A 144,179-nucleotide genomic window follows, 5' to 3' on the forward strand; every position below is an offset into this window, starting at 1 on the left:
ACATGTACTTCCGTCCCATCTTTCCTTCCTACATTACTTGCGACAGTACTGCATTTTTAGTTGAAATAACTTAAACGGTAAACATTATTAAATCGATTTCCACAACTCGAGGTAATTTTTGATAAAATGACATCACAAAACGAACAGAACCAGAATCAACCAACAGAATAAAAAAACGAATAAAACTTGCAAAAAATAAACGAAGTCAAAACCCCTCTTCGACGCCGCAAAAAAAGTGTAACGTCGTGTTGTAGGAATGTCGTGCCCAACGTTTGAAAGTAGAAATAGAGCTATCAATACTTCAATTCACCCTTATTACAAGAAGCCATGTAGTTTGCGTTTATATGAAGGGAGATGGAATACTTGGCATGCAATGTCAGTCCTCATATATTTCCACGTTTTATTTGTTTATTTCATACTTGTCTGGCTGTACAGCCCTTCCACGGCAAGTACCTTATAAAACTAAGACGGGATTTTAAAAATATATAAGTTTCTCACTGAAGGTATCCAAAGATTTTGCGACGATGCAAATATTAAACTTTACAATATAAATAAAAAATCTTTAACCAATGAATTCAAATAGCAAAAGCTATGTAATTAACAAATATATACTTATTAAGCTTCATGTAAATTATTTAACAATGAAATACATTAAATATGAAATTTGGAGTTTTACCAAGGGAGCTAATAATTAATTAATAACACTGTCTGCCACACAGCATTTCGGGGACTCTCCCTTTGGTATCTTTCCTCCATCTTTTATAGCTGACTAATCGGGGGCTTTTCTAATTATTGGGGGCATTATGATGACCTATAGTTGTTAATTTCTGTGTCATTTAGTCTCTTGGCAATCATAATACATATTCTTTTATATATAGCGATGTCGTTATTACGACATAGCTATGTCGTTTTAACGACATAGCGATGTCGTTATTACGACATGATATGTCGAAATTACGACATAGCGATGTCGTTATAACGACATGTTATGTCGAAATTACGACATAGCGATGTCGTAATAACGACATGTTATGTCGAAATTACGACATGCTATGTCGTAATTACGACATGCTATGTCGTAATTACGACATAAAATATTTTTTTTGAATGGCCCTTATCGGCTTCCGTAATACGGAGTAGATTGTAAATGTTTTGTTATAATGCTGACATACGCAAATTTTAACATTCAGACTAGATTTTGACATGGTAAAGTGGGCGTAGTTATGAACAAAAATATATTCAGTGAAAGAAGATGAATATAAAATGTTAATTGCCCGTAATTCTTCATGATAATGTCTTACCTTTAAATCTTACTATTATATGATTATAAAAAAGATTCGTATGACAACATGATCGTTCAAAAATGTATACTGTAGTTCGTAACTTCTTTTCTATAAATATCTATTCCCAGTTACTATCCATGTATCAACTTGATAAAATCTTGTCTATTGATAACAGATCAAAACAACATAGATAACATTAAATCAACGGTTAAAAGTGCAGGAAAGTACAAATTATTTTTTTTTAAACCGTAGTATATATTTTGTGTACAAGATGTAAGTTTGTACAAATTATAATTTGTTTAGGGTTTGGTGCAAGTTATAAGTCTTTTGACACATACCTTTTTACACCAGGTGATAAAATTTTGTCTTTTAAAATGTATCAGTTTAATATTTTAAATTCAAATGTATATACCTAAACCTAATATTTTGTACTATTCTCGTTGCCATTATACTGGAAAATAAGGATACCTAAATGGTTAAAATTATAATTTTTTTTCTCTCCTTATACCAAAATCATATCCATTAATAGTATTTTTGTGTTATTCTAATGTTTTTGTATCAATGCTCAATATTAAAGACTGTATTATGTAATCAAAATTGTATGATAGAAATATGCGAAACAAAAGACTTTGCTTGCATCATCCATTTGTGTTAAGCGGTTCATAAAACACTGATAATACTGATGTACGAAAAAAAAATCTGTACAAATTATGATGGGCTTGTACATTGCTCATCAGATAGAAACAGAAGCATGAGAAGGGAATACTTTAAAAAGACAATCCACAAATCATGTCTGTCAAGTTTCATAAAAAAAGACGTTGTAGTTTCAGATTTAAAGGTTTTAATGGAGTTCATATGTGTTAGTCGGAGTAAATGCCGATATTATTGGCATTCTGTAACATTACATGAGGGGCTACTGTAGAAAGTGTTCGGGTATATCATTCACTTAAATGTTCAAATAATTGTTCTCTGTAGTCCAAAGATTCGACCAACCTTTGCAAATCAAAATGACTTTTCCGACCAACCTTTCCCCGAATTGTATTGTACACTTGGAAGGGACACAGTTAGCAGGTCCAATACCATTAAAAGGGTCATAAGATGCCAAATTCTGATTTGAATCAAACTATCATATTTGATTCATAACATACTAAAACGTATATCCAAATTACAATGACTCTGAAATAAATAATTAGCAATGCATAAAGTCGATAATGCATATCAACATTATGTGTTTATTATAGTCTAGACCACATCTGATTAACCATGCATCGAGATGACCTCCGAATGCTTCCGACAGTCACATAACCCGATATAAACATCAACATAAATATGAATAAGTAGCGACTTTAATTGGAATTTTCTAGGTCTGTTTGATTTGTTTCAATTAAAAAAAAAGTTAATCCTTATTTTGCCAGTCAAAGAAATTGTTCACCATTGTTTTACTTTCAATTTTGACATTCCTTTCCTTCTAATGGTTGAACATGACTTCTACATAAGTTACCGAGGTCGATTTATGCACTTGCAACTGAATAATTCATTATAGCGATGTGTCTATGCTTATTTTGACAAAATTGAACTAAAAGCAAATGATTATTCTTTTATTTCATTGATGATTGAAAAAAAGGAAAATTATGTCTTTTTAATTTTTGTTTATTTTTCTTATGGCTAATGCCCCTTTTATCAATGTTTTTCGTTTTCGTTTTGTTTTGTTTTTCTTTTCCCTGTTTTTTTTAAATATTAAATTATTAGTATATTTGACTTTTAACATATAACGTGATTAAATTATCAATATAAGGATACGGATAGCAAACTGCACATTGCTAGAACACAAAATGACAAAAAAATATTGATGCCAATTAACAGAAAACGTAAAATATGTTAGGCTAACCAAGTCCCTGCATGTACTGCACTCCGGTCAAATCACACCTTATTGAATTATATTGACGTTTGTTAACATCGACATGGTGTGGTTTAATATTCACTGTTATTCCATATTGATAAAATATTTGTAGGTTTTTCTATATGAATGGGATTTTGAATAAATAAGCATATTCACCTGCGGGAAAGGATATTCACCGCGCAAAACGTCGCGTGCTTTTACGTGTATAATTTTGGTAAAAACGTTTGATGTACAATTGGTTTTGGTAAATATTTTCCATTACATTCATTTTTCTCGGAATATGGAATAAAACATTTACTGTCTTTTGTTTCAGTAAATATGTGGTTTAATTGACTTTTGAAAATCTGATATTCACTTCGGCCGTTGGCCTTAGTGAATATCATTTTTTCAAAAGTCAATAAAACCCCACATTTACCTCATCAAAAGACAGTAATTGTATATTATTTTCTAACACTCTTGATACACTGGTAAACTGAATGTAACTCTTAAAAGAGGGACGAAAGATACCAGAGGGACAGTCTTAAAATTCACTAAACACTCTGGACATGAATTCATCATCATTTTGCAGATATTATCACGTGTCTATACCTTGTAATGTGAACTCCGGTATAGTGTCATAACAATTGCTGACGTAAAAAAGTTGGAGTTGGATAATTCAAAGAAAATTTAAGTGTTCGATGAAGTTATGAAAAAACAACTTTGTTGTAAGAATATAAATAAATAAATGATTATTTAACCATAATTTAACATTGTATGGACTTACTATACATATATTAATCTTCCAACAAGAAAACTGCTGAGATCACATGTATATTGATAACATATTGTAGACTTTTCTAGTGAAATACATTTTTAAAACATATATAGAAAATCTCCTGTAATCCCAAAATTAGCATAATTTGTCAGGATTACATAATCAATAAGGTGCGCACAGTTAAATTGTGGATCGAAGTGGAATAATAGTAAGGTGGTATGGGAGTCTAAGTTAAAAATGATAGAATTTGTTCATACTTTGCCAAAAGAGGGACGAAAGATACCAGAGGGACAGTCAAACTAAAGTCGAAAATAAACTGAATTAAAACACCATGGCTAAATTAAAAAGAGAAACAGACAAATAATAGTACAGGAAACGTAGTATATATATCGATATATTTTCAAAAATATAATAATAATTGAGAATATCAAAAGAAAAGATTGGATTACAGTAACCTTTCGGTTTGTTTTTTTTGGGGTTTTTTTTTGGTTAAAACACAAAATTGCAAACATCCATGTCGTTTCCTGCAGAAAATGTTCTATTTCAGAGTTACCTCCCCTTAAAATGTCATTTTAATAACATCAAATATCTAGCAAAAATGATCTCCACTTGTAAAAAATACTAAAAATATTAATATCTATAAAGTTATAACCTTATAATTTTTTTTCTTCTAAATGTAAATTCACATAAGTTATCTGTATTCCTGCATCAAATTTTGCTAAGTTGATTGAAATTTTGACCTTAGATTCTCTATGTTTTACAACCCAAGATGGCGAAAGACACCCTAATATAATATGTTTTATAGTGTTTAATTTGCTAAATTTTACTTAATAACAATCAAATGAACTTAAATTAACTTCCTTGTGAAAGAAAATTTTTATCTTATAAAAATCTTTCTGCTTTTAACTTTTTGTCTTCCCGTACAACATTTTTTGGTCGATCTGTTTTTATTTCGGCAAAATTTTTATTTTATTTGTAAATTTAAGTGGCTGTATGTGTTATAGCGTGACTGAATAATGTTTTCTAAATATGTCCAACTACTTAGTCTTTTCTAGTCTGTCACTGAAGTAGTTTCTATATGTGTCACTATATATACTGTTTAATTATAGTTCCGTACACCTTATCGCAGCAGTCAGAGGCGGATTTAGGGGGGTGGTGGCCCGGCCCCCCCCCCCATTTTGGGAAAAAAATTGGTTGCTTATATAGGGAATCATTGAAGCGTGACTGGAGCGGGTCCCCTCTTAGGTCAGTCAGTGGGCCCAGTGGTGGGCCCCCACTTATGTAAATTTCTGGATCCGCGACGCTATTTGTCCGCCATTAGTATTTACTGGATATTACACAGGTTCCCGTAAAATTTTGACGTCATAAAACAAAATATGTGACGCCACAATGGAAAAGTGATTGTTGCATGACGGCAAAAGTTCAAGCACCCGGGAATAGCGATAAGGTGTATTGTGAATTATCTTGTCTTGTGTGAATCTCACTTTAACAATAAATTGTTCCTTGATTTTATATCTTTATTTACACATGGAAGTTACTGTTTTGTGTTATTAATCATTTTGGTTGATTATCAGAGTCATGTAATAAAATTCAAAGATATTTTTAAATGACTCTGTAATCCGTGGAAAGTCATCATTGCTCTCACCGTACAGTTTCTAAATTTAGACAAAAGATGGAATTTCCGTTACGTCAAAATTAAATATGGCGAAATGAGAGGAAAATAATGTCAGGTCGCCCTCCAAATGATAGGTAAAACCCTGTCTTCTTATATGTGCACCATTGCATTAATTACAAATAACAACAGAGTAAGAAATTAGACTGCAAATCGATCGAACAGGTCCCAAACATCGACACAAAACTACCAAATACAGTATCCACTATTTTTTTTCATTTGTTTTGTTTTGAATTATAAATAAGGTTGCTAAAACGCAAATCCATGCCTCGTAGATTGGCAGATATGAGCATGAAGGTGTAATTAGTGTATGTTGTACATTGAAAGCACAGACACATGTGAATAATTTTAGTTTCAAGGAAAGTTGCACTTTGTTTATGTTTTAAAACCAAAGGGAGGGAACTCTACTGGTATTAATTCCAGAGGTGTTTACTTGTACGGATTGTCCGTATTTTACACGGATTTTTTCATAAAATTACTCAATACGGATTTGTCATGAAAAAGTACGGATTTTCTACCAACCCGGAAAAAAATCATAATTGCTTCCGTTTACGGCGATCGGTATCTAAAAGGCGCTTTTCTGACTGGAAATCGCCCCTCTTTTAAGCGCAAAATGATAGCGATCATGTTTATTTCATGGTCGGCATGGATCAGCCTCAGGATGCCGGCGTTTCTCAAAAACGCAAAAAAGTCAATAAAAGTTTTGAACAAGACCAAGCGCGTAAGAAAAGGAAATGCCTTCATAAGTACAAAGACTTGTACACTATTGAACTGAACCGGCAACGTTCCACCACTAAAGTAGAGGTTATGATGTGTGAGTTGATAGCAGAACTAAACCTACCCCTGTCATCTGCCGATACATATTCAACAAAGCATTTAAACTAATGTTTCCCGATTCTTATAAAATCGCAGGAGGTCAGTTTTTATTCTATTTTCTATGTGTAGGCAGGAGATGTGAATGATCCATATCTTATAAATGGATCTGTCCCACATGTCTCTTATTTTCTTTCTTACGAAACCCAACTTTATTGGCCTGGGCATATAGGGAGGGGCAGTGTTCCAGCTAGGTTTTCAAAAGGGCAGGGTGCCAATCCTGAAAAAGGGCATTTAACGCGCGATATGATAATATGAAAAGGGCATATTTTAATAAAAGATGTTAATCAAACATTTGTGTTTATTCGTTGAATCACAGGTTATACAAGAACAACATCTTTAGCCCATATAGAACTCTATCTTTCTACTTTTAAGGCTGAAAAACTTGTCAAGCAGCTTGTCACACAAGTTTTTTTATCATTGCTTGGCACAGTTGAACTTTATATGCAGTATGTTTTGAAAGGAGATCTGTTTCATACTGTTTCTATGGTCTACCACATTTTACCAGTTTCACCTTTCTACCCCTGCTGTGCTTGATGGCAATACAGCACAAAACAGCTGTGCTCAGTAAATTCACAATTTTAGGATATAAAGCAACAGTGAAAAATAGTATCAAAAATAAAGAATACAGAAAAAGATGACCAAGGCACCCTACCAACACTGCTACTAAGACCCTCTTTAACTTTTCCCATAACTCAAAATAAATACCTAAACATATATATTCTTAAGCAAGAAGTATGGAGACACATTTTAGAATATGTAAATGGGTTACTCAATGCTAGGAAAAACATCAGATTGAGTTATCTTTCTTTATTCGGGTGTGCTCCTTCTTTGGAGGATTATAAACAGTACATAAATATGATCACAATATGGCCGCCGATTTTGTTATTTTCGTATCAAAAATGAAGGCAGTCAATGACAAATACGTCTGAATTTTCTGTTTATTTTACAGAAAACAAGTGAAACAATGTCTTCAACGAGTTTATAATGGTTTTCCAACTTTCTGTCATTATGTTTCTTCCATGAAACTACGGTAAACATCGCAAATTGTGCCCAAGTTGTTGTATGCACATTTCTTCAAAGATAATTGCTGACTGACCGATTCTATTTGAACGAATTAATGTTGATGATCATTAATGACCCATCCGATAAACGGATTACCTATAACAACAGATTATGACACCAGTTGTAACCATTGATTAGCTTGGGGTGGTAAACAAAGTCATAACCTTTTCCCCAGGTAAAATTTAGTAATTAGCGTATCATATCAATACGCAAATTAATATGCAATCGATCTTCAAAAAAGGCAGGGCGCCCTGGAAACTGTAAAAAGGGCACAGGGCGCCACTCGAAAAAGGGCGGGCGCCGCGCCCTCTGAAAACGGCCTAGCTGGAACACTGGGGAGGGGTAATGAAATGTTAAAATCCTCGGAAGGGTGCTGCCGAAATATTTTTAGGGTTGGACTTAGTTTTTGTGGGGGAGGGAGGTAGAAGGAGGTCCTGAACTGTAGTGTTTTGAAATGAAATATTCCAGACCTGCAAACTTAAGCTCACCTTTTTTCAAATCATGCAAATTTTAGGTTATAATCTTTGTTGCAAAAAAATATCTGAATAAGACTGCAGATACTGTCAGAATGCAGGAAATTGCATCTAATTTTTCAAAAAAAATATGGGGGCATGCCCCCAAACCCCCCTAGATGGTTCGTGCCGCTTCGCGCGACTCAGCGAGAGTATTACTGACAACATTGCAAAACTACTGACAATTCTACTGAGAGACATCATGGTGGGTAAACAGGTCTGTAATTCTGATTTTTTTTTGTTCAATTCATTGTAGAGGAAGTTAAATTCAGATAATTTATTCTGACATATGACAATATAATTGTTTTAATCACTGACTGCTGCTCACCCAAGGTATATATACAATGTACCTGAATTCGTTATTGTAAGCTTAATTATATAAATTTTGTACCAGTGAAGTTTGAACCCTCAATCTCAGGATCTAAAGGCAGCGCTCTAACCAATTGAGACAAAGAAGATCTTCCCTAATTCATCTTGTTAGACTACCTTTATACCTCTATGTCTACAACACTCGCACTCCTTTCTTTTTTCGGGCTGCATACCATCCATTCGAGCAACTCGACTAGCCTACTGTACAACCCAAGACATCTACTCGGAAATCCACTGGCCTGTACATGTACCAGCAAGATTCAAACCCTCAATATTGAGATCTAAAGGCAGCGCTCTAATCAATTGAGCCAAAAAGTTTTTCCCTAACTCAACTAGTTAGACTAGTACTAACTTATACATGTACATGTTATATCTCAGGGTCTACAACAACATTGTTTTCGGCTTGTGAGTGAACATAGTGAATTAACATGTATTGATTTGATTTTCTTTTTTCATAACAATCTGATGTGAAGGAGTGAAGTTTATAAATTTATGTAGTTGTGTGTTGAGCATACCTAGGCCTGTCAGCAATTTGTAAATTCACATTATTTTAAAAAGCTACCTTAAATTTTGTTGCTGCATTTTCTTTTGTACTTCAAAAATAGTGTCATATATTAGAAGGTTGAGTTAATTAGCTCTTTTTCTTCTTTTCATTTGCATGATTTTTGTACTTATATTGTTGCATACACATATATATTGAAAAGAAAGTACAAGTTAAGTACAATGTACATGTACCAGAGGCGGATTTAGAGGGGGGGGCCCGGGCCCCCCCTTTTTGGGAAAAAAATTGGTTGCTTATATAGGGAATCATTGAAGCGTGACTGGAGCGGGCCCCCTCTTAGGTCAGTCAGTGGGCCCCCACTTATGAAAATTTCTGGATCCGCCACTGCATGTACAGCTATAACTCAGCTACAAAAATGAACATGTACTAGTAAATTGTGTTTAGAATACTAGTTTGAAAATATGGACAAAGAAGGACATTGATCTCATTCCTGGTGAAAAATCAGGGTTGGCAAAAACCCGGGTTTTATGAGTATTGCCCAGCCCAGTGGGAAATACTGGGAAAACCCGGGTTTTACTGGGTTTTAATGGGTAATACTGGGCAATACTGGGTACATGTAATATAAAATACTGGCCTGAATTTTAAAGAGGATTCAGTAATCAAACTCAATTGCAATACATTTAAGATATTTATAAACACATTTTGATTTTTAAATTAGTTTACTTGTTTGAGAGTGATACATTTGAAAAAGTACTATTCTTGCAACTATGAGACAAGTAAAAATGTAGGCACACATTACACAAATATTAATGGAAAAGGCCTTTATCAATAATTCTCTTCTGAAAGTCTATTAAATCACCCTCTCGTCTAGATTGGCCAAACTGTTAACATAAATACAAAGAATTCATTTTTCAAATGTATATATCTTACATTGAGAATTAACAAGAAAATGTAAGAAAAAATACTTTTGCATAATTTATATGTACATCACTAATTAATAAGTAATTATTCAGATTAGTACATTGATATGTTTATATAACAATATTCAGCCTTTTCATTTCTATAAGGGTTAATGACTAGACCCTGTAGGGTGTTTATTTAGCAATATGATTGCATAGACATTTAAATTTATAATTCACATAAACACTGCTATAAAATTCATTTTTTTTTAAAGTTTGGATAGTTGAAACAATACATTGAAATTAAGGGCATATCCAACAGTTTCAGGGGAGGTAATAAGAAACGTAACCGTCGTCTATAGTTTCCCGTAATTTCACGGTGTTTCAACGACGTCATAATGGCCGTCTGGAAAGGGCGGTTTCTTTCCTCTAGGGAAAGGGCACGGCGGGAATCGGCAAAAAACTCGTACAGAATATTACCAGAACTAGAACTCAAAACTTTAAAGATATCTTTGTCCTTTTGGTCTATTTATATAAAAGAACTGCAATTGTCTTAATCCTAATTACTAGACCATACTCACTTAAGTTTCCGTTTTCTTAAAATTATCTTCAATACAGTAGAAAACAACGACAGCAAATGCGTAATGATTTATTATTGCAGTAGAATGTAACACAAATTGTCAGTATAGTTCTTTCCCAAACTTTTCCGAGATCATTGTCATTCAGGATAGAAAACTCAAAGTTTGGTTTTTCTTGAGAAAGATGAAATAAAAATGGTTTCTTGAGAAAGATGAAAAAAAATGGTTTCTTGAGAAAAATAAAATACTGCGTAAACTAACATTTATCATGCATCTAGCTTTGCGTTGAAGTGCTAATATGTATACAGTAGCTCTTTAAATGAATACGACCTTTAACCGGTATAAACAATGTAAAACAAAAGATGACACAGTAATAAAAAAATATTGAAATAGGAAAACATTGTAATATATAAAAATAAAATTGAGAATGGAAATGGGGAATGTGTCAAAGAGACAACAACTCGACCAAATAAAAAACAACAGCAGAGGGTCACCAACAGGTCTTCAATGTAGCGAGAAATTCCCGCACCCGGAGGCGTCCTTCAGCTGGCCCCTAAACAAATATATACTAGTCCAGTGATAATGAACGCCATACTAATTTCCAAATTGTACACAAGAAACTAAAATTAAAATAATACAAGACTAACAAAGGCCAGAGGCTCCTGACTTGGGACAGGCGCAAAAATGCGGCGGGGTTAAACATGTTTGTGAGATCTCAACCCTCCCCCTATACCTCTAGCCAATGTAGAAAAGTATACATGTATACACTGACATACAAGTAGAAAATATCTGACGATGTTAGTGTTTACTTATGTATGAGGAAACAAGTATAATTTAACAAAAAAAAAACAGTGTAGGTCTTGACTAATTAGACACGCCCTCTTAAGTCAGCGGGTCCATAACAGGATAGGAAAAAAAAAACAGCCATCGAAATACCATAATTCAAAATGGGGGGGGGGGGGCTTATAGCTTAACTCACGATTTTGATCACTATTCAACTTTATCTAGTACGGCATACGTTTTACCACTAGTACACTCTTTATATCTTGATAATGTATCAATCATTTACTTCAGATCCACTCTCACCTCGTCGTAAATATGCGTGATATACTTGCCACTGGAGGACGGGAGCAATCAATTCATCAGTTTCATATAGTGATGCATATTCATATAGTGATGCAACTGATAATTGTCTCAAACACTTTCAAACAGTATTCCAGTTTTGACATTTTATTTTTATTTTATATCTTATTTCTAAACGAAAATTTTAGAATTTCTTTCCGCATCTTTCTCTTTGAATTTATTTGTTTGGATAATCAATAATAATATAGTAATCTACATCAGTGGTTACATTGTGTGCAGCCAAACTATGTAGAGGGCAGTAGAACAGACAACCATCTCCATTGTGTATATATGCAATAACTCATATATTGAAGCGTAAAACCACGGCAGTCAGGCTCGTTTAGGTGGAAAAATTACTGTGTCAATTTCATATACTTATATATTGTAAATATGTCATAAAAGCAAAAACACACAAAAAAAATGGCCACAATTTATAATAACATTCAACATTTTTCGGCATTTTCGTTTATTCTCAAGTTAATGTCTTACTGATCTGTTTTGTTAATCAAATTATTATTTTTCATCTACAACTGCAAAAGGCGCAACAGATGCAACTTATTTGAAGATTAATGTGACCTTTGTTGTTGTTTATAGATTTTATTCGAAGTTCGTATATCCCTTCAACCATTTATTTAGATGGTATTTTATCGTATAGATAGCGCGAAACTCTCCTTACTCTATGCATCTGATATAACGAAATTTTTATTTCGACTAAACGAGGCTGCAAATTTATACATCCGAGCAGCTAAATGGCCGCACCCAATTTTAGCAAATATATACACGTAACTGTCGGACTGGAGCAGTCCAGAGATGTGAATATTTCTATACCCAATCAATCCTTTTTTTATGAAAAAGATTTTAAAGGTATACATTAATACGACAGCAACCCAACGACACATATAATTCAAAACACTAAGAATATAAGAGTCAACATACAGATTTTTTTATAGCTGGAAGCCTGTAAAGAAAAAAACATAAACTGCAATACGAATATATAATACGGAGTCGGTGAGATTTTAGACAAGTGTTTGGTTGCAAAATTTCACGTGCTCTTTATTGATTTCGATATGTGAAATTATGGACAGTGTAATATAAATCAGTGTAAGAAAAAGACTTCTTTGTAAAGTAACGATAAAATAAATAATGATTATGGATGACGGACGTCAAGTGGCATATTAAATGAATAATCAGAACAAAAATGTAAATATAATATGAAAATTAACCATGCTTTGTACTAAAGACCGACACAAAGAAACGGATTTCTAACGTGTAATACGTTTGTTTTAAAAGAGGGATGAAATATACCAGAGCTGGGGACTATTTCAGTAGTTTGTAATTCCATGGTTTGCATGTTTCACACCCGGGTTTCACAATTTTGACGAACACATAGTAAAGCTAACTGAATTATTATCTCGTACAGATACTGGTCCATTAAATATAATAAGATGCGATATGAGTGCTATCGAGACAGCTATCAAACAAAGTCACAGTGTAAAATTAAATTTGTCTGTGACACCGTCGCACTGCCTTTGAAAAAGTAGCGGGGAAATATAACGTTACGTCCCGAAACGTCTTTTTAATTTTTGGCACAATTGTGAGGCTTACGGAAGGGATTGAGGAAACAATATTATATTACTCGATTTTTCTCAAAAACGAGTATGGTGACAAATATTTTTCAAAACGTTATTACGTTCCATTTTTTTCAAAGAATAACATATCTTACTTTGGTCAAATCGACACCGTTAGAAATATTTAAAAAAATCAAAAATGTGCATTTCAAATGCTCATTTCTTGCCGTTGTTTTGGTCGACCATAACGCTTCTGGCTTTATTTGAGTAAGAATTAATGCTTTAAATGGTAAAGTTATATTTTTCTTACCATCTTGAATTATTTTGCTTTAATTTGAGCCCAATTATATAAGTATATGTTGATTAGAAAATCATATTTATTTTTTTTAAATGAAAAACGTTTTTTACTCCAAAATTGCAAAAATGTTCAATTTTCAGCAGCATTTTTTGCAAAAATGAAATCGACATCATATATTTTTTTTGGCAAAATTTGATTCTCTGTCAATTGAACAATGAAATATCTTAAAGGGAAAAAATTCTCACCGTCAGAAATAAACTGTTGGATATGCCCTTAACAAGGTATTAATAATCCTAAAATATTCAAATTTTGTTTTCTGCCTACATAGAAGTAGTGGAGAAAAGAATGAAATTGAATTTTCAATCTTCTAGAAAAATGACTTTCAATGGTTATCTGTATAAAATGTATATATTTAGCTATAATACTATGAAACTATAACAAGACTTTACTATTTTGTGTTAAAAGAAGCTTAAAAAGTCTTATTGCCCAGTATTACCCAGTATTACCCATTTCTGGGAGTATTGCCCAGCCCGGGAAAACCCGGGAAACAGTACATGTATCTTCTCAATCATTTGATGATTTTAATGATCAGTATGACAACAAGATAACTAATGCTTTAATTTGTCATTCAGGCTTATCAACGATCTGATATCTATGAGTCTGTGTGTGTATTGCAGACTTTACAAAAGGCATGTTATATACCCACAGGTTTTATTTCTATCCATAGTCATGATAGTCGACCTTCTTGTGGCTAAGCATGAAGACTAAATTAATTGTCATGGATTTATAAAAGTGCATGCGGATATATGTGTTGACGTCTTTTCTATTATATTTCTGTGTTATGGTAAAGAAAATTAATCACCGCCTTCATTTATCAGATTTGATTTCGTTCAAAGTAATCAGTACGATATTTTACGTTTGAAGTTAGATTCATAACAAACCTGACATAGTTTTATAATATAGTTAATTGCTACCTCAGTTTTATATTAATAAGAATTAAAATGTGCTTTGTTATTAAATGCAATATCAGTATTTAGTTCAAATATATAATCTTAAATAATCCTAATTCTAATGACGTCATTTTTTCGTCATTTTTCATTTTTTGATGCTCTGTTTTACTAATTCTAATGACGTCATTTTTTCGTCATTTTTCAGTTTCAAATAGGACGTCACTTGGCGTAGAGGTTTAAACGTATTCGGATGTGTCTACTTTTGTGTTTCAAATGTCTGGTTATGTAAATGTATTTCAGTTGTTTCCTGTAATTAGTTAATACTTCAGCTTTATCATGTACATCTTTTGAATATTCATTTTATTAAATTTACTGTTTGCAAAAGTATAAATTACTCTAAATTATAGGGATTTTCTGGTAACTTAACGGAAAACCCTTGCCGTTTTTGGCACAACCTTTTTGATCTTTTGGTCCTCGATGCTGTTCAACTTTGTACTCGTTTCGGCTTTCAAACTTTTGTATCTGTGCGTCACACATAGGTCTTGTGTGGACAAAATACACTTCTGGCGTATTAAAATTTTGAACTTGTTGCCTTTTGTTGGCTGTTGTTCGTGTGATTCTTTGTCTATTGTGTTCTCCAATTTATTTATATTGTAGTCCTGTGTTGTCATTTTGATGTTATATTTCACATGGCCATAAAAGTGCGAGGTTTGGCATGCCACAAAACCAGGTTCAACCCACCATTTTTTCCTTTAAAAATGCCCTGTACCAAGTCAGGAATATGGTCATTGTTATATTATAGTTTGTTTCTGTGTGTATTACATTATAACGTTGTGTCGTTTGTTTTCTCTTATTTTTGAGTGTAAATTCACATTGCGATAAGACGTGTCACGGTACTTGTCTATCCCAAATTCATGTATTTGGTTTTGATGTTATATATATATGTTATATTTGTTATTCTCGTGGGATTTTGTCTATATGTGTTACATTTTAGTGTTATGTCGTTGTTCTCCTCTTATATTTAATGCGTTTCCCTCGGTTTTAGTTTGTTATCCCGATTTTGTTTTTTGTCCATGGATTTATGAGTTTTGAACAGCGGTATACTACTGTTGCCTTTATATATACCTACATGTATTGTTGAATTTATCAATGAGCCACACTTTTTTCATTAACCATGTTAATATAGGATTAAACGCCTTTTTAAAGGAATTTATTGGTGTATAAACTCAACCAATTCACTCACAAACAAATAAAAGTCCAAAGGACTTTTATGATATGTTTGTGAGTGACTAGGTCCAGTTTATTTGTACACCAATAAATTCCTTTAAAAGGGCTTTATTGGTGTATAAACTCGACCAACTCACTCACAAACAAATAACAGTCTAAAGGACTTTTATGATATGTTTGTGAGTGACTTGGTCCAGTTTATTTGTACACCAATAAATTCCTTTAAAAAGGCTTTATTGGTGTATAAACTCGACCAATTCACTCACAAACAAATAACAGTCTAAAGGACTTTTATGATATGTTTGTGAGTTACTTGGTCCAGTTTATACACCAATAAATTCCTTTAAAAAGGCGTTTAATCCTTATAATTCTTTAAAATTGGACAGTCTGATTTTAACAAAAGATAGGGAATATATTTTTCTACATTCATTACCTCTATCACATGTAAAATGTAATTTATGTCATTGAATAGGCCTGGCGCATGAATATATTTGTAGGTTAACGCAAAAATATGTGCTCAAAGAAATTTGCTATCTGTAAATTGCAAAATCTCTTATAATCATTCAAATGCGTGTTTTTGTGTATAATTTTATTTAACGATTAACGTGCAGTGAAAATAAATTTTGTTTACGTCTGTGTTATTATCGCTGCCCTCTTGTTAACATTGGTTACGAAAAGAAGTTCGGTCAACATCGTCTATCGAAAAATAACCAACGTCAAGATCAACTACCGGAAGTCCTATCGACCAATCATATCAACGTATTCCCTAATATGCAAATCATATAAGAATTATCCTGCATTAAAACCTTCTTGCAAACAAAAATTTGTCTACCATATGATCACAATTTTTACAATTCTGACATAAAGTTTGAAACATGTAGACAGATTGAAAATACAACTCAAAATTCTAAACAAGTCGTCTGAATCAGGAAAGTTGGCAGAAATGATGTTGGGTCAATAAGTTTCAACCTTATCTTTTTTCTAACTTTTTTGGAGAAGTTGCTAGAAAAAAAACTTATCTGACCTCTTAACTCCCTTGCCCAAATTCAAATTTAAAAATCTTACATATTGATAATGTGCGCAATCACACTTTGGACTGTTATCATACATTTTTCACAAGATGAAAGAAGTGATTTGATGTGTTATAATATATATGAATGAGTCTGTCATCATGGTCATGTCTGTATAACTAAATAAAAAATATTACATCAAACCTCTCATTGTTTTTAAAGGATATTCATGTTATTTGTCATTCCAACGTGTTCAAAGTAAGTTCTCTGACTCTGACTCAATGCAACTACCATATGGAGTTTATGATGGATTAAATTATTATCACTTCCTATGCCATATCCTTGGGTTCTCATCAGCTACATTTATATCCTCATCCCCTCCCTTAAATATTATTCATTTGTCTGGCTTTTTTTTATCTAAAATAAAATGAAGAAAACATGTTTTATCTTATTTTTACAATGGATTTTGCAAAAACAGAATACATGTACATTGTATTTTTATTTAATTCCTATTTTCCCCTCAAAATTACTGTACAAGGGAAGATAACTCCAATATTGTAAAGTTCTATAATAAGGAAATATGAAGTGTATTTAATATAAATGAAAGGTTATAGGGTATCCATGTATGATACAAAATCAGTACATATACATTTATTCAGATGTAAAAAAAACACAAAAAGCTAAGGAACAACATGTACAGAAAACTTTAATAGTTGTTTGTCATATCAAAGTCACAGTGAGGCCTTCGTTTGTCATATCAAAGTCACAGTGAGGCCTTCGTTTGTCATATCAAAGTCACAGTGAGGCCTTCGTTTGTCATATCAAAGTCACAGTGAGGCCTTCAACACAAATCAAAGACTATCACCTTACTGCAACTTTACCTTTTATGTTTTGTAGCATGAAAACAGGTCCTGTGACCACAACTTTAATCTTTATTTTTCGAAAGTACTTAGTAGAGGTACATATACATGATGTATCTTATCCATGTTATCTGAATATTCTGTTGTTTTCTTTCTATCACTCAAAATAAGTTTTTTTTATGTTTTATCCATACACAATTTTTCACAACTTATATATATAATTATATCTTTAAAAAAACAAAAAAAAACAACATGACCCATAGCTTTTTTTATTTTTGAGAAAAGCATGATACAAACTGCATTTTGGCAAATTATCAAAATATTCAACAATTTTGATTCATCCCCCCTTCCCTATCTACACATGTACAAAAAAAATACATTGTACCTTAAAGATGTTTTAGGAAAAATCTTGATAAAATTAAAACAAGTGAACTAGATCCAGAAGGCAATATTTTGGCTCCTAATTGACAGTCTTATTGTATTATTGCATTGCATCAAGTTTTGTAAAACTATGCAAGATGTGTAATTCTGGCTCCATAACAAGTGCGGAGACAGCTGGGGGACACCCAATGAAGGGATTAGCTACACATTTTCATATTTTGGTAGCGAGGACATCAAGTATCAAACAGGGTAGTCGAACTTGCTGGTATTATACAGTGATAACACACTGATATATCAACCAAGTCAGGTATTTTTATCAAATGAATATACATGGTGTATAAATAAGGAGAGAGATATTTCAGAGTGAAATATGCAATCACCCTGAAATTAAATCACAGGCACATCTAGAAAGATAAACTGTATCCCAATATACATTGATACAAGGAGATACATGTGATAACCAGTCGGGTACAAATGTATATTTAGTGGTGAATGATTCATATTGAAACAATGTAAAGTGATTAATTATTGTATACATTGAATATGACAAGTGTACATGTACACAACAGTATAATTTCCAATATTTACTTGTAAAAATCAGAATTCTGATTAAAACTCATTTCAATTATAAGAAAATGTAAAAGCTGGTGCAAATCAGATTTCAAATATCTTTCAAGATGCTAAAATCCCTTGCACTGTCAATAGATTGAACTCCTTATAATCAGCCAGGGGATCCACTTGTCAATCCAATTAACATGAGTTATCTCTCTTTTTACATTAATATTGGATCTATTTTCTTCTTGTTAAAATAAGAAATCTGTGAATTGTTCATCTTGTTATATTTATAAGAGCAACCTCCCCTTTTGAAAAATAAGTAAGTACATATATATTAAGAACTTTGGTGTGTTTTGTTTAGTGGTAACAATTTTCCAAAGTGACCACCAACCACAAATGAATTTTGACTATAATTGAAAAAGATATACAGAACTGCAAACAAAAATTATCAGTAAATGATCAAGAGTTACCAAAAGTCTATTTTTAAAATGTACCCATTGACCATGTTGACCAACTTGACTCCTACAAGGAGTTATGATTTGCATTTCCCTTTATGACTATAACCTTTTTTTAAAGTTTTTTTGTCCCCCCCATCCCCCCCCCCCCCTCAAGAAAAGATGTTCAGTACATGTATCTGTTAATTTTGAATATGTGCATACTATAAAGTCACATGACTGAAAATGTAAAATTTCATTTAAATTTTATTTGAATTAGATCACTTACTATGTTTAAAACATGCTCACCAGTTTTGGTAAATATTTTTATTGCATTGGTTGCTTCATTACATTGATTTCCCAGTTAAATAAAAAAACAATAGTTTCACATGTGCAATAAGTATATAGATTATAACATGCCCTTTTCCATATTGGCCCTGGTATCATCCTGAGACTCCCATATCCAGTGGCGGATCCAGCCATTTTAAAAAGGGGGGGTTCAACCCAGAGTAAAGGGGGGGGGGGGGGGGGTTCCAACTATATGCTCCCATTCAAATGCATTGATCGGCCAAAAAAAAAAGGGGGGTTTCAACCCCTGGAACTCGAACTCCCCCCTGGATCCGCCACTGCATATCGGCCTCGAGGCTTTATGATTTCATGTGTAATTTAATCAACCATTTTTTTTTACCAATATCAATATACTCTTTTTTACTCCGGGCAATTTGGAGGTTATTGCATATATATATGCAAAACCCGACGTATTCGTAACAAATATGTGATAAATGTGGTTATTTATAAACGCCTATTGTTGTATAACGTCAGAGGGAAATATGATAAAGTACACTACAGACGTCGATTACGGCGGGTCAAAATAAATTGTGAATGCGTAGAAAAAAAGATATAGTTCTTTACATTAATTTCTTTTAAAAAAGCCATTTGCCAATGTAATAAAAAGAATAACTAATTAAAGAATTCAAATATCGAAAAATATTCAACTCATGACCGAACAACACTGATAATTAATTAACTCATGTGCTACACGCATTCGTGAATTAATGTGTTGTTCGGTCACTCTTTGAATGTTTTTCTCTATTTGAATTCTTCGATTAGTTATTCTATAATTAATCTGTACTTACATTTATTTGTATGTTACTGCACTTCTTAATATTATCATGGGTACACATGTGCTCATACATGTACATGTACATTTGTAAGCAATCAAAATCATCCTTCAGGCTTCCTTTTAACTTCAAGCATCATGACATTGTAGTCTAACTACTGTAAATTCAGAAATTATTGCGTGCATTTATTATTACGATTTTGTCATTTTAGACTAAGATGCGATTTTAATTTTTGCGATATTAAGAAAAATCGTGTTCAATTCGTATAAAATATTTTCAAAATGTGTATTAAAATATATATATTAATGATTGCTATTTAAACCCTGTCACATTTTTTTCAATAATAAAAACATTGCAATAACTTTTGAATTTACAGTCTATGTTTTCACACAAAAATTATATTGTTTTTTAATTTACACATGTATCCCACTATTGAAATCATGGTATATGTGATAATTATCATGTTCTTGCAACATCTTGACATTTTATGAAAAATTTAGAACAAATGTCAAGTTTCATTAAAATTATAAAGGGTATTAATGTTTTCCATCCATTGGTCAGTTGGTCTGACAATTCATCAGTCTGTCATCCCTTTGTTGTCACTTTTTTTGTTGGTTCTTCACTCTGGCTTGTACAATAAATACCCAGAACAAACATAAGACTGGTCCATTTTTTATGAGGCAGGCAGTGCGGCTTGTAATACTCATCTTTGAAAAACATGTTTTCATGGGAAGCATAGGGTATTTTATGTGACCTTACTGACTCAAAGTTATTTTAAAACTTGCCTCATTGGTAGCCATATTCTCTATCTTAAGTGTTCAATGAACTGTATTTCAGTGACACAGTTGGAATGGACAAAAAATGTCAAGTGGAAAAAAAACAACAACAGTAGAGTTTCCAGCACATGTACTTTTTCTGTTAAATTTGTCTAAAAGGAAAATATTTTTGAGCATTTACATTAATAATACATTCTAATGCAATTTTTATGTAACAATTTTTTTCATTGGCTAAAAGTTGCCATCAAATCCACAGTTGACCAGGCCTCACTAAGGAGGGACCTGCCATTTTGAATTGATTGAATCATCAAATGTTCGAATACTGCTATATAATGGAAAATAAAACAACACCTCAAATTCGACGTTTTAATGTAATTTTATCCGAATTTGAATCGTACAGGTAACATAATATCCTCCAGTTTGTAAGTTTTCATTTGTATGATGTCACGTTTACCTATGACGTCTTTGCACCAAAATCATTTATAAAGTTTCACAGATCTTTTTTTAATTTGTCAAATTTAGACATTTAATCAAATTTAATCGTATTATTTCTTTTTGTAATGCTTTAGTATTGGAATAACAGTACTGTAGTTGAAGAGTTGCCACCATCAATTTTGATTTGACAGTCGCAAATATCCGTTTTATTGTCTCCGCTATGCGTTGCCAGTAAAACTGCATTTGCGACCGTTAAATCTACAATTGACGATGGCAACTCTTCAACAACAGTACTGTTATTGCTTAAATATATTGTTGATATTTTTACATGTACATGTATGTATCGTGCAATACGTACACTCATGCATTTTGTTTATATATTTGTTTCACTGTTTCTATTTGTAAAGATTTCAAAATGGAAAAAAGGGAGATAAATCAAAACTTGATCCAATTATGTTTATTTCATTCCTGCAACTTCCTGTAGAATATTAGAATAAAAAAGTGATGCATCTTCATTCTTTTTTCCTATGATCTTCTTCTTCAGAAAAAGCTTCTCTTGAACAATTAAAAAATCTTAAGTATTACTATATATATAGCTACTTTTGGCACAAGTAAATTTTTTTTTACAATTTTACATCTACAACACAATTTTTTTTTTTTTTTTTTTTTTTTACTAAAAAAAACTTTGTTAAACTCATCATTATTATTAAAGTTTATTGGGTCTTGGTGGCTGATTGGTGTTAATAGTTTTACTACTTCAAGTTTAGATTTGTCAACTCTGAAGTTGTTCTTGTATTTTGATCCCTGTTCATGGCAATGCAAGTTGTGATCAACTCTGATTATAATTGACTTGGATTGTCGATTTACTACCGAAGGTTAGTAAGATCTCTCCGGTCACTCAGTTTTTCTCCGCCAACAATAAGTGGCCACTTTGACATAGATCCCAGGCCTGAAAATGGTGTTTAAATCAACAAACAAACAATCTATTAGTTAGTTGTTTAAAATCCCAAGTCAGGTCTATAACAGATTGTTGTTTTCAATCACGATTTTAAAATTATTTATGTATATATATATATATATATATATATAGAAATTGATTATGTTTTTATGTGCCTTAAGTTCCTCATAAAGTAAATATTGAATATCAAATGAATTTATAATTAAAATAAACAGAAATTATTATATATATATAATATACATGTATACATAATATTGAGGGAGTGTAATTTCAACAATATGAGAAGATTTTCCCGTCACCTCGGTTAGTATAATATGACATTCTATTATCTACCTGTAAAACAAATTAAAGAAAATGGAAAAAAACATATCATATTTTGATAAAGTGAGAATCAGTTGGTTTTTTTGATAGCTTTTGTCTTAAATTTCAATGTTTTTTTTATTTATCTAAAATAACCACTAATCTAATCTGTTGGTGAAAATCCATCTGAAATTCTTTCTGTTAAAGATAATCCCCTCATTTAAGCCTCCTAATCCAAGAAACATGTCAGGAGTTCGGTGGCATTGTTTTCATGTTTCTGTTCTTGTCATCTTTTGTCCTAATTCTTAAAGTAAGGAAGAAAATATTGATTCATTTCTGAAGGGAATGTCTATATTTGGCTTTGATCTCAGTTTATACAATTAAAACTTTTTTTTGTCTTTTTTTGTCATTATCTTGGTTGCCATGGCATTATTGATTCTACCTAAGAAACAAGGGTGTTGTTTATAACCAGAGATATACAAAAGAAGTTGTCTTTTGTGAATGTTGCTGGTTAATTTGTGAGATGTCTTTGATGAAAATCTTTGTAATTTTAGTATGTTTTTGTTATACAGTTTGTAAAGACATAATTTTGAATTGAGGGGATGTCTGGTTAATGAGAAAGAGCTTTGTATCTGCTAGCATACACCACGTACACGGTGTTTGAATATATAATCTATAAAATGTTATGCTTTGATCAGTGAGTTTTACTTGTTCTAAAATAAGGATGGGTAAAAAAAACTTGAGTTTGATTATTATGGAGAATAAAGGATTAGTTGATTGATTAATGGTGTTTAACGCCACTTTAATACTCTTAGCTATACCATGACAGCCTTACAACTGCAGTGTTCACAGGCAATTGATTTACGGTAGGGGACACATATTAAAAATTTCCGAATATATGTCTTCTGAATAGTTGTTGGAATAGAGTTAAATGAAACATTACTCATTCATCAGAGGTGGATTTAGGGGGGGCCAGGGCTCCCTTTTATGGAAAATGTTTTGTTGATGATTTAGTGAATCATTGGAGTGGGTCCCCTTCATATGGTAGTTAGTGGGTCCTCTCCCCTAATGAAAAGTTCTGGATCCGCCACTGCTGTAGGTGGTTGAATCTTTATTAGTTTTTACTAAGGCTTACATATTTAACACTATCATTTTTATTATCCAAAACTATTACAGAAGTATGAAGTACTAGTGCTACATGTAATGAGAACATGCAAACAGAATGTTATGATTTATTCTTACGAGTAAATGCCAGTGTTCTCCCCAAACATTTCATATAGCCTCCTGGTAAAAAATAAAATTTGAAATACCATCTTGTTTCTTAAAATTTTAGCATCTCAACTATAATACAAACTATAGAAAAATTATTTCAGATAGCATCACATTTAACATTATAGCATCACATTACCATGATGCTAAAAGGCCTTGCGGAGAACACTGAATTATGCATTACTGCACGAAAAATGTGAAGAATTAAAAATACTAGAATTTAATATTATTTTGTCAGAAGTATGTTTTTGAGATAAATTCTTTTATGAATTTATTGAAAATATTGAGCAATTTCTTAATGCTTAATTTGCCTAGAAAAAACCCAGAGAAGTTCCAAATATTAACACATGTTGAAAATGTAATATGGTGAACATCAGTTGATCAGACCTGAGATACAAATATGTATTTTGGGGCCCTTTATAGCTTGTTGTTCGGTGTTAGCCAAGGCTCCTTGTTGAAGGCCGTACATTGACCTATAATTAATTTGGTTTACTTTTATAAATTGTTATTTGGATGGACTCATGATCACTAAATGAGTTGTCTCATTGGCACTCACACCACATCTTCCTATATCTATCTTACAGTGCTTATACTACTTATATCAATAAATGATTACATGGTAATAAAAAGAATTAATGGTCCCTAGTTAATGTAGGATATCTGTTTATTTCATTTTATTTGATAGTCATATAAAGTCACGATCTGGAAATTTTTATACTTAAACTGGCAACAAAAGGAAAGTGTAATAGAATTAAGCATAAGCTGAACTTAATATAAAGCCAATTAACATGATTTAAGGAAATTTAAGTTTTCTTATTAAAAAATTTCCTGTAAACATGGTAAAAGGAAACTTGAGAGTGGAAAATTGGGCTTTATTATTATTATTTTTTTTTTAACTATTTTTAAAAAATTACTTTTTCCATGTTGGAAAATTGACATTTTTTTCTCATTTTAAATATATAAAGGCATTGAGAAATTGCAGATTTTAGCCTTGCGTCTGTATTATGTATATGCCTCTTTCAACAGATGAACCAAATTGATAAGTTTTAGCTGCAGTGTTAGAATGACACATTTCTTGTACTACAAATGTACTAAATCTTAAATTATAACATGAGAAATCTGATAACAGCACTTGAATTTATACTCATTGATATTTTATACAGAGTGTAGAAACATTAAACTGGAAAAAAAAGAAATTAAAGAAATTTCATGAATTTGTCATGTGTATAATGTTAACAAATTAACCTTGTAGAATAAAAACTTCAATCAGGTAAAGTTTCATCATTCATGTTCTTAGACAAAGTAAAATTTTCCTTTTAGCTATCTGAGAACATAAGGTTGGCACTGGAAAAAAAGATATTAGCATCTCTTTATTGAAGATCACTTTTCTATTTCAGTTAAATAATTCCCACGATTCATTAGCATGATTAGTCTTATTCAAATAAACAAATTTTCCTTTCTACAAATTTTATAGGATTTCCTTATGGTCAACACATGTTTCTCAATTAAACATCATTAGCCGAGATTGTCCTGGAAGTATGCATGACATATTTGCCACTAGACATTGAACCAATAACAATCAATCAATTATCAGCCAAGAATTCACATCAAATATTTCCAAAAGCAAAAAAATGAGATGTTGAAAACCAAAAATATTTTTTAAAGTTTGACGGCAAAAACCATCAAATGACGCCTTTGCTTATTAGGGAGTTTATGTAACAACTTTGGTTTTACCACAATCATTTGATAATAAATATGCTTTTAAGCACTAGAAATTTGCACACAGAATCTTTTAATTTATGTCAATCCAAAAATGGCTACTGACTACAAAATCAACTTCAGCTGTAGTAAATGATCATATTGACCTTATTTTTACACTTCAATGATTTAAGAACATATGGCAAATATCTCTGATTGAAATAATATTTTGTACATGCATTTGAGAAGATATATATGCATATGAACATTTGACTTTTACTAAGCTTCAGTGTTAATTGATCATAGATTCCAACAATACAATAGGCTGCACGATTTTGAGAGTCACCTCCACTAAAGTACATTTTATACAGTATAGCGTATTATTTTTACGAGGTGCCAGTTTTCTCTTATTTTCGCAGATAGAAAAAAAATCGCTTAAATAAAATCAGCCAATTTAAAAAAGGCCATGCAAAGGTATTGATAAAAGTTTTAAATCCGCAAAAAAAATAACCACCAAAATATTTTGTATTACCTTATTAAATGAAAATCACCAAATTTTACACCCTCGAAAATAATCCGCCTTACAGTAGGCAACATTTTGAGAGGCACGTGACCTCCACTGAAGTAACAAATCTTTTATATTAGATAAATTAAGATCTTCTTTGATTTTATCAATTTTCAATACTGTTTAAAAGGAAACAGCAAATTTTGTGCATGAAACTGAATACCCAAATTTATTTTGTACATAATTAAGGCTAGTTGACATCTTAAAGTAATAATTTCATCAAGGAAATATGATTTTTATAGAACTGTATAATTGTGATCAATTGTGATGAGCTACTGCCAGTTCTTATTCTGGGTACATTTACATCATTGTATTATATAACGTAATAAATTATGAATAGCGGAGATTAAATTTGGTTTATTTGTTAAAATCCAGGAATCTTATAAATATTCCGTATTGTCTGAAAAAGGATTACGATTTACGATGCAAATTTTTAATTAGAAAGATATGTAGTCATAGATCTTGTATGGAAATGAATTGAAGCCTATTTGAGTTGATCAATTTGACGCTTTCTATTGCATGCTGCAGTCTGGAGGTATCTTTTATGACAAATATTGACATCTTTTGACAGTTCTGTGGGAAGTTGAGGTGGAAAAGTACAAAAATCTGGCATTTATTTCGAGAAAAAAAAATGATATTGATTTTTTTGTGATATAATAATCTTATATCTATATTCATATATAGTTTGTAATTAGAGTCTAACGACTGACCATTAGATGTGTCATGTGATCCGTTTAATTAGCGATAGATTATCACCTGGTCGAAGCACCTGGACAGATATCTAATTATGGGCAGAACTGTCATCAGCTGCCTTTTACACGTTGAAAAAACTTTGGAAAATCTTATTAATTTTTTACCTTTGTGAATTGAATATATATATATATTTATATATTAACATTTACCATGTGAATCATGACACGAATATTTATTGGGATGTATGCTGTGTTTGGAATATATGTGGTTGTTCTTTTGTTTAAAAGAAATTAAGGACTTGAATGGATGCATTTCAGTGTTGAATACTCTACTTTATAATTTTTTGATTATTTTTGGCTGCAATTTACAAACACACATGCACTTTTGTGAATTTTTGTGAGATGAAGAAATATATAATTCAAGTCACGAACTGGGTTAATTCGTTAGTTTCTACTGAATTCATAATTTGAATTAAATTCTTCTGCAGTGAAAAGTATAATCCAGAATCTTGGAAACTCGTTCAATTCGAATCGTAATGTGATGAAGACAAATTGATTAGACTGATTGTCTTGTAGAGCACAAGTCCTTGGGAGAACCAAAGAATATATTCTGGACAGAAATAGTAACTTGGAATTAATACACAGCAGGGAAAAGTCATGAATTCACATCATATTGGTTTTAAATCATAAAATAGAGTTTATGTCAAGATTTCACATTTGTTATTGGCTTCAGTTAATTGTGTAGTCATTGTATTGGTTTCGTGGTCTTTAATTTTTGATGTGAAATAGAAAAACTGCCTGCTACCATCATACAATGTCATATGCAGTTATTTAACATTAGCTTAAAAATTTGCCAATTTTGATAAACGTTTATCTTAATTAAGTATATTTAAGAGAATTCATAAATAAACAATAATTATCTATTTATACATTGTTTATCTTATTCCAAACCTTTTTAAGTTCAGATTAAAATTTTAAAAAAAAGTTATTAGTTGGATTTTTGAAAATTTTTAAATTAAGAGATTATAATTTTTGAAATTTTAAATCAAAATTTAAAATCTGTTGACAGATAAGTTCTGCTGATTGGAATCGTTGATTTCAATTAGAATCTATTTCAATTATAAATAGACTGCAAGGATGCCTCCATTTTATCTTCAGCACTAGAAAGATTCAATTAATACGTCAAATTGTACTAAAATTGGGATTAAAGATTATAAGTGTGTTTAATGTTGTAAAAATCAAGAAAACTATCGTGAAAACTGAACACTGATGAAAGAGCAAAACTGTAATTAAATTTGACGAATATTATGTCATAGAAAGATTTAACGAAGAGAAATCAAATGTGCCTTTATACATTTTCTCTGTTCAAAGTGTCTTGTTATATGTTATTTATTTTGTTGCGTTAGAGAAAGGTTAATGATGTATTTTAAAATGTTTTAATTTTCCGATCTGTTTGTTATATATTTAATATCCACGAGAAAATTTGTGATAATAGTTTAAGTTTTAGTTATTGAAAACTTGGGTTTCGTTACAACGAAATGTACAGGAATACCACAAACTACGGTCAGCCACGACAACAGACCTGGTCTGCAGCGCCACCTTCAATGCAAACTGTATATAACTATCTCTGGGGCCGGTACAGGTAGGCTTTAGCTGTTGTCCACTTGTCGTCATACTATATCGTTGGAGATTCATACATTTGCAAAAAACATTATGCTTTTAGTAAATCTGTCCACTATTTTGGGCATACAGTCTACTTTGCAAAATGTTTAAATGACTATAGGCTTGAAATGTCCATTGGGTAATGTCAAAGTTTGTTATGGTCATATTCATAGATAATTGTAGAATTTAACGCTGGACCTGTCACCAGTCTAAATTTGTGAGGTCTTTCTTTTTAATTGGACTAATTTTTTTCTGTATTAAAAATGAGAACTCTTGGAAAATGGTTCTTTTGTGTGTTTTGAATTAATCTATACATGTACTACCAGTAGGAATCTTCCTTAGTAGTTGTACAAGTATGTCATGTCCTTATGTTTTTGTTTATTTGAAGAACAGGCGTGTCAATGGCTGGTTTGTGATTGTGAGTTCTGTTTTTTTTTCACAATTTTTAAAGACTTTACCGTGTTGAAGACCGTACTTTGACCTATAATGGTTTACTTTTATGAATTGTGACTTAGGAGTTGTCTTATTGGCACAGAATACATGATTTCTTAAATATGTTTTGTGCTTTTACTGTCCTCAGATCTCATGTTGTTTACTGTGCTCCTATAGTAGTACTTGCTTCAAAAACATCTGCTTACATACTTCATGTATATGGATCTAATACTAAATGCAATTTTGTAACAACCACAAATGGCAGATCTTAATTTAGTCAATATTGACAGAGATTTTATATAAATGAAATCATACTTTAAATATTAACTTGAGAATCACTGTGGGTTTGACCATTTTCCAAAAATATCATTGAGCAATATTAATTATATATATAAAATTATAACTATTGGTTTTCATTTCAAAGTTTGATTTTTCTGATCTCTCCTGAGGTAATATGAAGCCACATAATTATGATGACGTTGTTTTTGCTGAAACCACAATTTATTAATATTATGTAAGATATATGCAAGAAACCTATTCAAAGCATGAACATAAATATAGGTCTACAGAGTAATTGGAAACCTATTACGATCATTACACATTGGAGATGAAATGAAATTGGATGGGCTAGGAACGCCATACATCAATCTCATACAAAGGGATTGACCAATATATACTTTTACTGAAGCATTTTTTTTTCTAAATTGCATAAACTGTAACTGAAAAAGGTCAGGACTTGCAGCAACATCAAATACATAATGGGATGAGTTGATTGTTCTTTGGTGTAGATCTTGGTTGGCAAAAACCCGGGTTTTATGAGTATTGCCAGGCTCAGTGGGAAGTACTGGGAAAATCAGGTTTTACTGCATTTTACTAAGTAATAATGGACAATACCGGGTAAAATGAAATACTGGCCTGAATTTTAAAAAGAAAACTCAGTGATTGATCACTCTTACAATACATTAAAGATACAATTAAAGTAATAATGGGCAATACAGGGTAAAATAAAATACTGGCCTGAATTTTAAAGAGGACTCAGTGATTAATTACTCATACAATACATTAAAGATACATGTATGTATAAAAAAAAAAGAAGAATTTGTTTTGGTGAAAGCCCTTAAAATACAATTTTCTTTAGTCCACCAAATCTTTTGCCAAAGATTAAAACAATATAAAAGCTTCAAAAGTGTTAGAAATGTCCCATATTGGAGTTGAACCTGTTAATCAGGAAGTGGTAGATATTAAACTTTCTTATTGTTCAAACTCTCATGTTTTACTGAGTAACACTCTGTGATTATGGCGCTGTTAATTAATGCAGTGACGGGAAAGGAATGCTTGCAGCATTGTAACATTGTACTCAAATTGCAAGGAACATTTATTGAATTTATATGTTTTCCTTCAACTGAATTCCATTTAACCATAAATCAATGAGGGAATCTTGAGAATGTCAATGCACTTTAAAAAGGTTGAATTGATGTAATAAAATGAAATGTTACAATCAATTTCGTGACAGCAAGCATTTTACTTCCTGCTTAACAACTGCATTATACTGCTTTCCAAATATTGCATTCTTGGAGCAATTACAGTACTTGTAAATAAGGTGTCAAGAAAATCTATCTTTCTTTTAAATCTGATTGACGTTTATTTTCATGACAATCCTCATGTTTGATTTAGAAACTTGAAGTCTGACTTTGTCTCCTGTGTGAATTTGTTGACTTTTTTTCAACAGTAACATAGCAAATTAGGCTGTAAACTATTTGTAAACAGACCACATTTTTTTAAATTTTTTTTATTTTTCCTTCATAAAACAAAACTCGTCAGCTGCAGTTTCAAAGACTGTTTAATAAAAGAGCTTCAAGATTTTACTTCCTGTCAAGTAGTTTAATTTAGAATATATTTCATTTTATAACCAGAAAACATTGTACGTGTATAAGAATTTTACATTGTTAAAAAAGACATGTCTTAAATAATTATTTATTTTACATGATAAACAGAAATGGAATTCATCATCAAAAACTTTGCACTTACACTGGCATAGCTTGCATGTATGCTTCTAGCTAGATGCTCAAGCAGTTCCACAACATTTTGAAAAACAAAAAAAATGCAGACATGTTTGGTCTGAAATTGCTTGACATAGCAACGTTACTAGTGAACAAATAGTAAATCATCATAATCTGATACCGTTTCCTGTGACACGAAAGACGACGTGATGAAAACTCTACTGGAATATCATTCTTGGGCTTATAAATACCATTTTCCATCTAAGTAAAAATTATTAATTAAATAACAGAGTTCCAAGTGATGTCCCCGCATTGCACATATTATATCTATCCAAGATTCAAGGGTAATAACTAAAAAAAAGCACTTTTTTCTTAATATTTAGAGAGAAATAAAACTTCAGAACAAATACAATGGGATTTCCATTATAATTTTTATTTTCAAGGGGCATAATTGGTTAAAAATATTTGATCAAGACTTATTTTTGCAAATATCAAAGACATTGCTGATTATAATAAGTTTCACAAAAATCTGGCAAGAATTGTACACATGACAGTGCTAACAAGACTGGACAGACGGACGCCCGGTATTTCCATGTCCCCTGTGTCGCATTATGACAAGTAACCAAAAACCCCATTGGGAGGCTCAAATTCTGGGAAAGGGTGGGTAATTTCGGTCCCTAATAGGGTTGGCAAAAACCCGGGTTTTATGAGTTGCCCAGCCCAGTGGGAAATACTGTGAAAACCCGGGTTTTACTGGGTTTTACTGGGTAATACTGGGCAATACTGGGTAATATAAATTACTGGCCTGAATTTTAAAGAGGATTCAGTGATCAAACTCAATTGCAATACATTTAAGATATTTATAAACACATTTTGATTTATAAATTATAGTTTACTTGTTTGAGAGTGAATGATAATACAAGTTTACATGTATATACATTTGAAAAAGTACTATTCTTGCAACTATGAGACAAGTAAACATGTAGGCACACATTACACAAATATTAATGGAAAAGGCCTTTATCAATAATTCTCTTCTGAAAGTCTATTAAATCACCCTCTCGTCTAGATTGGTCAAACTGTTAACATAAATTCAAAGAATTAATTTTTCAAATGTAATTATCTTACTTCAAGAATTAACAAGAAAATGTAAGAAAAATTACTTTTATATAACTTTCTATATTCCGAAGTTCCATATACAGAAGTGCCGCTGTAATGGGTCTGTTTTGACACCTCAAATAGAAGATTGGGTGTGAAACTTTACATCATATATTTCTGAATTGAATGATGGTAGTTTTGAGAAAACAAAAATATTCTGTCGGAAAATAATATCTGGAATCTATTGGTGGGTGTTTTGAAATTAAACAAAAATCTAAAAAGTGTCAGTTTTAAGGGAGTACACATACATACCACGAAAATGTCTGAAATAATATAAATTTTTGCATAAAATGGGTCCCAAAATTTATTTTCGCCGAGCGGAGCGAGGCGACAGTTTTGCATCAACTTCATTGCACCCCTGGCTACACCACTGACTTACAAATGTGCAACAAAGTCTTTGAAGGCATTGAAAATACCAAAAAACACTGTTATTCTTTTGTTACATTTGACACTGTTACGCTTGTGTTACATTTGTAATACACCCAATGACACTGTTACTCTTGTGTTACATTTGTAATACACCCAATGACACTGTTACTCGTGTGTTACATTTGTAATACACCCAATGATACTGTTACTCTTGTGTTACATTTGTAATACACCCAATGACACTGTTACTCGTGTGTTACATTTGTAATACACCCAATGACACTGTTACTCTTGTGTTACATTTGTAATACACACAATGACACTGTTACTCTTGTGTTACATTTATAATACACCCAATGACACTGTTACTCTAGTGTTACATTTGTAATACACCCAATGACACTGTTACTCTTGTGTTACATTTGTAATACACCCAATAACACTGTTACTCTTGTGTTACATTAATAATACACCCAATGACACTGTTACTCTTGTGTTACATTTGTAATACACTCAATGACACTGTTACTCTTGTGTTACATTTGTAATACACCAAATGACACTGTTACTCTTGTGTTACATTTATAATACACCCAATGACACTGTTACTCTTGTGTTACATTTGTTATACACCCAATGACACTGTTACTCTAGTGTTACATTTGTAATACACCAAATGTGTTACATTTGTAATACACCCAATGACACTGTTACTCTTGTGTTACATTTATAATAAACCCAATGACACTGTTACCCTTGTGTTACATTTGTTATACACCCAATGACACTGTTACTCGTGTGTTACATTTGTAATACACCCAATGACACTGTTACTCTTGTGTTACATTTGTAATACACCCAATGACACTGTTACTCTTGTGTTACATTTATAATACACCTGTTGACACTGTTACTCTAGTGTAACATTTGTAATACACCAAATGACACTGTTACTCTTGTGTTACATTTGTAATACACCCAATGACACTGTTACTGTTGTGTTACATTTATAATACACCCAATGACACTGTTACTCTTGTGTTACATTTGTAATACACTCAATGACACTGTTACTCTTGTGTTACATTTGTAATACACCAAATGACACTTACTCTTGTGTTACATTTATAATACACCCAATGACACTGTTACTCTTGTGTTACATTTGTAATACACCCAATGACACTGTTATTCTAGTGTTACATTTGTAATAAACCCAATGACATTGTTACTCTTGTGTTACACTTATAATACATCCAATGAAACTGTTACTCTAGTGTTACATTTGTAATACACACAACGACACTGTTACTCTTGTGTTACATTTGTAATACACCCAATGACACTGTTACTCTTGTGTTACATTTATAATACACCCAATGACACTGTTACTCTTGTGTTACATTTGTAATACACCCAATGACACTGTTACTCTTGTGTTACATTTATAATACACCCAATGACACTGTTACTCTTGTGTTACATTTGTAATACACCCAATGACACTGTTACTCTTGTGTTACATTTGTAATACACTCAATGACACTGTTACTCTTGTGTTACATTTGTAATACACCAAATGACACTGTTACTCTTGTGTTACATTTGTAATACACCCAATGACACTGTTACTCTTGTGTTACATTTATAATACACCCAATGACACTGTTACTCTTGTGTTACATTTGTAATACACACAATGACACTGTTACTCGTGTGTTACATTTGTAATACACCCAATGACACTGTTACTCTTGTGTTACATTTGTAATACACCCAAATGACACTGTTACTCTTGTGTTACATTTGTAATACATACAATGACACTGTTACTCTTGTGTTACATAGAACTGTCACTTAAGACTTCTATTGTTTCTAAACAATACACCAATGTTTATATATATATATAGATTGTTTTATCACAGAACCCAAACAAAAAAGTAACATCTTGTTACATTTGGAATCAACAAAATGTGATTTTTGTTACAGAATCATTTAAAACAAAATATCTACCACAAAAATCTCAGTTTCTGATACTTGAAAAGGAAAATTATGGAGAAATCTTTGTCAGGTGTTTTCAAACTATTCCTCTAATATTTTTGGCCTTAGTGATGTCTTTTTGCATTTTAAATTCCATTAATTATGGCATTTTTTTTCATTTTGAACAAATACAATAGAAGAAATATGTCTTAACTCTAAAGAAAAAGTGCTCACACAATGTTAAGCAACCAATCATTCAGTTTCTACAAATATGATTGATGCTATCATTGTTAATGATTCAACTAAAAGTGACTGTACTGTAATTGGTTATAAATAAATGTCTTCATCTTTTTCAGGGCTCCATCTGGCAACCCTCATGACGCAAATTCTCCATATAAAAGGACTAGACCACAAAGTCCGTCCCAAGCACAGAGGCCTGGTGGCTACCCATACCCAACTGATCCCCAGGGACATACAAGATATGGACTAGCTGCCACCACACCTGGTTATCCCATGTACAGAGAGACATACCAAGTAAGTACATTCTATGAAGGGCTGAGGACTAACCAGTCTTTTTGCTGAACTAGTAATAGTATACATTTTTGTTTAGGAGCCAGCAGAGCCTGCCTCCAGTGTGAGATTTTCTTTTTTGAAGACCGATTGGTGGCCTTTGGTTATTTTCTGCTCTTTTGTTGTGTTGTTCTCTATTTGGCAAATTCCATGTTTCCATTGTCAATTTTATTGTAGACCAATATGCTAGCTGCCTCTCAATGGCATTTATACTTATTTTATTATCAAATAGCATATGCACATAAACATAATCAAAGAAGTATATTTCACAAAGGAATAGCTTACCGGTATATAGGGACTAACCATAGTCTTAAAGATTCCCAATGACAAGTTTTTAGCTCACCTATACATATAGGCCACATGAGCTATTACCATTTTGCATCCATCATCTGTGTCATTTTAAGTTGTAAACTCTTTAAAAAAACTTCTCTGAACCACTGGACTAATTCAAACATTACCAAATCAGCTGTCATTATTAATATGAGATCTTCAAATAATTCAATATGATTGAAATAGTTTATTGACTCAATAAAAGACTGGTGAAAGATAAAAGAGGGACATTCAAACTCATAAGTCTAAAAAATCAACTGACAAAGCAATGCCTAAATAAGAGAAAGACAAACAATGGTTTAAACAAAATACAACATAGAAAACAAAAGACCAGGACTGCGTTGCACAAACGTCTATTAAAGTTAATAGTCTATTAAACGTACACTTAAATTTAATAGTCTATTATTTGCGTTGCACAAAATTTAATTAACGTTAATAGTCTATTAACTCACTATTAAATTTAATTGAATGAAGGAGCCCTATTAAGTCCTTAATTGTACATTTAAAATGGATGCCATGCAAGTGCTTGGATTACTTGTACCTCAAAATCAGCCAAAGAATACCGTGACAGGCTTCTCAACTCGATGATTTGACGGACTGAGAGCCTCGCACAGCCGGTGATATCCCACATTGTATGATTTCGTCACAAAAAGAATTGTTTTTGTTATTATTAAATTATAATAATAGAAAGAAAAGATAAAAAAGTTTTTGAAGCATAAATGAAGATATAATTGTAATTCTATATGATTAACCATTGTCATTATGAATCTATTAGGGAAACAATGGTTTTATTTTCAATACGGCAATATTAAGTGTCATAAAACTGAAGAAAAAAACTGTTGCCCTCATCCTTGGAAGTATGCTTTGTTCAAACTGAAATATATTTCTTAATATAAAATCCATTCTCCAAAATTAACAATTTTTAAAAGGCATGCATGGACGAAAGCATTGGACATTTGAAAACCTTTTATAACAGGGGTGAAGAATGTGCAATCTCCGTTGACGCTTTGATAAAGAGTGCTTTCTTTCACGTCCGCATTTCTATTAAGTATGGCATGCCGGGTTAACATTTTAATGATTACTACAGATTGGAGAAATGAATAACAGAACAGTGCACAATAACGTACAATAGCATACATTGTTATTCGTAGGAGATAAGAGAAACTACGTGATACTTTTGATCTTTTTTTTTTATTTAAGATGGCATGGTGTATATTGTCCATTATATTTATATCCAATACATATTTTTAAAACAATTTTTTTTTAGAACCGAAAACTGTAATGAAGATGAAACAAAACTATCCGACACTTTGGTATATCTTGGGTATAAACTTCAAACAAATATCTGATATTGACATTGGATAGGGTTCATAATAACATAAACAATTATTGGACTTTTGGGGATCGCCCAGATATTCCGACACCCAACTGGTCCAACACCCCAATAGTCCGATAAAGGTTAATAAGTGCCCTAATAGAAAATATACTTCATGAGTAGAGCTTCATGAGGGTGTTGATGTGGATTTACAGAATAGAGAATATTGATTTGGGGGGGGGGGGGGGGGGTGGTGTTAAAGAATAGAGAAAATGAGGTCCTAAAATAATGGGCAAAAGTATAAAAAATAGAGAAAATGGCAAACATTTTAAAGAATACAGATATCAGTGCATGTAAAGTGCGGATCCTAAAATACCATTTTCACTGTATATGCCATGCATTTCTGATGTGGAATGGTAAATAAACAGACGAAAAAATTATGATATTTGAAGAAAATGAAGAAAAATAGTTCACATGTAAATGTTTAGTAATAAATAATACAAGTTAGACAAAGTACGAGATGGGAACGGGTTTTTATCGCGCCGAGAGCCATCCATACGTGAAATATATACCGAAATAGGTGAATATTTAGGAGGTTTTACGAACAAATCGTGCAGGTGATTAAAAACTAGCAGGAAAGATGTAGTTGAAGAAAAATATTCATTTCAACACAATTATTAATGTTGTATAACGTAGAATAGCTTTTGTTATTCAGTTTGTCCATATTGTATTGAATTCCACTATGATGCTATCTTTATTCGAGTCAGCCATGTTTACTGTTGAATAATGATACATTACTTTTATTTTCACTGTAGAGCGATTCATTAGTATTGTATATGCGGTGCATTTTCACTGTATGCATTTTATTCATTTTTATGCAATAAATTCCTAATTCAGCCGACTTGCTCAAACAATGATTAAAGTAAGAAAAGGGTTTGATAGTACTGACTTTGAGATGGAAAGTTTTATTGAACAATCCATTAAATTAAATAGAATTAATATTTATTTTAAATATAATACATTGTAGTCATAATATAACAACATGTGGATCATTTAAGAGTTGAAGTGTAACTGTTTTAGATTAAAGAAATCTATAATACTAAAATTACGAGGTCCAATTTGTCAGCCGTCATCACGTAAAAACGACGAATCAAAGAATTCAACTTTATATATAACTAATATAGTACAAAGGTGTAGATTCAAAATTACACCACTTCAGGCCCTTTTGTTTTCCACGTAATTAATATTGCCAATAATTAAGAAGTTCCGGGTCGAGTCCGATACCGATACCAATAGTATATTCACCTGTTACCTATTACCTTATCTGTACGTTCCGCATATGACAGGCGCACCACCAAACGGTGTATTCAGGATTAATATGCTATATAAACGGGTCATAATCACAGGGTTGACACTACTAAATTGTCAAATTGTTAGCTATTGTAGTATTTTAATCAGTAAGACTTTCTAAGATAACAATACGAATACTAAAAATCTGTGACTAAATATAAGGCGTATAGGTACAGTTTTCAATTTGTTAGCGGGCATGGCGTAAAACAGCGAATCAAAGAATTCAACTTTATTTATAACTAATAAAGGACAATGCTGTTGATTAAAAAATACTCCATTCAAGGACCTTTTGCTTTCTAAATAATTAATATTACCAATAATTGATAAGTTCCAGTTCGACGTGTTCAAACAGAAAGATTTCATAGCAGAGAAAACTTTGTATCTTATAATCGTCATGACTTTATCAGATGACAATACTAATACTAAAATAAGGCTTGCGCATAGTTATATACTTTAATTCAGTCACAGATACGCGATATCACGGGTGTGTTCTAGTATATTTTAAAATGCATGCCAATTTGATAAAATTCATGTTTCTGCAGTAGTCATTAAACGCATGTGCAAACAAATTTTATCATTGGATTTCGAGTATGGGTCTATTTACAAAGCAGAAGAAGCATGTCATCGTTTTTTTTATAATTCATCAGCATCTTTATTTAAAGTGCAGTTATATTTATACAATGCAATGCCACTTCATCACTGAATATGTACATCTATCATGTCTATCGAAATAGAATGGGATAAAAAGGGATAAAAAAAAAAATGCTTTTCTAATATTTTTTTATAAATCTCTTCGTGACCAATTTCAACGAGGTTTTGAAGTAAGATTTTTGATTTTTGGTCCGGTTTTAAATTGGCCCACAGGGTCCAAAATAAAACTTGAGGTTCTTTCGTAGGCTGAATCCATACATGATTGTGTTGTTGTTTTTTGGTCCATTTAACAAGTTTGTGGGATCCTAACTGTCAAGAAATATATTCTTTTGAATTTCAACAATAATTGAATATTTGGGGTACTTTGGCATGCTGAATTTTACCGTGTTTTTAATTTTGGGATTTTGGTATTTTGGGCCAAATTATCGAAATGGTTTGGGAGAGATACATAGCTGTGTATCGTCATGTTAGTTATTCGATAAAGCTTGACAAAGCTTATTTAGTTTGACAAAATGTTCGCTACACCGCGTCTCATTCATTCTTTATTTTTAGGGGTGAATATATCCGACCACTTTCACTAATACATATCTACCGATCAACCGTGATAAATTGTCTGAGCCTTCTGCAAGCAAAATTCCCGGCGTTTCCTATTCAATACTAGTATGTACTTTCATTGTCTAGTGGCAGTTCAAGGGTCATTGACCTTTTTTTCATGCCGGATGGCAACTATTACAGGGCCTATCTAAAAAAATTTACTGTCAAATGATTGTTCTCGGCCTGAACATGCATGTCAATAATATTTGCCACTGGACATCACGCAAAATTGAAATATTGTAAGTACTTTATGATATGTTACTTGTATTATTATTATACCCCCGCTTTGAAAAAAGGGGAGTATACTGTTTTACCTCTGTCTGTCCTTCCGTCAGTCCGTCAGTCCGTCAGTCTGTCAGTCAGTTCGTCCGTCCCATGAATATTTTTCGTCACATTGTTCTCAGGAACTACACTACCAGGATTTCTGAAATTTGGTTTCAGGCTTGATATAAGTCAGCTATACTGTGTGATGCGTTTTCAGATTCATCACTCGACAACTTCCTGTTGACCGAACACTTGTATCATTTTTTACACCTGATAGCAAATGCATATTTGGACGGGGGTATCATCAGTGAGCAGAAGCTCGCAGTTTCACTTGTTTTTAGGACTATCAGGAGGAATGTAGGTTTAACTGATGGGATTATTCTTTTGAAATCAAAAGTATTTATTTAAAAAAGTTGTTGAATTATTCCATGTCAGACTATTTGGGGTATTGGACTTTCATAAGGTGTCGGACTAATGGGACGTCGGACTATTGGGTTGTCGCACCAATGTGGTGTCGGACTAATGGAACATCTGAATAACGGGGCTGCCCCGATTTATGATACTTAATTTCTTCCCTTGTGTATTTTTTCCGAGAATTTTCAATCCCTTGCAATGGCAACACAAGCAATTTATTGTATCTTGTTTGAAATAAATTAGCGGCTAAATTTTTCTCATGGGAGATTAAAAATTTCTGATTTTACCACGATTGTGTCAAATACTATAGTAATTTATTCGAGTTCCCAACCTTCCATAAACGAAGTGAAAAATGGACTTAGATTGAGTCAGACTCTCAAAATGGAAGATATAAATATAGCAGGCTGCAGTTGTCAATTTTCTTTTGTAGACGTCGACTATAAACTTTACCTTTAAATTAGTAACATAATGGAATTTAAGACTAATGCTTTTTTATTCCCTTATTCCCCTCGTTTTTCGAGACTTTTCTATCTTTTTCAATACAACATATGCAATTTCTTGTATTTTGGACATGTTTTGGTGTCAATTGAAAGTAGACCCAGGGTTGCGTTCAATATATTAGCGGCTACGTAGATGTATGACTATTGAACGTGTAGCTAGCCTAGCAGCTACGTAGATATTAATAGCAGCTAGGCTAGCTACACGTTCAATAGTCATAAATCTACGTAGCACTATGTAGCATTATTTAGCTGCTTCGATGTTAAACACAACCCCGTTGAAAAATCCTGAAATCGCTGAAATTGTGTTGACGTCATGAAAAATTGATGAAAATCGCCAAAATCGTGTTGACGTCATGGAAAATTGATGAAAATCGTGAAAATCATGATGACGTCGTGGAAACGATGAAAATCGTAATGATGTTGTGAAAAAATGATGAAACTCGCAGAATTAAATGGAGCTTAATTGACTATTAAAATGTTAATAGTCACTTAATTGTCTATTAGTTAATAGTATCCTTAAAAGTGATTCGTGCAACGCTATTAAATCACTCTATTAACTAATTGTCAATTAGATATTTAATAGTCTATTAGAAGTTAATAGTCTATTAACTTAATAGACGTTTGTGCAACCCAGTCCAGGCAAGAGTTATTGCCCATACATCAGGATTTTTTGTGTGTGTTTTTGTCTATTGTCTTTTTAGCCTACTTGACTTAATTATTAGAGGTCTTGCTCTAAGATGACAATTTTCCTTTAAAGTTTGTAGAGTTTCATACCTGCCAACTTTTCAAAATGCCCATTGGGGTTTTACGTGAAAGATGGTTCTTATACTCCTACAAAACCTTCAATGGGGCCTTCAAATATATTCTAATGTGGTTTTTTGGTTTCTTCGTGCTTTAACAAGATCATAGCCATTGTTAAATTAATTGTTTTCTTTAAAATAGTGGAAAAAATTGCTCTTACAAAAATTTCCACTGGGGAGCCTCCATGGGGGAAATCCTGTGCAAATAGTGACAGTTGGCAGGTATGGAGTTTTAATCACCAGGGACAGTAAAATGTTGTACATGTAGTACATTATATTCTGTTTGAAACTATTTAGTACAATGTCAATGATACTTTAATATAAAATAAAGCAAAGTCATACTTCCAGATTAAAATGACTTCTGTCACATAGAAGTGACAATTAGTCAATACCTTACATGTTAAACATGTACATCCCAACGGGATTATAACACTTGCAGACATGTGACATAGTTGCAGTTTCATAACCGGAGATTGGAAAATTTTCAGCTGGAGTTCTGGTTGCATAATTGGAAATATCATTGTTGGACATCTATTGACGTTTTTGGTGTTAATTTTGTAGTAAAATTGAATTGTATAACATATTAAGTTGACTAGCAGCAGTAAAAAAGGTGCTGTAATTTTACACAACTAGGGATTTTAATATAAATTTCTTCATTGTTCTTAGAGTAAAAGTAATGTCTTGTTCATGCATATTCGTTATGTTTTACTAAGCTCCTAATTAATATCAAGTGAAATGTAATTGAAATGAAATTGAAAAGTAATTTCTATAACAGGCAGCTTTTGCAATGAAATTAATTACTTTTGATGACTTTTGAAAAATAAAATTAAAGAAAAAATTTACAAACATTTATTCAAAAATCAGTTGTTGGCATGACACGGGTTATGTTCTTCTCATATATGTTATGATGGTATGATACTAAACCCTAAACGGGAAGGATTGTGCCTGATGTTCATATGATGAAATCATAATCTTTCAGTCAGTTTAATTGAAGTCTGGAGCTGGCATGTCAGTTAACTGCTAGTAGTCTGTTGTTATTTATGTATTATTGTCATTTTGTTTATTTTCTTTGGTTACATCTTCTGACATCAGACTCGGACTTCTCTTGAACTGAATTTTAATGTGCGTATTGTTATGCGTTTACTTTTCTACATTGGCTAGAGGTATAGGGGGAGGGTTGAGATCTCACAAACATGTTTAACCCCGCCGCATTTTTGCGCCTGTCCCAAGTCAGGAGCCTCTGGCCTTTGGTAGTCTTGTATTATTTTAATTTTAGTTTCTTGTGTACAATTTGGAAATTAGTATGGCGTTCATTATCACTGAACTGGTATATATTTGTTTAGGGGCCAGTTGAAGGACGCCTCGGGGTGTGGGAATTTCTCTCTACATTGAAGACCTGTTGGTGACCTTCTGCTGTTGTTTTTTTCTATGGTCGGTTGTTGTCTCTTTGGCACATTCCCCATTTCCATTCTCAATTTTACATCACAAATATTTTTTTAAGGCTCAAGTCAGAGATTCAGTTTCCCTATGGTGTCAAGTTTATTTTTTCCATTGAGTGTGTCTATTTCTTGTTCTATTGTTTCTCTTGGTATTTTCTTGCTTTTTTTTGTGGTTTAAAAGTATCTGTTCCTGTCTGTAGTATGGTGGTCCGGCATTATGTTTAACCAATTTGACCCCAAGCATGTCAAGAGATTTCTTGAAAATTAGGCTTTTTTTGAAAGGAGAAAGTCCAGTAAGACCCCTTTTTGGCCCCAAAATATAGCAGTTTTACAAAATGTTAAAATGTAAACTTTTAATTATTCATTGGAAAGTAGAATGCTTCTGCTACATAAATATAGGCTGTTTGTAACAATATTAATACAATGCACATATATCGGGTACTAGCATCATTAAGTCATGTTAATTAAGTTACTGAAATCTTCATAATTTTATCAATTTAGTTAAAATTTTAGACGGTTTCACTCTTAAATGAAAGTGTCCGCATTTGTGTTCATTCTTAATATTGAAATGTAAGTTGTATTTGATGATAATACAAGACATATAATTATAAAGGTTGAGGATGAACATGGATGCAGCTCGTGCCACTTTCATTTTTGACAAAAATCATCTGAAAAGTGACATTTTTTGACATATTTGATAGATTTTTCATATTTAAGCTTGAATCAGAGTGTTTTTTTAAAATAACTGCATCAGTTAAAATCTTTCACATACATTCATTGAATCATCAAAATCCTTCGTCAGATGAACCTGAAATTTGAGGCCAAAATCAGCCCTTACCAGACCTACTCCTTTGCAAACATAGGCAGGATTGGCTGCAAGTTTCTTTTCACTTTACTTTTTAATCAGACAGTTACTGTATTGTATTCTGAGCTTGGCCAACATAAATTACAGAATACTTCACCTAACTAACACCCTGCTCTAGTGGTCAAGATGCAGCGTGCTGGCCTCCAATTACTAAAAAATTGTACATGTACAAAATGTATCCAATTTACTTCAAATTCAAATTCAAATATGTATTGCCATTTAAACTTAAAACATTAAGTTTGTGACATACAAAATAAGTAAACAATATAACTATAATTCACATATTTATATATACACAATCTTTCATTTACAGTAAATATTCCAGTGTCCCCTGTCCTCAGTTGTAATGACCTTTTGATGTAGGACCCCAATTTATTTACTTGTGATGGTGTTGACGAATTGAGTATAAAAATCAACTTTTCTTCATCAGATAAATCTTGAACAGAAAAATTAAAATCAAAATTGTTAAAAAAGTTGTTTCTTAATTTCATATTTAATTTACAATCTAATATAAAATATTTTTTTGTTTTCTAAAGACTGGTTAGCTTGAGTAAGGTAGAATGTAGTCCGAGATTACACTGCCCCAGCTTGTCTGGCAAAACAGCCGTTGGACTTCAAAGTAATCTAGGACTAGGTAGAATGATGTCTTCCTGGTAACTGTTACCTTGTAAACCAGCATAAAAAATGTGGCTCAACATGTAGTTGCACTCTAGTACTAAGCAGGATTTGTTTTCAGATCTCTTTAACATGTTCTTCTCCTGATATGCATGAAATAGTTGCCACTGAACATTTATCCATTGTCAATTAATCATGGAATGACATGTTGCAGAGTGAGCTTAATTTGCAACAGTCAAATAACATCAACACCACTTAAAATATCTTTCTTTCCTTTTGGATCCAGTATTTATTATGCCCTTTTCTAATTTAAATTCACAATATGTATACATGTATTTTGATGTTGTGAAATTTGTTGATAACTTGGGCACAAAAATGTTAAAGAAATCAGTGGCGGATCCAGAAATTTTCATAAGTGGGGGCCCACTGGCTGCAATAAGAGAGGGCCCAATTTCGTCACGCTTCAGTGATTCCCTATACAAGCAACCGAATTTTTTTCTCAAAAGGGGGGCCCAGGCCCCCTGCCCCCCCCCCTAAATCCGCCTCTGGAAATGACCTGTAAACTTCTATTAAATTTGAATATTTTTGCATATTTCAAATGTTAGCGCATGCCATTTTAAAATCTACATTTGCAACACTGGTATGTATGCAATCAAAATTGCCTTAAGGGAAGACATATCTGTGTGCCAACCTTAAACTTTTTATACGCCCGTAAAAATTTTGACGGGACGTATTATGGTATACAAATGTCTGGTGTCCGTCCGTCCGTCTGTCTGTCCGGCGTAAACATGACGCACTGTAACTTGAGAACGACTTATCCAAATTTCATGAAACTTAACAGAGTTGTTTCTTATGATGGTCAAATGATCTGTATACTTTTTGGTGAAAAGAAGAATCAAACTTTTTGAGTTACGGCACTTTGTAACTAAAACAGAGGTGTGTTTTTATACGCCCGTCACGGGACGTATTATGGTATACAAATGTCTCAAAACAATATATGGTTATTGCTTAAAACTTTCTTAGAAACTATTTCTGATTATTGCTTGAAAATTCCACACAAGACGTCGGGCGTATCATGCGCTCATGGCGCAGCTGTTTATTTTCACATGTCGCACCGTATCTCAAAAAAGGAATCTTGATTATGGCTTAAAACTTTAAACACTTCTTAGTTATATTAAGCTAAAGATCTGTATACTTTTTGGTGATGATTCAAAATTTCATTTTTGAGTTATTGAGTATTTTGTAAAAAAGGGGGAGGGTTTTTTTACATGTTGTGCCGTATCTCAAAAACAATTTATGATTATTGCTTAAAACTTTACACACTTCTTTGTTATATTAATCTAAAGATCTGTATACTTTTTGGTGATGATTCAAAATTTTATTTTAGATTTATTGAGTATTTTGTTAAACAGGGGAGGGTTTTTTTTTACATCATGTCGCGCCGTATCTCAAAAATAATTTATGATTATTGCCTAAAACTTTACACACTTCTTTGTTATATTAATCTAATGATCTGTATACTTTTTGGTTTTGATTCAAAATTTTATTTTAGTGATATTTAGTTTTTTGTAAAAAAAAAACAGGGTTGGGGAATTAACATGTCCCGCTGTGTCTCAAAAACAATATATGGTTATTGCTTAAAACTTTCTCAGAAACTATTTATGATTATTGCATAAAACTTCCACACAAGACGTCGGGCGTATCATGCGCTCATGGCGCAGCTGTTTATTAGTTCTATTTTTCCTGTAATTACCTGATAAATGTACTTAGATGTCGTTCAATATTACACTTTTACACTGACTATAGCAATTGCAGTTTCTTAATTGGAATTAATAACCCTTTAGGAATTGTTTATACATGATAAAACATTTAAACAATATTAAACTGGAAAACTCTGATTCACGTTTTTTCATCTTATTTGTTTGAAGGCAAACCTTGTAAATTAATAAAGATGTCTAAGTGTCATTCAAAAATGAGAGGTTGATTCAAAATTTGCATAAAAGGTCATCTGAATATGACCCCTTATGATCACAAGATGGAGCAGAGTGTAAGATCTGATTTTAATCAAAATGTTCAGAACATTGACTTTTTGGTAAATTCCTGAAATTCTTAAAATTATAAAAGATATTTTCCAAATTTGACTTAAGATGCTAGGGGATTTTTTTTAAATTATTATAAACATGCAATTTGTTTCCAACCAGACACCATGACCAGGACTTATTTATCTGTACACTCTTATCAAACACTGACCTAGATCTATATTTTTTTAAACATAAAGTCATGAACTATTATAGTGAAGTAAAGTTTGGGCATGCCAGATAAAAATAAGTACATTTGTAGTTGGATTAAAGATCTAATACCTGCAATCCAAATTTGATATTTTTTTTCAATTTTTCACCAGGAGAGTATAATTATATGTAAATTTCTCATTAAGATTATAGTTAATCCTAAATTTGGGGAAATATACACATTCTAACACCTATTTAGGTCCTTATAAGATCTTAAAATCCTGAAACTTCTAAAAATTGATTTTTATTATCACATGTCTTATATCCTTTAAAGGGCCTCACATTTTCTGTCTTAAATATAGTCCTACTTTAAATCCCTCTGAGATCAATAGACTTTCACAAGGTGAAGGTGAAGTAGAATTATGGTCAAGGATAAATTGGGGAGCAAATAAAATATAAATGTCAGCACCTGCGTATTTAAAGTTTATAGTTCAGAACAAAGGGTTGGTTCACATAATTGCTGATGGAACATTAATCCTGTAATTCATGATGGAAATATTACAATATTACGTCCACAATCATTCAAAATGTTGTTTTTCAACGCCCTGTGAAGAGCCTCTAAGGACAGGTCAGTGGAGTTCATTGAAATGATAGAATACACATATGTTGTTTGTGAGTCACTGAAGGGTAAATTTTTGACCAATTTTGAATGTTGATTTTTGTATCTAAATTTTTTTTTATTTGAAGGCTATAAATGTTAGGACATAAAAAAGATATTTGCTAGAAAAATGCCTTTGGTTATATTTTATAGATTTTTTAATTTTTATTCTCTCTAATATAGAGGATTATTAACTGTGTTAATATGGTAATAAAGGGACACCAGGGATGATTGCACTGCATAAAATAATGCTCTAAACTTTAAATGTTTTCAATAACTGAGTTGTAGACCTCATAAAATGTCGTCTTTGACTTAACATGTTAATAGTTTTGTGTGGGTTGCAGATCTTTGGTCATGTAATAATATGATAGTAGCATGTGTTAGTTTTTACAATTTGTCTGGAGTTTGTGGTCATTGAACAATATATGGCTTTATTCACCTTACAATAAAGTCGTTTATATATGATTTAAGAGGTATATTTTGCCTGCTAAATACCATTTTATGTTTGTTGGACTTAAGAACTGTAATGTACCCATGTTTGGTGTATTGTAACCTCCTGGAAAATTACCCAGGAATACAGGCACTTGTCTCTGACAAACATTAATAAGGTAAACATTTTGGACACAAGTGCCACTGTTCAGGAGGAATGAAAATCTTGCCTGGGTACAAACAAATATTTTATGGCAACTTTTCTCCAGGGTGATTCAGGATGAACAAAAGCCAGAATTTAAGAAAAAGGGGGCATTAGGATTAAAAAAAAAATAGAAAAAGGGGACATGATAAATGATATAAAATTTCTACATCATGTAGTCTCTAGCGGTAAGTTTATCTTCATTGTCAATTATATCACATCTTTTTATCTTGATATAAACAATTTATTGTTTTGCATATAACGGGGGACTGGATCTTTCCAGTGGCGGATCCAGCAATTTTCATAAGTGGGGCCCACTGACTGACCTAAGAGGGGCCGCTCCAGTCACGCTTCAGTGATTCCCTATGTAAGCAACCAAACCCAAAAAGGGGGGGCCTGGGCCCCCTGCCCCCCCCCCCCCCTAAATCCGCCTCTGCTTTCTCTGTATCAGTTTATAAATTTAAAAATGATAAGCATAAAACAATGTCTTTTAAAAAAGGGATTCCTAAATTCCTAGGATTCTTATGTTTTGATTTGTAACATTTTGTCAGTAAATTCATAGAATCTTGAAATTAATTTAAAATAAAAAAAAAGTAATGGATTTGGGGAAAAAAAAGGGGTGGGCAAAAAAATGTCATGTCCACAAAATGCAAGTAAATTAGGATATTTCTAAGTATTTGTAACTTAAATCCACTGTGACCGATGATTGTACCAAATTAAAACATGCAAAATTAATTTGTTGATAAACATCTTACATGATTCATGAAATCTTAATTATTGCTGTGTAATGTGTTTTTATATACAACATGACTTTAGACCAGAAAGTGGATAGTGTATTAATAAACATAAAACCACAGTGTATCTAAAAATAGCCATTATGACTGATATATTTTTCGTAACGAAAAATCTATATTGCTTTGTGTTCGATCATGTTTGTCCCTTAAATAGGTCAGTGATCTTTGTTGTTGTGTGTGATAAATCCTAGACTATTTACATTGTACACAGCGGCACACATACAATGTGTACCCTTATAAATCATCAACACTAATTTATTTAAACTTGTGAAAATGATTTTTGTAGCCTTTGGGGATATATACACGTACATAGATAATTCTTGAATGTGAAAGATATTTAATTTATTGTGTGGGTGAATGAAAGTAGGAAATATCAGTGAAGTGTGACGGTATAGACCAATGTCAAGGTCAGCTAATATACTTAGTGCACCAGTCAGGCTATAACACTTCACACCTGTGAAAGGTAAGGGAAATAGATTTTTCTGTAATTTCATTGAATTTTATGACAGTAGTTGTGATGCTAATTTCATTCAATGTTATTCTAATACACGAGATTGATTTTAACTGAATGTAGGTCAAAATAGTTTTGATGTGTAATTTATCGTATTGTATTAATGTTTGACCCAGTTTTGCGTTTTACTGAATGGCCCATGTAGTATAGCTAGTTTGTGCAACCAGGACACATTTATTAATAACTTCATATGTATGTTATCCTCAATTTGGAAAGTAACATTACGTAAGCTTTATGAGATAGGTATTTATACACATTTTACCTGAACTGGAATTTTGACGTGGTGTGACCTTCAGGTCACTAACTAAGATAATGTTATAGACCTGTATATTGGATAATTGCTTAGTACTCATAGTCAATAAAATCTTTCATTTTGGTGTTTGTGGAATTCTGAAGTTAGAAAAGGAGTTTGTTTGAAGAATCATGCACATTTTGGTTCCATTTCCACAACGAGTGTCCTAGATAAACCTAGACTGTATTTATAGAATAGATTAAACTAAAAAGTAGGGTATATAAAAATAAACTACTTCCAGTTTTAGGGTAAGCCAGCTACCCTTTGCAAGCCTAATTAAAAATTTTGAAACTGTTTTAAGTCCCCTACCAAGGAAGTCGAAGGGGACTTTATTTTTATAATGTTAAAAAAGTAATTTTAAGTTGTAAATAGAAATCGTTAGCATTTGTTGTCTTTTGTTTGATTTTTTTGCTCAGTATAACTGATTGGGAAAGGTATATATAAATAGGTTTATACCCCAATACAGGTATCAATTTTCAGTGATGAATGTAAATTTTAAAACTTTTGATTTCAAAGTTTTTGCTATCATGACGCAAACATTCAGGTCAATGTCAATGAAAACATTTTGCCCAAAGACTCCATGACTGAAATCTAGTATCATCTAGATAAAGGTGATTAGCCCTGAAAAGGTAGTATTTTTAGAAAACTTAGTACACAGTTTTTATTTGAACTATGGTCTTAAACATGTTGAAGGAAAATATTTTTTTCATTTACTACTATCATGTTTGACTATAGATGTCAAAATGTATGTGAATATTTGTCCCAAAAATTGTGAATATTTGTCCCAAAAATTGTGAATATTTGTCCCAAATATTGTGAATATTTGTCCCAAATATTACAGCCGGATAAAAGTCAATAGCCTTTCAAAACCAGGATTTTCTGAGACCATTAAATTTGTATTTAGTTCCTATTTGAACTGGAGTCTTGATTGAAATTATGAATCCATTTTATATTTATAAGAATATTTTAGCCATGATGCAAAATTCAATTTTTAAACTGTTTCCAAATTCGGTTATAATATCCATGAACATAATGAATGGGGATTATTACCAACTTACAAGGATCTTCTCCAACCTATATAAACTTGTTTAAGAAATTTTGTTTGCTTCTTGAATCTGGGACTATTACATGTACATGTATATCTATTGGGTCAAGATTAAATTAAGAATAAATACTGGTACATTTATATGTATATAAGATTGATGATAAATTTTTCAGTGTTCGGAAGACGTGCCAGATATGCACCATGCCATATAATAATGAATTTATTTTGAGATATTGTCATCAATATTTAGATTTATATATTATCTCTTCCAATAATAAAATATTGCTAAAAAATGTCTTGTTCAAAGATATATACTTTTTTTCTGGAAGAGTTATTCAAAAGTGCTTATTTTTAGTTTTGCCAATAATTAAGGAATATTGATTTGAGGGGTCAATACTCAGTATGGTCAATGTCCTTGTTACTAAAAAAAAACAGTTTTGGAAAAATGGTAGCTCAAGTTTCTATTTATTTTTGCCATTGTCTGATTGGAATGAAACTTATACTGATTGAATTGGAAGATCATTGGGAAGGGGAAAACAAATTATTGATTTTGGGGTTAAGAGGTCAAAGGTCAAGGTCACAGACACTGTTGTTTACAGGATGATATTATAGATCTAATAATTAGCTTTTGTAACTCATAAATACAGGTGATAAATTAGTGAATATAGTACATATCTATAATACTAAAATTACGAGGTCCAATTTGTCAGCCGTCATCACGTAAAAACGACGAATCAAAGAATTCAGCTTTATATATAACTAATATAGTACAAAGGTGTAGATTAAAAATTACACCACTCCAGGCCCTTTTGTTTTCCACGTAATTGATATTGCCAATAATTAAGAAGTTCCGGGTCAGGTCCGATACCGATACCAAAAGTATATTCACCTGTTACCTATTACCTTATCTGTACGTTCCGCATGTAACAGGTGCACCACCAAACGGTGTATTTAGGATTATGCTATATACACGGATCATAATCACAGGGTTGATACTACGAAATTCAATCATTGTCAAATTATTACATATTGTAGTATTTTAATCAGTAAGACTTTCTAAGATAACAATACGAATACTAAAAATCTGGACTAAAAATAAGGTGTATATAGGAACCGTTTTCAATTTGTTAGCGGGCTTGACATAAAACAGTGAATCAAAGAATTCAACTTTATTTGTAACTAACATAGGACAATGCTGTTGATTAAAAAATACTCCATTCCAGGACCTTTTGTTATCCAAATAATTAATATTACCAATAATTGATAAGTTCCAGTTCGACGGGTTCAAACAGAAAGATTTGAAAGCAGAGAAAACTGTGTATCTTATAATCGGCATGACTTTATCAGATAAAAAGTAATACTAAAATAAGGCTTGCGCATAGTTATATACTTTAATTCAGTCACGGACCCGCGATATCACGGGTGTGTTCTAGTATATAAAAAAGAAGATGTCACATGGTATGATTGCCAATAGAGAACTCTCCTCAAGAGACCAAATGACACAGACATTAACAACTATAGGTCACGTACAGCCTTCAACAACGAGCAAAGCCCATATTGCATAGTCAGCTATAGAAGGTCCCTAAATGACAATGTAAAACAATTCAAACAATGTTTGTCTTCAAGCTTACAAGCAGTACAACCCTTCAGACAGAATTAGAAATGGGGAGCATCAGATGGCAGTGGCTTTTTTTACTGTCTACTTTTAAGGATAAACACACTTTTTAAAGATCAGTTTTGACAAAACGTGACAGAATGTACTGAAAAAAAAGATAACCCAATTATGTACAATCACCAGGCAGATTTTGAAAAAAGATGTCTGTGTTTACATAAGAATATGATGATCAAGTGAAAGAATGGCATGATTTTTTTTATCAGCAGATGATAAATAAGTACACATACACTTGTAGTCTGCATTCTGTCACTTTGGAGCCTGCTTTCTGTAACACTAAGCATTCATTAGTTTCATATTGTTTATTACTGGTTTGCTTAATTGTGTTTTTGGTATGTATGAATAATAATAATAATGTATTACTCAATTTATTTCACTTGACTCAGTTGTTTTAGAATAAACTCATCAATGAAGTGACTGTAAATTCCTTTGATGACACTGATAGGTGATTAGAGATCAGTTATAATTATTACGGGCAATCATCCTTATCACACACATCTACAAATAGACTGTCCTTATACAAACTAAAACGTAAGCTCCACCTGATCATTTGAAATAACATTGGTAATACATGTGGTATATACACCATAAGTGTTTTTCCTGATTTCTGCACTGATTTCTGAATTCTCTTGGTATGTTTAATTCTTTAATATTTTTTATGCATACCTTTTATTATTTTATAAGTGGTACTAATCCATACAATGTATTTAAAAAGGGAGGGAAGAAATGTTATGTCTAAATTTGAAAGTATGCAAAGTAGCTGACTGATTGTAATAGTTGAATGCATATGCAGGACATTTATTGTTAAAGTATAAATTTTGATCGATAATGTTAATCAATATCCTTAAAAATGTATTGGCAATCAAAACTAAGAAAACGCAAAAATGATTTATTTAATTAAGCAAGCAACTGGCTACTTCTGATAACAGTATCAGCATTACATGTTCTTTTTTTCTGTACCAAGTGGGGAACATATTCCAACTAATTTTAGCTTGTGATAATCAGATACTAGGTTAATTTATTTTATAATGAAACTAGAGATTTAAAAGCAATATATTGTCCTGCTGTGTTTGAAGTTAGATAGATTAAACTTCAAACAGTGCATGTATGCTTGTTTGTTTTGGTTTTGCTTGCATGTCTGAGACAAATAAATACAAAAACCATAGAAGAAAATCTCTCCAAAATAAAAATAAGATCTCTAAGTGAGACTGGGACAATCGCACTGAAAGTTGAACCTAATATATCATGAAAAATCAATTGTTGGTTCAAAATATATATGTCAATATATAAAACAGAACACAACATGCACAAGTGACTTTAGTTTTTACGTCTATTTATAGTAGAGTAAATTTACATGACAATTTGAATAGTAACATAAAACACCAGTTAGTACATATTTAAATAAACAAGAATAATCCTGACAATTAAATATGATGTCACTCTTAATAATAGCGTGTTGATAGGAAATTGTGTGAAATAGATATTTACGTGTTTTAGAAGGTGGGGATTAATATCTGCTATTATTATTAATAACAATAATTTAGTTGTATTAATATCTATGACTAATAACAAGTGTAGGAGATCCTAATAGAACATATATTTCATCATTCTCTTAGTTTACATGATAATAGAAATTGGCTAATCGATAAAATGATGAGAAAATTGAGCAATAATTATCAGTTAGCTTATTACAGAGGCGGATTTAGGGGTGGACCCCCCTTTTAAGAAAAAAATTTGGTTGCTTATATAGGGATTCATTGAAGCGTGAAGCGATCGGGCCCCCTCTTAGGCAGCCAGTGGGCCCCCCACTTATGAAATTTTCTGGATCCGCCACTGTATTATATCTTAATTCTGTATTTATGTAGAATTACAAATATCCTAGAAAAGCCCTGTAATTACTGATTGATCGGCCAGACAAAATGACTTAACCACATCTAATGTAAACCGTTTTTAGTTCAGTTGAATCAAACATGTTTAGGTTAAATGTATTTTTATGCCCTCATTATAAGTTTCGTTACTATAAATAGATTGAAATGGATTGAAGTGTTACCTGAATAAAGTACATTTTGTGTATTTAAGTTTTTTAAGTACAAGGTACTGAGATAGGATATAATGTTATGCATGAATAATTTGCATTAACTGAAGCACTGTTTTATGTGAAATCAGTAAATTAAATAAAATCTTTAAAAATGCTTTGATATTTATATATAATTCAAAGGCCTAGAGATACAATTTACAAGCAAACATTTATGTAATGTATCTCTTCATACCCTTTAAAATTGAATTAATATTTTTAGTGCACATGAACTGGAGTTATTGAAAAAAGTGCAATGTTCTCAAAAAAAAAAAAAATGTTGTATTTATATTAAATTTGTCCTTTGCCTTTTATCATGTTTATCTGATTTTCAATAATATATTGTTAGTAAAAAAAGATTTATCAAAATTAAAGCTTGATTAAAAAAGTTATTTTGTATAAAGTTCAAATAAATTCTCTAGTTACACACATATTTTTATGTCAAGGTTAAAAATCATGACATGAACTATTACGTCTATAGATGTTTAAACTATGCACTTTTTATGAAAGATGTTATAACAGACACTAATCCCCATCAAAGTAAAAATCTTCATGAAAATATTATTAGAAATCTTCAGAAAATTATGACACAAATTTGTTTATGTCAATCAGAATCAAATTTGTAAACAACATTTGGTGTCTTCTCACTTAAAATTAAGTATGTGCTATAAAATGTACAAACACATATTGTGTACATACTTTTTATCCATCTTATTCAACATTGTGATCAGGTTTGATAAGTCTTTGTTTACAAACTGTTGATACAGCCTTGAACTCTGGTCAAATTTGTTTATTTTCTGTCTATTAAATTGGGACCATGGCATTGTCATATATTTCTGTCAAGATGTTTGAGTGAATATGATTGTCATATTCCTGTCAAGATTTTGTTATTTTCAAAAGAAAATACAGGGCAAGTTCATTAACCTTGTTGACCTTGTAAAATTGACTTTGGTACACTAAATAGATCAGGTAGTTCGTGAATTTTTATCCGTTTACTGTGGACAGTCCAATGCAGTTCAGGTAGTTTTAATTTCACCTGTTAACCGTGGGCAGTGAGTCCAAATGTACTAAAATTTAACCTTTAATAGATTTATTTTAAAAATAAAAAAAAGAACTAAATTTGAAGGCTAATTTACTTTTCAAAGTGTAAAAGGTTAACTTTTTATGACGAAACAAAAGAAATGCCATGTCCAATCTATATGATCTCTTAGACAGCGACAGAGGGCGTTTTCAAACTTTTGCCCTTTCTGTGACCAAACCCATTTGGACACATTGAAATTACAAAGTCAGCTTATGGTGAAGTGTAAATTTAATACACCTTGAAAAAATTATTTAAGAGAAACTGTTGATATGGCAAGAACTTGAAAGTCTGTTAGTCAGTTAACAACTCAACAACTATATTTTGTATTTTTAGAATAGAGAAGCAGAGTTTTACACTGCTAGACGCCGACCACAGTTACTCACAGATTTCCATGGTCATGCAGCTAATATAGACAGATACAGGTAAGGGTGGGGATTTAAGGTTTATAAGAACTGTGGATTCATATATTTTTGTCGGTACCAATTTTCGTGGATTGAGGAAAACTTGCATTTTTCGTGGATATTTGATTTCGTAGTTTTGACAAAGTCTGCATAATATGAAATTTGTCATTTGTTTAACGTTTAAATTCGTGACTTAACTGTACCCATGAAACCCATGAAAATTGATATCCAACGAAAAAATAATGAATCCACGGTACATGTTTTATTGATAGTTGTCCCTACCACTCGTATTGCCCAGTAACAGTCATCACGCTTTATCAATGGTTGTCTCTACCACTCGTATTGCCCAGTAACTGTCATCATGCTTTACGTCAGGCTGCCCAGCACAGGGTATATATTGAAATTACTACTTCAAATTCCTTATACAGACTTATAAATATAAAATCTGTACAAATTTGAAAGTTAGAAAAAATGAATGTTGGGCCTGTGGCCATTTGTAAATATTGTAGCAATTTATTGCTATTCTAAATTCATCATAGTGTGGTGAAGAGCAGACTTATTATTAGGAATTATAAATATGTATCTTTTGGGAATTTTTGGTCCTCAATGCTCTGAAACTTCATACTTTATTTAGCCTTTTTAATAATTTTTGAATCGAGCATCACTGATGAGTCTTTTGTAGATGAATTGTGCGTCTGGCGTTAATATAAAATTTCAATCCTGGTATCTATGATGAGTTTATTTAGATCTTTTGGAGCTATCAGTTTAATTTGAGCAGGTTTTAAGATAAACTTTAAATCTACAACCTCAAATCTCAATTCTTGGGAAAATTAAGTTAGATTTTGTTGCTCTCAATTTTTTTCAACTCAGTCAGTTGTCAACCTAAAAACTGCATAATTCATCTAAATTATTCAATTCATAAAGACCTCATACACAATTCTAATTGTACTTTTTCTCAATGATATTTTATTTTATAGTTTTATCTATTCAAGATAACTACCAGTCAACTTAGTAGTCACCATAGTTATCATTCGGGAGATCAGATACATGTATCAAATTAGGATGAACAAATTTTGTTAAAAATATATATTATTTTGAAAATGTGTATTAACATACATGCCAACTGTCACTACATGTGGGGGATTTCCCCCATGGAGGCTCCCAAATGGACATGTTGAAAGAGCAATTTTGTCCACAATCTCAAACAAAACAATTGATATTACAATAGGTTAAGGCTTGTGAAAGTATGAAGAAGCCGAAAAACAACATTAAAATACATTTGAAGGCCCCTTCAAGGTTTTGTAGGACTATGATAGCCACCATGCACGTAAACCCCCCATGACCATTTTGAAAAGTTGGCAGGTATGTATTAAGAATATTGAAATCTGAATGAACTGTATAATTCTGATGAATAATTAGTATGTAACCTGCATGTATAGTGCAATTTTATTTATGTTATAATTATGACATAATCTAGCAGTCTGTTGCCTTAAACATTCCATTGTAAGATAGTCAGATCAGTCTCGAAAAATATTATCTATCCCTGGTAATTTATGACTTGACTGTGTCCACAATGAATTTTGAAATTGTTGAATATTTTGGCTATTTCTATAGATTGGAGATAGCTCATAATGAGACCATTGAAAATTAATTGTTGGTTTGTCTAGGGACGGTCAGGTTTACTGGAACCATACATATATTTTTATTTGGCCTTGGTGAAACAAGAAAACAAATGGCCCCATAGTCCCAGTTTCAACTGATCTCAAATGTTTAGCTTGGGGAATAAAGCTTATATTGAGTTTAAATTATATATCTAAATATAGGTGTTCTTTTCCTTAATTACTGTAAACTCAGAAATTATTGTGTGCATTTATTATTGTGATTTTGTCATTCAAGACTAAAACGCGATTTTATTTTTGCGATATTGAAAAGAATCCTGTTTTATTCATATGAAAAATTTCAAAATTATTGCAATTATAACCATGTTGCATTTTTCGCAATAATAAAAACATCGCAATAATTTCTGAATTTACAGTGCATGTTTCTCAATGGAGCTCTTACAGTTATTTTCTTCTTTTAGAAATATAAAAAAACATTTTACTTTATTATTTCAGAAGTGGAGAATCTTTTCAACCGTACAGACAGGAGGCTATGGGAAATTTACAGCCTGCTGGTCCCGGGGAGCCTGGACCTAGTACCAGCCAGGTCCAACAAACCCCACCAAAAAGACCCAGGTTACAAGTAGATAGAGATTTACAACCACTTCATATCGAAGTGAAAAAGGTTAGAACTGGTCTATATAGATTTGTGTGCATTAGGCATGCATTATCTTAAAAAATATTTTGTTTTTCCAAGTCCGGATCCGTAATTAGTTTCAAAAACCGGAAGTGTGCCATTTGCAATGTTTTTGAAGCACCTGCTGTGAAAATTTCTTGGATTTTAAGCTATTTGGAATACCTTTTGACATTAATAAAATGTTTTACTGGCTTTCTATGCAAGTAGAAGCAAGAGAGAAAAAATATTATGTCATCTATCAGAAGCCTGTGTCAAAAACAGGGTCGGTTGATACAATTTTTTGATTTTTTTTTTGAAGATCCAATAAAAAAGTTAGGGTCGGGGCTAAAAAACAGGGTCGGTCGGGTTACCGGAAACATCGATCTTTTTTTTCTCGGTCTTAGAGAAGGTTTTCAATGATTCAAAAATCTCAAATTGTTAAAAAGAAAAAATACCCAAATTATGGTTATGAAAGATAGTTTCAAAGGCAGAGGACATAATTAGGTTGTATTGAGAACATAAGCAACAAAAAAATCTGATGAATTATAAATATCTTGACTTATTTCAACATTATATGAATATGTAATAATCTTTGTAAAATATAATGCTTTACTTTTTTAACCAAATCCATTCTTTTATGATTGATTGATTGTTGGTTGCTTAATGTCCAGTGGCAAATATTTGATGCATATTCAGGACGAATTGTTTTATGAGCATTGTAAATAGTTAATAGACGTTAAGATTTTGAATCACTGTTGTGAATGTTAAGAATATTTACAAAAAAGCATTACATACATATTTAAGTTATGATTCATATTAAAACAATAAGTTTCAGTTAGAATTTCTGATAGATAAGATTTTGGTTTTACTTCTAGTAATTGGTAAATTATAAAATGATATTTCATCCTATTCAAAATTTTATATTACATGTACATGTATAAGTTTTGATGAGATAAAAAATATGAATTTTGTAATAAAACCATAATCAAAATGTCAAGCGGTAAATGTAATAAAATGAGAGTAAATAGTGCAGCAGCTGACAGCTGTTATTATCTATGTTATAAATTATGCAATTAACTGTAAATGTGATATGTCCTCTTTTACCTATATATACTCAGACTGTTCTTAGATGAATGTTTTAAACTTATCATTATCTCTGGGTATTCTATTCAGACTGTTCTTAGATGAATGTTTTAAACTTGTCATTCTCTCTGGGTATTTTATCTCTCTCCAATGAAAATTGTCTGCATTGATACAGCTTAGATTGCTGAAAGTGGTATTAACCACCAACACTATCAATCAATACAAATATCCTATTATTATAAAAATAGGTAAATATGGTATGATTGCCAATATGGTATGATTGCCAATATGGTATGATTGCCAATATGGTATGGTTGCCAATATGGTATGGTTGCCAATATGGTATGATTGCCAATATGGTATGATTGCCAATATGGTAGGATTGCCAATATGGTATGATTGCCAATATGGTATGATTGCCAATATGGTAGGATTGCCAATATGGTAGGATTGCCAATATGGTATGATTGCCAATATGGTATGGTTGCCAATATGGTAGGATTGCCAATATGGTATGATTGCCAATATGGTATGATTGCCAATATGGTAGGATTGCCAATATGGTATGATTGCCAATATGGTAGGATTGCCAATATGGTATGGTTGCCAATATGGTAGGATTGCCAATATGGTATGATTGCCAATATGGTATGATTGCCAATATGGTAGGATTGCCAATATGGTATGATTGCCAATATGGTATGATTGCCAATCACACAACTATATATATCCACCAAAATTCAAATGAAGTGGATGTAAGTATTGATAGGTAACAGTAGGACCTTCAACAATGAGAAAAACTCATATCTTATAGTCAACTATAAAGAGTATGTAAAATATGAAACAATTCAATTGAGAAAACTAATTGGCTAATTTAGAACAAAACAAATATGACAGACGTGAACTAATGACAACCACTGTGCCAATTTCAATAAAAGGAATGCTATATCAAAAGTAAATATAGAATGACTATGCAAGGGCTAAGCAGCTACTCAAAGTTGTTGAAACCACTGAGTCAATTAAATATATATCCATTAATTTTATAGGAACAGACCTTATACAACCCACAAGTGGAGGCAATCTCTCCGACACCTGACGAGAGTAGTAGTCGTACTACAAAAGATGAACTGCTACAAGCAATTAGTAAAACTGATAGAGAGATCAGTAAACATGAACAACAAATACAAAAGTTACAGAAAAAACATGTAAGTTTGACGGAGAGAAAAGTAAAAAACATGTAAGTTTGACGGAGAGAAAAGTAAAAAACATGTAAGTTTGAGGGAGATAAAAGTTAAAACATGTAAGTTTGAGGGAGAGAAAAGTAAAAAAACATGTAAGTTTGAGGGAGAGAAAAGTAAAAAACATGTAAGTTTGAGGGAGAGAAAAGTAAAAAACATGTAAGTTTGAGGGAGAGAAAAGGAAAAAACATGTAAGTTTGAGGGAGAGAAAAGTAAAAAACATGTAAGTTTGAGGGAGAGAAAAGTAAAAAACATGTAAGTTTGAGGGAGAGAAAAGGAAAAAACATGTAAGTTTGAGGGAGAGAAAAGGGGCATGATTTATGTTTCATTGAAAAAATTATAAAAAAAAAAACACAAGTAAATTTGATGGAAAGAAATCTGGAAAATGGAAGTTGAAGATTTTTTATTGCAATTGGAAAAAATTACAGAAAAACAGGTTAATGGTTGGAGGGAAAAAAAAGGTTCAAGCTGGTGCATCTTAAGATGAATAACATGAAACTGGTAAATTAACAAACACAAAAGAGAAAGTAACTCAAAGATTCATATCTCATCTACCAATGTAGAAAAAACGGACAACAAAAACAGGTGTATGTGCTGCTGCCAAAAATTAAAAAAATAACAGGCAAATTGACAAAGAAAAGAAAAATCTTTCATGGTGTATTTTCTATTAACCCCATTGTAACAAATTTTGACAACCATAAGAGTTGATTTTCTTTGGTTATGATAAACCACAAATTTATTTGATCAAAAAACACTAATTTACTTTAGTATAAAGTAATATCACAAAAATACTGAACTCAGAGGAAAATTCAAAATGGCAAGTCCCTAAACAAATGGCAAAATCAAAAGCTCAAACACATCAAACAAATGAATAGCAACTGTCATATTCCTGACTTGATACAGGCATTTTCTTGGTGATAAATGGTGGATTAAACCTGGATTTATAGCTAGCTAAACCTGTCGCTTGTATTTTTGCATACTTTGTTAAAACTGCAAAATCAAGTACTGTTATCCACAAAAGTACAATTTTTCCACATTTGTTAGAATTAGTATTCCTTTTGAAATGAATTGAAATCACAATACAAGATATAAATCTGAATTGTACTGTTATTTCGTACTTGCAAATTCTTTTCTTTGTACAAATGCATGATTGAATAGGGGGATGGTTTAATAAACTGTAAATTGAGAATTTTTTACAAGAATTTATTTTTGCTTCTTTTTTTTTAATAATGAACAAAAACATGAGATTAATAATTGCAATTTTAATTAGTACTGCATACTTATAATACTATCGCAATTTTAAACACAGTTTTATTTTTACTAAATACATATTCATCATTTTCAATTAAAACACAATATTAAAATTATCACAGCAATTATGAATTTACAATATTATTAAAATATTTTTGTTTTTCACAGAGACAGCTGGAGCAGGAAACATCCAAGCCTCCAGTAGACAAAACAGAAACACCACAGAATAACACTGAAGAAAAACACCAGAGTTTAGCTCAAATTATTTATGCTGAAAATAGGGTAAGTCAAACAAAATCAAAAGTATTTAAAGTGCCAGTCTGCCTAAGAATCAGGCAGTGGTGTAAACATGACCAAACATAAACCAACTCACATTGATTTAAGTTCAAAATGTAATAATTTACGAATATAACATTCGTTTCATTTTCCTCATCTTGTATTTCAACATTTAAGGGGAGCTAACTCCTTAATTTGCTATCATTCTAACCAAAAGTTAACTAGTAATTTCTGGATTTCAGAAACAAAGACAACCATTTCCAACTAATTCCATTAGAATAATTTGATGGTTAGATCAGCAGTTTTTTTTCAACCATGTTTTGAAATTCTTCTTAATTTCCTGATTCTTTCAAAAGCTTACTTTCATGAAAATGATAATTTTATGATTAAAGTATACTATAAGTGTAACAATCCAGAGATTAGTAAAGTGGTTAAAATTCTCTCTTTCAAATAATGAAAATGAAAAAAAAAATTAAAAACTTAAAGTGGTAAGACAAGTCTTAATGATCAAAGAAGTTATTGCACAATAACCAATATGATCCATGCATATATATATGAAATACCTTCTTTTACATATAATTATAGTGGTGTGCATTTAAGAAGAACAAAATGTTTTTATTAATGCAAACAATTTTAGTTTAAACATTTTTATTTATAGTGGATTGGGAAACAAGTTTTGCAACTTATAATAATTCCTTTCCACTCAAATTTAAAGAAGAGAATAACTAGTGTATTGAAATCAAAGTCGTTAAGATAAAAATGTTATAAGAGACTAAAATTCTTTGACTAGCATGCAGTTTTTGGAGTAAGAGCAGACAATTGTTTGCCTGTTTGGGATGAAAATTTCAGGGACTGAATTTTCAGCTCTCCTTTGACACCATTTGCGAGTATGGTCTTCAGGAAATGATGATAGTCCCTAGGAAGGGGACGATAAATGGCTGACCCGTGTTAAGAGAGAGCCATATATCTCTTGCACGTTAAAGACACCCTTGTAGATTTCGAAAAAGAGCAGGCTAATGCCGCTACAAGGCAGCACTGGCACCCGCAAAGTGAAAAGGGATTATTATAAGTTGCAAAACTTGTTTCCCAATCCACTATAAATAAAAATGTTTAAACTAAAATTGTTTGCATTAATAAAAACATTGCAATAATTTCTGAATTTAAAGTATGCATGTAGTATTTGCTGTTGTTGGAATAAGCAGACATTAATTAGTCAGTCAGTAAATATGAATAGATTTGTTTTATTTATAGAAAAAAGCAGAGGAAGCACACAACATGTTAGCAACACTCGGTCCTAAAATAGAACTGGTAAGTACAAAAAGTATTAATAGCAAAGTAAAGTGAAAATAGAGTAAATAAAAATTCTCTTAGTTCTTTGATGTTCAACAGAACAAAAATTATGTACAAGTACATGACAAGCAGCTGTCAACAAACTCAATCATGAATACCAGAATTAATACGTGTACATCAGACACACATTTCATCTTCAAAAGACCCATCAGTGATACATGTACCTGAATCAAAAAAGTTTAAAAGGTCATGCACAAATGTAAAGTACAGAAAGCCATTGAGACCCCAAGTCATCTTTTGTTTCTCTGATGAATACAAAACAGTCATCTCTTTTAAATTGAAGAAGGATTTAGGATACCTGTTATGTAGACATGGACTTGTGTATATTAAAATGAATTGAATATTTTTGAATTGCATTGTTTTATATTTCAGCCCCTTTACAACCAGCCATCAGATACACAGGTCTATAAAGATAATATTGCAAAGTAAGTTTACATGTTTTTCAACACATACTATTTATCTAGGTCATACAGTTGCAAAATCTGATGTATACAATCATTAAAACTAGACTTAAAAAATACAGGTTAGGGGTACCTGATGAGGAATGCCTTGGCCTAAAGCCTAAACTGAAACACCAGGTGTATCAAATAATGATAGACTAGACATTTGATTATAATCATTTAATGCTATTCTTTGACGAGATTCAATCAATGAAACATTAATATGTATCAATACGGATCAATTAAGCCTCTGCATGGTTCATTGGATTGTTTCAGGACACGTCTTATATTTAAAAGTTGGGAGCTATTTTGATGTCTTTTGCATTTTCTCATCAGTTTATCCTAGCCATGATCAGAAATGAATGTTAAATACAGATTGCACATTAGGTTAAATGATTGGTCAAGAGTACAACACAAAAATAACATCTATCATCCACTTCACTGATCTTTTATTATGTAATCATTAGTTACTAAATGCCCAATTTATTATGCCCCATTTATAGTCATTATGTTTTCTGGTCTGTGGACTGTTCCTCTGTCCTTTCGTCCGTCCGTCCATCTGCCCTGCTTCGGGTTAAAGTTTTTGGTCAAGGCAGTTGTTGATTAAGTTGAAGTCCAATCAACTTGAAACTTAGTACACATGGTCCCTATTATATAATTTTTCTAATTTTAATGCCAAATTAAAAAGAGTTTTGACCCGAATTTCACGGCCCACCAAACATAGAAAATGATGGTGCAAGTGGGGTATCCGTGTACTAAGGACACATTCTTGTTTTAAAATCAATTAATTACATTCTCATGGCCTGAGCAATCTAACATGTTAATATCAAATCCTGGAACTAACAAAGAGGGTACACAACACAAAAAATAATTCTTTTTGTGCCTTCAATTACTTAATATTTATTTACTTAAAATGTCTGCCTCAATATCTAGTTTGATTATATTTACTTTCAGTCATCAAGTCTTCAAGAAGAGATTGGTATTACATCTTAAGAAAAGAAACCAGGCTAGGCGTATCAGGGTAAATATTTCAGGGTGGTGAAAGCTGAATCACTATTATATAGTTTTAAGTCTATCATTTAAAATAGAAATCAAGACCTTTTTTTAGCTCACCTGGCCTAAAAGGCCATGTGAGCTTTTCTCATCACTTGGTGTCCGTCGTCGTCGTTAACAATTTTTCAAACATCTTCTCCTCTGAAACTACTGAATGGATTTGAATGAAACTTAGCATGATTGTTCCTTAGATTATCCTGCACAAAGTGTGTGCTTCGATTTTTGATCCGTCAAAAAACATGGCCGCCGTTACTTAAAATAGAACATAGGGGTCAAATGCAGTTTTTGGCTTATATCTCAAAAACGAAAGCATTTAGAGCAAATCTGACATGGGGTAAAAATGTTCATTAGGTGAAGATCTATCAGCCCTAAAATTTTCAGATGAATCAAACAAACCATTGTTGGGTTGCTGCCACTTAATTGGTAATTTTAAGGAAATTTTGCAGTTTTTGGTCATTATCTTGAATATTATTATAGATAAAGATAAACTGTAAACAGCAAAAATGATCAGCAAAGTAAGATCTACAAATAAGTTAATATGACCAAAATTGTCAATTGACCCCTTAAGGGGTTATTGTCCTTTAATGACAATTTTTCACAACTTTAAAAAATCTTCTCCTCTAAAACTACTAAACCAAATTCAACCAAACTTCAACTGAATGATCAGTAGGGTGTATAAAATAAAGTTTGTGCTTTATTTTTTATTTCGTCAAAAAACATAGCCGTCATGGCTAAAAATAGAACACAGGGTAAAATGCAGTTTTTGGCTTATATTTCAAAAACTCCAGTATTTAGATCAAATAAGACAAGAAGTTAAAGTATTTATTAGGTCAAGGTCTACCTGTCCTGAAATTTTCAGCCGAATTGGGTAACTGGTTTTTCAGGTATAATGCCCCTGAATTGATGATTTTAAAGAAATTTTGCAGTTTTTGGTTATTATCTTGAATATTATTATAGATACAGATAAACTGTTAATAGCAAAAATGTTAAGCAAAGTAAGATCTACAAATAAGTCAATTTGACCAAAATTGTCAATTGACCCCTTAAGGAGTTATTGCCCTTTAAAGACTTTTTTCACAATTTGTTCATCATGTTGACTTACTTTAAAAAATCTTCTCCTTTGAAACTGCTGTATCAATTTCAGCCAAACTTAGGCTAAATGAGTTTCAGAGTATCTAGTATAAATTTTATATTTCATTTCCTCGTATGTCAGAAACATAGCTCCTATGGCTAAAATAGAACATAGGAGAAAATGATTTTTTTTTTGCTTTTGAAGAAAATAGGACGATTCAAAGAACATTTAAATAAATTGAAAAGCCAAAATAATCATTGATGAGAGATTTAACCAAAAAAATTAAGGTGAGCGATTCAGGCTCTTGAGAGCCTCTTGTTTTAAATTAGAATTTCTTCATTGAAGCGTGAAATTAATATTTCTCTAAAGAAAAGGGAAAAGCATTAGCGTGTAACTGATTTATAATCTTACGATTTTTTTTCTCAGAAATGTGACATGAAATATTATTATATTATAATTAAAATGATGCTCGTCTTTCAGGAGCGATATTTAACAGAAAGATATGATCAGCTGATGCAGGTCTGGATAAAGAAGATAGAAAGAATAGAAAACCATGCAAAAAGGAGGTCAGTTTGTATGAAAATTATATGTAATATTTGTCACTGGACACCAAGCATCAATCCTTAATCAAGGGTTCCAGTTTAATTTGTTAAATTTCATTCCTGATTAGGCAGGAAATGTATGTACCCAATTATGGGCTTTATTCTGTTCACCAGTCCTGTGTCTGTGCAATGCAATAATTGTACATTTAACATTGAAGATTCTTTCTATATATTTCCATTATACATGTGTTTGTAGACTAACTAGTGTCGCTCACACTTGCAAATGTTGTTTTCTAATATTCATATTGCGCTGGTAAAAGTACACAAATCAAACATTTTAACACGAATAAAATCAGATGTGGTATTAGACAGCAAACCTACAACACAAGAGAGCCTCCAAATGTTTCATATATTATCGAAAAAGCACTGAATTTTGATGGAAATGTCAATTATCCTGAAAGTTTTTTGTCTTATTTTGATATAAGGGAGTATTGTTTTACAAATTACACCATGAACAGTTTTTTTCACATTTTGTATATATTTTATATAATGCAGAGCCAAGGATGCCAGAATGAGAGAATTCTTCGAGAAATGTTTCCCTGAAATCAAGAAATCCAGAGAAGACAAAGAGAGAATTTCAAGGTCTGATCGGTTATCATCTAATAATGTAATGAATAATTTTATACGTTCTGTTGTACTTTTCATGTAGTCTTTTCTTTTCAATATTGACTTTGAAAAATACATCAGTTTATATTCAGTTTTTAGTTTAATCCTCTCAATTACAAGCAGTTGTCAATATCAGAAATCCATGTATTGTCTAATTAAAAATTTATTTGGATAACGCTTAGAGAAAGATAGATGTAAAACTGATGGAATACATTTATTTTTTTATTGTGCGCTTGTAAAAATGACACATATTTAAGGTTGGTTTGTGGGTATGTGAGCTTTGCTCAATATGACAGATATAAGAAGATGTGGTATGAGTGACAACGAGACAACTCACTCATCCAAGTCACAATTTGTAAAAGTAAGCTATTGTAGGAGTTCTTTTATTAGCATAAATGTCATTGGCACAGCACCCCGATAAACAAAAATTTACCCCAAATACAATGAACATATTTACTTAAGTATAACACGGGATTTTCAATATTTATACCATTTATATGCCAGTAACAAGTTTTCCAGTGTTATACCTGTATAATTTCTTCTAATTGAACTATTTGTGACGAATATTGTTCTATTTTATTATTTTCAGTAGGGCTGGCACTAGGAGTGGTAATGTAGCAGGCTATGCCAGAAGTGAAGCTGAATTAGAACAAATCATGGATGGTCTTCATGAACAGGAGGTTTGTATTCATGTTTCCAGTTAAAATTTTACATGTTTGTCGTAACCTTTCTACAAATTTTGATTTAATCCATGTTGGGGAGTATTGTCACAATAAGTATATCATTTGAGTGCATTGGAAGAAATCAATGTTTTAATTAGAAATTTTTACAGCTTTGATATTTATGGCCCCGCAACAAAATTGTCCGTGCCATATAGATTTACCCTTGTCCATAATTCTGTCATTCTGTCATTTTGTAATTCTGAAATTCCGTCATTCTGTCATTCCTCAACAAACCATCATAAAGAGGTTTTTTCCTTAATGCCTTCAGATATTGAGCTAGTTTTTGGTATGTGAGTTAACCATGATGAGTTACAGATCAAGTTTAAGTTTCATTCCGCTCTGCTAATTTTAGCCATAATTACGGACATGGACTTTGATAAATTGTTGGAAATCACAGTTATACAGACTTTTTTTCTAAACGCTTTCAGATATTGGGCTGATTTTTGGTATGTGAGCTAACCATGATGAGTTACAGATCAGGTTTCGTTCCACTTTGCTAATTTTTGCCAAAATATAGGGTAACTTTGAAAATTGTTGAAAATCACAGTTATACAGACTTTTTTCTAAACGCTTTCAGATATTGGGCTGATTTTTGGTATGTGAGCTAACCATGATGAGTTACAGATCAGGTTTCTTTCCGCTTTGCTAATTTTTGCCAAAATTTAGGGTAACTTTGAAAATTGTTGAAAATCACAGTTATACAGACTTTTTCCTAAACGCTTTCAGATATTGGGCTGATTTTTTGGTATGTGAGCTAACCATGATTAGTTACAGATCAAGTTTCGTTCCGCTCTGCTAATTTGTGCCAAAATTAAGGGTTAACAACTTTGAAAATTGTTAAAAATCACAGTTAAACAGACTTTTTTTCTATACGCCTCCAGATTTTGAGCTGATTTTTGTGCGACTACCATCCTGTTTGTGTCCACATGTATTATTGAAGTTGCAGATTTTTCAACTTTTTGAGACGGAACCATTCGTGTTGCTTTGACACATCTAGTTTTCTAATGTTTAAATCTAATCTAAGTGCCAGTCTTTGTAAGAATCAGGCAATTGAGAAAAAAATCAAACCATGGCTGAAAATAAACCTCACTGGCCTAACCATACTATTTTAAAGTTACCCTCATACTGAGGTAGAAATGATTGGTATTTGTTTCTTTTTTTGCACAGAATGTTATGTTCAAATATTTGAAAGATACCTATTTGAAATGTTTAGTTATATATTGTTATCTAAATGATTATGTATATTTTAGGAGGAAGATAGAAAAATGAGAAGTTTAGCAGTAATACCCCCAATGATGTTAGATGCTCGACAACGGTCACTACGTTACTACAACAACAATGGACTGGTGGAGGACCCTATGTCCGAGTGGAAGGACAGGAAATTGATTAATATATGGACCCCAGAAGAGAAACGTATCTTTAAAGAAAGATATTTACAGCATCCTAAAAACTTCCCTGCAATAGCTTCATACTTAGAAAAAAAGGTACCAGAATATAACTAATTAAAGATGTTTGTATTGCACAATTATAAGTTATTATGTGCTGCATTCAATAGTAGATGAGCATTATGAATTTCACTCTATCTGTCTGTATTTCTGTCAGTCGAGCCATTTTAAATTGAAATTTTAGTGTTATGCTAGTTTGTGGTCACATTAATTTAAAACTTTGAACACATGTGTGTATGAATTTAATTGTTTAATACAGGTGCCAAATTAAGGTCTTGCATTAAAAACACATATCATTTGTATGCACTTCAGCCTTTCTTGAAAATCACATTAATTAATTTTGATTTTTTTTTATTACTGATCAATAGCAATATAAATACATGTAATAATGTTTGAATTTATAGTTTAAAAAAAATCATAAATATAAGTTTACCATTTTGTTAATGGTTTTGGTGTTATTCAATTCTTTTGTATTTTCAGAGTGTATCTAACTGCATTGAATTCTATTACCAAACTAAAAAGGATGAAAATTATAAAACACTGATAAGGAAACAAACTGCAATCAAAAGGAAAAAAGCATTTTCTAAACCCAACAGTTCAGCCATGAGACAAGAGGAACAACAGATAAAGGAAGAGAAAATTGATGAAACTGGACAACAGGAAGAAGGTGGTCCTGCTTCATCAACAGAGGTTCCTATGGAGATGCCGGGAGATGTTTTGAAGGAAGAAAAGACAGAGGATACATCCGATGATAATGAGGCTGTACCAGTACAGGCTGGGGAAGGAGATGGTAAGATATCTATTTATATGAACTCTGTCCACTGTAAATAAGAAAATAAGAAGATGTGGTATGATTAAGAAATAATTCATGGGGGCTTAAATATATCGTGATTTTACCACTGGTTGGCCCTTTATGACAAATATTTTCCCCTGAGCGATAGTGAGGGGTAAAATATCGGCATATAGGGACAACGTGTGGTAAAATCACGATATATTCAAGCCCCCATGAATTATTACTTAATCATACAGCATCTTCTTATTTTCTTATTTACAGTTTTTAATATAGACCTAGATTGCGATCTTGTTTACACTCATTGTTAACATTCTTTCTGTTTTGGACAGGCAAATATACAGGGAGAAATCAATCTTGTAGCTGCATATTTAGAGATTTGAAATTAAAATTAAATGATATGATTCTTGTATGCATATTTTATAGTTTTTAAGAAAATCAATGTAGGTCCTATTATGCCATGTTGCAAATCAGACTTTAAATTAAAAAGAAAATGATGAAGAACAAACAAAACATGAATCTTATTAACAAAATTTATACATTTTGAACAGGTGGTCCACATCAGTGTGTTGTGTGTAAGATGCAGTTAGAGAACTATAGCTACAGTAGGGCCCTGACCAAAGGTAACTGTGAACTGTATGGTATGAGTGAGAGTGATCTGAAACCTGACATGAGGGTCTGTAGTAGCTGTCGATGTAAATCTGTCAGAAGAAGATATACACCGTAAGTTTTTACTTATTTATGTAATATATTTAATAGGGAAGGTGATGTGGGAGCCTTGTTAAAATCAATATATTTATGTGGGGGGAATCGACAGGACATCATTTATTCTGATAAAAATATGGTTAACCTACTTGTTTTGTGGATCTTTGGAATTTTTTCATTCAAAAATGATTTTGAACAAATTAAGCATTCAATGAATTACATACACAACACTTTTTGACAATCCACACCAAAAGTCAAGGTGGTACCGTATTCGGCCGTGTATAGTACGCAGTTATGTATAGTCCGCACCCCCTTTTCATCCCCTTAAAATCGAGAAAAAAAGTTTTGTAAAAAAAAAAAAAAAAAAAAAAATTTTTTTTTTTTCTTTTTTTTTTTTTTTTTTACAAAGTCTAGTTCACTGTTAAAATCCACTGAAAGTGATCTATTTTTCATGTTTTTTATAAAAATAATAAATTTTGTTTTATTTATTTCATGAAAAATAATGAAATGGTAGAGCTTTTCATCAGGTAATTAATATTTGATAATTTTATAAAAGTAATTATTAATCAAAATATCCCTTTTAAAATCAACATTTGTCTAAGTATGTCCAAGCTGATATATAATATAACAGAAATAATTTGAATATTATGGAACAAAAGAAAAAAGAGATCAAACATTTATCTAAATTAATTAGCAGTAATCAAAAATTTTAAACTATTTAATCTTATATAATCTTTTCATTGATCATGTTGTTATATTGCCTGGGGATTATAATATTTAACATCTGTCAAAACTTGACATCATTATTTAATTGCTACACACCCATACTTAATCCTTAATTACCCCTCTTGATTACCTATACAGGATGTCACACCTTTACTTTGACTAATCAATTTTGAAGAGAAAAGTTTAAAAATAATAAGAATTAATTGAAATAAATATAATTAACGTCTCCAATATACATTATTAGTGCAGAAAAAAACGAAATTAAAAAAAAAAAAAAAAAAAAAAAAATTTTTTTTTTTATAAATTTCGAAAACCGTCTATAGGTGTGTATAGTCCGCACCCCTTGTACAAACTACAGATTGAAGGAAAAAAAGTGCGGACTATACATGCCCAAATACGGGTACCTAACACATCAGGGAGATAACTCTGTAAAGTCAGCTAAACATTTTAATTACGTTGTGTTGAAACAGGAATATTAAGCTTCTCAATGATCAAAAATTGGTGGTTGTCAAATTGCTATATAACCAGTGTAATTTTTCTGTTAAAATATCAAAGTAAATACTTTGACAAAATTTTATGAAAATTAAACGAGCCAAATTAATTTTAGTGAAAGTGTTGGGTACCACTTTAAGTGAAATGCCTTAGCTAGACAGTTTACTAGAAGGCATCATATATTGACCATCTGCCTCAGGGAATATATATATAAAACAAAAAGCAATAAACTACTAAATTTTAAAGGATAAACATTTAAAAAAGAATATATTTTCCTATACAGGTGCCCAATTCCAACTTGCAAGACACCAAAACGTAAAGTGAAAAGATTACGTCCGTTTCCATCCAAATGGCTGGAAATGCCACCAGAAATCAGAGATCCAATAGTTGCAGAATTACGTAAGTGATTTTATCATCAATCACATGGTTAAAAAAAAAAAGGAAATCAAAAGTACTAATTTATTTATTTATTTAGATTCAAGACAAAATTTTTAAAAATGACTTTATTTAAATTTTTAAAAATGACTTTATTTAAATTTTTAAAAATGACTTTATTAAAATTAAAAAAAATGACTATTTAAATTTTGAATAATGAATTTATTTAGATTTAAAAAAATCACTTTATTTGAATTTTTGAAAATTACTTTATTTGAATTAAGAAAAATGGCTGTCCATGCCAAAAAATGTTGAATTGAACATAGAAAGCAAATGGAGACATGAGTTTAATGGTTTGATACTGAAAATTTGGAAACAGTTCATGACAAGTGTGGCTATATTACAACTCATAGTAAAGGGCCTGTGTATTTATTTTTAGAATTAACAGAAGAAGTGAACAAGTGTTGTTCAGCATGTTTTAATAGAATAAGTAGAAAATTGAACCCCCAGATTACAGAACCAACAGAGCCTGCAGCACCTGAGAGTACAGAAGGTAAAAACTCTTATCATGTAGACTGTCAAAAACAGTCACGAAAAATAGTCTATCGATTTTCATGCCAATTTGGTTATTTCTGGAAGCATGTGCCACCTGTGCATAGATGCATGGTAGTATATAGTATATCGATCTATTGAAATTTAAAAAAAAGCATGGATAATAAAAAAAAATTCCACCATCAATATGTGTTTGTCATATTAATCCACATACTTAAAACCATGAATTAAGTGACATAGCACATATGTTTAAACAAGTGTTTCTGTGTTCGATGCAAAATGTACTCTGTCACTTCATATCTCTTAAAAATTTAAGTACAAGTTTTTTGTCTTTATGTTATTTAGTTTAAACTTAAAGTTCATGTTGAATGTAGCATAAAATTTTATTAGGTTATAATTATTTGCTTCTTGGATGTCTGCTAAACCAGGCATTATTGTTTTAGGTGACGCTGCTGAATCATCAAGATGGACAGAAGAAGATATGGAAAAAGCAAAAAAAGGTACAGAAATAGGAAATAATATTTTGATATGATAAGTTTTTGGTTGGTAATGAAATTTGTTGATAGATATAGGAAGATGTGGTGTGAGTGCCAATGAGACAACTCTCCATCCAAATAACAATTAAAAAAAAGTAAACCATTATAGGTCAATGTACGGCCTTCAACACAGAGCCTTGGCTCACACCGAACAACAAGCTATAAAGATGCATGAATTGTTTTTCAGGCTTGGTAGCTTGGTGACAATTCTACTTTGGCAGTACCATATTGAGAGACATAGTCAATATCTTCTTCTGAATAAAATAAATGAGATTTCAAAATAATTTAAGTCCCTACAAAAAGTCTTAACAATAATAAATTTTGATTTTAATGGTAATATTTGACAATATCTTTTGTCAAAGAATATTTCACTAAAAAGAAAAGATGTCTGCTGTTTGTGTAGACCTATTTACACTTTTATTCAAATTTGTCCTTTATAACTTAGTCAAACAAGTTCATTAATTTTTTGTTGTCATATGTGATTGTTGCATGACGTAAGAAGGTTATTCTAATTTTGATCATTTGGAGCAAATTTAGCTAAATAGCCAGAAAGTATAAATACTTCTAAAGGCCAAGAAATACATTACTTTTCTGTTTATGTTGAAAATATCAATAAACATAGGTATTAATTTATTTTATACTGTTTCAAAAAAAAAATCCAAATCTAAACAACGTGTAGTACATTAACAACATGGAAAGAAATAAGATAATCATTTTCTATAGAATATATTTTACTTCCTTGTAGGACTAAGAGAACATGGACGTGATTGGGCTGCCATAGCTATCGTAGTTGGCACAAAGTCAGAGGCACAATGTAAAAACTTTTATTTCAACTACAAGAAAAAGTTCAACCTGGAAGCAATTCTACAAGAGAGGACTAAGGTATTTTCATTGATATTTTGGGCAAGTTGCTCAATTTTTGATATTTTCTGTGTAATGATTTGTGAACTGTTGCATGTGTTATTGGTCTATTAATTTTTCCTTTTGGTTCTGCTCCCCTAGCAGATAGACTTATAAATTGCCAAAATTACCAGACTTGACTTATTCCTATATATAGATTACTGTTTTTTGGACAACAAAAATCTATGAAAAAATATTCTGTAGTAGAACATGACAGGGTTTCCCAAATAAAAAAAAAGGAAGCGGCAACTAAAATGTTTTCCATAGCTTTCAAAAAATAGACAATTGATTCAAGCTTTTATGTGAATTAAGAAGGACTTAAAAGTTTAATGTAAAACATGTAAATGTTGCTGATGTCAGATCTTTAATAGGTTTTGATATTATTTTTTTTTTTTGCAACAATTTAGAAATATAGTACAATCGGGTAATCGGATATTTTTATCTGAAATTTTGGGTATCCGATTGGCCGGAGTCTACTGTATAGACATTTAGTTATATCTGTATTGTTGGATTGTTGTCTAATTATATACCCCCACATCTCCTTTTAATCATACGAAAAATCCATTTAATTGCAAAATACCCACAAAGATATTTATAAAAGAAGTCTAAACAAGTGCGTAGTCAAAGTAACCAAAATTGAATTGTTTATTTTACAGGAAGAAGATAATAGAACAGTTTCCATCTGTGAGAGTATAGCATCCACAGTTACTGCCCCTGATATAGATGATGAACCACCGTCCAGTATGGATGAGGATGATGATGCTGATTCTGATACAACAAGTGCACCTAGTCCCTCCTCGCTCAGGATTGAAGATGGTGGGTATAATCACTAAGCAGTATCTGCTTTGGGTATTTGCAATTATAAAAGACTGATTTTTTGAGACCCTCGTCTGTAGTCAAGGTTATGAATATGCACCATGTTGTTGTTGTTAAAAAATGATTAAGTACATATAAACTGATGTGATAAACTGCTGTAAATGCCTCTTGGTTAAGGTTGAAAAATTGGTCACTGCTTATGCAGAGGTGTTTACATGTACGATTTTGCCGTAGTTTCTACGGATTTAAGTGAAAAAATACGGACTACGATTGTCATACCAAAAACTACGGGTTTGAAAAAAAATCGTTTCGTTTCAAAAATCCGTTAAATTTTGATCTTGATCAGTTAAATGATTGAATTAATTAGAATATCAATGCTTTAAAGCGCATATAAGACAAGGTAAATTGAAAGCATGTCCAAGAGGACGACCACTGATGACAATAATAATAATACTACAATTATAGGATATAATCTTGGTCAAAATCTTTGTTCCAAACATGTCTGAATAAGACTGCAGGTACTGTCAGAATGCAGGAAATTGCATCTAATTTTTCAAAATTTTCTTGAGGGGACATTCCGCCAAACCCCCCTAGAAGGTTCGTGCCGCTACGCGGCACTCATCGAGAGTACTACTGACAACATTGCAAAACTACTGACAATTCTACTGATAGACATCAGAATGGGTAAACAGGTCTGCTTATATATGTTGGACTAGTCTGAAAAACAAATAACATTTCTTGCATTGATTCTTTGATTGATTTTGAGTTGTTTATGCAGACTAACATATTTTTTTAGTGCAATACATCTAACAAATTTAAACTAGCATTTCATTTACATTTATTTTTGTTTTAAGCCATGAGTATCATTTTGTCTATAAATGTTGTAGACTTTTTGCAACAACTGTTTGATGAGCATATATTGCAAATTGCAAGACTTGAATTTTTATCTTTATTCAATCCATCAGCCCAGCAAAAACGATGAAATTGTAAATGTGTATATAATCAACCTAAATGTAAGCATTCCATAATATCAATACAATATAAAATAAAGAGTTGTGGTATAATTGCCAATGAGACAACAGAACATATTAACTAGTTTCCAGTTGATACTTATGGTGTTGATATCATATTTATTTATTATGTAATAAAATTAGACAATATACGTATATTGTCTTGAAATATGAAATTTATTTGTACGAGGCTTAGAAACGGGAAAATGCGAGGTTCTACTGAGCATTTTCCCGTTTCGTGCCGAATACAAATAAATTTCATATTTCAAGACACTATACGTATATTGTTTTTATACTGAAATCGATAAAAAAAATAAAAAAAATAATAAAAATATGAAACAAATATTATTAAAAAAAAGTGTTTGGAATTTCCCCCTTTGGGTACCATTTTAGGGTATTTCCCTATGAGCGTAGTCTAGGCGGTAAGCATTGACAATTTAAGGAATTAGAAAGGGAAAATGAATTTAATTAATAACATTTGATAAACATGGTATATAAATTACCAATTTGAGGACATAACAGGTTTAAATTCATAAAAGTTTGACCATTGTTACTACACGTTGTCATGGTTGTGATGTGACGTTGTAAGTAGGCGGGGCTTATAGGTGAGTTTAGGTCATTGACGTATAAAGCTAACGTTTATACGTATAGCTTTATCTGTATAGTAAAATAGCTGATTGCAGTATAATAATGTAAACAATGTTCCTTTTGGAGTTTCTACTCAAGATTATTTTATATCATTTATTTCTTCAGATCCCAAACCTGAAGAAAAAATGGACACAACAGAAACACCATTGGAGCATCAAGAAACACAACCATTTGGTTTACCACAGAACAACTTGACAGCCAACAAACCTCTCAGTGCATCCCAGGGAAGTCTCCGCAGTGTTGACAATGACAGCAGCGCCACTTTGAGTGCAGATGAAGCACCACAGTCTAGTGAGGCTCGTGATACATTCAGCCCACGTGTGTCAGGGATACCAGCTGGTCGGGCTAACATGCATCCAGTACAGGGACCCACAGTTACGAGCAGTATGACATCTGGACCAGCTTCAACTAGTCCAATTGTGTCAAGTTCTCCGTTCCCACAGACTCCCCAAGGTTATCCTGTACCTGGACCTACAATGGAGGCTAGTGCTACCAGCAGTCGAAGTGGTACACCTGGATCTATAGGACAAGGGAGACCAGGGTCTGTACATGCCTTGCAGAGCCCAGGGAGTCAGATGAGGCCTGGGTCTGCTCAGTCTGTTCACAGTCCTGCCCAACCACATGGTAGAAGTCCTGGTGTGGCTGAAGCTGAGAGAATGTCAAGACCTCCTAGTCAGGAAATCCCTGTTATAAAAGAATCTCCTTCACCTATTGGAAGTCAAGTCAAACCACAGGAGTTTGGTCAACCCAAAGGTATGCAGCATCTGTATGATCTACTGAACAAAGCCAGTCGAGAGCAGAGCTCACCACATAGACCAGCCAGTGCACAGTCAGATTCAGGACTTATGCCCTATGGTATGATTAGTGGCCGTCGCAGTCTGTCACCTAATGTGCATGCTCAAAACATGGCACAGCAACAAAATATGATAAACGGAGGGAAGATGGGTAAACCTGCATGTGTACGAGACCTTATTCATTCAGCCATTGAAAGAAATCTTGGCCAGGCAAATGATCCTAAGCCTGAACAAAGACCACAAATGCAAGAAAGACTGGTGGATAAACGTAAGTTTTTATTTTTGTTAATGCAAATTGTGTAAAATCAAGATAATAGCTTTACCTTTATACAGGCATCTATCCCATATTTCTACATATTTTTCTGGTATCCCTTAGAACATGTAACATGTGTAAATTGAAAAAGTTGTCCAAGTAAATACATATTTGCTAAGGAGAAAAGATAAGAATAACAATTTCAATTCAAAATGGTTTATTTATTTATTGGCAACTTTTGTTTGTACATACTATATTCATTTGAGTGTATGGTTAAACTTTAATTTTCACAATATTATATTTTATTTCTGTAAATTCCTAAATTAGTTTTTATTCTCTAACTTCAGTTTGCCTCAACCAAATGATATGAAACTTATGCACAATGCTTATTGCCACAACACATAGATCAAGTCCGAAATTGGGTTTGTGACATTTGTACCCTCAAAAGTTATTTCCCTTGGACAAATTCTTCATTTACATAAAAATAAGATTGGAAATGGGGAAAATATCAGACAGACAACAACGTACCCAACCAAAGAGCAACTAACATGCACACATACATGAACAAACTTTTAGAATAATAGCAGCATGTGTTGCTAAACTTTTTTAACGTGGTATACATTAAATGTTTTTCTATTTCCAGGACCAGCATCAACTGAGCCAGCATATCACAGAGGTCAACAGTCAATGCATAGTCCTCTTGGTGCTTATCACCAGGATCTTCATAAAGACAAACAAGACATGTCTCTATACCAGCCTCGTCACACAGCCTCTCCATATGCTAATATTCCTCAACAAAGAGCACCAGAGAGGGATCCAGCTGACAGACGTGATATGCCACAGGATTTGTCACACAAAGGATATAGGGGTGACCCACGTGACTTTACACGTCCACAACAGCAGCCTGTTATTGATTACAGACGACCTGAACCAGAGGTTGTTCAGAGAGTTCAGCAACAAGGAGCACCTCCGCCAGCCCATCAAGCTCACCAACGTCCAGTATCTTATCGAGAACAACAGCGAGATCAGTTGGTACGCCCTCCATCTGAAGGTCTAGGACATAAATCTCCATCGGCATATCAATCAGAACGACATTCTCCAGCAGTTTCTAGGCGAATGTCACCAGGGTCATCACCATATCCACAAATGCCCAACACTCCAGAAATGCTACGCAGAGCACAACAACAGCAAAGTATAGGTCATCCACCTCCGTTGGTTGGTAAAGGTCCGGCCATGCAGATGACCAAATCTCCCCCAGTAAGTGGACATCCACAGCAGATGATGACACAGGGCCATGGATCTATAACACAAGGAACACCTTTAAGACCTATAGGTCATGGACAGCAACACCCTCCAAATCTACCACCTAGAGAAATGATGGCGCAATCACAAGTTAGAATGGCAGGTGGTTCTATTACAAGTGGTACCCCTGTGAACCGTGAGGGAGGAGGAAATAGGATGCCAGAACCTGGTGTTCGTGTATCACAATCAGGAGGGATTATCTTTGATCCCCGTGGATATGATCCCAGACATATGGAACAGATGAGGGTTTACCCTGGAGGTTATCCATATCAGGCATTAGATCCAGCAAGCAGTAGCTCAAGACAAATAATGATGAATGATTTTCAAACAGCACGTCAGATGCAGCGTCTACCAGAGGAAAGAGAACAACAGATATCACCACGAGCTAAGGAGCCCATGCCAACTCAACAGAAACCTTACCCTGGTCAAATGTTACATCAATTCCAGGCAGCCCAAGGCATGATGTATCTGCCTCAGGGACAGGTACCAACATCTGATAAAGGTCAACCAAGTCCACATCATATGGGTCGTGGTGGTCCTCCTCAGGAGGAAAAATTATCACCAGCAGGATGGAATTTGAGTAAAGCTCCTGTTGGTAACCCAAATGTAATGAGAAGTATTACTCAAGGTACTGGAAAGCCAAGACCATCAGTCATAGCAGAGAGAAAGCAGGAATCATACCCTGCGGATAGCTCATCGCAACCTAGATCACAACCAGTATCACCAAGACAATACCCTGATGGTCACCCATATCAACAACAGGGCATGCCTAGACCTAGAGATCCAAACATGATGAACCCAGAGTATCGACAGATGATGGAAAACAGAGAACGTTTAGAGCGCATAGAGGCAGAAAAGAGGAGAATAGCAGTGCTAGAGGAAAGGGAACGGGAAAGACAAGCTAAACTTATGATGGAAGAAAAGATCAGAAAGGAAAACCAGGCCAGACATGAGGCTAAGGAAGAGAGCGCCATGTCTAGTGCTAAACCTGGTAGTCCATGGAGCTCGTCTAATAGGGCGTCGCCTGCTTATAACAAAAATCAAATTAAAGAAGCCACAGATATCTTAAAAGTCTTCAGGCAAGATGCTTCTCCGCCATCAGCATCTGGTCCAATGTCCCGTCATCAAGGTCTGACGGCAGCGAATCTCATTGATGCCATTATTGTTCATCAGATTAATCAAGTAGATGAGAATAGTAATAGTGGTAGAGATACTTCAAGTAGAGCTACTACTGATACGGAACGTAAGAAAGTGGAAACACCACCGAGTATTCCAACCTCCACACACATGGAACAGTCAGGATTACAGAAGTCACCATTGCAAGTTCACGGTAAGAAGAAATGGATTCAAGAACACCCTCAGTCGATGACACCTACACCTCAACGACAAACCCAACCTAAACCTATCCCATCTTCTGCAGAACCTCAAAAGCATGGTACGCCATCTAGTGGTGCTGGTGCTGGTGGTGGGGCTGCTGGTACTGCTGGTACTGGACCTTTTGAACCTGTGACCCGACCTATTTCATCAGCCAAAACTCTTGGTGAACACATCAATTCTATTATTCTTATGGATTACAACACAGATCATCCAACTCCACCTAAAGATAGTGTACTCAGTCGGATCAATGGATCTACCAATTTACCAGGTAAGGTTATAAAATATGGGATAACATTTTCATTTTTCACCGACTTCAAAGGTAGAGAGATTGTCTAAAACAAAAATAAAAGCATTAAGGTGTACACAAAACAGCTAAACTTATCTTGGATCAACTTAACCTGAAGGAGTATCACCTTAAATAGTTATGGTACAATAATTTATGAATTTAACTTTACAAACAAAATGTGTCATATCAGTGATGCCAGTACTAAAGAACTGACTGTGGACTGATAGTTTATGAACAGCAATGGGAATGCAGAAAAGTGATAAAAAACATACAATTTTGAGTGCATGAAACTTCTTTTAGAGAAATTTTCAAATACTGTGTATTCATTATTATTCATTGGATACCAATTGTCGTGGATTTCGTGGGTACAGGTGAACCACGAATTCAAATGCTCAACGAAGAACATAATTCCAATAGGTTGTGTATACAGAAATTGACAAAACCACGAAATCAAATATCCACGAATAGGCAAATTTTAGCAATCCACGAAAATTGATACCCACGATAATAAATGAATCAACTGTAGGCTTGAAAAAAATTGATGAGCTTGTAAATGGTAACAGTATTAATAAACAGTAGACCTCGAAAAGTCATTAATCTAGTTTTCCTGAAAAAATCTGCACTTTTATCAAAGAATAGCCTCTATGGTTTTTTTAACATCGGATAAAACTGGCAATCACAAGAATTTTAATGTCAGAGGAAGACAGTGTGATATTTCTTTAAATCTTGGCTATTTTTTAAATTGAATAAAATTCTGATAATTTTTCTGATAATATTTTTTGGAGTTTATTGGAGGCACTTGCATTTTTACTCAAAACCACCATTGATTTTTTCAGAGTTGTCCCACCACCATAAACATTTGAAAATATGTGCATTCAAAACAACATCAAAGATCTTTTACAGACAAATTACATTTTTCAGATGAAAATTGCATCAGTCAACTTTCATTCATTTTAACTCATGTATAAATTTTATATAAATATACATGTACATATATTCTATTACAGTGACACCTCCAAATGTTCATGTGGACACAACATCCCATATCCCTAGCGCCCTTCAAGCATCATCACAAATGGCTGACTCATCAGAATCACCACGACCTCGTTCATTTACTACTCCACATCAAATGAGGTGGAAGAAAGGACATATTCCACAGGTAATTTACCTAATCCAGTGTGACATTTTATCACTTTTGGCATTAAAAGTGGAGGCTTTTCAGCAGCATTCATTTTCTTACTGTACAAATTTGTATTTGGTATCAAAAATGTATGATACTGTGACAGAAAGTCATAGATGTACTTGAAAGGCTCTTGTTTTTAATACTACAGTCTGTGGTATTAAATGATAGTAGCAATTCCATGCAATATATAGTTATTTAAGGAATGACTGTAATATTTTTTCTGTCTATGAAGAAATGACATAAAAAATGTGGTGCACACTAAATAACTCATGTAGCAGGTTCTTTTAAAGTGTGCACCACATTTTTTATGTTATTTCAAATAGACAGAAAAAATATTAGTCATTCCTTATAATTTAATTCTTAATTCCATTTTAAACTGTTGTTAATCATGAAAAACTGTTGATGACATCACCGTCACATGACAAAGTTATGTCTATTAGCTAATGAACAAAACACTGTCAGCCATCAAGAAGACGTGTTACAACCAAAATTTAATTATGTATATTTATATATATATATATATATAGTCTGCAGATACAAAGATATAGAACTCCTTTATCTACAAGTGTCACAAGTTAAAAAAATCAAGTAACTTTATAATATCAAGTGAATTAATGCTGATATTGAAAACCCATATTAATATTAAATGTGGACACAGATCAATATCTCATAAAGTCATGCTTTTCTAACTATTGTTCTGAATATACATGAAATATTTGCAACTGGACATTAGGCCACACCAATTTAATTTCTTGTTCTACGGATTTTTGGACTCCAAAATTTGGGGCGAGCGAGCGATTTGAAAATTTTAATAAAAAAATATTTAATTTGCAAATTTTTGAGGCGAAGCTTGAAAAGTAAAGTGAGCGATTATAATTTTTTTTTGTAAACATAAAATAGTAGGTTTTGACAATATTAAAACTTGATTTATCACTTGTAGTTTGACATTTCTTTAATTTCTGAAGTATTTTTGCCCTGTTCACCATTGTTCACCAAGAAATAATTAAATCTGGTCTATGTATGTGTGACTGACAATGAGGCAATTCTCCATCCAAGTCATAATCAGTTTGGGGGCAACCCCTTAATGTTATAAATATCCCTTTTACATGTTTTATGAGGGATCAATATAAGTTATAATATATTTGTTTGTACAAAAGGGCTCATATTTTCTCAAAGAACTATATATCTATCTGGTATTAAATGGTAAAAACATGTCCAAGAATTTTGTAATATTCCTGGACTTTATACCATGTTAAATTAACACATTTACTTTAACAGTTTAATATTATTCAAAATAAGTGGACCCCTCTTTTAGAAAAAGTTGTTTAAAATATGATGTAACTCTCCTCTTTTTGAGTACAAAATCCTAAGTTTTCAAAGGTTTTGTATAGAAGAACTAGACAAATCCTTGGTATTTCTATTTTCTTTTCTACATCAGTAAAATGACCCCTTGTCTGAGGGAGGGTTGTTCTCAACCTGATAATAACAAACACAGGTCAAAGTACGGCCTTTTACACAGGGCTTTGATACAGACCAAACAGCAAGCTATAAAGAACCCCAAAATTATTAGCGTACACAATTCGAACAGGAAAACCAACGATCTAATTTATATCTCCAAACGGGAAATTACCAATGAACAACATCAACAAACGATAACTGCTGAACGACAGGCCCCTGAATCAATCAGGACAGGTGCATAAGCATGCAGCGGCTATGGATAGTTTTGTTTTGCCAGCATATAATATAATTGCAGTTGAAGGCAAATCCTTCAGAAGTTCTTTGTACTTTATTCTAACAACGAACATTTTTTGATAGGGAATATAAGTAAAGGGGGAAGAAACCAAATTTTTTTTCCGCTGTTGTAAATTTATATCAGAGCAGTCCCTTGCATAAATAGGTTTCATGCTAAAACAAATATTCTCACAGATATTTACACAGTGTGGTGGGGTGCTTTTATGTTTAAAATCGTTATATACAGGTTAGACTGTGATTTTCAAAACAAATGTTGATATCTTTTTATAATATTTACAACAAAAAAATGGTGCGGGAAATGGACATGATTACATTTCAGGATGCGGGAAGCGGGAATATAAAAAAAATATAAAAATTCTGTTTTGAAAAAATAGGTGCGGGCGGGTCTGTCAAACAAGGAATCAAATTGGTGTGGCCTTATGTCTTTTAATTCCAACTTCTATAGCAAGAATCTTTGAAGAAAGCCAGATTTTTTAGTCGGGTAAAAAAAAGCTTTTTGTCAGCTGAATATCACATAATATTGAAAAAGGCAATGTATTTAGTATCAACGTTTTAATAATAAACAGTAGTTACAAATATTATTAGTACTTCAATATTCGTCTTTTATGTTTCTTCCAAAACAGAACTATAGTGTGTAAATTTTTTTGAATGGTTCTCAGGGGCGGATCCAGCCATTTTAAAAAGGGGGGGTTCCTAACCCAGGACAAAGGGGGGGTTCCAATTACATGTCCCCATTCAAATGCATTAATCGTCCAAAAAAAAGGGGGGGTCCGCGCCTGGTTCTGACAAAATGAATTTAGATTTATAAAAACCACTTTATTTTTATGATTTTTAGGAGGGTGAACACAGTAGTGATGGCATGCCACAGAAAGACTTGGATGTGGATAGGAAACGACCTGATCAATCACATTCTCCCAGAGTTCCTCTGGATACATCGGCTGGTTAGTTTATACTCAATTCTGTCTTTTTTACATCCTGACTATGATTGTAGGGGCATTATATTTTCCTGTTTGTGTGTACATTCTGCATGAATGAGAATGGGTTATCTTTTCCTGCTATGCTTGCATTATCCCCCTTGGGAAGATAGGATGCAATCAGTAAAATAACAGATCCAACAACTATTCTGATATAAATAAACTCATCATAGATACCAGGATTAAAATTTTGAATGTGTGCCAGACACACCTTTTGTCTACAAAAGACTCATCAGTGATGCTTTAATAAAAAAAGTTAAAATGGCTGAATAATGTACAAATTTGAAGAGCATTGAAGACCAAAAATTAGAATGAATCGAACAATGGAAACATGTCACTCACTAGCGAGTAGTGAAATTGTTCACAGAAAGTTAAAAAAATATATGATATAATGAAGGTTTAAATAAAAAGTTAATGGTTGCTAATATGTTTTCTTTCTTTTAGGGAGTGTTGAAAGCAACAGTGAAGCCCAGTCAACAAAAATATCTCCTCCACGATCTCCAAGGTCAAGGGCATCTTCAATGCATGTGACCTCATCAGTAGCTGCTAGTCATCAACACATCTCTAATTTACTCGCCAAACCTAAACAAGGTAAGGGCTATTCCATCCAAGTGGATTTGGGAGGGTAGGAAGGGACTACAAAAATCACCTCACAACCTGAATTCCTTCTTACACTAATAGAACAGGAAGGATATGGGGTTTCCATTCATGACACAAAATCAGTACATGGACAGCAAACACACACACAAGGCAAAGGAACAGGGCTTTGATTGCTGTTCTTCATTTCAAAATCGCAGCGAGTTCTTCAAATTTTATATTTTTATATTAAAGGGACATACAACTATGTATGACCCACAAACCCTTTCCAAAAATAAAACTTATCTTCCTAACCTTCCACATTTCCTTCAATGGTGTAACCAAAAACTACTTAAAAGGCTCTGCACATGGTTAACATAAAAAAAAAGATGTGGTATGATTGCCAATGAGACTACTTTTCACAAAAGACCAAATGACACAGAAATTAACAACTATAGATCTCAGTACGGCCTTCACTATAATCAGCCATAAAGGACCTGAAATGACAAATGTAACAAAAATCATATGAGGAAAACTAACGACCTAATTAATGTACAAAGAAAAACAAATATGTAACACAGCAACAAACTACAACCACTGAAATACAGACTCCTGACTTGGGACAGGCACATGCATACAGAATGTGGTGGGGTTAAACATGTTTGCAGGATACCAACCCACCCCTAACCTGTGACAGTGGTGTAACAGTACAACATAATAACGAACTATAAAAATCAGTTGAAAAAGGATTAACTCATCAGATGGATACAAATAAAAAAACATATATATAAAAAAAATAGTGTATATGGCTAAGGGCTTGTACATCCCAACATAAAAAAGACACGGATCTGAGAGTACTCGCAGTTACTGACAACTAGTTCAAAGCCAATAACTAATAAAAAAAAATCATGCATCTATCTAAGGCTATTTTTCCAAAAAGATTTTTATAGTTGTTTGTTAGAAATAGTTCAATATACAATGATATAAATAACAATTAAAATGTTGACTTTATTTGCTAACAAATAAGTTTGTAATAAAATGTAATAAACTGGTTCTGAAATAATAGAATAATGTAAAACATCTGATGATTTGATTTTTTTTATATTTTAAAGTTTGCTTTTATTATGGGTTTGTTCTTTTATATGTGAATAGTAATACAGTTCTGAACAACAATATTATCTGTGATGGGTCTTCTTACTGAATTTGCATGGGTTATTTTCATAAAAGAAAAAAATGCTCTCCCCCCAAATTACTCATTTGTGTTAACATAACAATTTTAAAAACCTTCCAAAATCATACAGCATTGTTATTACTTGTCATACTACCATACAACTATAGGAGGGTTGAATGACACATAAGACAGATAATTTTATATGTTAATATTCACATTCAACAGCAAAAGGAAATTAATTGCAGACCTGTAACAATAGGAAAAATAAATTGTTATGAATGAACTGTGAAATAAATATAGAAATGTATATGTTTAATTGGAAACAGCCCTGTTATTTATGATGGCATTAATTTACTGAATAATCAGCTATGTACAACTGTATTTCATTTCATTTACACCCATCATACATTGAATTGATTTTTTGGGGATAAATTCAAAAATTGTATATAATTTTAAATGCACTGATATGATTCAGCCCATAATGTTGTATGCCCAATTATCTTAGAATGTATTTTTTTTACAAAAAGCTAAAATGTATTAAATGGCCACACTAAAAGTTAAGAAAATATTTTGTAATTCTAAGTTACAAACTTTTAGAATTTTGAAACAGCAGCATGAATAGGCACAGCATGTTCTTTTTTGTTTAAATTTTTTATTTCCTTGTACAGTGTAAACTAAATCTTCAAACTTTTGAGGGTAAAAAAATCTTGATAATGAAACTGTTTAGCTCTTTAAAATAAACTATAGTTCTTTAATGAATATTGAAGGAAGGGAAAAGTTTTGTCCCTAGTTTAAAAATTGTTAAAACGAAATTGAAATAATATTTTTAGTGCTAGAATTAATGATTTTTTAAACTTCAGAATAAAAGCTTTCAGAAATGTAAGTATTAGCTTAGGTATAACGCCCAAATTTAACCTATACAACATTAACATGACATTATACATGTTTTAAGGCAGATTTGGCAATGTTGCCCAAATAAATGTTTGCCTGAAAATTAATAGACATATAACACACTTTTTGTATCAATACCTTTTTTGGCAAGGGGTGGGAATCATATTTTCTCAACATGTAAGAGAAAAATTTTTGCAAAGTTTTACCATTTTTATAATATACTGCTATTTGTAGATCTATGTAATTATATGCCATGAAAAAAAACATGTTTTAAATCAACAGTACAATATTTATTTAAGTTCATATATTTATCATTTATTTCTGCAAGTTTTAAAATTCTGATTTTTATATCCCCCTGCTCCAAATTTAAAAACTGGGTATACTGTTTTACTTCTGTATTCTAAATGTTCATCTGTCCCATTTTTGTCAGGAACTATAAATAAGAGCTTCATGAAATTTGCTATCAGTCTTAATATGAACATGCTTTACTGTGTAATGCAGTTTCAGATACAATTATCTTTAACTTCCTGTTTACGTATTCTTATATATTCTAAAACATTATCATGATAATTTCCATTTATTTGGTAAATATAAATAAGTGCTACCTCAAGTTTGGTATCCGTGTTTATGCGACCATGCTATGCCCTGTATTGCAGTTTCAGATTCCTCCTGTATATGGAAAATTTGAATAGTTGAACTCATTATTATGATGTATGAAATTGTCTTGCATTTTTTCTAGGGAACTACATATAAAAGCTTCCTAAAATTTGCCATCAGTCTCCATGTTAGAGACTTATGTAACTCTGATTTATTAATTCATCTTACTTTAATGTGTATATTTTCTCTGTTTTCAGAAGAAAGATCAAATGTTGGGTCACCTCATTCTTCAGAGTGCTCCAATGTGTCCTCGGATATTTCTACACTAGACTATGTCAAAAACAAAATTGCTGAAGTTTTGAGTGAGGATAATACACAAGATAAATCACCAAAATCAAATCTTCAGCAACAGCAGCCATCTTTAATGCCAGGTCAACAACAGCGACCTCCATCAGCCAACATGCCCATGCATCAACGTAATCAACCAGGTCAGAAATTGCCAGCACCTCATGGATTACAAGTACACCCTCATATGTCAACATCACGGTCTCATTCACCAATGGCTGCTCAGCCGATTCAGCAGCAACCGGAGTCATCACAGTACAGACAGAGAGAAATGGTGCAGTCTCATCCAACAAGTACTTCTCAGCCATCGGAGAGTTACCATCAGGAAGGAGAATTCAGACAGCAGGTTGGTTCTTCCTCGTTCAACGAAGGAGTAGAAAGTTCAACCAATCCTGCATCTTATCACACTGGTAAGAAAAGGTTCTTGGGTAGATCTAGAGCTCGCCCAGAGCAGGAGGAGACCATGGGCAAGACACAAAATGTGAGTGTGCCGAGGGAACACCAAAAAGTGACGCAATCAACTGTATCTGAAATTCAAAAAGCTTCAAGTTCTGAGAAAAAAGGTCCAAGATCTGAATATGATTTTCCTGATAGTCCAGATGATGATAGGCCTATAGTTAAAGGTGGTTATAAAGGACTTTCTGGAAGCACAAGAAGCCCAAGCACTAGAAGTCCAAGACGTGGTGTTGTTGATAGTTCAGAAAATAGTCGTGGTTCTCATTCAGAACAGGCAAGATCAAATGAAAGTCAGATACAAAGCTCTAGTGATGTAACAATGACAGCTGACAGAAGTGATTCACATGTTGGTAGTTCTCACATTAGTGCTGATCAAAGTTCAATGGATGGCAGATTCTCACGTAAATCTTCCAAACATGAGGGTATGGAAGTTGAGGAGAGTTCAAATATATCCCATCCAAGTGTTGACAGTACTCACTCTGATAGAATGGTGATTGAAGAATCGGGCACCATTGACAGTTCATCAAACATTTCTTCACCAAGACCAGACCGACCTAAGTCTTCAAGGTCATCTCGTGACAGTGATAACAGTCCTAGGAGTAGTTCTGACATCCATGACAATGTAGATCGTGTTTCACAAAGCCGGACCCCAGACAGTGGCATACTTCCCATGTCTTATGGACGATCAAGGAGTCCACGTGGAGCTCCAGAATCATCACATTTTAGTGCACCCGATCAAGGAAGTCGACCCCATTCAAGTTCAGACGTCACCAGTAACAATCAACCAGTGAGCTCATCACAAATGAGTATGTCTTATGGAACAGGAAACCAGGTTGTATCCAGTATGTCACATGAGTCAGAAAGGTCATACTGGACTCAGGAACAAGCTCCATTATTATTGGCAAAATATGAGACTTTATCTGATGATGATGAATAAGTGTCATCTGCAATGTCAAGCGCCCTGATGATGTATTAATATGAGACTTTATCTGATAATGATGAATAACTGTCGTCTGCAATGTCAAGAGCCCTGATAATGTATTTACTCTGTCTTTGTATTGTCTGTTTATTTGAATTTTGGGAAAGTATTTTCAAGAATTTTTTGATGAAATCTATGTTTCATATCATTCGTTTTCAATACTCACTAAAGTATGTGACCACATGTTATTCAACTTAGTAATATTTATAGGTGAAAAAAAGCTTCACTCAAAATTACAGAAAAAAAATTGCCACCGAATTTGTAAATCAACTGCAAAAGATTATTCAGTTTAATTTTGTTTCTATTTATAAAGATTGTTTCTCATTTGACTGTCAGTTTCTTTTCCAAAAGCAAAATTTCACAATTTTTGGCAGTTGCATTTTTGGTAATACATAAAACTTCATAAAAACTCATTGGTAGTATCAAACCATAGATCAACAAGCTGTGCTTCTAGATCAAAAGGGATATACAGTTTTTTGGCTTGTATAATGATTATTTTTTAGTTAGATGATATTTTATTGCTTGCATTCATGTTTTGTTTTATGTTTGTTTTATCAATGAGATTTTAACTTACAGTATTTAAGACAGTAGTTTATAAGACAACAGAATAAGTTTGCATATAGATTGAGATTCACTTCCAAGGTAAAAACAAAATATTGAGAGTTAATGGGTTTGTAAAACCATAGCTTTTTTATTTTTAGTTTTTTTGATTTAAGGAAGACAAAAAGAGATGTGCATAATTGATATTATTTAGTAGTCCAAATTTAAGCTCAGTTAAGACCCCAAAACATGACTTTACTTTACAAAACAGTTTATTATCAAATCAAATAAGAAGTGATCATGTTTAAATAATTTGGTTGATTTCAGCTGTAAATAGGTTATTATGTCCTCTTCCAGTGCTATATTTTTTTGCTCCAATATCAGATATTTTTGATAAGTTATTGTAACACACAGTATGTACAGTTGTTATGACAGATTTTAAATTTATCTCAAGAATTTATTTTAGTATTATTTTGTTTTAAAATGATCCACTAAATTGAGTCTCCTTTCTTGTTTTTCAAACCGTAAAATTATACAGTTATGTTTTACACTAAATAACCTTACCTTTGTTAAACAAAATACTACTGACATCATATAATTTCAAACACAAAATCATACTTTTTTCTAATATACATAGTATAGGAAAAGAAAATGATTTTTTTTTTTTAAATTCATATACGAGAATCAGATTTATTTTGCTTATCATCTTGCTTTGGTTTTAAGAGACTCAGTTTTGTGAATTTTGTATATTGTTCGCTGGTAGAACTGTTTGCTGTATATATTTTTTTGTTATAGAGATATTATGGTATTATTTATTGATCACATGACATGATGATAGGCAATAGTAGCTAGTAGGAACTGATCACATGACATGATAATAGCCAATAGTAGCTAGTGGGAACTGGCCTGGTCACATGATGTGTCAGATGAATTATATGATAAATTTTACCAGTTGCTATGGAAATGGTGTACACATGTGGAAGATTTTTTGTGTTTGAAAATACTTGCCCAACCGTTCAGGGTTCAACCTCTGCGGTTGTTTAAAGCTGCGCCCTGCGGAGCATCTGGTTTTGTGTTTGAAATTAGATAAGCAAGTTTATTTTAAAAATATAAAGATTGTTTTATGTCCAAGGTTTTCAGAAAACTATCATGTACTAAGTATGCTTTTTCAGACAGTTTAAATTATTATTTGTTGATGTATGTGTGTGTTTCTCCATGCACTTGTTTGTTATTTGAAATATCCCACACTGTGTGGTTTTAATTTTCATTCAGTGTGTATTTTTCTTAAAGAAATGTTGAAAGCTAGTGACAAGATTCATAGAATTGTTTAATGGAGACATTAAAGTTAAGGCGTGCAATTCATTTATTATTTTATACGCAATGTTTTAAAAGGGCATCATTAAATTTAACAAAAATCATGTAACTAATGTACTTATTTTCACTTTTATTTTCTGGTATTGACATGTATATTTAGCAGTCATGTAATGTTGAAATAGATATGTCATGTGATCAAGATTGAACTGTCAGGTGAATCATGTGATCAAATTTACCATGTAAAATTTGTTGTAGCATTTATTTTCAAGCTGAATATTAAATAAATGTTGAGTCATTTAATGGTTTGCCTTTTACATTAATAGAAAAACAAAAGATATGGGTTATCTATCCATGACACACATTAGTACATTCACCATCTCAAACACTTAAGTCCATGTCAAAAGACAATTTCATAGGAAATTCTGAAAAAAATTACATATATGTGAATAAAAGATGCAAGAAAACGTCAAATGACACAATCAAATTCAGAAATTATATCAACTCAAAAAGGTAAAGAAGTAGAACTCCATTCTTCGGGTTCTATGATATGCTGTATCTAACTGTGTATTTAGATCTTGGATATTGGATCATAATAGGTAAATGTCCAATTTAAAATTTTTAAGTTTTTAAGTTGAAGTTCTTTGACCACATTCATTCTGTGTCAGAAACTTATGTTGTGACAAGTATTTAATCACAATCCAAATTCAGAGCTGTATAAAGCTTAAATGCTGTGTCCATACTTGCCCCAACTGTTCAGGGTTCGACCTCTGCGGTCGTATAAAGCTGCGCCCTGCGGAGCATCTGGTTTAGTTTTCTATTAATTTCAATATTACCATACATTTAGAATATTATGAAAACTCATTACTCTCTATTTAATAAACCCTGTGACTGTCGTGGATAGTAAACTTGAACATGACAGCAAATACACTTTATTCATGTATCAAAGTAAACAGAAAAACGCAAACTGGATGTCTATTCTGACTTAAAATTATGTCTAATGACGGAACTATATCCGGACATCTTTTTTTTCGTTTTTCTCCCAAAATAACCCAAATTGAATAATCATAAGAATGGATGACAAATGCGACTGTGCATGGTACCTATAGGACACAGAGGCATGAGGAATAATTTATTGTGGAAAGAAGAGAAGCGACACACAAAATGAGGTCTTCTCGTTTAATAGTATAGATATATGTAGCTCACTATTGTTTATTGTTTCTGAAAAAGATTTGTGGTTAACATCAATCAATGAACCGTGAAAATATGTCAAGGTTAGATGAAACCTATCAGACAGACATGTACACATTTCAATCATTCCAACACCAAATGTAGTTCACGTACTGCTAAATCTAAGAACTGAACTTGTCACAAAAACTTAACCTTGATCACTGTGATTTACTTGTATATGGAATAAGATCAAGGTTTCCAGTAAAAACATGTAGTTTCTATAACAAAATTCATCTTGCTATTCCAAAATATGGTTATTCTATTATCAACAAGAGTGTGCATGCTGGAATGAAAAAAAATTAATTTGACTTATGAAGCATAAACATGAGGTCAAGGTCAGATTATACCTGCCAGACAGACATTTCTTGATGTAGTTCAAAGGTATTTATTCCTCAATTATAGATTAGGCTGTAAGTTTTCCGGTTTCAATGGTTTAACACTCTAGTTAGTCATTTTTGGGGCCCTTTAAAGCTTGCTGTTAGGTGTAAGCAAAGCCTCTGTGTTGAAGGCTGTTCTTGGTTTAGTTTTACAAATTGTGACTTGTTGATGTAGTTAACAAGTGTTTGATGTTTTTATACTGCCAAAATATTTTTATGAATTTTTTTCAGAAGGTTCAATACCATGAAAGGAAGGTTGATATAGTCTCAATCGTTTAGGAATTAGGGGTCCAAAACGAGCATTTTTCTAGTTTCAGGATAATAACTTGTGTATAAATATTTCGATTGCTCTAAAATTGTACAAGTAGTTCACTAGATTTATTTTAGGGGTTATGGGGCCAACAGTTGAGGAATTAAGGACCAAAAAGGGGCTAAAAAAACCAGCATTTCCTGACAATAACTTGTGTGTAAGTGTATGAATCTCTCTGAAATTGTACCACAACATTCCATACTACAAAGGAAAGGCTGGGATTGAGTTTTGGGTTGAATGCCTCAAACATGTAGGAATTTATATTAATGGGCCAAAAGAAGCATTTTTCTAGTTTCCAGACAAGAACTTGTTTTTAGGTTTATTGAACTCTCTGAAATTGTACTACAAGGTTCCATACTACAAAGGAAAGGCTGGGATTGAGTTTTGGGGTTATTGCTCAATAATTATTGGTTTCAATAAGTTGAGGCGGGGGGGGGGGGGGGGGGGGGGGGGGTGATTTTTTGTTTACAATTTTTTTAAGGATTCCTAAAAAAAATTTTCAAAACTTTTCAAATTTCCATTTTTTGAAAAGTTTCAAGATGAAACGTGACAGTATTGCCCAATAAATTTGTTAGATCTTTGACCACATTTATTTTGTGTCAAAAACTTATATAATGTCAAAAATTTGATCTCAATCCAAATTCAGACAGTATCAAGCTAAAATATTGTGTCCAAATTTGCCCCAACTGTTCAAGGTTTGACCTCTGTGGTTGTATCAGGTTGCGCTCAGCAAAGCATTTTTTTTTATTTTATAAATTAGACCGTTGGTTTTCACTTTTGTATAGTTTTACACTTGTAATTTTTGGGACCCTTTATAGCTTGCTTTTTCGTCATTAGCTAAGGCTCCATGTTGAAGACTGTACTTTGGTCTATAACGGTTTACCGATATAAATTTTGTCTTGGATGGAGAGTTTTCTCATTGGCACTCATCTTCTTTTATCTTTATACCAAATGAAGTCATTCCATACATCAAACACAGTTAACTATTGCTTATAGTACTTGAAACACAGACCAAAACACATGAACTTAACATTGACCAATGAACCATAAAAATTAGGTCAATGTCAGATGAAACCTGCCAGACTGAAACATACCCATTACAGTCATTCCAGTCACCACATATAATTTACCTGCTGCTTATAGTATTTGAGAAATAACCCTAATCACGTAGCTTTAACTTTGATCACTTATCCATGAAATGAGGTTGTGGTCAGGTGGACTCTATGTGTCTGACGGACATGGCAATGTTGCAAGAAACCAATACACCAAATATGGTTGTACTTTAACTCAATATGTTCAAATGCTCTTCAATGAGAGCCGTGGTGTAGTGGTTAGTGCATCGGACTACTAACACAAAGGTTCCTGGTTCGATTCCCGTTTGGGATGAAAATTTCAGAAACTCAATTTTTGGCTCTCCCTTGACACCATCTGCGAGTATGGTCTTAAGGAAATGATGATAGTCCGTCTGAAGGGAACGATAAATGGCTGACCCGTGTTAAGAGAGAGTCATATCTCTTGCATTTTAAAGACACCCTTGCAGATTTCGAAAAAGAGTAGGCTAATGCCGCTACAAGGCAGCACTCGCACCCGCAAAGTGGAAAGGGATTAATATAAGTTGCAAAACTTGTTTCCCAATCCACTATAAATAAATATGTTTAAACTAATACTCTTCAACTTGGTCATTGATTAGATCTACCCACTGTATTCATGCTCCACTTATGCTTGTTATTAAGATAAATAGATATAGGAAGATGTGGTATAGGTGCCAATGAGACAATACTCCATCCAAGTAACAATTTATAAAAGTAAACCATTATTGGGCAACCTTCATTTGGCATGCATTTGCCATACTGAATTATAAGCCTGGTTTCTTCAATTATTTCTTTCCACATCAAGAGTAAAACTGTTAAGGAGGGTAGTTGGCTGTATAAATGTATAATTACACAGCCATCTTAATTTGGACTAAGAATTTAAACAAACCTCTCTGACAGAATAAATACCATCCTCTCTGTATGTCAAGTGTCTGTAAGTGACCTATTGCCAGGCAAAATTTCAATGTTCTCCTTTTGTCAGTGAAATTGGATTGTTATGTTTTTGCCCTAAATATCCCCATCTTTTGATCTCTGGTGGAGAGTTGTCTCAATCGCAAATATTTTGGGGAAAATTTTGCATTGTTGTGGAAATTTCAACTTCATATAGTCGAAGATAGTAAATATAAACAATGAATCAATTGACAAACGGTTTATTTATCTTTAACAAATGAAGAAATAATCATTAACAATTATTGTGAAATAAATATATGTGAATAACCACATGCCATAGAAATCAAACAAGCAGTCTGGCAACGATTATTACTTTATTAATTGGACCTTATCGACAGATGCTTTAAGCAATGACTAGTACTTTATTAGTTTAACCTGATCAGCTGAGGCCTAAGCAGCTATGTAATGGACGTTTGCTGTATTACTGAAACATGCAAACCTATGAGTGTGAAAAGTATAATTATCAAGGGAATAAATTCCAGTGGAAAAGGTCTTTCGAATATTTAATCACACTTAATAAATCATATTTCACTTATAACTATAATTAAATGCTGTAAATTAAAAAGCCATTTTTTGAAGACCTTGACTGATCAAGAAAGGTAATAAAATACCATCACATAAAGCTGTCACGCAGTAATTAATGTGTTACGATAATATAGCATTTTAAAGCTTTGCTTGCTAAAAGTCAGAATTAAAACACCTGACTTGGATTCAATACTAAAAAAATGTACAATGTATCTGACAAAAATATTGACAATTTTTGTTTTTCTCCAGCAAAGCGTATTCAAAAAATATAAATATTTTTACCATGTGTTGATTTTTCAAAATGAACTTTTTCTCTCTTTTTCACTAGCCTTAAAGAATATTAAGTTTTGAAGTAAAACTTTGAATGGGTAATTGGCTACAAAAACCATTTCAAAAAGAATATGATTTTACTTTTTTTCAATTAAAAAACTTGAAAAAAATCTGAAGTAACAGAAATCTATGAAAGAGGGGTTTGAACATTGCCAGATATAGGAACACCCTTTATTCAAATCATATTCAACACCAGCTGTGTAAAATTTCTTTTGCCTACTTTATATAAATAATTTTGGTCTCTAGTAATAATTTTTTTTTCTTCAATACAAAACAACTTTGAGAGTATTAAGGTAAAAAAAAAGGACATATCTCACAGTACAGTAAGACAGCATCAATTCGCCGTTTCAGAATCTAATGCATCCTGGGTAATATTTTCAAAAGTGTACACCAAAACATCCTGATTAGTTAAAAATGCCATAAACAATGGAAATTTAACCAATGACGTGACGTAATTTTCATTTTTGGGTACGAACAATGAAATTACCCATGAGTCTTTAGATTCTGAAACGGCCAATTTGCCATCAAATATGGAACCCGGAAACCATTCACAAAAAAATCTTACAAAAAGATCTTACAAAAAGTTTTTTACCAATACTGTTATCATAATTCCATCATTTCACATTACACATTTACAAGCTTCATGCAGACAGAAAAAACGCTATGCATACATATGTACATATTACAGTGAATTAATTATTAGTAGTGAATTCATATTACAGTGAATTCATTATAAGTGAATTCATATTACAGTGAATTCATTATTATTTGTTGGATACAAATTTTCATGGAATTTTAAGCTTTGAAGTAAAAACTTGAATGGATAATTGGCTATTTTCATGGAATATTAAGCTTTTCATGGAATTTGTGGGTACAGATCTTCTAGAGAAACCATGAACTAAAATGTTCATCAAAATACATGTGTTTTAAAACTAAGGATATAATATAGTATTCATATCTTATGACCAAACCAATTAATTGAATATCGATCAACATAGATGCAATATTTCCTCAATTCGTGAAAATTGGTACCCACAAAAATAATTGAATCCACATTATCTGATAAAACAATACAAAACTCATCACTCAAAACAGCTTATATCACAATTAAGCTACATTGCATAATATACATGGATTCTTTCATCAAACTCATGATTTATATAAATAACATCAAAACATGTTTGTGACACATACAGAAAAACACAAGATGTATTTAATTAACACCTCAAAATTATCACTTGTAAGGAACAAGTCTAAAAATATTCTAAATATTCAAATACCAAATAATTTTTTTTTTTATTGAGTTAATGGCAGAATTTTTAATCAAAGTTAAAATTAATTGAATTCATCAGTCATATATACTTTTTTTTAAACAAAGCTGAAAACATGAACTTAACTTCAAGGTACACTCAAAAATAAAGTTCTTAATCCACCTACAGCACCCAGAAATCTTCAACTTTGAAAAAGATCAAATAAGTATAAAATATAGTCTTTTCTCTTATGACTATTACTGAAGTAAAAGTGTTAGTACAGCAATTTCAAACAACCATTTTCTTTGTAACACTTTAATTTGCTGTTAACTTTTTCTTCATAAAAAAGGCTCTTATACAGGAAAATCAGTCATTTTATAGTGTAATGGCATTTTCCACCCTAAACTGCATGTTTGTATATGGAGAAAAATACTGTGTATAATTTGTGATTTCTCCAGACAATATTTGAAGCCTAACACAGAATGGATCACTATTGCCATTGATACAACTAATCGGAGAGGAAAACAGTCATTGAATTTTTTTTCTCTCACATTTATCAATAATTTCTGTAACTATTCTTAGTCAAAAATAATCAATGTGTGTTAATTGGGAAGTTTTCTCAAAGAACAATGCCTCAATTGATATTTTGTAAACATACAATTAATAAATATTATGGGATGTAATTAGGGCAGTTCTATAAAATCTTACAAGGGACCTAGGGAAGGTGCCTCACAATATCATCCATATGTGGGTATTCAGTCGTGTTAGCATGAAGTCCAATGCCCAAGAGTCAAGACTAGTAAAAGTTTATTTGGCTAGTAAGTTTTTGCAAAATTTTGTTTAGACACATAAGAAAAATGTTGAAATATTGGTTTTCAAACTAGTAATTTGAAAAGATCTTTGTGCAGACTGAAAGTGTAAGAGAAATTATATTATTGATTTCTATAGATGGTTACATCATTTTCAAAAAGCCTTCCATGAGTATCATGTATACTTTTTTTGACAAATTGACTAATGCCATTAATATACCAGTTAATATTCTATGTTATTGCTTTGAGAATTTTATTTCATTCTGGCAAATGAACTAATCTCTAGTTCCAGCTGCTATTATTATCAAAAGCTTACATGACGAAAATACAATACATAAGTAAACCAATAAACAACAATTCTTTCGTATTTTCTTTGAATGTTCAATGAAGTGTAACATGTTTTTTCTTGTCAAATTGCTGTCACATTTCTTCTTATTCATAATTCGTATTCTTCTTATAATAATACTGCTCCGTTTAACATCTTTCATTCAAAAAATGATTTTTTATTTGTCATTTTCTGCCAAATTACACTTTAATATAAAGCAAAGTTTGCAAAAAATTTAAAATCTACATATAGCTACAAATAAGATTTAATACATATCATCTAAACCCTTTTGCTGTAAAATTAATTTTGTATTGATATAAACGTTTCCCTTATAATGAACTTGCTAACAGCTAGGCAAAAAACTCTGACACAATTAGTTTTGATTTTGTTTTTGCCCTATACAAGAAATCAATTTAAAAAATCAAAATCTTTCTTTAAACTTTTAAGCGAGAAGCAAGATATTTACTTTCCTAAGATGAACATGTATTCAGAACAACTGTACATTTCTACGAAAATTTGAAAATAGGTGGAACACCAAAATAACCTATGGAATAATAGAAAATCAGGATACAAGAACGATAGATAATAGGTGTGCACTCAAGCTGTATTATATCCTAGTGAAGCAAGTTCTATCAAAACAAACAAGACGAAAGTGCTTATAAATAACAGGTCAGAAAGATGAGCCAATGAGACAGCAACCCTTCAACAAACAGATCAAATAAATGGCATCAAATTATAAACAAACTTCATTCAATAACAGACATGTGTCCTTGCAATATATGAAGCTTTACATCACACTGAATCTATAACTTTGCCAATAAATCATGTACATATGGTATGGAAAATCCAGACTCATATTTCCCCTTCAAGAAATTCTACTTTTTTCAAATTTATACATCTCTAAAAGAATCTCACTGACCTAACTACATTTTTCTAAACTTGTTATGTATAGCACATTATTTATTTAAAAAGATTTTATTTATGAAAATGTTCAAATCAAATTTCAGCAGCCAATATCCTTCAAACCTAATGTGAATGCAAATATGTTTTGGGGAGATTCAAAGGAATCTCAGGGGCGGATCCAGCCATTTTAAAAAGGGGTGGTTCCCAACCCAGAGTAAAAGGGGGGGGTTCCAGCTATATGCTCCCATTCAAATGCATTGATCGGCCAAAAAAAAAGGGGGGTTCCAACCCCCAGAACCCCCCCCCTGGATCCGCCAATGTATCTCCTTATGTTGCAATACTAAATATCTTCAAAAATTTAAAGGCAGTTATTTTATTGCTTTCACCTAGAGAAAGTAGGATTGAGTGTTGCCAAAAATATCTAGGAGTGAAGCTTGGAACAGGATTTGTATCTGGATCATATTTCTTATTATATGAAATATCTATAAAATAAAGAGTTCAAAGATGAACTATAAGGAGCGGAACCTGGAAAATGAAATGTTATCCATTAAATACAAACTCAAATAATTTCATTTTGGATGTAACGCGTCTTCTGGTTGGCTGACGTTATTTTGTTATGAGCTCATAGACATAATTTAGTCATGTGACCGTGACATCATCAACGTTTTTTCATGGTTTTCTACGGTTTAAAATGGAATTTAGAATTAAATTATAAGAAATGACTGTAATATTTTTTCTATCTATTCGAAATAACATAAAAAAATGTGGTGCACACTGTTAAATAACCCGCTAAGCGCGTCATTCAGTGTGCACCAAATTTTTTATGTTATTTCTTCATAGACAGAAAAAATATTACAGTCATTCCTTAAATATGTTAACTGTAATACTAACTACAAGCTAATAAAGATTTATGTTGAAACTTGGCAAGAAAATGTTTCTTTGAATAAAAATATCAAATTTTCATTCAAACAGTCAAATAACCGAGTCTTTGAAAGAATCAAAATGCTCTACAAAGGTGGACTAGTTCTCATTCAGAAAATATGGCACTATCTAAAAATCCCAGTGTACTACACAGATAAATTGTACAAAATGCACAAAGGAATTTGTTACTTGGAGTAGATGCTACTAAGTTGCAAAAATATTTGTCTAATCCTTTTGTCAGATTAAACAATAACATAACCTTAAATAAAACTTGAAAGGAGCAATTTAAGAAGAGAAAGCTTACGAAAATGTCTTTAATTTAAGAAAATCTAAAAAATTCTAATAATTTGAAAACAGGTTATACTAGGACAGACAACCATTACAGCAGAGAACCCTGTAACAAAAAAAATGAACAACCAACAGGTATCCTGACTATCACTGTGGGGTAGCAGGCTTTAATTTTCACAGAACACTAGTTTATTCTATATATTTATGAGCAATGTTTGATGTTAGAAAATACATAAACCCACATCGAACCTTTTCCACCAAGTCAATGTGTAATTAGAAGCATTCATGAATAAACAAATTAGCACTATGGTCTTTAAAATTGGTTTCTGAGGTCGTATGAAGAGAAAAATAATTTTAGTTCTTTGTTTTTTTTTAAACCAAAAGTGTGTGTCTGAAATAAAACAATATTTTTTTTTCACTCTGTAGAAGAACCATAATTCTCAATAAGTTACATGATTTATAATTTAACAAGAAAAGTTACAATTTGACAGTGAAATCTCAAGTGCAGGCCTTCCTTCCTACTTTGCTAAATTATTGCTGTGACAGAAAAGTTTCAATCTACTTGTTCTTGTCATAAATCTAACAATTTCACCTCCTCATATCAAAAGATAATAAAACAAGAATGTGTCCTCAGTACACAAATGCCCTACTCGCACTATCATTTTCTATGTTCAGTGGACCGTGAAATTGGGGTAAAATCTCTAATTTGGCATTCAAATTAGAAAGATCATATCATAGGGAACATGTGTACCAAGTTTGAAGTCGATTGGACTTCAACTTCATCAATAACTACCTTGACCAAAAACTTTAACCTGAAGCGGGACAGACGGACGAACAAACGAACGGACAGACAGATGAACGGACGCACAGACCAGAAAACATAATGCCCCTCTACTATCGTAGGTGGGGCATAACAACCTTGTAAGGCCAACATTAAAAATATTTTTGTTTCCCCTCCCCGACTGAGGTTGTTAGGGTATGGGTAGGTAGGTAGGTAAATTATTTTATTTTATTCCTTGATATGGTTTTCTACATTGAATTTGTACAAAATTCCAACAGGTAAGGCTCAAGTCAAGAAAAGTGGGGTATTCCTTGTATTCTAATTCAGTGTACACCCCAGTTTTCTGGTGTTAAAAAAAACAGTATACAGGGACCTCCTTTTTTCCTATTCATGTATGTAATGAAATCTACAAAAGCACACATTTTACTTGTGATAACAATGCTTAATGATAGCAAGTGTTTTTTTAGTTAAAAAATCAAGCTTATTTCAAGTCTAATTTGATGCATAACCCACAACAAAACAATTCCTTTGTTCACCAATTCATACCTTGATCATCAATTATGAGATGACAAAAAGATACATGTATATTAATCACTTGGAAATTAAAATTCAATGAATAAAAATTTCAATAGAAGTGAACATAATTCAGTTTAATATGTTCAGTTACACCTGGATCATAAACAAAGATTTGTATGTTTTTTCAAGTTTGAGTTCTAGAAGAAACAAGGCTCCACTTTATATTCATGTTTTGTATTTACGAACTCTACTGATGCAGTTATAACGTGAAAACATGCCCTTTTGTAATTTTCATGCCATAAATTGAAAAAGGAAATCCCATTTAAACTGTGTTTTTTTTACACCAGAAAACAGGGAAGTTCCCTGAAAGCAGGAAATACATGTATCCCACATTTCCTGACTTGTGCCCAACCTGTTCAAAGACAAAATAAATATATTTTTTATAAGCACGAGTCAGATAATTTTTACTTAAAGTCTTTAAGATTTTATCCTTTAAACAGGAACAGAGGTTAGACACAAAGCAAATCAAGATGCACTCAGCGGGTTGAAAGATGCTTCAGGTTTTTTTTTAATTTTCAAAAAAGATCACCCTTGCACACAAACAAATCGTGTGGCAAGGCATTTTGTTTGTTTTCCTTGATTGCGAATCATGTAGACGCTTCAATAAAAAAATACCTTGATTTAAAACGCTTGTTGACTACAGCATCCGAAAGGTATCACCAAAACCCAACACTCTTTGACTACAGCATCGGAAAGATATCACCAATAACCAACATAGCAACAAAAAAAAATAGTGGACAAGAATGGCCAATAAAATTTTTGGGTCGCAGTGATTTTACCGGGTCGGTGGGGTGAGGGGAAACAAACAATATATTATTTTTGGCCTAACAGGGTACCAAACATGAAATATATAATTTGATTCATTATTGTGAGCTTTATATATCCAACAGGTCTGTCAGACCTCACACTTTTTACAAAATCTCTTGCAATATATTAAATAGTCCAGGACCTGGCTTCCACATTTTTTAACACCGGACCAATGTCCTCTTACTGACTCTTTGGACCAACAAGTCTTCTTACAGACCATATACTCCATATTTATCAGTGTATAGTAAATTTGCACTTGTCTATTGGCCTAACTACAATACATAGTATTATATATATATTTCAGGACATCGGCTCCAGTCCTGTTTCTGTTTACAGTCCCAATATTGTCCATTATACATGTGTATAGGGTTCCCAGTGGCAGAGTCTGTCTTCCGTACAAACCATGTAGGAGTATAGGGTGGAAAATCTTCTCCTACAAATAAATATGTAAATTAAATACTGTGGATTCATTATTTATATTCGTTAGATACCAATTTTCGTGGATTTCATGGGTACAAGGGAACCACAAATTTAGATGTTCAATGAACTACAAATTTTCTAAAGGAATGTATGCAGACTGCCAAAACCACGAATATAAATATCCATGAACACGCAATTTTTCATCAAACCAAAAAAATTAGTACCAACGAAAATAAATGAGTCCGCAGTATTATATGGTGAGAAACATACTGGGACTTGATCTCTATTCACATGTATAGTTTGTTGGTTTGTTTTCATACTTCTTTTACATGCATGTACAACTTTCTAGTTCTAAACTTCATGTCATTTCTGGGTTTTGTGCTTTCTATCAATCTTATACATTGTTTAACATGTGTCATTTCTGGGTCTTTTATAGTTGACTATGCGGTATGAGTTTTGCTCATTGTTGAATGCCGTACGGTGACCTATATTTGTTAATTTCTGTGTCATGTGGTCTCTTGTGGAGAATTGTTTCATTGGCAATCATACCACATCTTCTTTTTTATATTCATGTCATATCTGGATTTTTGTGCTTTGTATCAATCTAATAAATTGTTTAACTTTGATAATTTCTGGGACTTTTATAGTTGACTATGCGGTATGGATTTTGCTCATTTTGGAAGACTGTATGGGGACCTACAATTGGAATCTTCTAAGTCATTTGGTCTCTGGTGGAGAGTTGTCCAATTGGCAATCATACTTCTTATTGGTATTGCCAATGGTATGCCTCTCCTCATCATAAGGCCAAATAAAAAAAGATGTATGTTTCCTATTACCCTACCCTCCCTATTTTTAAGCTTATAAAAAATAGCCTACCCTTAAGTTTTTTGGTAATTTTTTAATAAGCACTGTTAAAGTCAGACTGTCCCTCCCATAGACTCAATGTAAAAAAAAATGGTAAAATAAAAGAAAATTCCTACCTACTCTTTTTTTTTTTTAAGATGTAATAGGAAACACACATATTTTGTTTTGGCCTAATGTATCATAAACAGCTCCTTCAACAATGTTATACCAACCTTTCTTTTTAGCCTCCTCTGCTTCTAATTCTCGTTTCTTTCTTGCTGCTCTCTGTTTATCTTCTAACTGAACCTTGTACTTATTAGCCTCATCCCACTTGCCATCTTCCATCAATCTTTGGTCAGGACGAATTCTGCAGTCTGTTGGTGCAACCCCTTCTTCAGGTTCATTTAATTCTAATGCTAGTCGAGTGAAAAAATACATTTTCTCTGCTCCAGGCCTGTAAACAATCCAATATACATGATTTATTTTGAGTACTGAAAATTTCTGCTAGATTTGTTGTGAAGACAAAAATGCCCCAACTTGTAGTCATTTTTCGCAAATGGTCAGCTGAAATTCCAAACAATAGTAGGCCAATCATGTTGGAATAAAAAAAGAAATAATATTGTTGGGTTGCTTCCTCATTAATATTTACTGTACACATTTTTTTTCATCAATCTTATTTTACATTGTATCTATATAAATTGATATTTCATGTGCAAAACAACTACTTACGGCAGAGGTTTTTTCTCCCATAATGTAAAGTGTGGTCCTGTTTCAAATACTGGTTTCCCCTTATTTGATTCATCAACATGCAATATTTTTGCTCCTTCCATCTTTTTGTCCCAGGTACCAGTTAATACCCATTTTGCATCACCTTCTTTTGTTGTAATGACTCCAGTTACCTATGTAGAACATAAAAAGCAAACTTGAACATACTGTAAATGAATTAAAATATTGACCTCTCATACAGTTCAAATAGTTTAAAGTCCAATGTATGAAAAGGTTGATGATGACAAATGGCTGCTAAACTTCAAGCAGAAAATTGGTATGTATATTCAGGATGATAATATTATAATGTAATATAAATATTAACTCTGCTTTATACTAGAGACATGCTGAGTCTGATTTTTAATATTCTAGTTCACAAGGTAACATTCTGCAGTCAGACATGTCACCATACCAGGACACATTATTATGACTCTGAGCCAACCAATTTTGCTCTTACTTCTATATGCCATGCACTAAACAAAGTAGCAGCAAATAGCAATTACAAAATCTTTCGTTTGACCCAGCCCGGGTTTGAACCCAACGACCTCCACACTTGAGGAAAACATGAGATCACAGAGTAAAGTGCTTGATCTTATTCACTTATAAACAATAGACACAAATGTGAGATTAATCATGGATTTTCGCAAATTTTTAAATTCAGAAATTATTGCGAAGCTTTTATTATTGCGAAAAATGCGTCAGGGTTATAATCGCAATAATTGAAACTTGCATTTTGAAATTTTTATATGAATAAAACATTATTTTTCTCAATATCGTAAAAATAAAAATTGCATTTTACTAAGTCTTAAAGGGGCACTAGCTGTCAAATTCATTGTTACCGATTTGACTCAAATTCTCATATTTGGTTTATAACAAGGTAAAACATTTATCCAAACTATCAAAAGTCTAAAATAAACAGTTTACAGAGCATGGGGTAGATAATATATAGGTTCGTTTCGTGTGTATTTTAGTCCAGACGCCATCTAATTAACTATCGATTTGACCTCAGATGACCATATAAGCGATGTAAACAAAAATAAAGATACGAATAGATTAAACCAACACGTGCAATTGGATTTTTATAGGTCTGTTTGATTTGATTTTATAGATTAAAAATAGATGTTTCTCATTGTTTTAACCATATACGAATGATTTTATGTGCATCAAATTAGTAATCAAATGATTTACCGTAGTTTCACTTTCATTGTTGACATTCTTTTTCTTTAAATAACCAGTACACGTACAATGCATGCGTTGTCAATCTCTAGCTAGGGGTTAACTTGAAGTTCACATGAATACCGGTTAGAATGATGATGACGTTTTCACTTGCAAGTGAATCAGTCAAAAATTATGTTTAATCGCTTATTTCAACAAAATTAAAGGAAATTGATTGCTAAAAGCAAATTATTATTTGATTATTCCAATTTGATTAATGATTGATCTAAAAAAAATCATACTTTATTTTTTTATATATATCGTAGCTAGTGCTCCTTTAAATAACAAAATCGCAATAATAAATGCACGCAATAATTTCTGGATTTACAGTACATACAAATAATTCTTTTTGTGCAAAATTAATAAATTAATACAGTGATAGTGTTGCTATCTGACTATTGCAACTCATTCAAAATTCTGACCAAATTGCAATTTGTTTTATAAAACCAAACTGTTCAACTGGTCAGAATTTTGAACAAACTGTTCAGTCAAATTGTGAAAGTGCAAGGTGATAAAATCAGTCTATCAGTTTGTATAGATGAATTATAGTCATTACCATGCAAGAGGTGAAATGTAATTTTGAATTGCTATAAAAATGTCCAAACTAAGCTTTCATATAATTTTTCTTTTGAAAAGTCTTCTATATTCATAAGAATCAGACATCATTTGAATTAAAGCATCATATATTCGGTAAAATATGTGTGAAATAACAATACTTTATTGATAAGTTTCCATGGGGAGATAACCTAAAACATTATTTTTTGAATAAAGACTTTTTGAAAGGAAAAATGATCATCTCCTCATGGAAACTTCCTACAAACATATTGTAATTTCACACATATTTTACTGAATATGAAATGTTTTAATTCACATAATGTCTAATTCTTGTGAATATAAAAGACATTTTGAAGGAAGCTTAGTTTGAACATTTTTATAGCAATTCAAAATAACATTTCACCTTTAGCATGAAATGACTATAAAATATCTATACAAACTGATAGACAAAATTTTCACATCAACAGTAATGTTGAGTTAAAGTCTTATAGGATTGTAAGTATGTTTTTATTTTACCACCATGCACTTTCACGACATGACTGTGATTTTCTACAGCAGTTAGTTCAAATTTCTGACCAGTTGAACAGTTTGGTTTCATAAAACAAATTGTAATTTGGTCAAATTTTTGAATGAGTTGCATTAGTCAGATAGCAACACTAATAGTCAAGTCACAGTAACATTTTTAATTTTGTGACACCTATCACATTACAATAATCGTTATAATAAAAACATGACAAAAATTATTTGAATTCATAGTATTAAGTTATGTTTTAATAGCAAGATAAAAAAAATAAATTATGACATCATAGGGATTTTTAATTTTCAGAAAACTGTTCACATTATTAAAAATACTTTTTATATTAAAAACCCAGAAAGTTTTTAGTTTTTATACGGCAGGAAATTATGATACATAAATTATTACCTTTCTTGGTATATCTCTGGAGAAGTAACTATATGTGGAGAATTTTAAATGACATTTATCACCGTTCTTATGATTTATAATATCCATTTCACCGTGGTTGTCTACCCACAATTTACCAACAATTATATTGTGTACAGTTGTCGTAACTTTCCTCCATGTATAGTGGTTACCGCTTTTCGTAAACTTTGCATGAGAAATTCCTGAAAAATATTTGATAAACATGTACATAAATTTCTTGTGTTAAGGTCAGATTATAGATTTTTTTCTAATATCTCTTTTTTCTTGACAGAATATTTCTATTCATTTAAAGCTAGTGTTATTGAAAAATAATATCATATAGTCTGGCTTTTCTATATCAATTCTGTAGTAAATGGACATGTCAAGGTGGTTTTGGAATGCATCAAATATATACATGTATAAACAACAAATGACCAAGTAAATAGTGAAAGCCTGCATAAATCATTTTCTCAAAAACAAATTTCAGTGAAAACACTCTCACCTTTTACATATATATCTTACAACCAGTCAAACATAATATAAAATTTAAAAGCAACTAAGAATGTATAAATTTTGTACAATTTTTCAATTTAATATATCTTAATATATAGTTAATTATTTAGTTATAACTAGCATGCTAGAACAATTATTACAGATAAGAAATTCTAATACAACACTAAATATAAGTTCATTTTGATTGGATATTGCCACAGAGTTCAGGGCATCCACATTTATAGTCTCAAATTGTGTTGGAAAGGGTTGACTTGAGTTTTTAAGGTATCATTGAGTGCTTCCTCTCAGTTGCATTTAAATAGAGATTCCAGTATTGTATTTGAAGATTTGCAGACATCAATTGTTGATTTGAACACATCCATTTACTAGCTTAAATGCAATGGCACCTGTAAAATCAATTCCAGACCATCAAATCATCAATTGATGACTGGAAATCTACAAATAAATAATGATAATCTTCTTAATATGGTGCTCATAAAGGTAGGGATTTGACAATACAAACCTAAAACACCATACCACATCCAGCTATTGAAAATTTACTATCATATCCTCCACAAAAGAACCACCAGTAAATATTACAGCAGATTTCATTGAGTCAGTGTGTATCCAAAGGTAATATCGTTGGTTAGCTTGCTTGTTAGCTGAACCGTGAAGTCATTGTTAGGTCAGGTAAACTACCCTCCTTTAAGAGTAGACTAGTCCGGCAGATAACCAATCTATCTGTCTGTTGAACTAGGCTACTTCGCAAGAAGGGTAGTTTACCTGACCTGATAATGAATTCACGGTTCAGCTAACAAGCAAGCTAACCAAAGATACTACCTTTGGCTACATACTCAATGAAATCTGCTGTAAGCAAATCATTTAAAACGGTTACACACACGTAAGCTTCATGAATATAAGAAACAATTCAGAACATTTGATGGTACTTGATTTAAAGGTAAAACTACAACCAGATATTCATATGATACATAAAATTGCTACTTTGAATTTTCCTTGCCTACTGTCGATATCGCCACTCACAAAATCATACTTTGTGTCATCTACAGGTTTTGTCTAAATTTCACCAATTATTTTTTTACAAAATGAAAACAAGGTTTTCTACCTTTACCAAAAGAAGAAAGGGTGCTACGGTAACTATAAACTGGTAATGGAAACAAGGTTTCTTCCTCTATCAAAGAGGAGAAAGGGTGGTACGATAACTATAAACTGGTATGTTTAAAACACTGAAAGCCATCAAAGAACTTCACCACCGTACCATAATTACTGAAGGGTAAATGCAATTAAATAGGTTTGAGGGGGTTGTACAATGGTGCAAATACAGAACATGCTGCAACAAGGTGCAGTAGTATCACATGTAAAACTACTACAGAACTAGAATAAAAACTACGCAATGAAAATGGACTACAACACTGTGCAGAATTTTACATGCACAAAAAAAATATCTCATTTTTGAAAAGCAGTCAAATTGAGTCGATAAATCTCAAAAAAACTAAATGGCATGTTTTGCATTGAATAAAGGAAATTTAAAGCCCTGAAGAAATTTTAGAAGAAATAATTTGATATGAATACTGATATCTGATGTGGACAATATCAATACTGATATCTGATGTGGACAAATGTCTTTTATTATATATGTTGCAATGGGCCATTCCAGTTAATATCTGCTAAAAGGGGATGGATGGTCCTCTCTGAGGTGTGTAAAATGTATACATCTTAGGGGTGAAATTTGGGTTTTTTTCATCTGACACGTACACTTATACACAAAAAAAAACTTCTGAGGGTCTTGCCCCAGTAAATAATTAAAAATAATTACATTTTAGGGGTTACAAAAATGCCAATGTCAGATCTTAGGGGTACTTTGGAATGTAGACAGTTTTGTATTATGCATTATCTGGTATTGTATTTAAAATTCTGATGGGTACAATCCTTGCAATAAAAAATTCTGATAGGTAACTTTTTCCCATGAAAGCCCATCCACCCAATATCAACAGAAACTACATCTGATAGGTCTTAATTTTTAGATCTGATAGGTAGTTTTTCATTATGTTTTTTTCTGATAGGTATAAAAAAAATCTCCCCATCCATCCCCACCTGTCAGAAATTAACTGGAATGGCCCAATGAATTACATCGATTTCCAAGTTAGATAAAAACCGATAATTTCACATGTGAAATAAACGTGGTTATTTCACTCTCTGACGTCATACAACAATAGGCGTTGTCAAGACATCGATAACAGCAGATCAAAACAAATTGTGAATGCGTAGAAAAAAGATATAGTTCCTTACATTTCTTTAAAAAAAAAAAGCCATTTGCCAATGTAATAAAAAAGAATAACTAATTTAAGAATTCAAATATTGAAAAATATTCAACGCGTGACCGAACAACACTGATAATTAACTCATGCGCTACGCGCATTCGTGAATTAATGTGTTGTTCGGTCACGCATTGAATATTTTTCTCTATTTGAATTCTTCGATTAGTTATTCTATAATTAATAAAACATGATAGATTTATAACATTTTAGAATTTCGAAAATAAAAAAATGGGAGAAAATATATTAGAACAAGATAATCTATGAAAATGTGTTCTGACAAACTTTGTGAACTCTACACAATACAAATGTGTAATTATGGACGATTTTAATGATTGGTTGATTAATACACATGCTTTTTTATACCTTAAATACATGTGTAGCATTTTAGAATTTTGATACTTAGGAGAATAGGGACTGTAGTAGTTTTAACACTGCTTAGGGGTAACAGGGAATAGCAGGCAGCTGTATACCTAATGGTATAATTTGGAGATATGCTCCTCTGAATTTACTAGTCATTGTAAATTCTTGCCACGTTTCCCAACCTCTTCCTTCACAATGCTGAGATGCCATGGGAGGGTGATGACTAACCTAAAAGTAGAACATACACTACAACAGCCCTGTACAATATCAAGCTTTAAATATACAAACTTCCTAGATTAGGACAACCACTACACAATTCTCTCTGACAACAACCACAGATCTGGTAGCTCTTCCACTATGTAAATATTATATATCCCTATTGTGCTTAAATTTTGGCCTTGCAGTCATACAAATTTGAGCACGATTGTCTTATCAGACTCAGAAATTAACCAATCAAAAGACTGGATTACATGTTATGAGCACAAATTTTGTACTCTGAGTACTAAGTAAAGTTTTATGAATGAGAAACCTGAACTGCAAAGATCTCAAATTTTGGTCTCTAGTTACTGGAATGACTTCAAAATAGTTGTTTGATGTGACTGGCAGTAAATAACTGTCTTTTTCAGTTTGCCTAGCAAAAATATTTCATACCAACAAACTTTTGAAGTGGAATTAAAATGTTTGAAATTTCTGAAATTATATAGATACATGTAGTAATAAATCTTACTCCAAAAATTCGAAAAATTAGCTTTTGGAATGACAAAATATAAGAATTACTTTTTCTTGCTAGCTATTATTTATTGTATTATAGTAACATACATATAAATCATATTCAATGCCAGGATATATAATTTTACACGGTGGAATGAGCACCAGATTTGGTCATCGCCTTTATCTGAGAAATAAAATCTGGACTGTTTATTCTACCATGAGTTTACCTAATGGTATTATTTGGAGATATTTTCCTCTAAATTTGCTGGCCATTGTAAATTCTTGCCAGACTGACCAGCCACGGCCTTCTGTATGTAATGCTGCTGTTGGAGGGTGGTGGCTAACCTAGAATTTAAATAGCTATTAAAAACATACAAACTTCTATTACATGATAGTGAGTCAAATTTTTAATTTTTGTAATTTAAACATATTTATTTATAGTGGATTGGGAAAAAAGTTATAACAACTTATGTTAATCCCTTTCCACTTTGCTGGTGCCAGTGCTGCCTAAAAGCGACATTAGACTGCTCTTTTTCGAAATCTACATGGGTGTCTTTTATTTGCAAGAGATATTGCTCTCTCTTTTTTTTAATTTTAAAGAGAAGTTACTGTTTTTAAATGTATATAGCTGTTTTCTTATTCTTATCACTGGGGTGCAGACTTGTTTACAAGTAAAAAATGAAGGTATTTTGCAAGTTTCTGTCCATCAGACAATGTTTGTAGAAGAAATTTGTCACCACAAGACATTTGCTAAAATATTTCCTTGAAATATGAAATTGAAAGGCTTAAAATTGAAAGATACAAACATTTACATTTTACCAATTTCTGTGACCAAATTTACCCAAAATTGTAAAAACTTTTTTTTCTAACAAATATTTCTTATTTGCTTATTAAGTTTATATTATGATCCTGACTTATGCTTAAAAAAATCATTGATATTTCAATATAAATTCCACAAAAATTTCATATTAATCCTTGAAAAAGCTTTCTATTGAGTACATAAAATCAGAATAAATAATTTATCATAGTGTCCCATACCAATATAAAACATAATGATAGATCAACTAAAAACGAAAAAAAATCAAATGAAACATTTCAGAGAAAGTCCAACGATTTTCATATAAAATTCATTCATGCATAGAAAAAACTGCACTGTTTAAATGAACTATTATAAATTTTTTAAAATTTGCATGCATTTCTGATTATTATTTTTGAACAAAATACAGAACATGATTTATTAGTGCAATTTCAAAATATGATGTATAAATTTAAATTTTACTAAATTTAAGGTTTTTTTTTATTTGCAAACCTTTCCATCAGAATTTATTAACATTAAAATCATTGCAAAATTTCTATTTTTATTTTTTTTTATTATCTAAATATAAATATTGAATTTGTATTTTAAATTTACAATAATCAATATCATATTTACTTGTTCTGCTATAGATTTCCAGCCATAATCATCCATCCTATCACATTCGTACGTTTCTCCTAATAATGGATTAAATGGTTTGGTGCTACGGTTTGTTGTCGTGGAATATGAGGAAATAGTAAAGGCAGCTAGGTAGGCTAATTGTTCAGCGGAATCTTCACTTTCAGCTGCTCGATCTAAACAGCGGGAATATTCAAAATCTTCGGAGAGACGTTGTAACATAGACAAAGGCTCATTAAAATTAACCTGAAAAAAATGAAATTTTCAGAAATGAAGAGGATTACGTGTTAAAATATAAACTGTCCTTATTTTTTTTTTTAACTCTGTCATTATGCATCAACAGTAATCCTGTCATTTCATAAATTAATAACAAGAATGTTTCCAATTATTGAAAATTTCAATGAAAGAACCAAAATGTGAGCTTTTATATTGATTTCAGAAATGGAATAATTTGTTTAGCATGTTTACATCACTAGTTATCATTAATGCAAAACAAATCCAATAAAATTTACCCAAAAATAAAACATCTCTGAAATTTTTTAATAAACATATATATTTACCTATTTAAGGTATTTATAATGTAAATTCTAATTTGTCTATAATGTTGCCCATTGAATCAGGCATTCTCCTGGTAAGTTTAAATTGTGTTCAATAATAACCCTGTCGCATTTTTGCACCTGTCCTATGTCAGGAACCACTGGCCTTTGGTAGTCTTGTATGTTTATATAATTCTAGTTCATTCATATTTTACAGGGTTTAGTGTGAAGTCCACTTCACTGAACTAGTTCACATTTTTGTTTAAGGGCCAGCTGAAGACTGTCTCTGGGTTAGGTACGTTCTCACTGTGTTAAACATCTATTGGTGGCCTTGGTCTGCTTTCTACCCTTTGGTCAAGTTAAATTTTAACACAAATCCCATTTCAATTCTCAATTTAACAATTATTTGAAATTATGTTTTCATATTTGTTTACCCAGGCACTATTTTATCAGGGGCGGATCCAGCCATTTTAAAAAAAGGGGGGGGTTCCAATTACATGTTCCCATTCAAATGCATTGATCGTCCAAACAAAAGGGGGGTTCCAACCCCCGGAACCCCCCCTCTGGATCTGCGTCTGATTTTATATTGTATTATAGCTGTATACACACTTATTTCTCTGTATCATTATGTTTATGAGAATACAAATACATACTGTAAATTTGTTCATTTTAGACTAACATACGATTTTAAATTTTGCGATACGGAGAAAAATCATGTATCATTTAAATAAAAATTTCAAAATGTGAGTTTGAATTATTGTGATTATAACCCTGTCATATTTTTTGCAACAATAAAAACATCCCAATAATTTCTGAATTAAAAGTATTCATATTCAGTCAGCTAATTAAAATACTGAAACTGGAATTGCAGAAAATTATTCCATTTATTCAGCCCACTCGTTTACTTACAGGCATGGGTATTTTAGATAATTCTTTTCCAATACAGTTTTTCATAATACTCCATAAATTAAGACTATAGCTAGGTCGAGGTGGTATCAAAGGTCGCCGGAAACGTTTCTGGGTCATTGAACTAGCGGAATCAATGGACTCTGTCCTTTTTATAGATTCTTGACTAGGATTTCGTTTATGTGTAGATTTAACTACAGTTGCCACTGTGGAACCCTGTTAAAAAATAATTTGCATGAATAAAAATGCATGTATAAATAATTCAAATATCATTATAATTAATATCTTTACTTGTGTTTTTGAGTAGTTTGTTTGATCTCAGTTTTTCATTGGTCAAAATTCAATGACGTCAAATTTCACTTGTTTTAGATAACCCAACATTAAAAATACCTCATATCTTTAAGAGTACAAAAAATAAGTATAGTGACAGAAAAAAAAAAGAAGCAAAAAAAATACAACAGCAGGTTTCCATGTTAAAATTTGTGAAATTAATATATTTTATAAGCTTATCAAACCACAATATTTTTTATCAAACCGCAGCTGTCAGAAATATATTTTTTGAAATGGCTACAGAACCAATCTACAACAATAATAAAATATATATAATTTTGGATTCATTCATTTTTTGTAAATACCAATTTTCATGGAGTGTGGAAAGATTGAATTCTTATGAAAGCACGAATTCATAGTTTTGATAAATTCTACATGAACTAGTCTATAGAAAATGGTATTTCTTTGAGCAATTGAAATCATTGTTTTGTTATATTCATGAAAACATGAAAACAAGTATTGCACAAAAATTACAGAATGCACAAAAGGTTAACAGCAAGAAATAAAACTAAATAAAGATGGTACAAAAGCAGTAATGTAGGCAAACTAGTACTGATTAGGTCTATAAAAGCATGGTAAATAAAAATATTTTTGATTTTCTTCAATAGGGATGACATCAAAAGATCGATGTAGGATAAAAAAAACTTAAATCAAATAGTTGGGTTGTTTTTTTTTTTGGGGGGGGGGTCAACATTGCTGCAAGTTTTGTTAATCTAAAATCGATTTTACATAAACCCTATTGGTCAATTAATTTTTCCCAAATTAAGTTAAGAGAGGGGGTGTGGGGGTCAGTGAAAAAACTATGTGAAATAAATTTTTTATCCTTCATTGAACTTTTGATGTCGTCCCTTAGGGGCATATATTGCCAAATTGATATTACTTAAAAATTGACAGTTGTGTTAAAAGATTGCAACATAAAACAAGCAAACTATAGTGAAAAGCAGATGAACTGAAAACTGAAACTAAAAATAAGTTCTTTTGTGTTGCATGATGAAGGAAATTTTTGTATGTTTTAATACCGACAGGAGTTTTCTACTTTTCTCAAAATTTAAATAAAAACATCGTTACACTGGAAATTAAATACATTTATACAAAACTTTTTAACCATAACAGAACAAAAAAAATGATTTTGAAACTGAAATTTTTTTCAGACTCTTAAATCTGACAGCTAAAATAAGCCATATACAGTTGTTCCACTTGGTCTTCCCATGCCTCCAAATTTTAACTGGACGAGGTTTTTATACCTTTGGAAAGAAGCGGTATAATTAAGTGTATACGTTTATCACATATTTGGATATATATATCAGGGCTTCCAAAAAATATTTGAGCCAGCCGGACATTTCATATCTGATTCCGATTTTAATTCCTTAAGACTTAGTCACAAAAGGCAATTATGGTAATCAGATGGCCATTCCAATGATTGACATTGCATAAAAAAAACGATTTTAAACTTTACTTTGATATGATATGAATTTGATGTTCGGATGTAACTGTTAAATTGGCAGTGCATCATTCAAAGTGTGCACATCAGCGTGCTCATATCTGCCTTAGACTTTTTATTTGTGCAAAATGACATTGTCAAATCTTTAGTTTCGTTTTCACATTGTTCTAACCGGATGTTGACTTGACAATGGTAAAACATGGACCATAAACGGATACGTAAAATCTGTGAATGTTTACAAAGCACGACTGAGTGAAGAAGCTCTTTCCACGTTATTTCTTCAACAAAATACTTGAAATGAACGTTAGATACAGGTGTCAATGATAATTTTAGCATTTTTGAAGAAATGTAGGATGCATAATTAAATTTCCCACCTGTGCACATGCGCACACGTGTTCTAGTTTATACGACGTAGTTCTGACGATTTTTCATTTATTAAAACCTTTTTAAATTTTTCATCAAATCATGTTGATAAACTAATTTCTAATAATTTTAATCTTTTGGACTAAATCAATATTAAAGAAACAAACCGCTGAAAAGTAAGAAAAAATTGTGAATAGACCGATCAATTTATACGATGTCCGGTACTGAACATAGTTCACCTGTCACCTGAACAGGTAGATTTCAGCTGTCCAACTACTAATTAGCCTTGATTTAAATTAGAAAGTATTAAATTAGGTGTTGTTTTGATAGTAATTAATCATCATGTCACATTTATGACCGGAAATGTGTTGATGTTTATGGCAAAAGGTTGGGTCAAAAAGATCGTGAATTATGACAGTAAAAATGACCGAAAAAGCCTTGAAAACTAAAACGTATATGACCGTTTCATGCTTTGCCCAGCCGGACTTTTACCGGACATTATACAAATGACCGGAATATATGACCGTTTTGGAAGCCCTGATATATATCTTATTTCCACTTTGATGAATGTTTTAAGTTTTCTGTAAATTATTTAGATATTCTATTTTTTTTTTATTATTATTAAAAAAATTTCAGGCACATCAAGTAGACAACTGAATTAGGCATTCACATTGATAGGTCATATTTTGAAGTATTTCTATAAACATAAAACAAGGAATAAATTGCAATAACTAAAAATTAACCTTGAAAAATATTTAGTGCATGTACATATTAAATATTGCTATAAAAAATCAACATATTTGATACCAGACGAACTATACAAGTCTCAGTATAGGATATCTTATTTGTGTTCTTAATTTTGTTCCATCAGTACATGATCTTACATCAATAACATCTTAGGTCCGAGAACACAATTAATTCGTAGTGCATTTCTTTTAGAACATAAATGAAAATAAAAAAAATCCCACCTGCGCTTTCTCAAAGAAACTTTTACAGTGTGTTGTACTACTTTTGGGACAAATTATATCAAATTTATAGAAAACTTCATCGTCTCTAACTCAAAATATGGACAATTTTATGTTTAGGGCGTCTTGAAATCTTTTGACAGCTTCCGAAGTGCTCATTTTCAACCTTTTTCAGCTGGACCAAATCACTACTTTCCTTTAAAATTCTGGACCCAAATTTTTTTACAGTGTAATTTCATCCCCCTTCTTGCAATTTGAGGCAGTGAACATGGACAAATAAATTTGGAAGGGGTATAAAAATTAATGGCAAGTAACCCACTGTCAACACTAGGGACTATATTTGTGAACAACGAAAATCAAGGGACGACAATGGTGGTCTCGGACCTAATAGGGTAGAAAGAGTTGACAAATCTTAAAAAAACTTGGTATGAACAAAGCTTAATGTATTATAACACTGCTTACAAAGTTTCATGACAATAGCATGTACATTATAGACATTAAGTTAAGTTCTATACTCATCTTTGCGTGTAAAATTTTGACGTTAAAATTGAAAAATTTCAACTATCAACATTTGGGGCTTTAAAAATTAAAATATTGCAAAAAAATACTTTTTAAATGCCTTAACATATAACTTATCATGTACTAAAAGCAATAGAGTACTCATTTGATTTATCAGACTTGGCATAATTATTCAAAAGTCAAATTTATATGAGCCTGTGCCTAAAAATTCAGGTTTTTCAATGAAGGGGAGCCTTACATGAAGATGTAATATTTTCCAGCAATTTTTAATTTGTGAAGCTTTTTAGTTATAAATAGTCCTTACATATGTATTTAAAGTACTTTAAATGGAAAGAAAAGTTACAAATAACATATCATATTAGTTTAAAAGGGTCTTAGGCCAAGTAAGACTGGAAAAAATTTAGGGTCAATTAAGGCCGTGCTACATATTTACATTAAAAAATGCATATTGAGGCTATAAGAAATAAAAATTTGTGTCTTTTTTATCATTTCTATACTCATGTGACATGATACAACAAATCTGAGCACAAAAAGACTCTTGCAATTAACTTTTCTTACAAGCAGTATGGGCTGAAACAAAGATTTTTGCCTTTTTAGGGAAAAACTTGCATGCAATTTATTCTCAACAGGCTTATATTTAAACCACTTGCTATCCTACAGAAGAAAAGAAATTTATTATGTGAAATGGAACAGGTACAATAGACATTGTAAAGTGCATTTGATACAAATTTAGTGAGGTCTGTAATATGGACATCAAATTTTATATACCAAGCTCCCCACTATTGCCTTCATCCAAACAAGGCGTTAGACAAGGGTCATTTATACAACACATTTTGCACATTTTATCTGAGATAAACTTCTTTTCTGTAGATTCAGAGTTCATAAATAAGTAAAAGAAACAGGTAAAGGCATAGAAACACAAATATTGACCCATAAAAACCTGTCAGATAGAAAGTCAGGATGCCATTTATGCATCAATATTGAAAAAGTTATAAAATGCCTATTTTGACCATAAAATGCCAAAATTGGTCATTTTTGCAGAAATTCTATAAAATAAAAGTTTAAATCCTTTACTTTCATGCTATTTGACAAGTTGACACCATCAAATCATTTAGGGAAGTTGCCAGAGTACAAATTCTATATTTACAGATTTCACCTCTTAGGTCCGAGAACACAATTAATTCGTAGTGCATTTCTTTTAGAACATAAATGAAAATAAAAAAAATCCCACCTGCGCTTTCTCAAAGAAACTTTTACAGTGTGTTGTACTACTTTTGGGACAAATTATATCAAATTTATAGAAAACTTCATCGTCTCTAACTCAAAATATGGACAATTTTATGTTTAGGGCGTCTTGAAATCTTTTGACAGCTTCCGAAGTGCTCATTTTCAACCTTTTTCAGCTGGACCAAATCACTACTTTCCTTTAAAATTCTGGACCCAAATTTTTTTACAGTGTAATTTCATCCCCCTTCTTGCAATTTGAGGCAGTGAACATGGACAAATAAATTTGGAAGGGGTATAAAAATTAATGGCAAGTAACCCACTGTCAACACTAGGGACTATATTTGTGAACAACGAAAATCAAGGGACGACAATGGTGGTCTCGGACCAACAAGCACTATCATTTTCTAGGTTCAGTGGACCGTAAATTTTGGATCAAAACTCTAATTTGGCATATCATCAGGAACATGTGTACTAAGTTTCAAGTTAATTGAACTTAAACTTTATCAAAAACTACCTTGACAAAAACATGTACGGACCGACTGATATAAGAATAGATGAACGGACGCATAGAACGAAAAACATAATGCCCTTAAGTGGGGCATAAAAACGTGACTTCATAAAAATAAAATTTATAGTACAAGTAGCAGATGTTAAGGTATAGAAAATAAGTATAAAAAAAAGAAATAAAAGAAAAAAAAAAGAAAGCAACAATTTAAATATAAAATAATCAAAACTTTAAAAAATTTCCTTCACCATGGAAACAGTGTATAAGAACTACTACCATGCATAATTCTCAGTACTATATAACCTACGCTTCGCTTAGGACTATCAGATTTATTAATATGTGAGTATACTCGAGCTTCCTGGCCATCTTGCTCAGTGTCGCTACCGTTACTACTTCTATCATCAAGGATAATATGGCTGTCTTCACTGGTGTCGCTCAGCATCCTCCTGAAAATAGAATTACAGAATATTAAGCGATGTTTTTAAAAATATGAATCATGAAATACACCTAGAGTTAAATGTCCACACATACCATGCATACTGGACATCTTTAAAGGTTCCTGTGAAATTTTTGACATCACAAATAAATGTCTGACACCACAAAGGAAGAATTATTGCTTTATGACATTAATAGTTTTAAAATTATTGCAGGTTATCAGGTTAGGTGATGTAGATGCTCAAATACAAATAACTTTCCTTTTTAAATTATCCATATAAACATGCTCCTATGAGATCTACTGACCCCATATGAATCCATAGGCCACCCCATTAGGGCATTAAACCAATAACATCAACAATATTTTACCGGAAGTGTGATAAAAAGCAATATGCTATGTGTAAACTATATGAATGTTTAGAGGGTATTTATATACAAAAATTAAAATAGAACAGTAGGTACACCCTTTGCATGAAAAAATATTTTGAGCACCAACAGAAATTGAGAATCTCCTATGAGCTATTCCATTAAAATATTTATGGGAATACCAGTGAAGTTCCAAAATTTGAACACAGTAATAATCTGTATATTTCAAGATTTTTTTGATTTTTTTATTTATGATTTTTGATTTTGTAACCTGATAACCTGTATATCTGATAAGGCTTTTCTATTGTAGACTTTTATGTTTCATAATTTAAACATATTATTACCTATGAGTCATTATTTCATGTGGAAGAGCTACTTCAAATTCATCTGCACGGTAGTCTAGAGCATCATAGAAATCATCCTCATCTGAACCTGTTGATCCTGAAAAAAGGGGGATAATAAAATTAACAAAATATTCCGCTAGAAACTAGAACAAAACCCTACATGAAGAACATAAATTTATGTAAAAGTATTTTGATTAAAAGAGTGGTAGTTGTTTGTTGCTGTATATCATATTTGTTTTTAGTTTATTGGTTTGTACATAAATCTGGTTGTTGGTTTTCTCCTTTGAACTGATATATATTTGACATTTCAGGGCCTTTTATAGCTGACTATTAGTTTTTCTCATTGTAGAAGACTGTATTGTAACCTATAGTTGCTGACCTTCACCACATTTGGTATCTGAATGATAATTGTCTCATTGGCAGTCATACCACATATTCTAATTTTAATATTAGGCAAAATAAACTACCTTTTTCCTTTCCATTTTTTTGTAAATGTAAGGATTTCTTTGCTTGTACTTCTAAAGAAACTTGTTCTTTAGCCAATTGTTCCACCATATCTTCTAACTTCATTCTCTGTTCATGTTCATAATCAAACAGTTTTTGTAACCTCTTTGTCTGTGACTGTGCTACATCTAAATATTCAGTGCAAGCCTAAAATAGAAAACAACAAATTTAAATATTCAGTGCAAGCCTAAAATAGAAAACAACAAATTTAAATATTCAGTGCAGAACTCATAAAAATGTATAAAATCTGAATATTCATGATATTCAGTGCAGAACTAAAATAAGAATGTACAGTCTAAATATTAAGTTCAGAACTAAAATTAGAATGTAAAATCTAAATATTCAGTGCAGATCTAAATAAAATATAAAATATAAATATTCAGTGAAAATAAATAGAGCATACTTCAAATTTAAAAGTCCAAGCTAAACATCCTGTTTATAGTCCATATATAGATCAAGATAAAAACAAAGTTCAAAATCTAATGAAATTTGAAAACATCACTTGAAACAAAAATAGAATAAGTTGACAATTTTGAGTGTTCACGGTCTACAAAATAAAGAACTAGATATCAATAATGATGTTATACACTTATTAGATAAGATATGTAATATCAAGGTCAAGTGTGTACTTGAAGCTAACATATATATGCATGCATTCAACATCTTCATTGATAAAGAATTTAGTGATTATGTGTACCAATCTATTTACATTGTGTATCAGTAATGTACATAAACTGATTTATAACTTACCATGGTGTAGACAGGTCTTACTATTTATACACATGATACATTAGGTGTAATATTGATTGAATGTATTATGTTAGGTGTGTTTGACTTTTGTGTATAACTTGTGTACTTTTAAGAGTAGGAAAGCTACAATATGTAATTTTATCGCTGAAAATGACATTTATCTCTACTGTTTTACCTGGACAGGAGAAAGAATGTTACACAGGGAATCTAAATAGTCTCCCCTGGGTTGTTAAGGTAATTGTTACTGGATAATGGAAGTAAATAGTATTGACTCTTTTAAAAAGAATCTAAACTGTGGAGAGCTGCATTTTTTGTGATTAATAAAATGCAACTAGTTTATATATCTAATTGCCTTTCCAAAGTCAGAACTATTTTGTAATTGCACTAGTAATATCTTTGTTTTTCATTATTTAAGAAGTTAGTGTTGAGAGCAGATCTTTGAATGCTTCTATTTAATGTATACCCAACTTTTATAAGACTTGGAACAATTTAAAGCTTTTGATATTAAATACAATGTAGATAATCTATCTAAAGTTGAAGACTGTAATTGTGTGACCTAAAAAACTTTAGAATTCTTTTGTATATTAAGGCCAATTAAAATTAATTGATAGATTTTCATCCCCGCCCGCCCCTCTGAAATCTTCCCGCCCCGATTTTTTTTATTTTTGAAAAAAATATGATTTCCGGATTTTGTTCATTTCCGTTACCGGTAACCGTCGATAATTTCGCTTCATGTAAAACTTCCTGTTTCAAAATACGGTTTTCGTATTTCTCAGAGTATTCTTACTGAAATCATTAAGTCGATATAATCTAACCTATGATGACAACATCATTTACCGAGAATAGAGATTGATTACGAGAAGGGCATGACATATTCGGGTTACGAGTTATACGCTGTGTCCAAGAACGCAAATCGCCGTATGTCACAAATGACACAAATGTTTGTGAATAAAACACCTTGGATTTATTTTATTTATACAATGACTTTGTGTCAAGAAATTTGGACTGTGAATGAAACCCAAAAGTGTAAGAATCGTGGAACACATTTGACTGGAATAAAGAAATTGACACAAGCATGAACTTTTTAGATTGGTGACAGTATATATATTGAGTTCAGAAAATCGACAAACATACGCATTTTTAATTTATTAATTTATAGCAAGCTCTTAGATTTAGATTTAGCCATGCCTTTCGTTTTTTTGTAGAAAAACAGCAAACATCCTCTGTTACAATACCCACGATAGAGTCATTAAACAACTTTATGTTTTACATTGTAATTATATTTGCATCTTGCATACTAAGGACCGATTATTTCAACACTGTTTGAGTTTTCATTTTATTCTGTACTTATCATACTCGTGTTGCATACCAATGCATTTGCTTCATTTATTAGGACAACAAAACATTGCTTAGAAAGCAAAATACATTTGATGTAGGTAGTCCAACTGAAGAGAGCATTTCTCCACATTTCTGCTGTTTACTATAAAATAGGTTTCTAAAGTGGCAATTACATGAATAACAGTGATTGCCAATCAGAGATATATATTTACGAATTTGAAAAAGCGGCACCAGCATATGGAGTATATGTGTCTCAATTGATAAGTTACTCTAGAGCTAGCTCAAAGTACGTTGATTTTGTTGAACGAGGAATACTGCTTTCTCAAAAGTTGCTAAGACAGGGCTATGAATCAATCAAATTAAGGTCATCACTCAAGAAATTTTATGATCGCCATCATGAGCTGATTGGCCATTATGACAAAAGTGTGTCAGAAATCATATCTCAGTGATATTCTTCCTCAGTCATAATAACCTTCCATCATTACCGAACTAAACAAAGAAATAACATGTTGGGTGTCATATACGGTGCAGGAAATGCTTACCCTTCCGGAGCACCTGATTTCACTCCTGGTTTTTAGTGGAGTTCGTGTTGTTTCCTACTTATTATTTGTAACTGTTGATGTAAATGTCTTTTGGTTTTATGAGTCTTTGGTTACTCCTTGGTTTTGATTGTTATTGTCTTATACACGATACCTTATGGATGTATTTACATGATATAAGCTTATTATTACACTTGCATATATGAATAACACGTGACCAGAAGGTTTCATATGAAATAAAATTTAAAAAATAAAATCCTCCCACCCGCCCCATTTTTTCAAAAATTTGGATGAAAATCTACTAATTAATTTTAGTTGGCCTAATCAATGAGAAATAATGGTTAATCTTATTTCTAAAAAAATCTATTTTTTTCATTTTTTTCAGTCCTGTAAAAATCCATTTTTACATTTGTCAATATTACTAATTCAACATGATTGTATAAACATTCTACTTGAAACTGTATTCATTCTTTAAATCTTGCATAATTTTTTCAAAAATATTGATGACTTTCCTACTTACATTTATCATTGCATTTGACGTAATTCTAAACATCGTAGCTCTCTCGTTGATGACTTTAGCTTTACTCCCATGTTCTGAGTTAGTTAAAATCTCCATGCTCTCCAGTTCTGACAGCGCCCTCTGTAGGGCACTACCATGTTTGGCTATCAGATCATTGCATGTTGTCATGTCCTCGAGTTTCGACCCCAGAAGTTTTACCGTGTTCTGGAGTTCGTTTTTATCTGGTTGTGGCTGGTCTTCCTCATCACTCTCTACAAAACAGAAGTCAAAGGTCAGCTATTCTGTATTAAAAATTCCATAATGAGACCCCCCTACCAGAAATAAATCATAGACAGGATTGGGATTTTAAATCGTAATATTTAAATTCTGAAAAATATAAACCACTTTACAGTGTATTGATTTTATTTTCCATTTATAAGCATTTTATCTAAGTTGTTAATTTAAGACATTTATTACCAAAAACATTTCCACCTGACCTAGTGTTGCCTTTAACACACAGCAACATGATTTCAGATATTTCTATGAACAAAAATATAAGGTATTTAAAATGTAGAAAATATAAGATATTAAATGAATGAAATTATGAAATATGAAATTATAAAAATGATAAAATATATATGTCAAATGAAATTATGAAAATATAAGATACAAAATGATATAATCAAACTACAAAAATATCATATAATTTTTTTTTATCAAATAATTTATGAAAATATCAAATATCAAATGAGGTTTGGAAAATATCAAATATCATAATTTTTGGGTCCTCAGTGCTCTTCAATTTGCACTTGTTTGCCGTTATAACTATTTTAATCTGAGCGTCACTGATGAGTCTTATGTAGACGAAACGCGCGTCTTACGTATTAAATTATAATACTGGTACCTTTGATAACTATTTACACCACTGGGTCGATGCCACTGCTGGTGGACGTTTCGTCCCCAAGGGTATCACCAGCCCAGTAGTCAACACTTCGGTGTTGACATGAATATCAATTGTGTGGTCATTTTATAAATTTCCTGTATTTAAAACTTTGATTTTTTGAAAAACTAAGGATATTCTTATCCCAGGCATCTAGATTACCTTACACGTATTTGGCACAACGTTTTGAAATTTATGGGTCCTCAATGCTCTTCAACTTTGTATTTGTTTGGCGTTATAACTATTTTGATCTGAGCATTACTGATGAGTCTTACATAGATGAAATGCGCGTCTGGCGTATTAAATTATAATATTATGGTACCTTTGATAACTATCAAATGAAATAATGAAATGTAAGATACTATTACATTGGTTGCAATGAATTACATTGATTTCCCAGTGAAATAAAAACTGATAATATCACATGTGAAACAAACGGGGTTATTTCACTCCTCTGAATAACTAATTAAACAAGAATGTGTCAATACCACATGGATGCCCCACTTGCACTATCTTTTTCAATGTTTAGTGGACCGTGAAATTGGGGTCAAAACTCTAATTTGGCATTCAAATTAGAAAGATCAAATCATAGGGAACATGTATACTAAGTTTCAAGTTGATTGGACTTCAACTTCATCAAAAACTACCTTGACCAAAAACTTTGGCCTAAAGTGGGACAGACAGACAGACGAACGGACGGACGGACGAACAGACAGACGAACGAACAGACAGACGAACAGACTGACAGACGAACAGACTGACAGACGAACAGACTGACAGACAAACCTATTGACAGACAGACCAGAAAACATAATGCACCTCTATTATCGTAGTTTGGGCATAAAAATTCAAATATTGAAAAAGATTAAACTCGTTACCGATCAACACTGACAATTAACTCATGGGGTATGTGCATTCGTGAATTCATGTGTTGTTTGAATTGGTCACTCGTTGAATATTTTTCTCTATTTGAAATCTTTGATTAGTTATTCTTTAATTAAAAGAAACATGAAAATAAACATGCAAGATATCTAAGGAAATTATGAAAATATCAAATAAAATTATGATATCAAAAGTGGTCTTGTCTAAAAATAATAAAATATTTTTCCATTTTAACATGAAAATTGCAATTTCAAATTTGCCATGCATTTCTTTACAAAAATGCTTTACGAGAAAGGTAGCTATGAAAACGTGTGTTACACGTTCATACCTATGTAAGTTAACATTACATGGTAACATTTATACCATATATTGAGAACAGGATACAAAACTTCCTGCTTACATTATATACAATCATCTAAAATGTAGCGAACATATCTTAACAACCAGTTAATTAACATAATTAATGTAGAGGAGCTAGCTTCCTTGTAAATATATATATATAACTTGACTAGTTTCCTGTCAAACAAGTAGTATATCAAATAACAGAATCACATCATTGCCTTTATCATGTTCATGTTCTAAGAATTTTGGTAATCTAATGATTGTGAAACTTATATTTACTGTGAAATGAATAAAAAAGAATTCTTCCTTTGCATTTTAGAAAACAGATTTCTGTTGCATTTCTTATATCCATAACACCTACACATTTTTGGGGAAAATCACTTTTAATAGTTTAATAAAAGAAATATCTTATCCTAAGTAAACTTGTGTTTTTTTTATAAAGAAATTCATTGGGTCATTTTATAAATGAATATTCCTCTAGCCATTTCAGATAATTTCAAAAACATTTCTAGTTGTTTTGTGCACTTATTTTTCTCATTTGAATTGTTTTACATTTGTCATTTAGACCTTATATAGCTGACTTTGGGGTATGGGCTTTGCTCATTGTTGAAGGCTGTACACTGACCTTAGTATAGTTGTTCATTACTGTGTCATTGGGCTCTTGTGAAGAGTTGACTCATTGGCAATCATACCACATCTTCTGAGTGTCCAAAAAAATCTTTTGACTAATTTCCTTTCTACTGAATTGTTCAAGACTAAGGCTCAATTCTAATTATATAAATTCTAAGTTTTTTTGTGAAATGTTGTCTTCCTCATTGGTGTATAGTACATTGTATACACATAATACATGTACATTGTCTAACCTAACCTCCCCCCCCCCCCCCCCCCCCTCTTCTACCTTTTTTTCAGCCTGAGTAGAGTTTTTATCAACACATGAAAGAAGTGGTGCATAAACTATTTTGCTGAGTATACATGTAACAGATTAGCCTGAGAATAGCCTCAGAAGTAAAAACATGAAACAGGAAAAATGAAGCTGTTTAAAAGTTTAAATTATATGTAATTGATCTACAATACACATGATGCAGGTGCACCGTTTCATTATGCAATATCAAGAGTACTTGTACATGTTGTAGTTTGTTTCATACTGTCATTATTGATTTTACCTATTAGAGCGTTAGTGACTATCCTAACATTACGTACATGTAAGAGTCCTTCTTCCAGAAAATAATTCAATAATTGTTTTAATGGTAATAACAGAAATTTTATGTGAAAAATTTTAAGTACAGGAAATAAAAGTTTTATATTATTTTTAAATTAAAGCTTTAATCATTGACAAATAAACATGGACATTTATAGTGAAATAATATTTCCTTTATTTCAATTTCTTAACATAAAATTTCCGCAGTAACCATGGCAATGCTATCAATATACAGGGATGATTCCACTATATAGTTTAGGGCCGCTAAGCGGCCTTTAAATCAGCCAGCGGCCCAAAAAAATGTACATGAAAATGAATTCCCAATTCAGGAAAATAAAATAAAAATGATATTTCTGGAAAAGTTTCTGTCACCGATTAAGGCAACTATAATTTTTCATAGTTTGTTGTCAAAACGTTTTAAAATCTAGATAAGAATGCTGTTTACGATCGCATTTTATTAACAACGATTTAATTATGTCAACATGTGGCAAACAATTTTTGCAGCCGAATTCAATTGATTAATATGTTATGGGTGTATTCGATCTTGTAAAAGCAGATCGCCCAGCAGTTTGATAAAATTGGGTGTCAAAGTAGACCTCAGCAGAGACCAAATTCAAATTTTGATATAACATTGATGGATAAAGTTTGAATGGGCACTGATCTCGTAAAAGCAGATCGCCCAGCTGAGAATATGATGAAAACTTGTTTTGTGAAAGAAATTAACTCCTCAAAAGTCAAAAGTTTGAGCGTTTTTTGAAAATAATGTTGATGATAGACCATTCATGAAATACGATGTCATCATTATGGAACTATTTCCAAAGTTTTGAAGATGATCCAAATAATTTTAAAGATTACTGGTTCAATGCTTTAAATATCTTATCAATTAAGTATATGAACTTTTGTAATTGCTTTTCTGAATTCGACAGTTGACCAGTTCAATTTGAAATCCATTTGAATCAAGGTAGATTTATAGAGATGACCTGCTGTTGATAAAATACCCGATGAATGATTTTTTTCAGTGGTTTATGTTAGCTGAAATATATTGTTTTGTAATAGGCCTAGGTAACTATATCTAAGATGATTGACTAGTGCATCATGTTCAATGATATTCATGTAATAACAGTAGCCCATCCAGAATTATTCAAAATGTTACAACTTACATGAACATCAGTGTACAGGTTAAACTTAATAATATACATTTTCCGTTTTTACAGGAAAATAATGTTATTTCGTCTTAGATTTTATGCTTAAAAAATTCCCAATTAGAATAAAAATTCCCAATTTGATGTTCAAGGGACCCATTTGAAAACACCTGGAATTATCCCTGATATACATATTGACCAAGCAGTTAGCTTATTTAAACAAAATTTACTTGTTGTCATTATCATTGTTTTATTTCCTCTTAATAGTGTAAATAGATGAAACAATCTGGCTTATCCTGTAATATCTTCTACCCTAGCACACTTATGAGAATAATTCAAATATAATATTAAAAGATTTTTGGATCAAGGTAAAGTGTGTAGGTGAGAGGTTTTAGGTCCTTACCAGTATCTTGCATTTTGACAGCTTCTGCTTTAGCCAACTCTAACGCAGTGACCCACTTCTGTCGCTCTACCTCAGATGTAGCTTTCAGGTAGTATGTAGAGGATCCACTATTTGATATCACGATTGTATTGGAATCTTCTGTATGTATAAAGGCATTGGCAAGGTTTATAGTTCCCCTGCAGGTATGAGCCATTTCCGCTTGGTTTCTGAAAAAATAAAAAATTAGGTGAAGTTCTATGAAATCAAAATTGCAATTATAAGTTGACCACATTAAATTTAGTATGTAAAGTCATATTAACATTGTTGTCCTTTGGCTGTTTTCGGTTCTTAGGTCAGGATGATATCTCCTTGACCCACTCCCCATTTTATAACAGTATATATATATATACTTCCCCGGCGAGGGAAGAACCAAAAATTTGCGAAAGCAAATTTACAGATCTAACATTGTTGGGTTGATGTTTAGACAAGTTGTACATTTGTATATACATTATGTACACAGCCATGTATCACCATCATTGATGGCGATCCGATGGATACATCTGTTGTAGAGTTGTCACTGACTCAGACGTACTTATCTTGTGTACAATTTGGAAATTAGTATGGCGTTCATTATCACTGGACTAGTATATATTTGTTATGGGGCCAGTTGAAGGACGCCTCCGGGTGCGGGAATTTCTCGCTACATTGAAGACCTGTTGGTGACCCTCTGCTGTTGTTTTTTATTTGGTCGGGTTGTTGTCTCTTTGACACATTCCCCATTTCCATTCTCAATTTTATTATAAATATAATTATTTTCTGTGACTGTATATTACATTAATTTGTAGGATCCTTTACTATAGATAATTTAGCTGATCTGTAACAATAAAATCTTTATGCCTTATATATCATGTACTGTACTACGCCGCTAGATTAAAACTGACGAGGAAAGGTAACACATGGCCAGCGAAAGCTCTTTTTTTGAGAGCCCAGGTGGTCGTGTGGTCATGTATCAATGCCTTTAAATCCAATGTATAACAGCTAGTTGCACTGAAAGGAATGTGCATTATACTGGTCTTCCAATCCACTGAAACTGCTATAACAAATAGGGATAAAAGATCAGTGAACATATGGTAAAAGAAACGTTAAAATTCTTAAAATCTGCAATAGACATGATAGAAGATGAAGGGAAATTAAATGACAAATCCCTTAATGGGTGATGGATGAAATATATCACAAGAGGGTCTGAATGGGGTTTATAGGATAGAGAATGACAGGCCAATAACACAAAAAAGAATAGAGAATAATTGAAAAAAAAATTGGGGTCGTATAAAAATTATAAAGCCTTTAAAAGAGACCAAAGGAAAAAGGAAAGAAGACACCCCAACCTATTTCAGATCCTTCATAAAAATTAGTGATCATGAAATGATTTCTTTAAGCAATATGATATCCCTACCTGAACTGGTAGTAATGTGAAGATGTACATTATATATATGTACCCCTAGGAGAGTGTGCACTGTAACTCATTTTATTAACATCTAACACAGATACTTTAATTAGTAAAAGGAATGGTATTTAAACTTCAAAATATCAACATTACAAGCTTCACTTTTATTCAGTCATATAATCAATCAGGGGTACTACTTTCAAAATTACTTCTTTCAGTGATTTTGGCTGTGAAATATTTATAATAATTTCAGACAGACTTTTCAAAATCACTGAAACAAGTAATTTGAAAAGTTAAAATGTAATCACTTCAATAAATGAATAAGTGGTTATAACATTTTTTGGATATTTTCCCCGCAAGCTTGATTTTTTTATTAGTAAAAAGACAAGAATTCCATTGAAAAAACAACTATGTAAATGCAGAAATTGTCATTTGCTTGATAAGCCTGCCAGTTTTTACAGTTTATTTGAATATGCAACAAGAGGCTGTCACAACGACAGCAAACCGGATTTATTAATATTTATTTGTGTCCTGGCAATATCACAAGAACCATTACTGATGAATGGTGAAAGTGAAAATCGTCAATATCAAATTTGACCTCTATTTTGTCATCAGTAACAACATATAAAAATTTCAAAAGCTTTGGTTGAATGGTTCATGAGAAAATGCACGGACACGACTGGAAACAACATTTTTCAATCTTTCAAGAACCATAACTCCTGAACGGTAAAAGTCAAAATCGTCATTATTTAACTTGACCTCTATTTTGTCATCAGTTACAACATATTAAAATTTGGGAAGCTTTGGTAGAACAGTTCATGCGTAAATGCACGGACATGACTGAAAACTCCATTTTTCAATCTTTCAAGAACCATAACTCCTGAACGGTAAAAGTCAAAATCGCCATTATTGAACTTGACCTTCATTTAGTTGTCAGTAACAACATATTAAAATTTTAAAAGCTTTCGCTGAACGGTTCATGAGTTAATGCACGGACAACATTTGATTGCCGCCCGCCCGACCGCCCGCCGTACATCCCCAAATCAATAACCGACATTTTTGTCACAAAAATCCGGTTAAAAATTGGAATAATTTGTAAATCAGGACATAACCTTAAAATAAATCATTCTAATTCTAAAGAAAACCAATCAGGTCACATAATATTGTTGACTTTGTCTGATAGTAAGAGTAGTTAATAAATATTGGATTACAGAACAATTCCCAAGGATGCTTTTAAAAGCTTTAGCGCACTTACATTTTGTACTTACTGCCCAAGCGCACTGGTGAAATTGATATCTAAAGATAAAGGGATATTTGATTTATGTAAGAAAATTATAGAAAAGTTAGTGAAAATATGGAAAATCAATGAACTTAGCATTTGAAGATCAAAGAAAACACCAAAATCACTTAAATAGGTGATAACTGAATTTAAAAACAACAAAATCACTGAAATAGGTGATAATGACATCAATTGTTTAGTTAGCATCCCTGACTGATAATAGGGAGACAATGTGTTCACCAGCTATTGCAAATCCCAGGGTACATTTGTACATGTAACTTTTGGTCAAGTGATATCAGCATACAATACTGGAACTGGATTCAATGAAGTCATGACATTTTTAGATACATAGCATACAATACGTTATACTGGAACTGGGTTCAATGAAGGCATGATATTTTCAGACAAAGTAATTGATGTCTATAAAACTTAAACCACAGACTGAATTTACATTAATTAAGCTTAAAGAATGTATGATAGGCCAGCTACAGTGTTGTATATACAATATACATGTATGTTAACAATTGACAAAATGTTGTAGGACGAAAAAAATCTAAGAATGAAACATTTTTTGGTCCTGACTGGGGAGAAGGGGCCAAATAATCACCATTGAAGTGAGATGTGCAAATGCTTGAACAACTTTATACCTAATGTCATTGATTAACCATCATGATTATATGTAGTACATGTACTGTACCTCTTAAAATAGACCTACATGACCCAATTACAAACTCAAGTGTTCTCCCCAGAAATTTTGGATAGCATCACATTTTGGTTAAAAAAAAATAACTGTATTTATTTTAATGTCATTTGTCGCGTCGCGTTGATGCTCTATTTCCTTTAAATGTTTTAGTTTAAATTGTTCAATTCATAACTGAGAATACAATTAAACTATAACCACAAAAACAGTTGTTTCAGTTTATGTTTTTTTTCTTCTTTATTCATTTATAGTTACAGAATTATTTTTTTCCTTTTGTGCCAAACAAAAATAAATATGTGGTTTCAGTTGCCCAACAATAAGTCAAATGAATGAATGATTCATTATAGTGCAACCTGTATATATGGGCAGGAATTCGCTAATGTTACTTAAGTGTGACATTGTAAGAAAAAAATAAAAATCATTATAAGCTTCCAAATTTTTTACAAATTATTGCTACAAATGGCGTCCTTCTATTTGTAACAAAAAAAAATCATTTTTAAACTTGCGTCAGTTTGGAACCAAAGCAATTAATGAATTTGGAGCATGTAACATGGACACTTTTTCCAAATTGAGATTAATGATTCCTTAACTCATTCAACATTTAATACCATATATATTGATCACAAAACATTGTCTTTCATCTAAACTCTTAAATGTGTATTTTCATTTCTTCCAGAAATTTTGTGAAAACAGGTTTCCTCTAATTTTCTGTCAATGTTACATGCAAATGTTTAAGAGATAAATACAGTAAGAATCATTTTGTTTCTGAACATGAAAAGGCTCTTTTTCATTGTGTTACCCTCACATTAAATTTTTTTATTAATAATTTTGCAATTATCTCTTTTCTGTCATAAAATAGTGACGTAAATGTTGCATGTAACGTGGACATAAAAAATATGAATAATGAACCATGCCAAAATTGACCTTAAAAGGTATAAAAAGCCTCCAAACAACCATCTGAATGTAAATGATACTCCCACATTTCTCATATATGATATTATTTAAATACATGTAGTGGTTAATACCCAAACCATTCACCTAAATCAGACAGCAGACATATTTTTTTAACTATACCAGTAGTTATGCTTGTTCATGGTGTTACACCATGGAAGGCTAATTAAATTAAAAGATATTCAAATGTCAAAATAACCAGAAAAATAAAACTAAGACCAAAGATAGATCAATTGATGAAGGAGTCATCCAAAATTTCCACAACATGAAACATTTTTATATCATCAGTAAGTAAGTAACCCGTTTTTTTATGCACAGGATGAGATTGATAAAACCACCACACAAGCATCAGCATCCACAAGTTTCTCACTCAATAACTAATACTGACAAAGTAAGGGTACAAAATGATGTATCCCTCATTCATGTGACACAGTTACACTTAAAACTAATAGTATGAAAAACCAAGGAAAAATATGGACAAATCTGCGAGAGGTTGATACAGCTGCATTTATGGAGAATCTTATTTTCAATCGTTTACATAACTTCTATAAAGCACAATTTGGGTTTCATTTTTGAGGTTGTCTGAGAGACATTACCCCATATCTTGTTTTATTTCTGCTGGTTAATCTTTTTATGATAACTTTTTAAGGTTTAAAAAATAAATTTTATTTCAAACATTCAAAACAAGTTTCTTGTTTCTTGTTTTCTGTCTCCAACATCTTCAACTATCTATCTGAAAAAAGAAAAAGAAAAAAACAATTAATCTACCCTCAATCAGAACCAAAATACATGCATAGATTATAAAATTTACAATAATATACAAACTCTCAAATTTCTTGTTTCGATTTTTCAATGCCATTTCATCTCGAAAACTTGTTACCAAAACTACACATGCTACAGGAAGCCATAATTTAAAGGTCCCCATAATGATCAGTGTAAAACAATTCAGAAGAGAAAACCAACACCCACTAGACCACTATCCTGTTTTCAACTTTATTTGGCCTTCTTTTACTTTTTTGATTCATTAGCGTCACTGAAGAGTATTTTGTAGACGAAAAGCGTGTCTGGCCTACAAAATTTCAATTCTGGTATCCATGATGAGTTTATTATTATTATTTTGAAATCAGAAGGAGCCTGAACATCTTATAATGCAAAAGAAATTCTGGAATGTCAATTATTGGCATAACAAATTAAAAAAAAAATGTTTCAAATTGAATTCCTCATGATTTCTATAATGAGCATCAGTAAATACATGTGTTGACTGGTGATTGAAAAGGGATAAATAAACAAGATTTTGAAATAACTATCTTCTACACTGCTGTAGAATGGTCAAATGGGCGATCACTAGTATGTCTGCAAACACAGTCATCATCCCCTGGTTTTCTGACACAAACAAACACTACTATCTGACTGGCTGAAAGGACCGTCACCACCTGAGTCACTAACAGGGACCTTATCAGACTGGCTAACACAGACATCATAATCTGCTAGGCTGACAGGGACATCACTATCTGACAGGCTGACAGGGATATCACCATCTGACTGGCTGACAGGGACATCACCATCTGACTGGCTGACAGGGACATCACCATCTGACTGGCTGACAGGAACATCACCAACTGACTGACTGATATGAACATCACCATCTGCCAGGCTGACTAGGACATCACCATCTGTTGGCTGACAGGAAAATTACCCTCTGACTGGCTTACAAGAACATCACAGACTGACTGACTGACAGGAACATCACCAACTGACTGACTGATATGTACATTTTTTTGTACATCACCATATGACTGACTGACAGGTACATCACCATCTTCCAGGCTGACAGGTACATCATCATCTGTCTGGCTGGCAGGGACATCACCATCTGACTGGTTGACAGGGACAGTATTTTTTTGCAGCATCTTCCTGAGAGTTTTCTTTGTCACATTTATTACCTGTCCTCTTTTTCTTTCTTATGTTCATACATGTATTGCCTGTAGATTTTTTTTTTTAAATTGCATGTAAATTTTCAAGACCGACACCAATTTTGTTGTCAATGAAGAAAATACACTTCCAAAAAGAATATCTATATTTAGAAAAAAAGATGAAGTTTGATGGTGGTAAAACAAGTTAAATTATCAATAATCTCTTTATAGAGCAAAAGAGTTAGTAAATGTTATCAGTTCTGTTCAAGCGTGTAACATTGACAGAAAAGTAAAAGGTTGTATGTCAATGTTACGTACATGAAGACCATAACATGAAAGTGGTGTGCTTAATAGTCAACTTTGGAGAAATAATATTATTGCTGCTCAGTAATATCTAATTAATCATTTAGGTTATAAAATGTTATATAAAAGTCTGACTTTAAGGAAGTAATACCATGTAATACCTTTGCATGTAACATAAAAAAATCTTGACACAAAATATTGTTGTCAATGTTACTAACTAGTGTTAAAAGACAAATTAAACAGGAAAACTTGAAAACGCTTTCATTTGTAAAATAAAAATAAAATAATAGCTCCATATGCATGATATGGTAGTAAGTTTTGTTCACGCACATAACACTGACTTGAACATGTAAAAGTCTAAATAATAGACTCTGTCAATGTTACATACACAATTTCTTAATTGAAAAAAAGTTTAATTTGGGTTTACTTTATACATTATTTTTTAAAATAAGTATCATAATAATAACTTTGAATATTAAAAATTAGATTAACTGTTGATTTCATCACAGTAAAATCTTCTCATGTAACACAAAAAAGACCTGACACGAAAGTTGCTGTCCATGTTACTCATAAAGTTATCATATAAGCATCAAAGAAATTGTGTGATGACAATATTTCAGATGTTAGATAGTCATTTATAAACTCAGATAAATTCATTTTAAAGCTCATATCAGGGGTTTGGAAATCAATGCTTTTAAAACATTATAATTCTGGGTTATGCATGTAACATTGACAGGAACACCAACAAATGATGAGGAAAAATTGCTAGTCAATCAAGGAAAAAAATAAACACAAATAATAAAAACTCATTTATTTCTTTAATATCATTTTTATGAAGCAAATTTAAATTTCAACAAGATTTTATTGATTGAATAATTGTATGAACATTTATTAGGTTGTAGCATGTAACCTGGACGCAGAAGATGGTGTCAATGTTACATGCCTTTAAACGATAAGAATTACAAGTAAATATTGTAAAGTCTAGAAATCTAGAAAGATCAACAACTTCTCTGTTAAGAATTCAGCATAAATTTATATTTGATTTGATATTATGCACTGGCCAATTATGCATTAAGTGTAATAAAGTAATATTGTTTTTATTCTGGTGTCAATGTTACATTTTATGTTTTCAAATTAAGTGGCCAGTTATCTTTATAATGCTGAGGAAGAATACAAGTACTAATTAATCAAATTGGCAATTAATCTGTGGTATTTCATGTAAAAAATTAGATTGATAAGGCAAACCGTACAAAAAAAAGCTCTTGCATGTATCATAGACACCAATCCTTGGTAAATATTTCGTGTCAATGTTATGTACAGAAATCTCTCCAGCAATAAAATGAGTATCGTAAGGGTCAAACCTGTTTAAATACAAGATAAACTTATATTTTTTGATAAAATTGCAAAGCAAGTCACACATCATTATCAAAGAACCTAATCTACTCAGAAAGTGCATGTAACACTTCATAGTGAGGTCAAATTAACCTGGTCCCACTCTCTTATCATCTGCTGGATCACTGGTAGATGCCAAGTGTGAAAGATAACAAAGCCATCTTTTAATGTAATTGTCAGCGGGTTGAAATGTGGAAAAAAATAATTATGGTAATGCTTACTATAAGAAATATACAACTGTTATAAAAAGATGAGTATTATTGGGCAGTATTGACACGAAAATGAAATAAATTTTCTTACCTTCTATATTTTTCAAACTTCAGTTGATTGATGAAAATGATGAAATCCAAATTGTACCCATTGTTGACACCTTTCAAAACTTGCAATGCTGGACCAATAACTTGTTTCCAAAGCTAATTAGCTGATAAAAAGGTGCATGTAACATTTGTTGACGCGAAAAGTTACATGCACTTGTCCATTTTCAAGCATATTTTATTTGCAGAAATAATCGGATTCTGTACAAAATGGGGTTTCTAATCGATAGACTGATCATTTTGCAGTTGATTTTCATCTATTACAGTAGAACAATTCTTCAGGTATATTCTAAATATGACTTGGGGTTTTGCCACTGCAGAAATGTCACACTTTTTGTCTACAATTTTCCACTGCCGGCACATAACAAGGGCTGATTTCTTGTTGATTTTTTTAATTGGATCCATTTTTTTTGCATGTGGCAATAAAGATTAACCCACTTTGATATTTAAACCATGTTTATTCTCCATATTTGCATGATTTCTTTATTTTTTTATTGGATAAACACTATTGACCCTAAAATTTCATTAGCGAATTCCTGCCCATATACAAAACTCAATATCTAGTACACAAAATTAACTATTTTTTATATTATATTAAGTAAAGATAAAGTAGCAAAAGTAGCAAAAAAAAATCAATTTAAAAACTTTTCAAGTTTTATCATGTTTATGAAATTCATTGTTTCATGGCACTCAATGAATTAGTCCCAGTTGTTTTTTTATCTTTACATCAAAATGATATGCATTTTTAACAAAGTTATCTAACAAATAGTCTGTTAATGCGTAGTTTTCTCTCTTGGTTTATTTTTTCTGTCTACTGTCCATCTGTTGTCATTATCGTGAAAATGCGGATTTTTGTCATATCTGGTCCGGTTCCTATCCGTAGTTTACACAAAAATGTGCAATGGCGGCCGTAGAAAAATTTACGAAAATGAGTCCGAGAATAAACATTGTTTGACAAGAGATTGTGAATGAATAAGACGCTTTTAATGCATTAAATGGATTAAACATAAACTTAAGCCAATTATGATAACTTTTTAAAGAAGTATTAAACTTATTTTAGCTCTTAACCAAAATTCTCGCTCTGGTATTACCGGAAGAGAAAAAAAGTAATTTGTGGAGATCTAGAGTTGTACAAATAAACGATCTTTAAAAAATAAAAAAAATCGCTTCAATCTTTGAAATTTCGTAATCCAAAACATAGATTTCGAATTGTTTTGTGATTGCATTTTTCCATGTCGAAATACACCTTATCGCTATTTGTCCACCATTACTGGATATTACACAGGTTCCCGTAAAAATTCGTCGTCACAAAAGAAAATATCTGACGACACAATGAACCAGGTGCTCCGCAGGGCGCAGCTTTATACGACCGCAGAGGTCGAACCCTGAACAGTTGGGGCAAGTATGGACAAAACATTCAAGCATGATACAGCTCTGAATTTGGATTGTGATCAAATTTTTGACATTACATGGTTTTTTTTTACACAAAACAAATGCCAAGATTTTACAAATCAATTAAAGATTTCTTCTTCAAACTTTTTAAATCTAAAATTAAATAGTTGACACAGCATAGGTTTCTGACACAGAATGAATGTGGTCTAATGAACTTAAAAGGTTTTTTTTTGCCTTTGAGCAAATCACTATGCTGTTGAATATTAATCCTCTCAAAAAAATGTTTGAAGAAATTTTCTTTTTATTTATGAAATCTGAAATGAGAAAAATTTAACCCCCCCCCCCCTTTTTTTTCACATCCCCGTTTCCCTTTTTCAAAACTGATATCAATTCAAATTTCTAATGGAGTTTGCAACAATAACTGCTTGTTATCACTGAATGGTAAAGATTATTTAAATTTATCAGTTGGTAGTAAAAAGTGTATATACATTGTATATTGTATATAACAAAGATTTAAGTTGATTCTGGACAAAGAAAGATAACTCCAATTAAAAAAAATTCTTGCTATTGCACAATATTGTGCAATAGGATATTTCTTGCTTACTATTCTGGACAAAGAAAGATAACTCTAATTAAAAAAAAATTTGCTATTTCACAATATTGTGCAATTAGATATTTCTTGCCATTGCACAATACTGTGCAATTGAAAAGACTTGCTATTGCACAATACTTAATATAATAATTTTAGATACTAATTTGGACCAACTTGAAAACTGGGCCCATAATCAAAAATCTAAGTACATGTTTAGATTCAGCATATCAAAGAGGCCCAAGAATTCAATTTTTGTTAAAATCAAACTTAGTTTAATTTTGGACCCTTTGGACTTTAATGTAGAATTTGAAATTTGAAAACAGGACCAAAAATGAAGAATCTACATACACAGTTAGATTTGGCATATCAAAGAACCCCAAGGATTCAATTTTTGATGAAATCAAACAAAGTTTAATTTTGGACCCTTTGGACCTTAATGTAGACCAATTTGAAAACTGGACCAAAAAACTTCAATAATCAAGAATCTAAGTACATTTTTAGATTCAACATATCAAAGAACCCAACCGATTCATTTTTTGTCAAAATCAAACTAAGTTTAATTTTGGACCCTTTGGACCTTAATGTAGACCAATTTGAAAACGGGACCAAAAGTTGAGAATCTACATATACAGTTAGATTCGGCATATCAAAGAACCCCAATTATTCAATTTTGATGAAATCAAACAAAGTTTAATTTTGGACCCTTTGGGCCCCTTTTTCCTAAACTGTTGGGACCAAAACTCCCAAAATCAATACCAACCTTCCTTTTATGGTCATAAGCCTTGTGTTTAAATTTCATAGATTTGTATTTACTTATACTAACATTATAGTGCGAAAACCAAGAAAAATGCTTATTTGGGTCCCTTTTTGGCCCCTAATTCCTAAACTGTTGGGTCCTAAACTCCCAAAATCAATACCAACCTTCCTTTTGTGGTCATAAACATTGTGTTTAAATTTCATAGATTTCTATTTACTTAACCTAAGGTTATTGTGCAAAAACCAAGAAAAATGCTTATTTGGGCCCTTTATTGGCCCCTTATTCCTAAACTATTGAAACCAAAACTCCCAAAATCAATCCCAATCTTTCTTATGTGGTCATAAACCTTGTGTCAAAATTTCATAGATTTCTATTAACTTAAACTAAAGTTATGGTGCGAAAACCAAGAAAATGCTTATTTGGGCCCTTTTTGGCCCCTTATTCCTAAAATGTTGGGACCAAAACTCCCAAAATCAATACCAACCTTCCTTTTATGGTCATAAACCTTGTGTTAAAATTTCATAGATTTCTATTCACTTTTACTAAAGTTAGAGTGCGAAAACTAAAAGTATTCGGACGCCGGACGACGACGACGACGACGACGCCGACGCCAACGTGATAGCAATATACGACGAAAATTTTTTCAAAATTTGCGGTCGTATAAAAAGTGATTGTTGTATGCGTCAAAAGTTCAAGCGGCCGGGTCAGCCGGGATTAGCGATAAGGTGTATTGGTGATTGCAGACACGTGGTATTAGTCACAAGTGTCAGCTTGGGATATTCGCATCCAAACAGTTACCACCCTGAGGGCAATTAACACCTAGCTAATTAATCTCTTAATTGCCTTTAGTGTCCGACTTAAAGGGATTACAATTAAAGGTGATATAATTTTTATGATTAGCGACGCTAAAACGGCCTGGGGAGAACACTGATTAACTTGAAAAAATGTTGATGCCAAGGCAGCGGTGACAGCATGATAACCAAGTCTTTCTTTTTGACTTAAATTGTTAACAACTTGGTTTAGTGCAAATTGAGCAATATTTAAAATGTCAGTGATCTTAAAAACACATGTTAAGGCAGTGTCAATGATGAAAAGACCCGCCCTTGGAGATTTGCATAGAAATGTCTTTTCTGAATAAATATCAAGTATTTTAGATTCCCGTATAGTTTTAATGTTTTTAAAGCTATATGGGAATCTAAAATACTTGATATTTATTTAGAATAGACATTTCTATGCAAATCTCCAAGGGCGGGTCTTTTCATCATCGAACACCACCGCACACCACTGAATACCATAAAACCAACCACTAAGAAAAACAGTGATTTTATACAAGAAACGATAAAATTAATTAAATTATGAATGATTTTATCAATTTTTAAATTCAAATGTGCATCTTTTTATGTTAAAGTTGATAATCAATTTAATAAATATGAAAAAAAACTTCTCTAGATTCATCAATATTTTTTCAGGATTACATTGGTGTGTATATTTATTTTTCAAATAAAATTCAAATAAATTCATTTATCAGTAATCGATCTCTGTTCATCATTGTTCATCATGTTCATAGGTTAGATTTTGATATTTGTCTCGTTTTTCTTATTATTGGTACAAATATATTATGTAGAAGAAAAAATATATTTGAGGTGTCCAGTGGCAGGCAGTGGTGGTTTGCGGACTTGAGTCCGAGATGTTATATACATGTATATAGACTCTCCTTTTCTGTTCGATATACAATGTAGATATTTCAACTCTTATTCTTATTATTTGTTGAATTAATAACTTAAATATAATATTAAGGTCACATTTATAATGATAAAAGATAAGAAAAAAAATCCTGGGGTGTTTGGTGGTGTAATATAAAGACCTATCCGATCTATTGACAAAAAGCCACACTTATACATGTAAGTCATTGACAGATTCAAACCACTATTGCCATTGCTATTACTGGTTATCACAAAAGTTTCCAGACTGAAAATTTATTGTTTTAAAAAGCACAGAGAGGAAAATACGTTGAGCAAAACGCACCAAGGAGAATATCTGCACATTTGAGACAACTGCTGTCAAAGGCAATGCAACAGGCTGTAAAAGTGAGGATCATACATTTGTAGATATGCATTTTAATAAGACTACTGCTTATTCGTGCATGTGTTTATGTCAATGTCCCATTCAGCATCATCTATCTTTAATTATTGATATATGTTGCCTATGTTATGCCTATGGTTCAGTCAAAATTATCGGGAAACCAACCTGTAGTAGGACAAAAGTCCATTTTGAAGAACAAACCATCGTTTTTGATAACCACGAAGATAGTTTGTCCATTTGTACAGCCAGCCTCTATATTGGGCTTGGTGTTGAGGCCTGGTTTCGGCCATGACTTATCAAAATACAGCAAATACAAGTCAAATGAAAAATGGTCTGATGACTGTGACCAACGTCATCGCTGAATATCATTTATGCATACGACTTCCGCTGCTGAAATGATTTAAGTTATTTGTATTCAATGAAATTAAAAAATCATTTTGATAGTAAAATAACTTTTTTTAACTTCAATGTGCATATAAAATAAATAATGTCACTTAATAAAGTCTATATCTTCAGGGGATTATTTTTACATAGTAAAGAATATTCCTACATTTGTTGACAAAATATCTACTTCCGGTTAAAATAAAGTTATGATCCTACCCTAACACTAACCATCTAACCGGCTTGCTGCAATATATGCAGTCTATGCACAGTCAAATCAAAAACAATTATTGAATCTGAGGATTGAAAGGTTATTTTTTTTAAGTAAAGGGCTATACGAGGAAGATTCTACTTGTGTGAGGATATGAAGTCTATTTAAAAATTAGGATTATGGATATTTTTGATTATGAACTTAAAAATATAATAACTAATACATCATTTTGTGCAAAACAACAAATAGAATAAAACGATAAATAATAAATTTGCAGACCTGAGATACAGTGCATGTACATGTATTATCTTGCGGCATTACACAGATCAAATCTTCTCGCATACTCTTTTGTCATACATGTATCTGTATGTATAGTCTACAAATGTACATAAGATTTGTCGCTATTCATATAAAAAAGATGTGGTATGATTGCCACTGGGACAACTCTCCACAAGAGACCAAATGACATAGAAATAAACAACTATAGGTCACCATAGGGCCTTCAACAATGTCAATGAGCAAAGCCCGTACGCATACCCCATAGTAAGCTATTAGTTAATGACCCAGAAATGACAGATGTAAAACAATTCAAATGAGAAAACTTACAGCCTAAATTATGAACAAAAATTGAACGAAACACAAATATGTAGCACATTAACAAACGACAACCACTGAATAACAGGCTCATGACTTGAGACAGGCACATACATTTACATACAGAATGAAGCGGGGTTAAACATGTAAGCAGCATCCAAACCCTCCCCTAACCTGGGACAGTGGTGTAACAGTAAAGCATAAGAACTAACTATATAAAAATCAGTTGAAAAAGGCTCAACTCATCAAATGGGTATAAATACAAATACTATACAGAGCACTACTGACTAGTGGACATGGCAGGGTACGTGTATATCCCAACAACAAAAAGACATGAAATACAGATCTGAGAGTACTCTCAGTAACTGACAGCTAGTTAAAAGGGTATCAGGTCCGTTCGCGCCCAATATAGTTTCGCACCCTACACGTTCGCACCTCACATTTTCGCCCCCCACGTCCGTTTGCACCCTACATGTTCGCGCCCAATTTTTAATAAAATTTAAGTTAAATTGTTAGAAATTATTCATATGAATATAACAAATAATTGTATTCTTTTTGAATAAAATTTGAGAATTTATTGAATAGATTTTTTTTTTTATCAATCTGATGATTAATTATTAAATGTTGATTATGTATGATTATTGCTAATTGGTATTTATAAACAGCCTAACTTGGTGTTATTGTTTACTGTTGTTTATAAATCATGATTGTTGTTTTAAATTGCTTTGATGTAAATACTAATAAAATAAATATTTATTATAGCAATACACTTACCATGCATACCAGTTGTTCAACATGTTGTCAGATTCGCACTTAATTGACTAGAAAC

At 32.0% G+C, this 144,179-nt stretch overlaps 3 protein-coding genes across 17 annotated transcripts in view; 2 read left to right on the plus strand and 1 right to left on the minus strand.

Moving 5' to 3' along the window:
* Nucleotides 1-5,601: 5,601 nt before the first annotated feature.
* Nucleotides 5,602-91,373, plus strand: LOC139527769 (nuclear receptor corepressor 1-like). Of its 9 annotated transcripts, XM_071323434.1 has the most exons (27): nucleotides 5,609-5,686; nucleotides 34,584-34,761; nucleotides 55,254-55,342; nucleotides 57,436-57,604; nucleotides 59,725-59,883; nucleotides 61,336-61,449; nucleotides 62,695-62,751; nucleotides 63,166-63,218; nucleotides 64,188-64,254; nucleotides 65,839-65,924; nucleotides 66,456-66,542; nucleotides 67,156-67,246; nucleotides 68,539-68,772; nucleotides 69,214-69,523; nucleotides 70,075-70,246; nucleotides 71,730-71,845; nucleotides 72,261-72,374; nucleotides 72,802-72,873; nucleotides 73,655-73,791; nucleotides 74,466-74,625; nucleotides 76,389-77,345; nucleotides 77,974-80,277; nucleotides 81,303-81,454; nucleotides 84,066-84,171; nucleotides 84,649-84,795; nucleotides 86,812-86,830; nucleotides 87,697-87,811. In XM_071323434.1, the coding sequence occupies exons 1-26, from the start codon at nucleotides 5,661-5,663 to the stop codon at nucleotides 86,814-86,816; spliced, it is 6,162 nt and encodes a 2,053-aa protein (XP_071179535.1). In that variant the 5' UTR covers nucleotides 5,609-5,660; the 3' UTR covers nucleotides 86,817-86,830; nucleotides 87,697-87,811. The 9 variants fall into 9 exon arrangements, with proteins under 9 accessions (XP_071179530.1, XP_071179535.1, XP_071179527.1 ...); XM_071323429.1 differs by lacking the exon at nucleotides 86,812-86,830 and having other exon boundaries at nucleotides 5,602-5,686; nucleotides 67,159-67,246; nucleotides 72,817-72,873; nucleotides 87,697-91,373; XM_071323426.1 differs by lacking the exon at nucleotides 86,812-86,830 and having other exon boundaries at nucleotides 87,697-91,373.
* Nucleotides 91,374-102,298: 10,925 nt separating this feature from the next.
* LOC139527777 (oxysterol-binding protein 1-like) lies at nucleotides 102,299-142,541 on the minus strand. Of its 4 annotated transcripts, none has more exons than XM_071323445.1 (13): nucleotides 142,330-142,541; nucleotides 129,067-129,272; nucleotides 124,181-124,431; nucleotides 120,997-121,180; nucleotides 120,530-120,626; nucleotides 119,734-119,830; nucleotides 114,038-114,250; nucleotides 112,593-112,838; nucleotides 111,388-111,505; nucleotides 107,265-107,464; nucleotides 104,537-104,706; nucleotides 104,041-104,261; nucleotides 102,299-102,977 (listed from the first exon to the last, which is right to left on the minus strand). In XM_071323445.1, exons 1-13 carry the CDS (start codon nucleotides 142,452-142,454, stop codon nucleotides 102,832-102,834), a joined length of 2,274 nt encoding a protein of 757 aa, XP_071179546.1. In that variant the 5' UTR covers nucleotides 142,455-142,541; the 3' UTR covers nucleotides 102,299-102,831. The 4 variants fall into 4 exon arrangements, with proteins under 4 accessions (XP_071179546.1, XP_071179544.1, XP_071179545.1 ...); XM_071323443.1 differs by having other exon boundaries at nucleotides 119,692-119,830; nucleotides 142,330-142,538; XM_071323444.1 differs by lacking the exon at nucleotides 111,388-111,505 and adding an exon at nucleotides 110,560-110,677 and having other exon boundaries at nucleotides 102,592-102,977; nucleotides 119,692-119,830; nucleotides 142,330-142,538.
* Nucleotides 142,542-142,733: 192 nt separating this feature from the next.
* Nucleotides 142,734-144,179, plus strand: part of LOC139527788 (mitotic-spindle organizing protein 2B-like) — a 4,283-nt gene continuing 2,837 nt past the window's right edge. The window contains exon 1 of one of the 4 annotated variants that reach the window (XM_071323465.1): nucleotides 142,734-142,901. The gene's annotated coding sequence lies outside the window, so the exon portion shown is untranslated. The remainder of the gene's footprint in view (nucleotides 142,902-144,179) is intronic. The other 3 variants (XM_071323462.1, XM_071323463.1, XM_071323466.1) reach the window with 3 other exon arrangements.

This window comes from Mytilus edulis, chromosome 6, assembly GCF_963676685.1.
Source record: "Mytilus edulis chromosome 6, xbMytEdul2.2, whole genome shotgun sequence".
In the NCBI taxonomy this organism is placed as follows: domain Eukaryota; kingdom Metazoa; phylum Mollusca; class Bivalvia; order Mytilida; family Mytilidae; genus Mytilus; species Mytilus edulis.

Coding starts and splice junctions, on each gene's coding strand:
- LOC139527777 (XM_071323443.1), bottom strand. CDS start 142,454: ATGGCCGAAACCAGGCCTCAACACCAAGCCCAATATAGAGGCTGGCTG. Junction 121,181..124,180: donor CGTCAAATGCAATGATAAAT/GTAAGTAGGAAA, acceptor TTTCTATTTTAG/GCTTGCACTGAATATTTAGA. Junction 119,831..120,529: donor CATGAAATAATGACTCATAG/GTAATAATATGT, acceptor TTCTATTTTCAG/GAGGATGCTGAGCGACACCA.
- LOC139527769 (XM_071323426.1), top strand. CDS start 5,661: ATGTCAGGTCGCCCTCCAAATGATAG. Junction 64,255..65,838: donor ACCAGGCTAGGCGTATCAGG/GTAAATATTTCA, acceptor CTCGTCTTTCAG/GAGCGATATTTAACAGAAAG. Junction 81,455..84,065: donor AGAAAGGACATATTCCACAG/GTAATTTACCTA, acceptor TATGATTTTTAG/GAGGGTGAACACAGTAGTGA.